Genomic DNA, 134,455 nt, shown 5'->3' with positions numbered 1-134,455 from the left:
CGGCCCTGTGCTGTAACCATGCGGGTACCTGCCTCCCCGCCTTATCTCCTGCATCTGTTCCCGATCAAAGCATCATTTCAATCCATTCTGGAGAAGGTTTTTCTCCCCCTGCTACCAAATGCTATTGTTTTTCCAAGGCACGGCAGCTCGGGAGGAGCAGCTCGGCACCTGCCTGTGCCGGTTCCGCTCAGACACATGAGAGCAAGAGCCTCAAGCGAGCCCCTGCTGAGCTCCCGCCCGCTGAGAGAGGAGCTGGTTTCACCCCCACGGGCTCTAGGGGGGAAGATGAGGCTGACACCCCATCTTCCCCAAAGGAGGAGGCGGCTGGGGGCTTGACCCAGCTGGTGTTGGCGGTGCTTGGGGCCCAGGTGGACATCCATGTGGGGCTGCAGAGTGGATGAGACCCATCATAATGCCCATGCATGTTGCCCGTGTGTGTCCCCCATCCCCCAGGCTTTGCTGCCAGCTCTGGAATCCCTCCAGGCCAAGCTCAGACCTGCATGGCCTGGGGTGGCTGCAGACCCCTGCTTGCCCCCCACACCACCCTGGATGTGCCGGGGGTCTGGCTCTCTCCCCTGCAGGACTCACCCCCACAGGTTGCTGTGGGGCCTCTGTTGCTTCTGCGCAGTTAATGGGCTTTAATTGCCTGTAAACACATCCCTGGCAGCGCCAGAGCTGCCATGGGAAGTCGCTGGAGTCGGGAAAAGGGAATAGGAAAAGGGAATCATAGCAACTGTTGCTACGGCTGGACCAGCCACCTCCGAAACGTGGCCGTGGCCGAGTGGGGCTGGCAGTGTTGCCTGGCACCAGCCACAGCCCCTGGGGGGCAGCAGCGCAGGGGGCACAGGGCTGCCAGCGCAGTCCGTGTCGCCCTGCCCTCAGTGCCACCAAGGCCACTGTGCCACAGTGCCGAGTCACACGGGGCTCAGGCATCCCATGGAGAGCCCCCGCGCTGGGACATGGGGGGCATTTGGGGTCCCATGGAGGGGCTGCGCTGGCAGCGGGCCGCCGGGGCCGGGAGAGGTGAGGAGAGGTCCCTGCCCTCCCCCTCCGCGTGCTCCCCGGGCTGGACGTGCACATGTCTACGTGGCACTAATGAAGTTTGCAAAGGTCAGGGCTCCGGGTGTCAGGGGGTGGTTTCTGTAAATACTATTTTCTAGCTCAGTGCCCTGTAACTCTCCCTGATGGTTGCACTTCCACAAAACAAACAGCGCATTTTAAGCACCCCGGCACGGTGCTCCCAAGCGCTGCTCCCTGCCCCCCCTGGGCCCCATCCTGCACCTTTTACAGGACAGGATGGCTGGGGGACCACCCAAGGGTGTTCAGCAGTGGTCCTGGGGGCTGTCCCCAGGACGGCACTGCATCGCGGGGACTAATGTCACGCCAGTGCGGGAGTGGGATGCAGCTCTGTCCACAGCGGGCACGGAATCAGCAGCACAACACGGGCTCGGCGCAGCACCCACGCCCTGCTCACCTCTCAGCCAACAACGGGAGCGGTCCTGAGGCGCCCGTATGCGGCCACGTGTGCACGCACGCGTATACACGTGTGTGCTCGCGTCTGCAGGAGCACGCGTGTGCAGGTGCAAGCGTGTGCAGGTCCATGCTTCTAAGTGCAGGTGTGTGAGTGCACATGCAAGTGTGTTACCACGTGCCTGTATATACAGGGACGCACGTGCACCTGCGCGTGTATTTGCGCGTATATATACATACACACACGTGCCCGCGCGTGCAGGAGCACAGACATGCCTCTGTGCGTGTGTGGGCATGAGCAGGACGGCGCACCTCTGTGCAGAAACGTCTGTGCAAACCATGCACAGGTGGATGTATGCGTGTGTAAAGGCTGCAGCGTTTGCTTGCGCAGGCAGATGCGTTCGCGCACGCTGCCTCTACGCGCTCAAGCGCACACCCACACACGTGTGTGTGTGTGTGTGTGTGTGTGTGTGCAATCCACCGCCTCACACCGGATATTTGTAGCAGGTTTCCTTGCTGTAATCGCAGGGAAGTTTTTCCTAAGCCTGGGTGAGGGACGGGCCCGGGCGCGGGAGCAGCGGCAGCCGGAACAGCACGCACCCGCGCCAGAGATAAGTTCCTGCCACAAAGTTTTCTTTCCCTGCTAATTTTCTGATTAGCCCCTGTCTGATGCGTCGGCAGCAGCGCTCCACGGAGCTTATTCAAAGGCGGCGTAATCTTTCTAAGCAGCAAACAGGGGGCAGGGACGCCATTCAGCTCCCAGCAGACAGAGCCGTGCGTCGGGAGGTAATAACTCTTCAGGGACTCGCAGCCGAGCGCTGACAAGCTGCCGGGAGGGCTGTGGAAATCCTTTCTGCGGATGAGCCGAGAGGATTCTCCCGCTATCCCCTAAAGCCTGCGTGTCACCTAGTCCAATAAAAAGTATTATCGGGAAGGTGGCATTTTGTTCTGGTGTATCTCAGGCCTCCAGCCCAGCCCCGGCTCTGCTGGCTTTGCATGAGAACAGGAGGCTTAGGGCATGGCGGGTGGTGGGTGCTGCCTGCCAGGGCTGCCGCTGGGTCGGGGGAGCTGCAACCCGCTTTCTGTGCCCCCCAGCAGAGGAGGGGTTGGGGAGCACGGCTGTGCCCACTCACCGTACCGCACCCTCGCTGGTCCGCAGCCACCCACCCCGCAGCACCCAGCTCTGCCCCCACGGGCTGGGTATCTCCTGCTCCGCGGATGGCAGCAGCACCTGGCACTGACCGCACCAGACCTCAGCTCTCCCGTCTGCCTTCGAGGAGGGCTGGGGAGTTTGGGGGGGCTCGGAGCAGTTGGGTGGACCTGGGATCTTCGATGCCTCAGCCCCATCCTGTTCCATCCCTCAGCCAGGGGTGAGAATGGGTGACCCTGGGGGAATTCGGCTAGCCATGGAGGTGCTGGACACCTGGTAACCATAGCCCCGGCTCTGGAGAGAGTGTCCCCAGGGCTGGGGAGAGCATCTGGAGTGGGGTGAAGCAAGGTTGTTCTGGGGGTAGTGTGCCACAGAGAGGAGGGTGGACATCGTGGTGCAGGAGGTCACCCTGGGGTAGCCCTGCCTCTCCCGTGTCCCCTGGATCCTGCCTGGTCCTTGACCCCACGGGATTACCTGCACTACCTCCTGCAGCCAAGCCCCCAGGGATGGTGCCTGTAGGGGACACCAGCCCTAACCCCCGAGCTAGCAGGGGGCTTCCCTGCTGCCACGTGCCCTGGCACAGCACCAGAGTAGCGGGGGGACCAGCTATGCCCAGCGTGGGCAGTGCGGGGGGACACCCATGCCTGCTCCAGCTGGCTAATTTACTGTGCCACTGTGCACCACGCTAGCCAATAACTTCGAAATGATGTGGAGATTTGCAGCCAAACCCTCTCATACAGAGATTTAGGAGGGTGACGAAGATAATTAAACATTCTTCCCCGAGTATTGACTTGCAGCTGAAAGGGGGAAAAATAACTACATTTTTCACAGTCCTTTTAAATCATCCTGATGCCCGGCTGGGGCACTGTGCAAACAAGCCCTGGCCTGGCAGCTGTGAGGCTGTGAGCACCACAGCCCTGTTTGCCAGGCTGGGAAAAGTGTGGTGGAGCAGAGCTGGAGTTTGGGCAACCAGGGGCTGGCGCAGGGTCCTGGGCTGGCAGCAGGTGGCATGAGGAGGGAGGGGTGATCCAGGGCAAACAAGGCAGGGGTGACATGAGGCTGGCTGCCACCTGAGCAGCCCCGAGCAGAAGGGTTAAGCTAAAATGAGCAACATGGGGTGATGGGAGAGCTGGGGAAGGGGCAACATGGGGCCACAGTACAGGGACGGTGGCAAGAGGCAAGTGGGGAGCAGGATGCCAGAAGGAGGCTTAGGGAGATGGGAGTGGGGCGCTTAAAAAGAGGTCTTTGAGGAGCATCAGGAAACACCCCGGAGCAGTTGAGGTGTGCACGCATGCATCTGCACGCATACCGAGCGCGTGTGCAAGACTCCGTGTGTGCATGTACATGTATGTAAACATGTATGTGCAGCGTGCGTGGAGGAGTTGCAGGTGCCTGCTGGGTGTCCATGCATGTAGCAGGGTACCGTGAGCACATCGCTGCTCCGTGGCTGCATCCACACACGGGCTTGCCACAGGTGACCCTGCGTCACACGCGCAGCGTGCTGCCGTTTCTGTGCTGTGTGTCATGCAGACGCGTGTCCCTGCACAGTGTCCTGCGTAGATGTGTCCCATGCATGTGTGGGATGCACATCACTGGAGGAGCATCCTGGGGCAGAGCCCTGCCCTGGCATGACCCCAGTTGTAGGAGGACACCAAAGAGTGGCTGAGAGGTACACAAGTACTCAGGAGATACGTGGAGTCACATCACCCAAGGAACCTTCTGACCCACCTCCAACGGGGCAGGCCTGCTGTGGGACCCGCCTCCCTAGTGTCTGCACCCCAGGGAGCACATCCCATGCATTGCCCTCCACGGGGTTTCTTGAGGGCAGAGCTGAGGCCAAAACTCATGGCATGGGTGAGCAGGGAACCCCCACCCCTCCGTGCCACTGTTTGCCTTGCCAGCTGCTGTGGAAGTGCCTGGCACCTCCCCGTCTCCCCCACTTGTGCTTTGCCGTCAGTGCCACCTGACTTTGCCAGCGTGGGTGCTCTGAACCCCTGCCCTGCCTTTGCCTGAGGGAGATGGCGCTGCCTTCTGCCCGTTTCACAAAACGGTGCCAGAGACAAGACTGTGTCCTTGCGTGAGGGACAGGGAAGGCACCCAGCAGGGCTGGAGACCCAGGCTGTGCGGAGTCCCAGCCTCCAAGGGAGCAAACATCCACACACACGCTTTTACCTGGCACCAGAAGCTCCCAAAGTGGCAGAAAAAAGTCTGCACTAAAGCACACAGGAGCTGGTGGTCCCCAGGTGGAGGGTGCAAATGCTGTCCCTGCCCTGTCCTCCTCTCTGGGAGGGCTTGGGGTGGCTGAGGAGGCCACTGTTGATAGTCTCAGCTGTTTCGACCCTGCCAGGAGCAAGGAGAATGTGATGGCAGTGCAGGAGGAAGAGGAAAGTTTCTGAGGTTCCATCCCATCCTCTGCTTAATGGCAAAATTTACGGGGCGGTCCCCAATCTGGGCTCCTTGGCACTGAGAGGAGTGTGCTCCCAGCATGCCCACTGGTCTGGCGACCTTTAACTGGGTCCAGTAATACCGAGTGTCCCAAGAGCCTGAAACTGAGGTGCAAATCACCCCAAACCCTCAGCTTTGAGCTGGCAAGACTGGGCTGTTCCCAGGGCGCCACAAAATAGCTCAGAGCAGCAGGGGACACCGAGCACGGGGCGGGGGAGAAGCCACCCCCGGTGACACCCTGGGAAGGCACGTCGGGGAGCAGCCAGCACCCACCTGGCCCCAGCATGTGCGACCCAGGTCAGAAGCAGCCCCAGTCACCACCTCCGCGGACAATCTGGTGGCATCAGCGCGGACCAGGGGGGACACATCGTTTCTGCGGCTGGCGGCTGCAGGGGAGCAGGGGCTGTCCCCTCCGCGGGCACGGCCCTGCTCCGCTCTGTCGCCCGGCTTGTCCCTTTGCCTGGTGCTGGCCACATCCTCGGTCCTGTCGCTGTCGCCCGTGGAGCACGCGTGACACCCAGTGGGCGAGCACCAGACTGCACAGAGCGGGCGAGCGGCGCAGCCCGGAGCGGGGTCCCTGGGCACGGTGGCCCTGGCCTTCGGGATGTCACCGACGGGGGGGGGGGGGCATTGTCCTCCTGCGGGGGGCGGGGTGGCACTGCCCCAGGGACTTGCTGCTGGGTTTTCACTCGGTTGGGTCGGATGGGGACGTGGCTGGGGTGTCCCTGCAGGCCCAGGACTCTGGGGTCCCACTGGGGCTCCGGGGTCTCACCAGGACCCTGGGGGTCCCTGCAACTTTGTGGCTTTGGGGTTTCATTTGGGCCCCGGGGCTCACGGCAGCCCCGGGGCTCTGGTGTCACTGGGGCTCTGGAGTGTCCCCTGGGGCCTCGAGGGTCTCTGCAGACCTGAGGCTGTGAGGTCTCACCGGGGCCCCTGTGGGTCCCTGCAGCCCTGGGACTCTAGGGTAGAACCTGAAGTCCTGGGACTGTGGGACCGCACTTGGCATCCAGGGGTTCCTGCAGGCCTGGGGCTCTGGGGTCTCCCCAGGGGTCCCTGCAGCCCCAGGGGGTTTCATGCTTTGCAGCACTCCTGGGTCAAAATCTCACGTTTCCCTGGCTTTCCTGCTCCTCGCTGTGTCCCTCAAAGGAGAGGCAGCCTAGCCAGAGTGAGCATGACCTGATGTCTTTCAGATGCTTAACGTTTTCCTGCTCCCATCCTGAGACAACCTTCACCTCCCAGCCACCATCTCCTGGTGCTGTGTGGCAGCTGTAACCCTTCCTAACTGCTCCAGTTGGCTTTCTCCGGGCCAGGAAACTCTCAGCCCATCTTTAGCTTTTCCTCCTAACCCTCTTGTTCATTCCCCAGGAGAAAAACCCTGGTGGAACAAAGATCTGAGGGGAGCCAGCGCTGTGGTTCACATAAAGCCAGAGCAGAACCATTTTCTGTACGAAAAACCTTTTTTCATTTCAATTTGCAAAGTCTTACAAAGTCAATTCTCAGAGGAGCAGGAGCAGTCACTGCAAAGGGGATTGGATGCTCTTCTGCTCTGGAGAGGCTGGAATCTCATCCTGCTGAGGCACCCGAGCTCGTTAATGGAACTGTGAACACCCACATGCAAAGCCCTGCAACCCCACTCCTGGCATGTAAACACCACATCCCGGCTCTGGAGTCTGTAAAGATGCTGGGAGAGTTTAGAAATTTGACCTGGAGAATTAAAAGAGGAGGAGGAAAGGATCAGAAAGTTCTTGTTCGGATATAGCCAGGATGGGAGCTGGGTCTTCCTCGCCATACTGCAACCAGGACCCCTGCATGCCCTAGGCCCACCAGGCTCTCGAGAGGCCTCTGCTCATGAAACTGGTGGCCATGAGGCATGCATGGATCCCAGGGGCTGCTGGCATGACAGTCCCCCATGTCATCCCCCACTACCCATGCACAGTGACAAAGTGTGGCCGAAAGCGGGACCCTGTGTTCTCGTGGTGGACAGACCCATCTCAACAGTGATCTGCAAGAGCATCCCAGAGTTGGGAAAACCTTGTGAGGGGCAAACCTGCCTCCTGATGCTGCATTTCTCACTTGGGAAGGTACAGCCATGGAGCACAGCTATACCATACAGGGAACATAACTCCATGCCAGCCATGGAGCTACCATGAGCTGCCAGCATGCCATAGCCAAGGAAAGCCAGTGTCCCACTAAAGCAGCTGCTGGATACTGCAGAACAGTGGGGTTACACCAGTAACCCCAGGCTGCAGGTTCAGCCAGCCCCCAACAGCAGGCCCTGGAAGGCACCATGCAATGGGGCCACCTCCAGAGCCCAGCTAGCTTCCTGCTAAGAGATACTCATGCAAAATGAGCCTATAAAGTCCATCTTCCTCTGGCTTGGGTCTTGCTGGGATGGCAGCCCTGATACCTCCAGAGAAGCACCCTTTATTTCCTCCCTCCCCACTGCTGAGCTCCTGACGTTTCCTCTGCAGAGGATGGGAAAGACGGGGCTGCCATACCTCGGGGACCCACCACAAAACTGCTCCCGAGATAGCCACTGCCTCGCTGGAAACTCAACGTGGCTCCAGCCGCAGGACAATTGATAGTCAATGTTCATGAAGAGAAGTTAAACAAGACGTGACAGAGGCAAGGTCACGTTAACATGTGGCTTTACTTTTGCTACGGTCACCTTCATCTCTCTCCCTTGGTGCACGCAGGCTCCCAGAAACATCACCTAGATCCAGATCTTGGGTCCAAAAGAGCCAAGGACAGTGGCAAAGGGGGTTGTTTTGAGCCCTGAGTGCTTGTCCTAGGTTACAGTGTAAAATGTGCCAAGAGAAAAAAAAAGTATTCTATCACCATCTTCAGGAGCTGTTGAGACCAGGCGGGGCGGTGCTCCCTGCCTCCCCCCTCTGGACTATCTCCTGTTCATGGGCACAACAAGGCCTTATCGCCTGACCCATCGATAACTCGCTCCTGGGCTATCTCCTGTTCATGGCCCATCAAGGAACTGCCTCACGACTCCCCATCCCATGGTGAGATGCTCCGCCCGGGGGGAAGGAGCCAAGCAGTCCATGCCAAATAAAAACCGAGATCTCCAACACCCTGGCAGCCTTCTTCCACTGGATTCCCAGAGGAGCTTTTCCCCCCCCCACTGGAGTTCCAGAGGACAAGAGCTACCTCCCTACCACTGGACCTTCGGAGGAAGACCAGACCCTTTTACCTGATCGCTGCTTCCACAGCACTACACCCATCGCTTCAGGAGGACTGCAGCCAGCATCTTATCGGACTGCTACTGCCCCCCTAACAGGGGGTCAGGTTGTATTCCTGACTCTGTCAGTGTAAACCAGTGGGTTGGGTTTTTTTCCCTGCCTTGTGTTATATATATATACATATTAGTAAAGAACTGTTATTCCTATTCCCCATATCTTTGCCTGAAGGCCCGTTAATTTCAAAATTATAATAATTTGGAGGGAAGGGGGTTGCACTTTCCATTTCAAGGGAGGCTCCTGCCTTCCTCCACAGACACTTGTCTTTAAAACCAAGACAGTGCTTGCAAGGGCAAGTAGGTTATAAGAACCCATCTCAGCTCGTGGGTTGCAGGGGACATGCAACGGTGACCAGAAAGCTCTTGGGTGTCTGCACTGTTGTCCGGCTTGAACACTGACCCCAGGGGCCTGCTGCTGCAAAAAAAAAAAAGAAAGCACTTTCCATTCCAGTTTCCAGCCTGTCCAACCAGGGAGAGAAATGTTCCGGTCTATCAGGTGCAGAGAGATCTGTGGCCAGGCAGGGCTGGTTCCTGCTTCAACAATGCCGGGCAAGCACTCTGCTCTTTCCCACGCAGCCTGTCAGAGGACCTTCGTCCCCAGGACTGCAGTGTCCTCCCTTCTCTCACCCCATGGACCCCCTTTGGAACTGCAAAGCCCCCAGGCTTGGGTCCTGCCTTCCCCCACACATCCTTGCATGGACTCTCCAGGCTATGCCTGGCTCTTGCAGGGGCTGGGGTGGCTGCCCACGCTTGCATGGGGACACACAGGTGTGCACAGGCTCACACACACACTCCTGTGCACCCCATGGGATGCTGAAGCAACGGTGTTAGACAGCTCTAGATGATAAATCTGTCTGGCCTCATTTTCTCCTTGCTCCGCAGCCCCAAGGCCACCCCAAGGTCTCTCCCCTGCACCATCCCCAACTCAGGATCTGACGCTCCCTGCCCACTGTGGCAGCTCTTTAACCAAGCGTGGCACTTGGCAGCTCTGCCTCACTGGCAGATGACCACAGCACCCAGAGCAACCCAAGAGGTGGAAGAGGCAGCCCCATGACAAGCCGGTGTGCATGGAGCAGCGGCTGCTCAGCTCACCATGCTACAGCACGGGCGGCTGCAGGCAGCTGCAGGCAGCCTTCCCCCCCAGGCAAGACTTTGTGAGCAGCTGCAGCTCTCCAGCTTTCTCCTTGCTCTCTCTTCCATGAATTTTTGCCCATGCCTTGATGCCCAGCTGGCAGCTGGTCACAAGTGGGGTACCCCAAGGTCAGTACCGGGGCCATGTTCCCCATCCTCATCAGAGGGTCAGATGAGGAGGCAAGTGCACCCTCGCCTTGAAGGTATGGCTAAATTAGGGGGAATGGGTATGCAGCAAATGGCAGAGCCTCAGGCCAGGTGGACCCCAAGAAACTCAAAATTCAGGTCAACAGAAATCTTGTGGACATCAACGAGGTGGGCCAGATAATCTCAGGTTTCACCTGGCCTGGGGACCTAGGGGCTAAGCAGGGTCCCAATGAAAAGGACCTAGGACAAAGTCCTGGACAAGAGGCTGAACAAATGGGAGAAGCTGCATCTTGGGTGACATGAGGAGGAGTGTCACCTGAGAGAAGGGGTTTTCCCCTCTGCGCTGCGCCAGGGAACCCCAGATGGGTGCTGTGCCCAGACCGGCTCCCTTAGTTCAGGGAGAGGTGAAGGATCTGGAGAAGGACCAGCAGATGCTGCTGGCAGGGCTGGGGCCTGGGTCTACAGGAGGGGTGGGTTGGGATCTACCAGCATCATGCTGCTACCTGGAGGGCAGACGCAAGGGTGACGGAACCAGTATCTCTCAGTAGAACATGAGATGTAACAAAGGACAATGGACGTTCATCGCAGCTTCAGGTTGGACAGTAGGAATCTTTATTTTTTGGGGGAGGTGGTGCAGCTGTGGGAGATGCCACCAGGGAGGTGGGGCAAGTCCATCCTTCAAGACACAGCTGGGTAAAACTGTGTGTGACCTTACCCTGTGCTGGTGGTGTTTCTGCTCCAAGCAGGAGGGTGGGATAGAGACCCCCAGGGATCCCTTCTGACCAGCATCACCAGGATCCTGCAAGCCTAGTGAGGGGCAACCTCCCCACCTCCAAATTCTTTCCCTTCCCCACACCAGGAGTCTACTCCACAGACTCAGGACACCTTGACGGCCAAGGTCCTGTGCACTGGACCGCAGCCCCATCCCAGGCACGCCAAGACCCACACTGGCCCACATCCCACCAATGCTGAAGCCCATCATTTCCACCGGCAGGCCTGGCCGCTGCTCCTGGCAGGTGATCAGCTGATCCCGCCAGCAAGCTGGTGCTGCAAAGTCAGGCACAGAGATTGCCAGGGTGCCGGCAAGGGGAGAGCAGGGCCAGCAGGGACGGGGGGCTCGGGGAGCCAGGGGCAGCTCTGCCCTGAAAGTCGAGCCGCCCGCACGCTGCTGCCTGCTGAATAATAGAGGAGCTGCCAGCCAGCTGGAGAGAAACGTGATGCTGGTTATCCAGCCGGGGAAGACATCTGAGCTCCCAGCAGCTTCAACAGCAACTGCAGAGAAGGAGCCTTCCTCCCCGCTGCTCTGCACCGCACAGCGTGGCCGGGGTGGCTGGAGGTCTCTGCCCATCCCGGTGTGCCTGGGTGGCCGGTGCCCATTCCAGGGGCATGGGCTCGGCGCTCGGAGGATGATGTGAGCTGCAGCAGGCATCCAGCGAGGCAGAGCTCAAGGGCAGAGCTGGGTTTACTGGGAGGTGAGGCAGAAGGAGCCTGCCTGCAGCCAGTGCCTGTGCCCTGGGTCCAGAAGCTCAGCCCCATGTCCAGAGGAGGGGAAATGGTTTATATCCCAGACGACTCCGATTTCAGCTCCTTCAGGGATCAGTGCGAGAGCCTGGAGGGCTGGCACTGTCGGTATAACAAGGCTGGCGTGACCGTGTGGAGTCAGAGCCAGGAGGAAAGCTGCACCGTGCAGAAAATCAAGGTAAGCAGACGCCTGCAGCCGCAGGACCGCCAGCCCTCCCCTGCCCCAGCTGTGTGCCCAGCTGCTCCCAAGGGTCCCTGGGGTGCTGGCCCATCCTTGGGGTACACAGCACCCCGGTCCAGCCTGCCTGGGGGTGTTTCTGCCCTGAATGCTGGCAGGGTTAGTCCCCCAGAGGTGCTGCCCCAGCTGGCAAGCTGCTCTGCAGGCTTTCACTGCCTGCCCTGTGGCTTTAGCCTCTCAACCCGTTGGGATGCCCACTGCAGCGTCCTGCCATGCATGCACGCATGTGGGCTCATGTTGCAGCTGCCCTTGATCCAGACACGGGCAGGAAGGCCCTGGGATCAATTACATCATGGAGATGGCCAGGCCAGGAGCCCCCAGGCATGAGACAGGCTGATGGGATGCCTCCCTGGTGCCTCTACCCCAGCCACACCATCCTGGGACACATCGTGTTGCATCCTGCGCTGGATGAGCATCCCAGAGAGTTCAAGAGCCCCCATATGCTGTCTCAGGATGTTTCTTGCTTGCCAGGGGCTGGATCTGGGATGCTGCAGAGGGACCAGCAAGGTTCAACCATCCCTCAGGTTGTGACACCTTGATGCTCATCTACATGGCACCAGCGACACTGCCAGGTGACCCTGAGTACATCAAGAGTGGTTACAGGTTGCTGGGACAAAGGGCATGGGGAGCCCCGTCACAGAGTAAGACCCGTGGGAGCATCTTGCGGGCCAATGCTTGGCTCCATGGTTGGTGTCACAGGCAGGGCTTTGGCTTTTCTGGCCACAGAGGATCAGGACCGCTGGGCAGGGATAGGATCTGCTTAAGCAAGTAGGGCCAGAGCATCTTACCTACAGGATGGCAAACCCAACAAGGAGTTTTCAACTAGGGGTGTTACTCCTAGTGAAGGGTTACTATGACCTGAAGGGCAGGGAAGGCATGAGGAGGTGGTGAGGAGGTGCCTGAGGTAGAGTATGCTGGAGGAGGTTCTTGCACTGTTCTCCTGAACACAGAGGAATCTCGGGTGCCTGCACACCATCGCGTGCAATCTGGGGAGACACGAGGAGGAGCTGGGGACACAATGATTACAATGCTGCCACGGATGGAGGACCTTCAGGGCCAAGGTGAGGAGGAGAAGCTCTCTGCAGGGGTGTAGCTGCAATACACACTGCCTTGCCGCCGTGAGCCAGGAAGGAGCTTCTGGGCTAGGATCAGGGAGCACTTAAGCCAGTTGGGCATGCACAAGTCCACAGGACCAAGTAGGACGCACTCAGGTGTGCTGAGGGGTCTGGCCACTGTCTCTGAAAAGTTCTGGTGACTGCAGGAGGTCCCTGATAACTGGGAAGAGGCAAATGTTACATCCACCTTCCAGAAGGGCAAGAAGGATGCTCTAGAGCACTATGGGCTTCTATGTCACCTCCATCCCTGGGAAGGTGATGGAGAACATCCTCCTGGAAGTCACATCCTGAAAGACAAGGGTGGTGGTAACAGCAGTGGGGACCTACCAAGGGCAAATCATGCTTGACCAGCCTGATTGCCTCCTGCAATGAAAGGACTGGCTGTGTGGGTATGAGACTTGTGGTACCCAGGCATCAGAGCCTGGACCACCAGGCAGCAATGTTTGAGGACAGAGGGTCCTTCTCCCTGCACCTTGACTTTACTAAAGCCTTTGATAGGGTTTCCCATAGTCTCTTCATCACCACATTGGTGAGATCTGGATTGGAAAGGTGGATTATGAGGTAGGTGGAAAACCAGCTCACCACCAGGCCCACGGCATGGTGGGCAGCAGCGCAGAGTGCAGATGGTGGCCGGTTGCTGGGTCCCACCCTGTTACTGGGATGATGGGATCGAGTGCCCTCTCAGCGGGTCTGCAGGCAGCACGGAAGTGTGAAGAGTGTTTGAAGTGCTGGAGACAAGGCTGCTGGTCAGTGTGACCTGGACAGGCTGGGGACATGGGCTGGCAGGAACCTCATGAAGTCCAGCCAAGTTCAAACAAGCACAGCCCGGCAGAGGGAATGCAGTTATACCCCTCTTTGCCACCACTGAGCCCCATAGAGAGGGGACCCTAGGCAGGTTTGGGGGGTTCTGAGCACCATCTCCCAGCCTGGTTCAAGTAATACCTCATTGACGTGGGTTTTCCCTGCTCTGGAGAGGGCCTGGGCATGGTGCAGGGGTTAGCACTTCCCAGGGACTCTTCCCGAAATGTGGGATGGAGAATGCCACCCAGTCTGTGCAAGAGATCTGAGCTGCACGGGCTGGGGCTTGGGGGTCAGAAAAGCCCAAATCCTTTCTGTTAATGCAGGCATAACCTGAAGAGTCCCTGAGGAGTTGGAGCGCTGGATTTTTTCCACGTGAATTCAGTGTGGATGGTCTGGTTTTGGGGGTGCAAGGCTGCGATGGTCCTGCTGGGATAACCAGAGCTTCCAGGAGCCCAGGAGGACCATAAGCTCCACCTCTGGCTGGTGGCATCCTTCACCCTACAGTGGCAGCACCTCCAGACCCAGCCGGGAGGAGCTGGCTGGGGAGGTGGAGCAGGAGGAGGGGGCTGGGTCCTCCCACACTCTCCTCCACGGTGCTGTGGGGAGTGCAACACATCTCCAAGCAGGTCCTGGGCGTGAGTCCAGCACGCCAGGCAGAAACCATCACCCAGGCCACCAGGGAAAGCTTGCCCGAGATTGATGGGACCTGCCACGTTCAGAGGGCCATCTCCAATTACGTGGCAGTGCTGAACACCTCATCAAAGATGCAAGGCCTCTAACGAGGAGCAGCTGACATCTCCTTCCTCCGGGCATTGGGAGGAGCAGGGCAGCCAGCTTCATCAATAATGCACTCGCCTGCACGGTCAGGCAGCTCCACAGCTCCGGTTACAGCCGGGGCCCCACCAACCTCCCCAGACTGGACCCCATGCCCGAGAGCATCGTGCCAGGGCAGGAGCATCCCTTTGCTTGCCCTGCAGGAACATGGGGTGAGGGAACAGGGCTGGACTTGTGGTACCCAGGAAGAAGAGCCTGGACCACCAGGCAGCTCTGTTTGAGGACAGAGGGTCCTTCTACCCCCACGGCCCTCCTGCCTTTGCACTGTGCTGCCTGCTAGCAGCAGGGCCAGTGGCCCTGCCCGGGCTGTCCCGAAGCGGGGATGTGCCCTGCATCACGTGTGCAAAGCATCCTTCATGGCACACACGCACGTGGCTTTATAGCAGCACGGGGGCACGCCACCACACAGAGGAAGTGTCCTGTCCCCAGGGCAGAAAGTCCTCGTCCCCAGGTGGGCACAGATCCGTGCGCTCTGGCGTGGCCCCCTGCCTGACTACCCGTCTGCCCACAGACTCGCATCTCCTGCAAGGACGTCCCTGCCGAGACGCTTTATGACGTGCTGCACGACACCCACTACCGCAAGAAATGGGACTCGAACATGATCGAGACCTACGACATTGGGCGCCTGACCGTTAACGCCGACGTGGGATACTACTCCTGTGAGCAGCCCCCAGCCCCTGGGGATCCCAAAGGCTCCCCTCCCTGACCCCAAAGCCCTGCGTGTGGGTGTGAGGCCACGGGGGGGCCACAGGTTGGGGTATAACAGGGTCTGTCCACAGGGAAATGTCCGAGCCCCCTGAAGAACCGGGATTTTGTCACCCTGCGCTCCTGGCTGCCCCTGGGCAATGACTACATGATCATCAACTACAGTGTGAAGCATCCGGTGAGCCCGCAGCTGTCCCCAGCTCCGGCAGGCACAGGCAGGGCTGGGCAGCAGCTGGGGCAGGCTCTGAGGTGTATGGCATCTCTCCGCAGAAATACCCACCCCGGAAGGATTTTGTGAGGGCCGTGTCCCTGCAGACAGGTTACCTGATCAAGGCAAACGGTGCCGGTGCCTGCATCCTCTATTATCTCACCCAGGTGGACCCTCGTGGTGAGTGCCAGCAGGAGGGGAGGGTGCAGCATGCCTCCCTGGGGATGGGTCCCATTGTACCTCCAGAGCTCACCCACCACAGCTCTCCATCACCTGGAGGTCCAAAGGGTGCTGGGAAGTGGGGACAACCCGAGGAAGAAGAGGGCCCCCTCCCAGGGCACAGCATGGGGCAGATGCCATCAGGCCTGGGGGGTCAGTCTGGCACGGGGCGCTGCAGGCTTGTGGTGCCTCCTCTGGCACTGGTCCAGACTGGCTGAGTGACAGGGCTTTGGGCTCTTGCAGGGTCGCTGCCAAAGTGGGTGGTGAACCGCGTCTCCCAGTTTGTGGCACCGAAGGTAAGCAGGGTGCATGGCTGGTGGCGGGATGCATAGGCAGCAGGGATGAGCTGCCCCAAAGTAGTCCCCTGGGTAGGGGCAAACCAGGTGCGGGGTGACCCAGGGTTGGCAGGGAGTGCACTGGGAATGTTGCTGGGGCTGTGTGGTCCGAGCCATGCCCTCCCAACACCCCCAAAAATCAGGCAATGGGGGAGCTGGGATCTGTGCCCACAGACTGGGGTGGCTTCATCCCAGGGAGTGCACTGGGAATGTTGCTGGGGCTGTGTGGTCCGAGCCATGCCCTCCCAACACCCCCAAAAATCAAGCAACGGGGCAGCTGGGATCTGTGCTCACAGACTGGGGTGGCTTCATCCCCACTGGGGACTTGGGGCACCATGACGGGCTGGACCCACTCTGCCCACAGGCGATGAAGAAGATCTACAAGGCTGGGCTGAAGTACCCAGAGTGGAAACGCAAGCATGACCCTGAATACAAGCCCTGGGTGTACCCGGAGCAGAACACGCTGCCCAGTGTCAACCTGGCCGAGCTCTCGGTGCAGCATGCTGACTCGCTGGAGAACATTGATGAGACGGGGCTGCCTGAGGACCACCTGAGCACCAGTGACCACGAAGCCTGAGCCCTCGCTGCAGCCCTCTCATGGGGGGAGGGAACCCCTCGGGACAAGGGCTTGGCAGCCAGGGAGCACAGATGGGAATTTGGCCCACTGCGCCTCAACAGTCACATCTGCTCTCCAAATCCTTCATCATAGACCCCCCTACCTGGGCAGCAGGGTACTGTCCCATGGGAACCTGCAGCACGGGTGCTGGAAAGAGGGAGGATGGGCACCCTAGTCCCCCCCGTGCCCATGGTGGCCCATGGAGATGTCCCCATGCAAGAGGTAGAGCTGGCAGTGGGAGTGGGTGCCCCAAGGAGAGGCTGGGCAGGGCAAGAGAGGGGGAACCCTTTGTGGGGTGGGTAGGAGCTTTCCTGGCACCAGGATATCCCTTTGCCACTGTAAGACCTTCTAGGAGTGTCCCTAAAAGTTCCAGACGTGGGGGGGTCTGTGGGGGTCCTGCCCAGGCTTTGCAGCAGCACAGGGCTTGGACTGACCCCCTCTGGCCCAAGGTCTGGCTCTGCCAGACCCACTCCAGCCCACCAAGCCCCCCCCCAGGCTTTGTGTGACCCCTCCACCTCAGGGAGCCCTCCCAGGTCCTCTTCTGGGCATTAAGCTCACCTCTGCAGGCTGGCTCTAACCCAGCTGGCTTTGGGGACCCCTTCCCCAAGTACTGTTTGTGGGGGGCACTTGTCCTGGCAGTGGGGTCTTGGGAAGCTTCTGTCCCTGCTCTCGTAGTGTTTGCCGCTCCTGTGGTTTCTGGCACAACAATAAAGGGGTTGGTGTGTGTGCGAGAGCGCTTCGGGCTGGCACAGGATGGCAAGGAAGCTGGCACCAAGCCCACCCTGAGGCTGTCCAGGCACTAGGTCCTGGGTCAGACAGGTGGGCCAGTCCAGCCATGCAGCCCCAGCAGCCAGGGGTGACCCCCAGCAGGGAGTGAGGTGGCCAGCGGTGGGGCAGGAGAGGTAGATGCTGAGCTCCGTGGATGGGGTGAGCGTGCGTGGGCACAGGGCAGCTTCCACCGGACGACAGGAACTTAGTCTAGACAGACACCGCTGGGGGAATACACTGACAAATGCTGGATTTTCCATCCACCCGTTCGCCCCCAGGCTTCGAGGCTGCCTGCAGCTGCTGGGCTCCTGCCCCAGATGGGCTTAAGCCATCTGTGCAAGGCCAGTCACTGCTGGTGGTGCTGGGTTGCTCAGCTCCAGACCTGCCCCAGCAAGGTAAAGACTAAGGGACACGGCCAGGACACAGCAGCGGCTCTCACGGCCAGAGCTCTGCCTAAGCAGCGGTGGGGAACAACCCCCTGGCAGCACGCGGGGCTTGCAGACTGCCCAGAGCCGCCTGCCACCGTGGCTTTTGGGGCCCCTCTGACCCACCCACCCTCACCAGTCACCCCGACCCCTTGTGGTCCCACCCCAAGCTGTGAGTGCTGCTGCCACGGGCTTCCTTCCCACGAGGTGTGGACCCTCCGCTTCTCCACAGTTCGTGCGGACGCCCACCCCAGCATCCCAGGCGTGGATTCTCACTGCCCCCCCCCCCCCCGTAGCCACCCCATTTAGGTCACGTATGTCCCTGTGCTGCTCCAGGGGGATATCGTACACGCTTGTCTCACTGCAGAGAGTGCTGGGGAGGGGGGAGGACGTCCTGGCCGTCAGGACAGCTGGCTCCCACGGTTTGCAGCTGCGCCGGCCACACAAGCAGAGCAAGGGCGAGAAGCCGCCTCCGCAGGGAAAATGCAGAAAACCCAAGGGCAGGAGCTGTGCAGCCTCCCCCTGCTCAGTGCACAGGGCTCACAGAGAGGGGAGCAGTCCCTCCCTGCCCCAAGCTGCTCCCACCGTGTCAGCAGATGGAGGGCACCCGTCTTTACTTGTGCAAAGACACATCTCAGCCCCAAATTTCCCCAATAACACTTCACAATATTGTGGTAGAGGTGGGCAGGGAACTACGGCCAGAGCAATGGGAAGAAACACCCCTGGGTGCTGCCCTGATGGGGCAGAGCCCACTGGCACCCCTAGCCCACAGGGTGCTGGTGGGAAGACCACCCCACGCGGCCTCAGTGCTGCGGGAAGCAGCCTCATTCCCTGGATGTTTCTCTGCCGCAGCCAGGCTGCAGCTCTGCTGCGGGGCTATTTTTAGCCAGCCCTAAGGAGGTGTGAGGAGCTGCTGCCGGAGCACCAAGAGGCCAGCAGGGAGTCCCTGCTCCCCGGCCAGCCCTGGCATCTCAGCCTAGGATGCTGCCCAAAATGGCCAGGACAGTGGCGACATCAAGGGCACGGGGAGGACAAGGGTGGCTGGAGCGGCAGGGACACCGGTCCACATCCAGCACTGGGCTGTAGCAGAGCTCCTGGCCCTCAGCATCACCCTGGCCAGGGAGGAGAGTGAAACCTGTGGGGCTGGGGAGAGGGGCTGACCCGGACACCATGGGGTGCCGGGAGCCCCAGCATGGTGATTTCTTACCGAACGCTTTGCCACTGCTGGGTTCCTTGTGGCACAAACACAAAGGGGGCTGTGCGCCGGCATCCCCAGGCGTCTGAGCAAGGGAGGGGGCAGGCAGGGTGGGGGGGGGGGGGGACACCAGAACACCCTGGGTGCCCTCGTCGGAATGCTGGGGGAGTGGGTGGCCCACAGCCCAGTGGGGCGAGGGCCAGACACGTGGGGGGCTGCAGCCCCGCACGAGAGCCCAGCTGGATGGCTTTTCCTGCCTGTCCCCGAGCGGAGAGGAGCTGGTCCCGGCAGCGCAGAGATTGGAAAGGAAACGGGAAGCTGCTGCTGGAGAAGAGATTAGCCTGGAGGCAGTGATGTCAGCCAGTGCTCCAGTGGGTGGGGGGCACGGCCCTCCCCGTCCTGCCTGCGCACAACTCTGCAGCCCACTCCAGTGCCCACAGTGTCAGACGTGCCCCAGCTCGGGGAGGAGGTGACCCCATCCCCACGATCTCATGCTTTGCATCTCCTCAGCTCATGGATAGCTCTTGGGCAGCCCTCGCCCCCACCAACCACACCGGGACCCTGAGCCCAGCAGAGAGCCCCCCAGCAGCCCATCTTAGCTCACGGAGTGGCCTTCAGCAGGGCTCTTGCCTGGTGAGGTCCAGCAGATTTCCAAGCCCAACAGCTTCCAGCTTCCCCAACCCCACTCCTCCACCAAGCCCTTCCAGGGGGTTCAGCTCTCTGCTGTGCCACGACAAATCCTCCAGGCTTAGTCCCAACCGCACATTTCCAGCTGCCCAATGTGGCATTTGCCCTCTAGGTACAAGCCCTGAGTGCCGCTCGCCCTGTCCCGCTCCCAAGGGATGCTCCCACCGTCACCGCACACATCCCCAGGGCAATCCAGTGTGGGTCGGGCTGAAGGTACAGCAAAGGCTGCACGAGGATGCAGCAAAGGCTGATGGCTAGGGATGGATGGATAGATAGACGGGAGAACGGAGGGAGGGAGGGAAAAATGAATGGAGGGAAGGAGGGAAGAATGGATAGACGGATGTGCAGCTGGACGCGTGGACCTTGAGGGACGGTGTCATCATGGGTGCTGCCGGGAAAGGGGAAGGACTTCACAGGTCGATGTGCTGGAAGGATCCAACCTTCCCTTTGATCTTCACTTCCTCCAGCCCTTGCCAGCATCTTCATGAAGCCACATCCACCACCCCGAGGGGTGTTTTTCGATCCTGCCCCTCTGCCTCCTCCAGGGAGCAGCCAAGACCTTCCTGCTGTGTGAACCCGTAGACACGACAGGTCTCTCTGCCTGAGCCCAAGGAGGCTAGTGCCTAAATATAGATTGCATCGGCAGGTTGGCAGACACGAAAGAGGTAAGTGGAGGCTTTGAAACCCGCGCTGTAGAAAGTGGGCCAACAGGAAACCCTCAGGAAACAACCCAGCCGCAGCACACACGTCACGGCTGCCAGTGCCCTGCCAGTGCCCAGCGCTCTGCTGTGCCCTGCTCCCCTCCCACACAGCCCCATGCCAGTTGTCTGGCTCCAGAGTGGTCCCATGGCTGGAGGATGCCCCGGCTCAGGCTGTCCTCCCAGCTGGGCTCTGGGAAGGGGCAGTCCACGTTGGGAACCAGGTGCTGGGGCTCAGTAGATGTGCTTGAGCAGGGGTTTCCCCCTTCTCAGGGGAACTGAGCCCCAGTTCTGGCACATAGGGAGCAGGGGAGAAGGTTTTCTGCACCAAACTGGCCTGTCAGCAACCATCAGGATGTGGGTTGTGGGGACTGGGCCTTGCTCTTGGTCACATTGGGTCACCAAATTGGACTGCGACTTGCCATTCTGGGGATGTCCCCGAGTGTTCCTTCCACCCTTGGGCAACGTTTCCCTCCCCAGCAGCCCATCTCTGCCCTCCTGGCACCTGTAACCACCCAGCAGCGAGTTATGAGGGGTCTATAGAGATGCTGCAGGGTGCGAAACAGCAGTGAGCTAGGATCTGGCCCCACACAAGAGTGTGCTTCACTGGTGCTAATGCCTCCAGCATGGCGAGATGGAAACTGTGGTACGCCGGCTGCCACCAGTGCTACCAGCACCCTTCACTCTGCCCCTCCAGCTGCTCATGCTGCAGACTTCAGCCACCTTCTCATGAGCAGCGGTGCTTATATTTAGCCAAACACCTTCCTCCAGAGGCAGAGGCAGGAGACCGGCGGGATGGCACAGTCCACGGTGCCGGGCCAGAGAGTCCCCAGCCCTGGGGATGTGTCACCCCCCGCCAGAGCAGCTGGTGGGGAAGAGGGAGGAAGGCAAAAACCAGGCTGGGCTCATGCTGAGTTCTGCTGTGTAGGAGCAAGCCTGTGATAAGGAGAAGCTGCTTTTCCACACCTAGTTTCATATACAGGGTATTTGTACAGGGTGGCTCTCCCACACCACGGGCTCCCACTGCTCCCAGCCCCCCCCCCCCCCCCCCCCCGCCGTAGCTTTTGGGGGCGTTGTTGGGGCAGGGTAGGACCAGCCTGAGTTGGAGCAAGGGGGTCCCCAGGGAGCTGGACCCTCATAGGGCAGGGAGTGGTTATCAGCCTTGCCACCAGGAGCAGAGAAGGGCTGAAGGGTGTTGTGAGATATCAGCCTCGAACGTCCTTCATGTGCAAGGTTGGGTAACAGCGGAGCTGGACCAACTGCCAGCCCCACTGGGGCTCTTGCAAAAAACATTGTGTTGAAGGCAGCCAGGTCGGCTGGTGGTGAAAGCACAGGCTCCTTGCAGGACAGAAGCCCTCCTGATGTCCCCCTGCCACCCCAGACCCTGCTGCTGTCCTGCTCATCATCTCATTCCACATCCCTCTCGTCACGGGACACTGGCAGTGGGATGGGGTGCTGCACCCCCAGCATCCCTGCAGCACTGGGAAGGTTTCTGTGTTCTCAGCACTTCACTCAGTCAGCCCCAGTGCCAGCCCTCCCAAGTCCCCTCATCAGTATGAATATTTTAGCCTGTTTTCTCCAATTTGGCAGCATCTTCCCAGCACCTGCACCCTGCCCAGTCCCGAGCCAAGGTGGATGTAGTGAATATCCCCTCTTGCCTGCAGCCAGAGGCAGAAACAGCATATAGAGCCAAACGCACCCAAGAACTTCAAAGACCTCACTCGGCAGCGCCGCCTCGGTGTGTGGGTCTCAGCGAAGTCTGGTCCTGCCATTGCAACGTGTGTCCGAGGGCTCGTGGTGGGGAGCAGGACCCTCGCTGGGAAAGCGAGAGAAGGTGGTGAGCAGCCCCCAAAGAAGGACACGGGGCAGCCAGGCCAGGGGCCAAGCGTGGCGCAGGGTCATGCCTGGGAAGGGGCAGGGCGGGAGGGTAGGACAGGGATGGGGACCAGAGGGTTGGCCAGTAGGAGGGACCGGCAGTGGGAGGCGTGGGCTGGGTGCTGCTAAGCCTGCCTGCACCCGCAGCAGTTCCTGCAGGGCTGCCTGCCCGTGCCTGCAGGCTGAGCCCTGTGCCCAGTGGGGACGCTTTGGCATCACCCTGGAGCCCAGAGTGGGGCGGCCGTGGAGCCTGCAGCAGCACTGCCACCGCGCTGCTCCACCGGAGCCAGCCCTGGGGGGCTGCGGACCACGCTGCGGGGCGAGAGGTGAGGGATAAACCCAGAGGGTGACAGGGGACGGATGGGACAGATTTGGGGAAGGGGAGGGGGGGGGGAAGGGCCAGAACTGGGGCAGTCCATGCCCAATTCCAGCCCGCTGCACCACCTGGTCCACATGGATTTGCAGGGATGGGGATGGTGTCCACCTCCCTGTGAAGTGCCACTGCCCACGGGCACAGCCAGACTGCCCCAAAGTGCCACACCACAGCCCAGTGCCTGGCACGGCCCCAGTGCCCTCTGCCTGGGCGTGGGGAGGTCTTGGGAGGCTGCTCCCCGCAGAAGGCTGCCTGCTGAAGCCCCAGGCAGGGCAGGCAGCGAGCAAAGGTAGCTGCAGATCCCTTGGGGTGATACAGGCAGAAGAAAGAGGGAAATTGCCCCATTTCAGCACCAGGCTGCTGGGAAGGAGCAGGTACAGCCCTTTAATCCTGTAGTGGAGACACCCAGCCCGCACTGACAGGGGACATCACCCTCCACAGCCCCCCGCCCAGCCCTTTGCGTAGGTCCTACGGCAACAGGCAGCCTCCCAGCCGCGATGTCCTGCTCCCCACGCCCTGCTCCCCCAGCTTCTTGGCCAGCTCCCGCCATTACCATCCCTCCTCAACGCACACCAACGCGCAGCCACTCACCCCACGGGAAGCCCCCCCACCCCACGCGTACGGGGTTGGGTCTATGCACCACCCCCAGCCCGCACCCACATCTGTGAGCGGAGAGCCTTGCTGTTCACGCGTGCCGGCTGACAGCATCCCCCCCCACACACCCACACACACACCCACAGACACACGTACACGCGCGCTCTCAGGGACACCGCCGCCTCTGCCAGCCCGCCAGCCCTTCCCCAGGCCACTCATGCAACTCTTGCTTCTGCAGGCAGCGGTGGGGAGCAGGCAGGTGCCTGCGCAGGGGTGCGGGGGGGGGGGGGGGGTGCTCGTCCAGCCACGAAGCTCGCCCGGCTATCCCTCAGCCAGCCGGGACGCAGCTCCTGCGGGAGGGGGCAGGGGATGCGTGGGAGCATGCAGGCAGCAGGAAGGAAGCCTGTGCCGAACAATAGAGGGAAATGGAGGAACTGGAAAAAGACCCAGTGGCAGCAGAGTCAGCACAGATGGTTTAGCGCGGAGCAGCATGATTCATGGGAAAAAGGCCCTCAGCGCTCCGCAGACAGCCCGCAGCTCGGTCCCAGGGCTGTACCAGCGAACAATTCGGTGATGGGGGTCCCCGGCAGAATGGGACCTGGGGGGTGTGGGACCAAGCTGAGCACGTGTCCCGGGGCATGCCCCTCTGTCTCAAGCTGTGGGTGCTGGCTGGCCCCGTCCCGGCTGGGGGTGGGTGGGAGGCTGTCCCCCCTCTGCCTGCCCGTGAGTCATGCTGACCTCTCCCATGCCCTCGCCAGCAGCGAGAGAGAGAGATTATGGTCTGGCCCTTCCGGCCGCAGAGTCCTCCCCGAGCTGGCCGGCACAGCAGTTCATCCCCTGGGAGGGGCCCAGCTGCTCCCCCCATTATCTGCCTCGGGCAGCCCCTTCTGGCGGGACACCCCTCTGACTGCGCTGGCTCTCATCCTCCTCCTGTCCAGCCCCGCATGCAGCAGAGCCTGGGACGCCCCAGTGCCCGGCATCTGCTCGACCACCCGCTCCTCCGCGAGCCCCCGGCTGCTCGGCTCCTGTCTGGGCTTGGGTCACGGCCTCGCCGACAAAGCGGGGCCAGGATCCGGCAGCTCCAGGGAGGGGCAGAGACACTCGGAGCTGAGGAACAACAGGATGCCTGCTTCTTGAGCTGGGAGGTGAGCGACTCCAGGGAGAGCAACAAGGTGGGGAGACCTTTGGGAGCATTCCACACTCCCACCCACAGGATCTGCGCCCTTCACGGCGGCTGAACCCCCCTTTTCCCTTCCTGCTGCCTCCTCAGCCCCTTTCTCTCCTTCCACAGATGATGGGCTGAGCATCTGTTGCAGAGGCACCCCAGGGCCATGAGCTCCCCGTGCGGTCCTGACTCCGATATTGCAGACTGGCTGGCCACCATCCACTTGGAGAGGTACCGAGATATCTTCAAGCAGCATGGGTACCATGTGGCCAAAGATGTCGCCTCGCTGGACGGCAACCACCTGCAGCAGATCGGCATCACCGCCACCGGGCACCGCAAAAGGATCCTGAACTTGGCGCAGCACACACGAATGCTCAGTCAGTCCTGGGCGGGAACTGCACCAGGAGACACCCATTTCCGAGCCACCGAGGTCCTCGATGCCCCCCAGACAGGCAAGGATGCCATGAAAGCAGAGCCGGGAGGGGCTACCGATGCCTTTGGGAAGCAGCAGCACGTCGCTGCACCCGCCCAGGCATCACCTCTAGACAAGGACCCTGCTCCTCCCCTTGTGAAGCCAGTTCCCAAGCCACGGACGGTTTTCCCTCGTTCCAAGCCAGAGCAGGGCTCGGCACCTGCGCCGCCAGCCCACAGCACGGTGCCGGCACACGGCCCAGCCAGCGACGGGGCGCCTGCAGCCTTTGTGGTACTGGAGGGGTTTGTGCCGGGGGAGAGCTCCACGGATTTGGAGAGCCCAGAGCCCAGGCCAGTGCTGCCGGCTGGCCCAGGGACAGCCGTGGCCATGGGCATGGCAGCATCCCGACTGCGAGCGCGGGAGAGTGCTCGGGAGGAGGCACGGCACCCCCCAGCTCCAGATCATGGACAAACTCTGGAAGCATCGGAGAAATCCCCTCCGTCCATCCCGTCTGTCCCACCAAGACACAGCCACAGGGTCCCAGCAGCTGAGCCCAGCCCTGGGAGCGTGCCAGAGGGTCACCCTGCATCCAACCCTCTTTCGCCCGCCGCAGCTGCCCCAGCCAGGAGAGATCCCTCGCCGTGCCCCAGGGCAGCCTCGAAGCTGGGCTCAGGGCAGGGCAGGCTGGAGATGGTGTCCAACGTCATCTATGAAGGACTCAAGCCCCCACCAGTATCTGCTGAGGACTCGAGAGGGAAGGATGGTACCCAGGGTCAGGCTCTCACTGAGCCCCCAGCTCTGTCCCTGCAGGAACTGACCCAGCCGGACGACAAGCCTGAGTAAGCAGCTCCTTTCCCTTGCCCCAGGGAGGAGTGGAGGGGGAGTGCAGAGCAGCCAGAGTCACGGATCCAGAGAGCCCCCCACCCCCGAGACCCCATCCCCATCCCAGCCCTGCCCGCCTCTGGGTGCTGACAAAGCTCCTTTCACCACCCTCCCTCTGCCTTCCCCGGGCTCTGCAGGGAGCAGTCCCACAGGGCAGCTGGGATGCCTCTGAGCTGACAGCACGGCCCTGGGCCCCCAGATGGTTCTTTCGGGTTGAGGAGAGAAGCTGCTGCCCCTCCTCTGCCCCCCCTCCCCCCCCCCTCCAGGCAGCAGGGATGGGGGTCCTTAGCAGGGAGTGCCTGAGTAAGGGCTCAGGGACTGGATCCTCTTTGGGAGCGGGGCTGGCTCCTGCTTGGGAAGAAGGCGGGAGATGTTAGAGGGGTGCGAGCTGGGTTGGGAAACGACCGGCAGCCCCAGCCGACACAGCCCGGTGGGTCCAGGGTGGGGAGGAGAAGGGAGCAAGGAGGGCACTGGGAGCAGGGAGGGGATGCTGCCCATCCTGGAGGACAAAGCCAGGTTCAGCCCTGGTCAGGCGCAGCCCATGTAAGCCAGATGGGAAAACAAGGTGGAAAAACCCTACAGGCTCCCACTCTGTCCCAGCTGCAGCCGCAGTAACCTCTCTCCTGTTTTCCAGGAGTCCCGGCTGGCCAGGGGGGCACCTGCCCCCCATCCCACAGAGACCCCCCGGCAAGACAGGTGAGAGCCCCGAGGGCACTGGTGTGCAGCAGGGATGTCTGGGCCCCCAGGGAAGGGGGGTGAGGGGGACACCTGCACATCCTCCCTTTCCCCCAGGTCCTGCCCCATGCTCCTGCCTCGCTCAGGGACCGGGGTGGCCCTGAGCTGAGGCAGCGCCCAGCCCCACACATATTTGGGCTGACATCTCTGTTATGCCAGATGTCCTGGATGTTGGGGTGCACTGTGGTGGGCTCAGTGGGGGGGTCCCCCTCCAGGGTTGGCAGTCCTGTCTGGTCGCTGCCCTGCAGCAGGCACCGCTGACTGCCTTTCCCTCCCTTGTCTCTGCCGACAGAGGTCTGTGAGCAGCCCATCAGCCCCTACAGCGAGACCATCTTTGGGCATGTAGCCCCATCCCAGGAGGAGAAGGTGAGAGGAGACTGTGGGGACGGTGGCTGTCCCCTGCTGTCACTCTGCATCCCACCAGCTGCTGCAAAATAGGGACCTGCAGCTGGTGAGACAATGGTGCCCGGCAGCGCCTGGCTGAGCATCACTGCTGGGGTGGTGGTCACAGGCTGAGCCCCCCATGCAGTGGGCCAGGCAGGCTGAAGAGGTCTGGGATGGGAGAGGGCAGAGGGGAGAGGAGATGTCACCAATCTCTCCTCCCAGGGTGTTGGCGCCTCCTCCGACCAGAGCTACAAGGCAGTGTCCGAGCTGGACCCGGAGCGAGAAGCGTGCAGGTAGGCATCACCTCCTCCGGGCTGAAGGGGCTGCGCTGAGCTTGGGGTCCAGGGTTTGCGTGCCAGGGGGACAGGGGACACCTCTGGGGGCAGCCTGAGAGGTGGAGGAGGCCTTTCCCACACCACAGAGCCGAACAGGAGCACCTGGGAGCAGGTCAGCAGTCTCAAGAAGAGGCAATGGGCTCAGAGATGAGAATAATGATTGACCCCTGGGCGGACAGTGCTTGCTGACAGATGCTCTGGGAGCACAGCTGGGGCAGTGCCAGTGGCACTGGGCACGTGCACACTGGGAAGAGCCTGGATTTGGCTACTGGGAGCAGGGAAACAGCATGGGGGACAGGGATTGTTCAGAAATGGGACGGCTCCAAGCTCCAGCTGAAGGGATGTGCGACCTCCAAAGGCTCCAGCATCATCAAATCAGCATTTGCTGAGCTGTCACACTGTGGTGGACAACAAGATTGTGAGGGGCACCTTTAAAATGCTTTTGAAATGTACTTTCCATCGCTCCTGATAGCATCTCAGAAAGAGGAAGGAAAGCTGCTCTTCCCATTTCAGAAGGGGAGGGTTCCTTTTCCTGTGTTGCTTAGAGGGGAGGAGGTGAGCTGCAGCTCTGTGTCCTTCGGCTCTGCCCATGGCCTTGCCGGCCAGTGCATCCCCATGACCATGCCTTTCTGGCCACGGTGTTGGTCGGCCCAGCTCATCTCCTGCTCTGGGTGAGAGTCACCGCAGTGTGGCCTTACCCAGTGGCACAGGCAGGCAGATGTCACAGACAGATGAGAGCAAATACAGGCCATGGTCAGGGAACTTCAAATACCTGGGAACAGGAGTTTTGTAAACAGAAATACTAAAATCTGCCATGGAGCCTCTGAACCAGCAGTTCAGAGCGTGGCTGGGTGCTGGCTCGTGGATCATGGTCTCCATCCAGTGGCTTCCAGGGAGCTGGCATCCAGAGCATCCCAAGGGAATCGGACAGTCCCCTGCAGCCCTGGACCCGCCAGGGACTTTGCAGCCTGGTCTTGCTGAGAAGAGACAGGATGTGACTGTCAGCAGAGTGTCAGAGGCACCAGTTCACAGGGGTTTTTTCTCCCATCCTGAGCACTAAGGTGGTTGGGGTGTGGGGACTTGAACAAGAGACAGAAAAGCCTTTGAAGACCTTGTGCATTGTCCTCATGGACCCTGTCGGCCAGCTGCTCCAATGCTTTCCTGCCCAGACCAGCCCCACTGCTCCGACTGTGATCCCTCTGGAGCAGAGCTATGGGCTCCTGCCCAGCTGCTGAGCCACTGCTGGCCAGCCCTGGCCCCTGCCCCTGACTGTGGGACCACCCGATCCTCCTCTTCAGCACTGGTGTTTCTCCAGTTCAGCCAGTTCCTCATCCTGCTGACTGGCACCTGGTCACTGGGGACAACACGAGTATCTCCTACAGCCCACCAACCCATTCATTATGGGAATATTTCCCACTCTCAAACTTCAGAGATGCCCTCCTGCCCCTTTGGTACAATATCTTCCTCCGACCTGAGACACCTCCTCTCACCCTATTCTGGGAGAGTTTCACCTGGGAAAGTTTCATGCTGCTCACTGGCTTGGAGTCTGGGCAGTGAGTATCAGTGTCAGAGATGGGCAGAGCCTCCTCGGCCAGCAATGAGATGTCCTCAGCAAAGAGGAAGAGGAACGTGAAATTCCCCTTAGAACTGGCAGCTGTGTCTCTGAGGGTCCAGCAGAGCCTAGACCACAGGGTGGGATTCACCTGCTCTGACACTGACCACTTGCAGGCAAGCTGTTGATGCTCAGCCCCCCGAAAATGCTGGTGCGGAGGACAGCATCAGCCCTACTTCAGACATCAGTCTTAACAGGACAGAGACAGTGGCACAGCAGTGCCCGTGTCACCCCATGGAGCTCGGGGGACTGGGTCAGACAGTGACTCGTCAGGCATCATGGTGAGGATGGTGGACCCTGCCCTGGTTTGTGTCAAGACCTGCGATAAGATGATCCTCAGGCAGATACCTGCCAAGACTGCTTCTCCCCACACCTCAAGGGATCTTCCCTGCGAGAAAAGAAACACTGGGAATGATGTGTCCTTGACAGCATATTCCTTATCTTCCTACCTACCTCCAGGTTGAATGTCTGGCCCATGACACCCAGTTGAAGTAACCAGGTCCAACAGCAGCTCCACGGTCCCCTCACCACCAGCAGATCCCTTTCTTCCATCACCCATCCTCCATTCTCCACCAGCTCTTCCATGTGAGCACTGACAGGCTGAGACTGCCCCAACTCGGTGCATCTCAGGCATCACCCACCAGGCTTAGCTGACCTGGAAATACCCTCTCCTTGCCCTGGAGACTCATTTGGCCCTAAGGTTAGTTGTCTTCACTGCCTGACACCAGCTGAAAAAGGAGATAAGTTGGCCTTTGCAGAGTTGTTCCCTGCAGGCTTCCTCCCCCAACCCTGTCCTCAAGGACAGAGCTGGGAGCTGGCCTGGGTATTGGTGTGCTCCTGGGATGCTGACAGACCCCACTCCAGATGGGCCATGGGCTTTGCTTGTCCCTGCCAGATGCTGCTTGACCTCCAGCTCTTTGTGGTTCCAGTGGCTGTAAATCATGGCTCAGGAAGGGGCTGTCACGGATTTTTTCCCCTTTTTCTCTTGCCCTGACCCATTCAGAGGGTCTGTCTCTCACTTTGCTCTGGCACTCAAGGCTGATGTCCTCCTATGACATACAGAGTCCTCCAGCCACCCCACTCCCTGGCCAGCCCCTCCTGAAGAAGCTGGACACTGGGCTGGGACTCCAGCCAGATGAATCACCCTGCCAAGGCTGTTATGCTAATTAAACAGCAATTTTCGTTGTGCTCCGAGCCTCCAAGCTGCCTACGGCCTTTTCTTGTCTTTCTTGCAGCCACTGGAGCCAAACAGGCGTATTTTCCCTCTCCATCCACCTCCTCAGCCCCATACACGATCCCACTTCTCCAGAGCTGACCCCTAGCCTAGGCAGCTCCAGCCCAACATTCTCCCAGGCAAACTTCACATCTTGCTTCTGCCCCACATGGCTCAGGGACATCTGATGTCCAATGGCCTCATAAGGTGCCTGTCCAGGATTAAAGCACAGGTTCATGCCCTGCCTTGGCTCCTACAACGAGACACTGCTCAAAACCAGGTGTTTGGAGAATTGATCATGAGGGGAGGTGTTTGGCATCCTTCTCGTAGTCCAAAAGCATTTCTAGCACATGGGCTTGTGCTGGAGGTGGTTTCTCTTATTCAGTACCCCCCAGTGGGTTTCTGCTCCATAAATTTCTCCTTCTACAACATCCTATGGTGAGGAGTCCCACAGATCAGCCCCACCTTTCCCATGTGGTTCTGCACCTGGCTCCTGCTGGCTTTATCTAATGTCACACAGCTCCTGTGACTGAAGCAGTGGTGGCCAGGGGATGCCTTTCTGCCCTCCTCACGCTGCTCACGACTTCAGAAACCTGCCCCCACCACTCACCCTTTCCCCACTGGAGATGCCCAGCTTGCTCAGATGCTCCTTAGACAGAAGCTCTGAGGGGAGTTGAACCATACTCATTGTCTTTCTTGGAGCCTCTTGTTCATCCTGGCACTGGATGCCATGAGTGACCCACTGGCACGGGGGCTCTCCTGCTGGTGCTGGGGTGTCCCAGCTGCCATGATTCTCCTCCTGCCCATCACCATTGCAGCTGGGCAGCTCCCCTGTGAGCTCCCGGTACCGTCAGACATCTTCCAGCACATTTCCTTTCCAGGGAAAGAAAAATGTCTGGCTGAGAGGCCTGAGAGGAAGGGGCAAGCTTAGCAGTTTATTTTTGTCATTTCCTTCTATTGTTACGGCTGGATAGTCTCACCAGGCCTGGCTGGGGGTTTTAGCATGGCTTCCCAAGAAAAGGAGATGGATGCAGGAGCTCCACCGGCCCATCTGTCCATCCCAATCCCTTTGCAAAACATTTCATCCGGACTCAAGAGCAGGCAAGAGGGTGTCGTGGCAGGAGGACCTTCCCGGTGCTGTGAACACTGGAGGTGTAGAGGGAGAGGGCGGTCTGAGACCCCTGGAGAGGAGGTAGCAGGGTGGGTGTAAAGCAGAAAGCAGGACATGGGCCTGGGGAGATGCCTGGCTTTGGTTTGCTGCCTGTGGAGTGAAGAAGTGAAGGAGGTGATGCCAGGGGTTTGGAGATGTGTGGTGGCCCGTGTGGTATTACCAAGGTGGGGAAGTCCGTTTTGCCAGCTACCCACATGCCATCATGTAGGACTGGCTGAGCCTCGAGCTGCTGGCTCAGGACTGCTGAGCCTTTGTCCCACCGTGCTCATGGAGACACAAACACCCACATCACTGGGTGCTCCAGGGAGCTCTGGATGGGGCCGGGAGCAGTGCAAGACATCCCGACAAGGGATGGCGTTGACCAGAACCTCGCACAGTGAGTAGCCGCGCTGCCGCAGCCGGGCTCCCTCACAGCCCTGTTTCTCACAGGACAAGCAGCGAGTGCAGCAGCGAGGGAAGGAGCGAGGACGAGGAGACCCGGTCCCGGCTTATCAACTGCATCATCCAGAACGACACAGAGGGCTACTCCACCGTGGAGGCACCACAGGCTGAGGGCACCCCATTCAGCCTGCCAGCCCATCTCTACCCCGACGAGGTCCTGGATGACCTCACCATCTCCCCTTACGCCAGCTTCACATCACTCTCCGAGCCCCGACCCACCATGCTCAGTGGCTGGCTGGACAAGCTCTCCCCACAGGGGTACGTGCCCACCCATGGGATAATGCCCATAAGTAAAGCCCCCTTGGGGAAGGCTGGTGAGGTGACCACACTGGTCACCATGCTACTGGGACCCCACAGGAGAAAGACCCTCTTGGGTGCCCCAGCTGTGCTGCAAGGGTCTCTGTGCAGCCATCCTTGGGGGAAAGGGGTGTCTGTGAGCAGATGTGGGGTCCTTGGGGGAATTGTCCCCTTCCCAACAGCCCTGTTTTTCTGCCATCCCAACAGGAACTATGTCTTCCAGAGGCGCTACGTCCGCTTCGACGGGAAGAACCTGATGTACTTCAGCAGTGAGAAGGTACGAAGGGGCAGGATGCGGGCAACATGGGGAAGCTGCGTTGTGCTGCTTAAGCAGGGTGCCTTGACACCACGTGAGCTGCCACATCCCCTTTGCCTCCCTTTGTCCTTCCGTAAGGAGCCAGCACTGCTTTACCATCACCAGGGTGGAGCAGTTGTGGCCTCTGTGCCTGGGGACAACACAGCCTCACGCCATTGGAAGCCCAGGGTAGCAAAGGTCCCTCTGCCAACAGGGAGCAAGCGAGGGGGGGTCCTGCTGGCTCACGAGCCCTGGGCAGGCTGCAAATGAGGGATCTCTGGATCTCCACCATGGACCCATCCCTACCTGAATCCTCAGCTCCTGCCCAGCTGCTGGTGTCCCCCGGGCTGTACTACAAGGCCGAGCACCTGGGGAATGTGGAGGATGGGCTCCATGGAGAAGCTTTTCTTGCTGTGGGCGCTGGCATTGTGGTCAGGTGCATGGGACAAGTCAGTAACACCTTCCTGTCCCACATCCTCTCAACCTTCCATGGGGGCTCTGCACGACCGTATCAGGCTTGCTGCAGGGTGCTGGTGGCTGCCACACCACCTGAGGTGACAGACACTGCTGCCTCAGTCCCGTGGCGCAGACAGCCAGGCTCACCCCACGTCAGTGGCACCCATGCAGAAACAGGTACCATGCATGGCCCTGGAGCAGCCACCATTGCAGGAGCTTGCAGGCATCCCTGCCACATCCCGTTACCTCTATGGTTACAGCGCCAGCGTGACTGGCAAGGCAGGTGCTGGGGTGGCCGGGCTACGGAGATGCCCTGCAGGAAGGGCAAAGAGGGGGTAACCCTGTCTGGGGCTCATTCCAGGAGCCTTACCCCAAGGGGGTGATCCCGCTGTCTGTGATTGAGATGGCTCGCTCCACCAAGGACAACAAGTTCCAGGTCTTCACCAGCCACCGGATATTCGTCTTCCGTGCTGAGAATGAGGGTAAGCAAAGACCCAGGTCAGGGCCCACCAGTCCTCAAGGAACTGTCCCTGCCTCCCTCCTCTGCTCTGGCATCCCGGAGGCAGCTTTCACCCCATCTCCAAAACTTACCGCCACAACGAGCAAGAGGGATCTCTCCCTTGCCATGGCTGCCGGGTGCTGTTGGGAAGGGCTCAGACCCACTCCCTTTGTGCCTGGTTCCCCAGCCCAGAGGAATGAGTGGTGCTCCACGCTGCAGAAGAAAGTGACGGACCAGCGCCTGCTGGGGTCCCGACCCCGGCCCGCCAACAGCGCTCACTGCCAGAAGTCGGGCACCCTGGAGCTGAAGGGCCAGAAGTCCAAGGTGTTCGCAGCCCTGAGCCTGCCCGAGATGTGGCTGTACAAAAGCGAGCAGGTTTGTGGCCAGACCAAACACCCCGCTGGCACGGAGGGCTGTGCCAATGGTGGACGGGATGAGAGCGATGGAGGGACGGAGGGAGCTTAGCCAGGGCCTGTGCCAAAGGGAGGGCGGAGAGGAAAAGGACGGGCAGGAGAAAGGGAATGGTAGAGCAGGAAGCTGGAGATCCTGCACAGGGCAGCAGTAGTGGGAGCCTGGGCTTGGAGATGCAGTAGGTACCAGGGTGGACACCCTTCCCAATCTCCTTGCTATCGCCAAATTTTCTTCATCTCTGCCAGGCATTTAGGTCTTAGTCGCACAAAAGCGTCCCAATCCGTCACAGGACAGGTGGGTCAATGACCACGAAGTCACCAGCAAACATACCTGCTGCAATGTGGGCTTGTCCCGCAGGAGGCAGCAGGTCTGCTGTCCACTGAACTCCCCACCTCCTGCCTGATGAATTTTCTCAGCACCCCTGGGTTTTTTTCCAGTCACCTCGTTTCCAGTTTGCCTGGCATGCCCTAAGCAGTATCAAGCCCCTGTGGTTTTTGCTCAAGTTGATACTTGATGATTGTGCCTGACTCAGTGTGGACTCAAATTCCCCAAACAGGACTTGAATGGCCAGACTTCAGGGGCTGTGGGCAGAACTTGCCTTTCATTTCAGGGCATAATGTATTTGCAGGATGCTTTGAGTCAGCCCACATGAGATGGATGAGAGATGCGGCGGGGTACGAGGTCTGGCTTGTCCAGGCAAAGCAGGGATGGGATGCTGGGGGGTGTCGGACGCAGCTGCCTGGCTCCAGCCCCAGCATCGTGGACATGTCCGGGGTGATGTGTCCACGGCAGTCATGGTGCTGCAGAGCCAACACCAGACTCGCTCTGAATTGCAGTTCTTTAAAATGGGCATTGGCATCTGCTTCATTGAGATGCGTGGCTCCACCATCCGCGAAGCCAAGAACCGCAGCTTTGAGCTCATCACCCCCTTCAAAATATTCAGGTATCCCAGGCATCTGGGTGGGAAGAGGTGGAGGGAGTAGCCGGGTGCTGGCCCTGGCTGCCGGTTGCTCCAGGCCCCTGAGTTTTGGCTGTGCTGGTGCTCATAGCTTTGTGGCGGAGTCAGAGCGGGAGAAGCGGGAGTGGATGGAGGCCCTGCAGGAGGCCATAGCTGAGATGCTCTATGACTACGAAGTGGCAGAGAAGATCTGGTCCAACAAAGCCAACAAATACTGTGCGGACTGCTGGGCTTCGAGTCCCGACTGGGCGTCCATCAACCTGTGCGTGGTCATCTGCAAGCAGTGTGCAGGCCAGTACATCTCCCCTGGGGGGCACATGGGGGTCCTGGTGGGTGTGGGCTGGGCCTGCCTGGGCAGGCAGGGTGCTGGCTGGGATATAGGTGCGACTTGGGTACCGGTTCCCCTGGCAGGATCAAGGGGTGCTCACTCTCCTGCTCCCCGCAGGGCAGCACCGCAGCCTGGGCTCCAACGTTTCCAAGGTACAAAGCCTGAAGCTTGACACCAGCGTCTGGTCCAACGAAATCGTACAGGTAGAGGCACTCAGGGCAGGCCGCTGGGGCTGGCATGGCATGCTCAGGGGCCAAGCTGCTTCTCCAGGCAGGGTAGCTGCCCCACAGTCCCCCCTGGGATGCAGGGATGCCAGGCATCCTGCTCCTCCCGGCTGGCCCCAGTGCTCGCCATGACCTTGGGACTCTCCTGCAGCTCTTCATCATGCTGGGAAATGACCGAGCCAACCGCTTTTGGGCCGCTCACCTCCCAGCAGCTGAGGCCCTCTACCCAGATGCCAGTGCCGAGCAGAGACGGGATTTCATCTCCCGCAAGTACCGAGAGGGACGGTATCGCCTGTCCCATCCCCGCTATGCCACTCAGGAGGACGTGCTCCAGGTAGGGGTCATCTCGGGGTGCAGACAAGATGCTGGGGTGCTGGGAACCATCCCAGAGCTCTGGGTCTGAGATGTTGACACCTCCTGCTAGGCTCCATACACCCACACCCTCATGCCAAGCAGTTCTGGGGGCTTGGGTGGGAGGTTGTGTCCCGCTTTGCCTGCCTTCGAGCAACCCTGGCAGCGGGTTGGGGTGAGCCAGGACATGGTCCCTATAGGCGCCTGTCTCATCCCAGGCGCTGTGCACTGCAGTGGCAGGACCAGCCCTGCTCAAGACCGTCCTGCAGTTCTTCTCGTTCTCGGAGGCTGGGCTGGCGGCTGAACCTGCTGCCTGCGAAATGGCCCCCGGGGCTGACCTTTGGTGGGGACCGGAGAGTAAAAGGCCCAGGAACCATTCAGGTAACGACGACGCTTGAGACCCATCTGGCTGTGATGGGGAAGCTTCCTCCTTGCTGCTATCCCTGTGCCCCACAGCATGCCCCAAGGCTGGAGACCGCCAGGGCATCGGGTGCTGTGGCTCTCGGGGGTCCTGCCTGCCCCACTGCACCTGTCTTTTGGGTTGGGGCAAGGCAGCGGATTCCTCTGAGCCCCTTTTCAGGGAACACTATGCCTGGCACATCCCCTTGCCTACACCTGCATGAGTGGGGTCTCCCTGCCCCTTCGGTACCCACGCTTTGGTGGATGCCTGCTCCCACCCAGCTCTCAGCACTGTTCCCTGCAGGGAGCCCCTGTGCGCAGGAACCAGGTTCAGAAGGTGTCTACAACGAGATTACGCAGCCAGTGATGCACAGTGGGTACCTGTTCCGGGCTACGGCACCCCCCAAGCTCCCAAGCACCAAGAAGAGCAAAGAGGGTAAGCGTGGGGAGTGTGGGAGGGCAACCAGCAGGGTGCCCACCCCAGGGCCGCTGACCCCCCAGTCCTGCAGACTTCCAGCGCACGTGGTGCTCCCTGGAGAGAGACCTGCTTTTCTACGAGACGGAGAAATGCACTGAGCCCCTTGGCCACATCGAGAGTGGGGACCTCATCTCCCTGGGCGTAAGCAGAGCCCAGGCGCTCGCCAGCCCTGGCCCCACCGAAAGGTACCCCGACCCGTGCCCCCAGCGCACGCCTAGAAAGCCTGCGGGCACACCGAGGGCAGGGATGGGCATTGCTCCCTGCTTGGTGCAATGGTCTTGTCTGGCTCTGGGTGCACGTTCAGGGTAGGGGGCTGCCCTGATGGGCTACTTTGTCCTCTGCAGGTTTCGCTTCACCCTCGAGCTCTTCCTCACTGGGGAAAAAGTGCAGCAGCTGGGAACCGATGGGCCTGAGACGCTGCAAGCCTGGGCCAGCGCCATCGGCAAGGTGAGCCAGCCCCAGCCCTGGCCCCCCATGCCACTGGTGTGTCCCTGGGCTCTGACCCCACTCCCCCATTGTGATTCCTCCCAGCTCTCCACGCTCTTCATCCTCCGTGGCAAGAACCCTCCTTCCCTTTGCAGGGGCTCCCATCCTCCCTGGTGACCTGCCCCCATCCTCATGGGGGGTCTGCGCTCGGGGGCTGAGCCCTGTCTTTACCCAGCTCATCTCTTGCTCTGTCCCACAGTGGTTCACACCCGTGAGCTGTCACTGCCTGCTGGGCTACGAGTTCCAGCGTGTGGGCCAGCTGCGCTACAAGTGCATGCTCAACCCCGAGCGGTGGCAGCAGGCCTTCTTCATCCTGCAGAAAGCCCACCTCTTCATCTGCCCCACCGAGGATGATGGGACTGAGGACAGCATCAACCTCCGGCGGCTGCAGGAGCTCAGTGAGTGCCATGCCACAGCCTGGGACAGGCACCGCAGGGAGGGTGTCTGTGCATGGCTCTGACCCCTCTGACCCTAATGCAGGTCTGGTTCCCCCCACGGAGACCGCAGAGAAGAAGGAGCTGCTGATCCTGGTGGAGATGGGGAGGTGGGTCCTGGCTGCGGGAATGGTGGGGAATGAGCCAAGCAACCCCAGCAGGCTGCCCGAGGCAAGGGCAGTCGTGCGTGGGTCGAAGCTGAACCCAAACCCATGATGGGGATGCTACTGGGACAGCAAGGCTGTGGCCAAGGGGCTCACAGAGCTCATCCCAGACCAGGGCCTCTCGCTGGGGTAGGGTGTCCCTCTGCTCAGCCTGGCTGGGCCTTGCTCTCTGACCTAGAGCCAGGCTGTGTGTACGGGCAGGAGGGGATAACCTGACCCCCCGGCAACCTTCATTCCCTCTCTTCTGCCCTTGTTGTTCTCAGGACATTTTACCTGCAGGGCTTGTCGCGGGCAGACTCAGCGGCATGGTACACCGACATCCAGGCATCAGCGGGGGGCCGGGGTAACGCGCTGCGGGACCAGCAGCTGAGCCGGGGGGATATCCCCATCATCGTGGACAGCTGCATCGCCTTCATCACGCAGTACGGTGAGCACAGCGTGGCGGCAGCACGGCCAGAGCATCCTCCGACGCACGGTGGCCAATGGGTCCAAGCAGGAGACACTACTCGTGGGGCATCAGCCTCACTGGGGATTTTCTGGGAAGGATTGGGCCCCCATGACCACATGTCCCTGCCCCAGGTCTGCGGCATGAGGGTATATACCGCAAGAATGGAGCCAAGTCCCGGATCAAGGTACTGATGGAGGAGTTTCGGCGGGATGCCCGCAATGTCAAGCTGCGTATCAGTGACAACTTCATCGAGGATGTCACCGACGTGCTGAAGAGGTTCTTCCGTGAGCTGGAAGACCCCGTTTTCACTCTGGAGCTGCACCCACAGTGGAAGGAGGCTGCAGGTATCTCCTTCACCTGGTGCCTGCTCCCATGCTGGGCTGCCTGCCAGGGACCCCTGGGACCAATGTCCCTCGGGGTGGGGTCTCGGTGCCAGCCCTGGTGTCATGTCGGCTCTGGATCTGCTGGATTCAGCAATGATCCATGACTCATTATCATTCCTGCAGAAATCTCCTCAAAGCCCCAGCGCCTGGAGCGGTACAAGGAGCTCATTCGTCGCCTGCCTCGCCTCAACCACAAGACCCTGGCTGCACTCATTGGGCACCTCTACCGGTCAGTGGGCCACCTCCCTGCGGCGTCCCCTGGTCCAGCTGGGATCCCCAAGGCCAACCAGCAATGTGGGGTCTCCCCAATGCCCAGGGAGTGCTAGCTCCCATCCCTGAAAGCCAGGAAGGGCCCTGTGCCCATGCCCAACCCCACCAGCTCCCCAGCTGGTGCTGGGGTGTGCTGGAGCTCGCTACTCTGGGACAACTCAAACATTACCAAAGTCATCCTGCAGCAAGGAGGAGCGATAGGAGGTTTGGGAGAAGGGGACACCCTCCGTGTAGGACATAAACATCACCCAGTGCCCAAAAAAGAGGGAAAAACCCAAATTCCCATCTCCAGCTTAGAGTATGGGTGGGGCTGTTGTCTGGTTTGATGGCAGTTGGAAGTCTTTGAAACAGGAACTACTTGGCTTGAAGTTCTCACTGCTGGGGAGCTGGAAAAAAGCGGGCTGTTTTTCAGGAGTCTGTATAAGGCAGAGGAGGGTGACCAGGGCTGAAACAGCATCCAGAGTGGGACCAGCCCTTCACTTCTGTTCTCCTTGTCCCAGGGTGCAGAAATGCGCGGACCTGAACCAGATGAGCACCAAGAACCTATCGCTGCTCTTTGCACCCAGTCTCTTCCAGACCGATGGCAAAGGGGAGCACGAAGTCAAGGTGATGGAAGACCTCATTGACAACTACGTCAGCATCTTCAACGTAAGCCCCCTGCGCGCTGGCTCTGTCTGTCTCCCCTTGTATCCCCCCCATACTGCCCACCTCTGCCTCCCCCTGCATCCCTCCATCCCGGCCGTGTGTCTTCAAGCCATATCCTACTCCACGCTGACTCCATGTGTCTCCCTTCTCACCCCATGCACCCTTCCTCCGGCAGATTGATGAGGACCAGGTATCCCAGATGGATCTGGAGAACAGTCTGATCACCACCTGGAAGGACACCCAGGTACTGGGGATGTGCTTGCAGGCCCCCATCACGTGAGGGACCTCCAGGCTGGTGGGACTGCCTGGAGCATGGGGGCACTCCCAGCTGCCCCCCCCTGGGTCCCCGCTGCCCCACACCAGATATTTGGGGAAGGATCTTCCCTCATTGTCTGCCCTTTGCCCGTCACCTTGAGGCTCCTGCTCAGGGGAGAAGCAGCCCCAGCTCCCTGAGACACCATTGCCAGCCCCTGGGGAGAGAGGATTGTGCACAGCACCCGTGCCAGCACAGCACCAATGCCACCTGCTCTTCCTTCAGCTCTCACAGGCTGGGGACCTCATCATCGAGGTTTACCTGGAGCAGAAGCTGCCGGACTGCTGCGTGACCCTGAAGGTGAGTCCCAAAGGAGAGCGGTGCCAGAGGAAGCAAGGAGGGATTGCAGGCTCCTGGCACAGCCTGTCCCTGGGACCCATCCTGCCACCACCCGTCACAGCTCCCCGTATGTCCGGCCCCAGGTGTCCCCCACAATGACAGCGGAGGAACTCACCAACCACGTGCTGGAGATGCGCAACGTGGCTGCCAGCCTGGACATCTGGCTGACCTTCGAGGCCCTGGAGAACGGGGAGCTGGGTGAGCGTGGTGGGGGTGGCACGGGGACATGCTCTCAGCATGGCCAAGCTGGTGAGGAGAAGGTGTGGGGTACGGGGGGGGGGGGGGGGGGGTGCAGCTTGCTGCTGCTGGCAGGGGGGGACAGGGACTGGCACAGAGAAGGGGGACACAGTAGTGAGTGTCTCTGCCTCCTCAGAGCGGCCCCTGCACCCAAAGGAGAAGGTGCTGGAGCAAGCCTTGCAGTGGTGCAAGCTCCCAGAGCCCAGCGCCGCGTACCTGCTGGTAAGGAAGGTCCCCATCGGCGAGGGCAGCTGTCTCTTCACAGGTAAGGCCATCACAAAGAGTCCCAGCCCCTAGGAGGAGTCCCTAGAGGGGGCAGCTCTGCCTGAGCTTCCCCTTGCCCTGGGAACCACCCTGCAGCCATTAGGGGCCCATCCCTGAGACCCACAGTGGGATATTCCCCTCCAATATCCCAGCCACCCTCACTTGCTCCCAGCCCCCCTGACCCCCATCTCCCCGCACTGGGCAGGCATCAAGCGTGAGACCCCGAAGTGCGGGCTGCTGAAATGCCGCGAGGAGCCCCCCAAGCTGCTGGGGAACAAATTTCAGGAGCGCTACTTTGTCATCCGGGACCGGAGGCTGCTGCTGCTCAAGGAGAAGAGGGTACCCGGGGGTTGCTGTGGGGATGGACCTGCACCCCAGGGGCAGGAGGAGAGGCGGGGAGGAGGAGCCTGGGGTGGCACGCTGGTGGCTGTCCTCCTGGCAGGGAGGGTGGCACCAAGCTGGGCTGACTTGATGGATCTCCTTCCTCAGAGTGCCAAGCCGGAGCGCGAGTGGCCCCTGGATGCAGCCAAGGTTTACATGGGCATTAGGAAGAAGCTGAAGCCACCAGCCCAGTAAGTGGGACCTTCTTTGTCCACGGCCCTGGAGCATGCATCCCTCAGTCCCTCCACGCAGCACATGGACCCAGCTGCTGGGAGCATGCCGAGCCCCAGCAGGACCCAAAGGCATGTCAAACTTGGGCCCGTGGGGCGAGCTCAGCCCCTTACCCCACTTCCCACGGACCCCAGGCTGCGCTTGGTGGTGCTGCCCCACAGCCTGTCTGTTCCTTTTCCCAGGTGGGGTTTCACACTGACCCTGGACAAGCAGCAGCTGTGAGTATCTGCTCCTGTTTTCCTGGGGCTGGGAGGATGTTGAAATCTGTGCCCAGTTTTAGTGGGAGTGGGACAGCCAGGGGCAGTGCTACAGGGTCCTGGGTGTCAGGGCAGAGCTGGTGCCTGGCTGGGGCACTCAAGGGACAGAGTGGTGGGGCCACATGCTGCCTGCCACAAGGTGGGGGCCAGGCTCCAGGGACAACCCGTCTCCATCCCTCATACCCTACCTCCCCATCTAAACCAGCACTGCTGGCGGATGCGACTTCCAAGCACGCAGCACCAGGCTCCAGAGGGACCTGCCCACCCTGCCTGGGCGTGCATGTCACCTGCGTGGCTGTGCTGCCTGCCAGCCTTCACACAACTCTGCTCCGCGTCCCAGCGCACCCAACACCAGGTGCTCCAGCACCCTGCACTCTGCACCAAGCTGGGCTCCCTGCCCCAGCCTCCCTGGCACTACTGGGTGCCCAAGCACACTGGTGCACACTGCTGGTCCTGTCCCCGCTTCCCTGACGCTGGCAGCTGAGCACGTTGCCCGCCCCTGACATGGGGCTATGATCTAAGGGCAGCAAGGACAGCTGAGCTGAGGTGCCTCGTGGGTGCCCAACAAGCTCTCGCCTTGCCCTGATGCAGCAATTTGGGCACACGGAGGGTTTCAGAGGCGCAGCCCCACCGTGCCTGACAGCCCCAGGCTCACAGGCAAGGCGGCAAGGGGGCGTGGGCCTCACTGGCTCTGCTCCCCGGCAGCTTCTCAGCTGAGTCCTCTGCAGGTACCTGGTGTGCTCGGGGCAGGCTGAGCTGTGGGACTGGACCACCAGCATCCTTAAGGCTCAGGTGGGTGCGGGCTGCCTGTGCCACCCAGCTGGGCTGGGCTGGGACAGGAGGGGGCTGGCAGAGCAGCCTGGCATGACCCCTCTCCCTGCCCTGTCCTTGTGCACAGCACGATGACCTGCACCCTGTGATCATGCGCCGGCGCTCCTCCTCCGACCTCGCCAAGCAGAAGTTCGGCACCATGCCGCTGGTGCCCCTGCACGGGGACAGCACCGACGCCACCATGCTCTCCGCCAACCAGACCCTGGTAAACCCCCTGCCACTACCCCTGCCCACAGGTGCTCCTGCACCCACATGGGTCCATCCCGAGACCGTGCGCCCACCCCAGGGCCCTGGAGGCGGGTGCACGCCACCCGGCACGGGGGGGGTGCTTTGGGGGTGTCCCTGTGCTCAGCAGTGTGTGCGTGCTGCATGCTGTGCTCGTATTTGTGGCAGCTCTCCAGGCGTGCAGGGCCCGGTGAGGGCACGTGGGGTGCCGCGCCCCTGTTCTCTGCCTGCCGAGGCATCTGTGACCCTGCTCCGCGCTTACCTCTGCCTGTCTCCTCTGTTTCTAGCGCCGCCTGCACACACGAAGGACTTTGTCCATGTTCTTTGTAAGTACCCGCACACGCAGAGTGCCTCCGTCGCTGGCTTTGCACCGTGCCTCCCGGCTACGGCAGCAAGGGCTCGCCTGCAGCATCCCACCTGCACTCCGAGACAGGGCTGGGCCATCCTGCCCACCCTCTGTGCCAGAGGAGTGGGTGCCCATTTGCTCTGTGTGTCCCGTAGCCCGGGATGGGGGTCCCTGCATGGTCCCAGTGCGTGCAGGCAAGACCACAACAGTCCAGCCCAGTTCCCAGAGCCTCTCCCGTCGGGCACACATTGCCCAGAGGGGATCATCATCAGAAATGCGAGGAAATAGGTTTGGGTCCTCCTTGCCATCAGGTTATTTCCGTGGGGGCCACCTGGCTGAACTTCACCTCACCGGCTTTGTGCTCTGCACGGGCGCCCATCTGGCTCCCTGCCCCAGACCACCTCGGCCAAGGGATGCTCGGAACCAAGGGAGCCAAAACACTCACCCTCCATCAGCGATGGGGGAGGAAAGGGCAACAGTGCCTGAGCCAACAGACCTGATGGAGGGTGGGTCCCCTGCAGGCATCAGCCCCACGGGGAGAGGACAAGGCTCCCCAGGCAGTCCCCAAGAGCAGGGAGGGCATGGTGAGGGGGGACGGAGGGGTACAGCTGAGTGGTGTGGACAGTGCCCCTCACCCTGACTCCCTGCCCTCCCCCAGCCCATGAAGATGCACCAGGACTCCCTGGAAGAGCAGCAGGAGAAGGAGGTGGACACTGATCCTGTCTACGAGGAGGTGGGCAACTTCCCCGAACTGGCCACACTGAAGCTGGAGCAGGGGTTGCTGGCAGACTTGTCAGCTGTACCCTCCGTGGACAGGTCCAAGAAGTCAGCCCCATTCCCCGAGCAGCCTCTGACCGCAGCACTGCGCTCCTCGCTGCCTGCCAGCCCAGCCCAGAGGGTGGCAGGTCCTTCTGTCACCAAAGCCCTGTCCCTCGAAAGGGGCTTGAACCTGGAGAGCGACAAAGCTCCAGCCCAGGGGCTCAGACCCACCAAAACAGCCTCTCTGGAGAGGAACATGGAGCCTTCCCTGGCACTGGGCTGGGAGCAGACAGCTACACAGGGGAGCAGTCCCAGTGCAGAGACTTCCCTGGAGATCTCCAGGAAGAGGAACACGCAGCCTCCCTCGCCCATCAATGACAAACTCATCCAGGAGCTCAGCAGCATCATCCTCAGGAAGAACGAGGGCCAGCCATCGGGGCCGGGCCAGCCAGTGACGTGACCCACCGTGCCGAAGGGGCGGCCACCAACCCGGGGGTCAAGTCGTGCCTGGCGGCAGCGACGATACATACCCCACCCTCCCACATCGTGGAGCCCGCACCCTCCTCCTCCTGACCCCAGAGCTGGGCTGGGAACAGGGACCAGTGAGGACCAGGGGACTCGTGGGGACCAGGATGCTGAGCCATGGTACCCCCTCTCGGGAAGGCTGGGGATGCTGCCACCTGTGCTCTCGCTTGTGGGTGGCACATCTGTCGTCGGACCCTGCACCGAGGGAAGCAAGTAAAAGGGAAAACAAAAGCACCGATGTGGTGCCTGCATGTTTTGGCAGCACGGCACAGTGTCAGGCAGGGGGGCAAGCGGTGGGGGAACACTGCATGATGTCCCATCTTCAGCACTGGGCCCATGGGGCAGGGTCAGGACACCCGAGCCAGCCCCCATTTCTTGCGTCTACCGCGGCATATCTGCGGGGCAGGGGGCAGGGGGCAACAGGAGCAGGGCTGGACATGTGTGCCTGGCGTGTCGTCCTGGCGATGGAGGATGGCTCCTGCTCAGCCGGTGTATTTATACCTGTTCCTTCAACCAGCAAGGGGAAATAAAGGTTTATTTGTACTCTGAAGGGTTTGGTCACTGCAGGAGGAGCGGTGAGGGGTGCTGGGGTCCGGCAGGTGGGGAGAAGAGAGTGCCAGGGCCAGGCACCCAGATGGGGGACCCACGGGACAGGGGCAGTGCCAGCAACATGAGAGGAACTGCGAAACTGGAGCAAAGTCCTAGTGAACCTCAGATCCAGGAGGGGATTTTCTGCCCAAGTCTGCTGCCAGCCTGGGATGGCGCAGCCCTTCACGCTCCTCACCAAGCTGCAGGATCCCCCCTCCCCAGGGCAGGGGGACACAGCCCAGCACCCCCTAGCCCTGCCTACAGCTGGCTCTGCTCGCTGGACCTCAGGGGCAAGACTGCCTTCTCCGAGGCCCTCCCCACCAAGGTCTCAAGAGCCCCCAGGCAGCAGCTGCCTGCATCCCTGACCCAGCCCCGAAAATCCTGGGAGACGTAGAAGTAGACAAAGGGATCGAAGCAGTTGTTGAAGGCACCGAGCACCAGGGCCAGGGTGTACAAAATGTAGGTGGTATTGTTGCACCCCGTGTCCTCCAGCCCGTAGTGGATGAAGAGCAGCACGTTGCTGGGGGTGAAGCAGAAGATGAAGACCAGGAGGACCAGGGCCAGGACACGCACCACCTGCCCATAGCGTCTCCCCTTGGCCAGCAGCCGTGCTAGGATGCAGCTGTAGGAGATGGTCATGAGCACAAAGGGCAAGCCAAAGCCCAGCCCCACCAGGGAGAGGAAATACTTGATGAGGTACACGTGATCTTTCTTTTCTAGGAAATCATGGCACGTTGTGATGTTCAGGCTCGAGATATGACTTGTCTGGGTGCTCAAAAGCAGAGGGGTCATGCCTAGCCCCACCACCAGCCAGACGCCCACACAGACACCCACTTTGCCCCCTGTCCAACTGGAGCCCTTCCTCAGGAATGGGTGCATCACAGAGATGTAGCGCTCCAGGCCAATGCAAGTCAGGAAGAGGATGGAGCTGTACATGTTCCCGTAGAAGAGGGCCACCATGGCTCGGCATGGGTACTCCCCAAAGAGCCAGTGATTGCCCAAGAGGTGGTAGGAGATCTTAAAGGGCAGCACTAGGACGAAGAGCAGGTCAGCACTGGCCAGGTTGAGCAGGAAGAGTGTGCTGGAACATCTCCTGAAGTTAGTCACCAGGACCCAGCAAGCCAGAGCATTGGCCGGTAGCCCCACGAGCACGACCACAGAGTAGAGGGCAGGGAGGAGGCGGGTGGTGAGGGTACTGTTGAGAAAAGCTTCCACGGCGGCACCAGGGCACGTAGCTTCTTCTTGGGGAGTGAGGGGGATCAAGACTCGCCCTTTGCCACCACGCACTGCAGAGGACACAAAGCGTCAGGCTTGGCCAAGAGCCCCCTCCCGTTGCCCCTTCCCACTCAGGACCACGCAGGAGCTGTCACCCTTCCCTGCAGAGCCACCAGCAAATGCAGGAGCCAGCATCTCCCTGCCCCATGCTGGGGACAGAGGAGCCCTTAACGTCCTGCCACCCTCGTCACGCGGAGGTACGCCACATCCTGTGCCATCTGCGCCGCTCACCTGGCAGTGCCACCGCGGCGGTGCCAGCCCGGCCGGGCTCTCCTCCCACGCACCGCTGCAGGGACACGCCGCTCTGCCGACGTCCCTTCTCCTACCGAGCCCAGCACAACGGGTCCCCCTCAACCCAGTGGGATTTAAAGGGCAGACGAGAAACCCACACCAGGGTGGGGTCCGGATATGGCCACCCATGCCAGCGTGGGAGATGTTCTGGACCGGGGCTCCTGCCTCCTCCTCTTCCTCCCAGACAGCCCCCCCCCAGCTCAGCCCCCCACCGCAGCCGGGGCTGCTCACATCTCCCCGTCTTCCTGTGGTCAGAGGCTTTTCACTGCGTGCTCAGAACAAAAGTGAAGAACAGGAAGGTCCTGGGACACCAGACAAACAACTCCTGATCAAACCCCTTTTCTGGCTTGCTCAAAAAAGACAGCCAGACTCTGCCGTCCCCCTCCCCCCCCCATCACCCCCAGCTCCAAAGGTTCCGTCCCTGTGGTCCCCAGGATGTCTGGCCCCAGAGGTGCCTGGTTGCATCCAACAGGTTTCCCACAACCTCTGCCACCTCTCCACATCCAGGGGACAGGGGAAATTCAGGTTCCGAGAGCAGTAAGCTGATTTTCGCTGCCAATAGGGGAAGGGGTGGCAGGGTTTTGGGTCTTCCCTTAGGTTTTCAACTTGGACACCCAGGGAAGGCAGCAGAGCGGTGCCCGAGCATTCACCGTGACACCCAGCCATCCCCTTCAAGTATCGCAGGACACGATATCAGGGTGGCCCAGCGAGGCCTCCGTGCCCTGCCCCATCATCCCCCCAGACCCACCAAGACACTTACTTGGGGACAACTGGGTGGCCGAGCCAAGCCAGGCACAGCTGAGCAGAAGGGTGACGCCGGCAGCAGCAGAGTTGGGTGAAGGCACCCGCCAGGACATCTCTGCGGTGTGGCCTCTGCGCAAGCTGGGTCTGCACAAATGTCACAGGCAGGGCTGGCCCCACCGTGCGTCACCGTGACAGGCACCAGCCCCTTCCCCACTGGCACCCTTCCTCTTTCTCCTCCTGCGTCCTGCCCACGTTCCCCCTGGTGCGAGGGGCCAGACGGGAGGCGGGGAGCACAAGATGACCACCAGCCGCCACCACCACTGCCCCCCCAAGCACCCAGGGGACGTCACCGAGGCTGGGGTGATTTCCAGCCGCTGGCACGCGATGGCACGCTGCAGGGGGGGGAGGAAGCAGATGTAAGGCAGCCATCAAAAGACGACTGCGAGCTGCAGCGCGTAGGTGGAGCTGTACGTGCCCCAAGCGTGGGGCAGGAAGGCGGCAGCCGGCTCCCAGCCCGGTGACACCTGCCCTTGCCCCACTGCAGCACCCTGAGGGCACAGGGCACCCTGCCTGCCCAGGCCTGCCAGGACCAGACATCCCCAGGGACTGATCACCGTGGTCAGGCTGACAAGATGATGTCACCCTGGAGATGGGGTCACTTTGCATCATCTCATCCCGCCATCCCCTTCCTGCCACCCAAATGGGTGCTGGGTGGCCCCCGGTTCGTTTTCCCAGCTCCCTCCCGCAGCAGAGAGGCTGTAAAGGGGAATAACAGACCCGGCGACACAGCCCCAGCCCAGCCTCGCACGCATCAGGGGAACTAGGGCGTGTGCAGCTGACCCCAAAAGTGTCAGGGAAAGAGCAAGAAGGGGACAAAAGGGACATCAGGGAGAGCCATGAGCTCTGTGGGAATGACAGGCGGAGAAAAAGCAGGACAGAAAGAGAAGTGAGAGCTAAAGGGAATGGCAGGGGGGAGGGAGGCGGACAGAGGGAGCAGGGGGCAGATGGGGCAAGGGCTGGCTGGGGAGCCCTTGTGATTCCAGATGCCTCCCCCCCCAAATGCCACTGCTCAGCACCGCGCCTGTGTCCCCATGACAAGGTCCTGCCGAGCCGGGGGCTCTGCGTCCTCCATGTGACGTGGGACCCCACGTGTCCCTGTCCCTGGGGGCTGTGGCCCTGCTTACCCCACGTACCCCCACACCCCAGGACCAGTGCCCCAGCACCCCCCATCTCCCTCCCCGTGACCCAGAACCACTGCCCCCGCACCCCACGTGTCACCACATCCTGGGACCAGCACCCTGTTCGCCCTCGCCCGCAAGGACTCGGTCCCCAGCGTGTGCGGCGTCCCTGTGCCCCAGCACTCCCCATGTCCCCCTGCCAAAGCACATGGACCCCGGTGCCCTCCAGGTCCCCAACTCCCCCTGTCCCTCCCCCTTCTGCCTCCCCGTGTCCCCGGCTCCCCCCGGCCCTGTCCCAGCGCTCCGGCGAGGCGCTCAGCACCCACCACCCACCACTAGGTGGCGCGGGAGGGGCCACCGCAGGGGGCGTGGCTTAGCCTGACGCGATGGGCGGGGCTTTCGCCGACGCGTGGCTTGCCTGGGTAAAGGGGCGGGCTGGGGAGGGCGGGTCAGCCGGGAGGGGGGCGGGGCCTCGCGGAGGGCGGAGCCAAGGGCGGGGCGGGGCGGGGCCGGTCCCGGCAGTTCCGGGCTCCGCACACGCGGGGCGGTGCCGGCGGCGGCGGGGACCGGAGCGGGACCGGGGCGGGGGGGGGGGGGGGAGCGCCGGGATGCAGCCGCCGCCGCGAAAGGTGAGCCTGGGGCCGGGGCGGGGCACCGGGGCGGGTCCCGGCAGCATCGGGACCGGGGAGGCGGGACCGGGCCCTCCATCGGTGCCGGCGGACCGGGGACGGGTCCTGCTGCGGAGATCCAGTGTCGCCGCCGGCGGACCCTCACCGGGGCTGGGAAAGCGGCACCGAGGCCTGAGCGGTGGCCGCAGACCCCTGCAGCGGCACCCGGGGAGGCGGCGGGGGGCGGAGGGGCAGTGGGCACCGGTACCGGGGCCGGCGGGGCAGCGCACCCCCCCCCCCCCCGCCCCCGCAGCCCAGGCCGGCCGGGGCCGCAGCGGTCGCCGGGCGCTGAGCGGTGAGCGGTGCCGTCCCGCAGGTGAAGCTCACCCAGGAGGTGCGGGTCCACCTCCTCGAGCAGCTCTCGGGCCTGCAGGGCAAGCAGCAGCGGGACGCCGAGCTGCTGGAGGACATCAGGTAGGGTCCCCACGCGTGTCTGTGTGCGTGTGTGTGTGCGTGTCACTACAAGCTGAGACCGGCCAGCTCATCCCACACGTGTGGCAAGGGCCAGCCTGCCAGGCACGGCTCACCTTGAGCCTGCCGCGTGGAGGTCGTGGGCTCCATCACCCGCTGGGGCGGCCAGATGGGGACATCCTGGTGCGGGGTGGTGGCGGGAGGGTGGTGGCAGGGGGGTGATGGCAAGGGTGCGATCTCCTGCCCCCCTACATGGGTCCTTGCCTGCCCTGCGTGCCCTCTCCCCACAGGTCCTACAGCAAGCAGAGGGCTGCCATCGACAGGGAGTACGGGCAGGTAAGGAGGTGCCACCGGTTTCGGGACCAACGGCCCCGGGAGGCAGGAGCACCGAGCCCCGTCCTTCCCACACCGGGTGCTCCAGAGCAGGGCAGGGCCCCATGCAGGCGATGGGCACCATCGGGAATTATCCCAGCAAAGCGGGGTTTGGCCGCGCTGCACCGGCCGTGGAGGGCAGTGGCAGATGGGCTCGGCGTTTTCCCTGCCGGGGGGGCACCAGCCACATTAGGGCACCCACTGGGGTGCTTTGCTGAGCACCGTGTGGCCCAAACCTCAGGGGTTTTGGGGGCCCGGAGGGAAAACCTTGTAGGGGGATGAAACCGCTCGGCTCTGCTGACTGCTGGGTCATCACCGACAGGGCTTTGCTCTTAAATGTCAGAGCCTGGTTTTGCTCTGTGAGATGTCCCTGCAGCATCCCTCAGGGACACCCTGCAGCAGAGTTCTGTCCCCTCTTCCTGCAGCCGAGCATCATGCCACCCTGCTCCCTCTGCCTCCCCAAAGCTGGGGGGCAACCACCCACCCCAGGGTCGGGGCCTTGCTGTGCTTGGCTTTGCTGGGAGCTCCTCTACTTTCCCTCTGCAACCAATGTTCCTCTCTGGCGTCCCCTTCTTGGCCCTCAGTCCCAAAAGCCACAGTGAGGGGGCACCCCTCATGGTGGTGGCTGCTTCCTGGAAAGTTTTTCCCATGGGGAGCATGATGGGATCCCTGCTGACACCAAGCCACTGTGGGGTGTGTGTATCCCCTGCTCTGGGGACACCCATGGGGTGGGCAGCTGGTGTGGGAGAACCCAGTTTTGGCCCCAGAGCAGGACAGCAGGGTGCTGAGGTACCCAGCAGGGTTGGGGAGTGCCAGTGATGACAGGTCTGTTCGCAGGCGCTGCAGAGGCTGGCGAGCCAGTTCGTGAAGCGAGACTGGCAGCGGGGGCGCGGCGAGGCCGGCGACTCAAGGTGGGCTGGGGACAGGGACAGGGACGAGGGGCTGGGGCTGGCTGCGCCCATCCATGGCCCTCCCAGCTGGGAGATGCCTAATGCCAACCAGGATTTGGGTGTCCCGGGGATGCAGCCCTGGGTGGGATGTCCCCAAGGATGTGGTAGCCAACTCAGAGAAGACCGCAGGGGCTGGGGGTGCTGGCTGTCCTGCCTGGCATCCCCAAAAGCTGGCAGGGAGGCAGGAGACTACCCTGCCCTGTCACCCCCTGCCCCCGCAGGAGTGCAGTCGCTGTCTGGAAGGGCGTCATCGAAGGGACCGCGCACGCTGGGCAGGTCCGTGTCACCGCCTCGGAGAGCTACCGTGCCCTCGCCATGGAGACTGCCCGGACCGCCCGCCTCTCCAAGGAGAGGATGCTCAAGAAGGTACTGGGGCGAGGACACGTCCCCTGTGCCCAGGCAGTGGGGACAGCTGTGTCCCCCCGCAGCTGACACTCCCCACAGGGCATTGAGCGACTGCAGAAGGCGCAGGCGGAGCTCCTGGAGACGGTGAAGGAGCTGGACAAGGCGAAGAAGCAGTTCACCCACCTCCAGCGGAGCAGTGAGGTGGCCAAGGACAAGGCAGCCGATGTGGAGGCTCGGTGAGTGGAGGTGATGGTGTGGGGGTCCTGCCATGGCCGTGGGTTGGTCTCATGTCACCCCCAACCTTCCCAGGCTCCGGAAGAGCGACCGGAGGATATTTCACACCAAAGCCAGCCTGCAAAAACTCAGCGCCAAGGTCAGCAGTGCGGGGGACCGGCGGGGTACCCAAGCAGAGGGACATGGGGTAGTGGCCCCCACCCTGTCACCAAGCCCTGCTCTCCCCGTCCCCACAGTTCTCAGCACGGCTGGCCGAGCACTCGAGGCAGCTCGTGGGGGTGCAGAACGAGTACGGCTTTGCCCTGGTCTCTGCCACCGCCCACCTGGAGCATTACCGGCGGGTGGAGCTGCCCGCCGCCATGCAGGTAGGAGCTGCCCGCACCCCCCCTGCCTCCGCTCCCCAGGGTCCCGCACGAAGCATCCCCGATGCCACTGCGAGGGGGTCCAGCAGGGAGGGTCCTGCCAGTGCAGGGACAGGGCTGGCTGGGGGGGGGGGGGGGCGGGGGGCAGCGGTCAGGGATGCTCCTGGGGGGGATGCAGGCAGTGCCGGGGTGGGGTTCCCCACCTGCTTTCCCCCAGGCGCTGGATGGTGACCTCTACGAGCGGCTGCGGGAGCACTTGTCGACGGCCAGCCGGACGGAGGTGGAGACCTGCCGGGCCACGCGGGACTGGTTCCAGGGTGTTGTGGAGGCATCCACACGGGTAACGGCACCCATCCCGGGGGCGTGGGGGGGGGGGGGGGGGGCAGGAGAGGATGGGCAAGCCCCCCAGCCCCATACTGCTCCCCTGCCACAGGTATGCCGGGAGCAGGACCTGCTCCTCTTCCTGCAGGACCACCCTGCCTTCGCCCTGGCCCCCGAGCAGCACTTCCAGCTTGCTGGGGTGGAGGAGGTAGGTGGGGGGGGACGGGGACGAAATTATGGCAGAAGGGGCTCCGCACAGCCAGCCCCTTCTCAGCCCCCCGTGTCCTCCTTGCCCAGGTGTGCCTGCTGCCGCCGGGGGACGATGGGGCCAGCCTGGAGAAAGAGGCACGGCGCTGGGCCACGCGGGTGGCCCGGGACTGCAAAAACAAGGCACACAGTGAGGAGGTGGGTGCCGTCCTTCCCCACAGAGCACGGGCAAGTTCAAGGAGGGGCTTTCCTTGCCCTCCCCCCCCCCCCCCCCCCAGCCTCCCACCACCCTGCTGACCTGCGGGTGCCCGCCCAGGTGCTGCAGCGGCTGGAGGCCAGGCGGCAGCAGGTCCCGGAGGCGGAGGCGGCCGCCGTGGAGCGGCGGATGGAAGAAGCAAGGGAAAACATCCGGAAGGCAGAGGTGGGTCCCCTGGGCAGGAGGCTCGGGGTGGCCTTGAGGTTTGTGACCTCCAGAGAAGGGGACGCACAGGGATGGGGAGATGGGGAGGCTGGGGACGCGGCGCTGGGAATGCCCTGACACTGTGGCCACCACGCTGGGGACCAGGTGCGATGGGGCTTGCTGGGCTGCCCTTCCACCCTGGAGGTGTCCCCTTAGAACTTGACAATGTCCTCCCGCCCCAGGTCAGCCGGGTGAAGGCAGAGGCACGGCTGGCGCTGCTGCGGGCAGCGGGGCTGGATGTGGACGCGTGGCTAGCGGGGGCCACGGTGGGGGCAGGCAAGGAGGTGCCCACAGGGCTGGATCCGGCAGAGTTCGATGACTATGAGGACAGTGACGAGCTAGACGAGGATGACGAGCCCAGCCCTGCTGCCCGCACCTACCCCTACACTTGCCGGGTGATCTTTGGGTACCAGGTACGGCCATGGCTGCCTGCCCCTCACCCTGCCTGCCCAGGGCCAGCACGCCAGCCTCCTTGCCACTTTGTCCCCTGTCCCCTGCAGGGCTGCCAGGCAGACGAGCTGTCCATCACCCAGGGCGAGGAGCTGGAGGTCATCGAGGACGGTGACGCAGAGGAGTGGGTGAAGGTGGGAGCAGGCTGAGCCACTCCCATGCTGGGCGTGACACATTTCAGAGGTCCCCAGGACTGTCCCTGCCCTAGGGGCTGGGATGATCACATGTTTTCTGCCCCTTCAGGCTCGGAACAAGGCAGGCCAGGTGGGCTATGTTCCCGAAAAGTACCTGCTGTCCCTGGGTGGTGAGCCGGGGGTCGGGGCCGGCCCCCCAGGACCCTCTGCCCTGCACCGCCAGCTTTCCAGCATCATGGCTGCGGAGCTGGTGCTGGAGCCCGGAGGTGGGTGCTGGGGTGTCACCTCCCCTGGGAAGGGGGACAGATGCATGGGGCTAGTGCCTAGGGGATGCTGAGCCCCTGCAGTAGCAGCACCGGGGGGTGCTGAGCCCCCACCCCACCCTCCCCACAGCCTGGCTGGTGCGAGCCCTGTACGACTACGAAGGGCAGAGCCCGGAGGAGCTCAGCTTCCCCGAGGGGGCCATCATCCGGGTGCTGCCCCGCGCCCCCGGCGAGGTGGATGATGGCTTCTGGACAGGCGACTTCGATGGCCGCATCGGTGTCTTCCCCTCCCTGGTGGTGGAGGAGCTCACCGGGGGCCACGGGCCAGCTGGGCAGGTCAGCGACGGGGAGGGTCACCGTGTCCCTTCGGCATGGGGCAGCCCCCCCCCCATCTTGTGCCGTGGCTGCCGGTGGCTGGACACCCTCTCTGCTGTTCCCACCCTTCTTGGCTTTGTCTTCGCAGGAGCTGCCGTCGCCGTCCCCACCGCCCTTCTCCCCTCCTGGCCTCGTCCCTGGGACCAGTCTGGCCCCCAGCCTGTCTCCTGAAACGCCACTGGGAGGTGGGTGTCGAGGGGGAGGGGAGGCTGGGAAAGGGGCCGGGGGGGGGGGGGTGGTGCATGCAGCGAGCCAGGCTGAGCTGCTCAGCCCTTCCAGACTGCAGGCAGGATGGCACGGGCAGCGGGCAGAGCTCTCCAGACCTGGCAGCCACCCGCCTCCGGCCGGTAAGCCAAACCACAGCGGTGCTGTGCCCCCCAAACCTGCCCGAAGCCCTCCTGTGATGGGGGACGGTGCCACCCGTGTGCTTTGGGGGGATCTGAAGGGGGGGGCGAGTGGCCTCACAGCCTGTTGGTGCTGCTTCCCCTCTCCTCTCTCTACAGCTCCGCGCACCCCCGCCGCCGCCGGGCAGAGCCCCTGAGCCCGATCCTGAGCTGCACTTCAGCTGACCCTGCGGGATCCCCCATCCCTCCCCACTCCCCAAAAAGCTTTGCCCAAGCGAGCTGCCATGGGTTGCTGTCCCAGCAGCAGGGGCTGGTGCTGCCCCGTGCCCTGAGCTGGTCTCTCTGGGGCCGCATCCTGCCCAGCGCCGCTTGTCTCCCTACAGAGCACAGGGCATCCTGGCCGCCCCTTTATCAGGGTGCTCGGTGCCGTGGCTATGCCCCACCTCACCCGGCCTCCTGCCTGGCATCGCCCTGGTTCCCCGAGGGGGCTCAGCCCTGGGGCCCTGCCTGCCCCCCCAGGCATCTCCCTGCAGGCAGGGCCGGGCGGGTGGGGGGCTGTGCCCCAATAAAGCCAGTTGACTCTGCCGAGGGGTTCAGCAGCTTTAATGGTTTTAGCTCGTCTATGTACAGTGCGGTTACACACCAAAGCTCGCCGCGGGCACTGGGGCTGCCCGCTGGCCTGGCCGGGGTGCGACCCTGCCCCCAGGGCAGGTTCCGGCCCCTCCTGTGCTGAGATGGGGCTGGAAGCTCCTCTCTCCGCCAGCGTCTCCCAGGGACCTGCAGGGTCCTTCGCTGGTGCAGGATTTGTGCCTGTGACGGCTCTGCGTGGCAGGAGTGCCCAGGGGGGGCTGTGCTCTGCGGTGAACGTGCCAGATGGGTGGGGGGGTGCTGCCCCCCGCCCCGGGGGGCTCCAGGCGCTGCCTCCATCCCTGCCCCTCCCTGCAGCCCCCTCTGATGCATCCTTCCCCCCAGTGCCGGGGGGCTGCAGGGGCCAGGGGGGGCAGCAGGGACTGGATGCTGTCCTGCTCTTGCCAGGCCCAAGGGTCCTCCTGGGGAGGATTCTCCAGGGCGGGTGCGGTGGGTGGGAGTCGGGTACCTATTGCCAATGGGATGAGGTCTGGCGCCGAGCGCGGTTGTCTGTAACGTCGGCGCGTCGCTCTGGCCATGCCAAGCACGTAGCTGCCCACCCGGGGCTGGGGCCGGCTGCCCCGCGGTCCCCCTGCAGCAGAGCCCCCAGCCCGGCCGTGCACCTCCCAGCCACACTCCAGCCGGGAGCGGAGAGGAGCTGTGGGGAGAGGGGCAGGATGGGGCTTGTCCCTGCAGCCATGGCATCACCCGCCAGCTCAGGCTGCCCTGGCCTCGGGCCTGCCCAGAGCCGGCATGGCCGGCAGCCCTGCCCGTGGCAGGACACTTGGGCAAGGGGACCTGTCCCCACAGGACCCGGTGCCTTGGGAACCGATCCTTTTGGAGAAGGGGTTCACTCTCTGTCCGCCACCTGGCTGTGACTGGGGCAGTGCCTTCCCCCCCACCCTCTCCACCCTGACCCTGGACATCGCCCCAGGGACCGGGGACGAGCACTCACGTCACACAGTCGCTCCTCGGTCTTGCACCACGGCGATGGGCTCCTGCGGGAGGGAGGAGGGGTGTGGATGTCAGCACTCTCGTAGGAGCGAGGGAGATGGGACGGGACAGGGCCTCTGTTGTCCCCAGCAGTCGTGCACACGCAGGTGTGCACAACCCCGCTGAGGCTCCAGGAGCTGACTACAGATCAAGCCCAAGCACCTGCAGGACGTGTTGAGCAGCAGCTAACAACCCTCATGGTGGCCCTGCCTGGGACCTGAGGGACAAGGGATCGTCCAAGCAGCACCAGGGCTTGGTGGCAAACATCCCGGTGAGGTCCCATCAGTGTTCTCCTAGGACCTTGTGTCCTGGAGACTGCTGAAGCGACACCCCAATGCCCGGCACAGGGTCTGAGGCGAGAGCCTGGCACCACAGAGGGGACAGATGAAGAGGAGTCCAGTGTCTCTGGACTTGTCTTTCTTGTGAATCTTTCCCTGGAGCTCAGAAGGTCCATGACCATCTCCCAAGGTGTGGTGAGCCATGGGAGAAAGGATGACCTGTTGCCCCTTCTCCAGGTCTCTGGAGAAGAGCTCGTCAGTTCTGGCTGCCATGGCTGCCGCGGGCTGCCCTTCTCTGTAAAATGGCTCAAACCTCCAACCTGGCCACCAGAAAGCAGAGGGACACAATAAACACAGCATGTTCCTGCTTTTTCCTTAGTCTGCATTTAACTAGGCACCTTTCCCCAGCCTCACCTTGGTAGGGTGACACCACACCAGGGGACTTCCCCCGGGCCCCTTCCATGAAAATCATCCTTCTGCAACTGCAGAACCATGGGTGAGCGTGTGAGTGAGTGAACGAACACATCGGGTGTCGGCTACCACCCCCGCCAGCATCATTTGCTCGGTGGTAACAGCCTAGAGGCAGCAGCAGGGAGCAAATCCCCCAAATCGGGGACCATCAACGGCCAAGCAGATGGTATCCTTGCCAGTGCTGCCCTGGAGCTCTCTAGCACCTCCAGGAACATGGTTGGGTAGAGAGATTGGGAGATACTGGGGTGCTGAGAGCCCACCAGCTCTGCTGTTCTCCTCTCTGAGCACAGCCAGCACCAGCGCTTCCAGGGCAAGGAAGAACAACCAAGAAGCAAACAGCCAGTTGGCTTCACCGTTTCCTAGCCTTCAAGGGAAGAAAGGGTCCTGGAGACGTCTGTCCCTGCCTGCACGTTGCTGGCCATATTGAGCCCCAGCACTGCAGCTAAGCTACGGTTTTGGGTAGACTGAGCTATGTGCAGCAGCAGAGTTCCCCCAGGTCAAGAAAAAGTGGTCCCAATGGATGTCCCCAAAGAGCCCAACCACAAAGAAAACCGCACCCCTTGCCGGAGGGGCAGCTGGCAGCAGGTCTGTAGCATCTCCTGTGCAAGTCAACCAGCGGACCTGCCCTTTCCCCACGGTGCGGGTACCAGCAGGGTGGGAACTGTCACAGTGACTCTGCACGTCCCAGACATTAGGAAACAGCTGGGAAAATGCCATCAAGAAGGGTAAGCAGGAACAGGGTGGGCAGGACAGGGCAGGTTCCACAGTCAGCCTGGCACCAGCCTCAGTTCGCCTGTCCCTGCTGCACAGCTCGTGCCGCTGTGCTTGCGCTGGTTGATCTTGTCGGCAGCAGGACGTGAGGTGCCGTGCCACAACCCTTCAAACCCTCCACCCCAGGGTACCACACGGGGACAAGGAAGAGGAGGAACCTACCTGCTGCCCCACGACCTCTGCTCCAGGCTGTTGTCTGTTGCTGTCGTCCCTTGCGAACTCGTCAGCCTGTTCGTGCAGACTCAGGCTCCCGTGAATATCTGACACTTCATCTGCTGACCCCAGTCCGGTCTCCTCCAGGTAGATGCTGGCTCCTTCCTGCACCAGCTCTCCTGGGATACTGGGACTCGACCCTCCCAGCACCCGATGGCTCAGGAGCTTCCGCTGGCGGCTTGCGCTCCCGGGAGCAGTGCCAGCATCCTGCAGCGAGCCTGCCCCACCGGAGCCCTTGCCTGCCCGGCGGCTGTCGCGAGTGCCGGAGCTGGCTGGTGTGTTCGGGGCTGGGGTGGTGGAGCGGCTCTGCTCCCCACCTTTGCCACTCTGGGCACCTTTCTGGACGGCTCCGTTCTGCAGGCCCCCCGTGGGGACAGTCCCATTGCGAGCCCGCTCCCGCTGGAGCCGGTCGCTGCTGTGCTCCAGCTCCTCCGTGCTCAGCTCCCGGCTGCCATCGGGCAGGGGACCGTCCTGCTGCTCATGGAAAGCGGGTTTCTTCCCGATGTGTGTGACACGAAACCTGCAGTGGGGGCAGGACAGATCAAAATCCTTTCCCTCTTCTCCACCAGCTGTATTTCCAGCTTTCCCGCACCTCCAGCCTGCGGTCTCCTCTCTTGGTCATCATCTGGTGCTGATCTCCAGACCCATTCAACACCACCGACCCCCACTCCAGCCCTGCCCCGACTGACTTAACCCCATTTGCCCTTCATTTCTGGCAAAATGAATAGAAAGAGAAGGATGAAAAGGTCAATCCAAATGTTGTCTGGTGCAGACCCTGCCAGCCTGTCCTCCCTGCAGCTCTTGGAAATGCTCAGAGATGCAACCTGGAGGAACAGGAGCTTGTACAGAAACTCAGGTGTGATTCAGAAGGTGAAATGCAAACTGGCTAAGCCTGATGAGGAAGGGATGGCCATGCAGAGCTGCATAGGCACTGCACTTGGTGACTGATTGCCATCAGGAGAATAAGAGCCAGTTTTTGGCAGACAATGTACCCAAAGTGAGGGCAGGGACAGGGTTCCAGCAGAGTGAGCTATATTTAGGTACAGGGATCAATGGCAGGAGGAGTTGTTTGGCTAAAATCCACCAGATCACATTTTCCACCATCCCCTGGAGTGATGGGTGGTACCTAGTGGTTCACCAAGGTTCACCATGTACCAGGTAACAGCTCAGAGCTCCAGGGTAGGCAGGAGAACAGCTGCAGAAGTTGGTCTGACACCCTCAAAGGGTGTGTTTATAATCAGAGGTGGTGCAATATTGCACGTGGGGAGAAGAGAGGTCAGGGATCTACCATAGCTGTGTGATTTGTGACGGGTAATGCATAGGTAAAGCCTAAATGTCTGAATTGCAAGCGAGCTGGTTATGATTAACGCTGTGACTCCTCTTCACAAGCAGTGCAAGCCGCTGCTGGACCAGCGGATGGAAAACCTCTTCCACGGTGAGCTGGTGTCCACCGGCCAAAGAACGCTGATCCCAGCACAGAGACCTCATGCAGCCTGTGACTCACCCAGCAGCCGCTCTCCCTGCACTTGAGTCACACGTGGAGAAGCTGCAGACAGCCCCAGCTCTGCTGAGCTTCGGCTGCGAGTCGGCATCAGGGCAGAATGCCATTTCAGCAGCTGAGTTCAAACGCTGCTGGGGTTGATGGAACAAGACCCGAAGGTCAAGCGCGTGGCAGCGCAGCCATTCTGAAGGAAGAAGCTGAGAAGAAAGGTCCAAGAGATAAGAACAGATGCCAGATGAGATGCCAGAGATGAAGGAGCCCATCACCAGGCTGAGAACCAGGTGGCTGTCTGTGGGTGGTAAAGACCCCTCAGCACTGCAGTCAGAAATGCCGCTCATGATTGGAAGGGTCAAGATGAGAAATGCTCCAGCTCCGGAGAGGGTACCCACAGGGCTACTTGGGTCAGGCCATGCAGCAGCAAATGTGGCCTTTCAGGTCCGTCCAGATATTTGGAGACAAGGCACCAGCGCTGCGATTTGGGAAGAACCAAAGAACATTCCAGTCCTAAAGAGGGATAGGCAGGAGGCACAAGTGGTAGGATCATTTCTTGGAAATGCCATTGAGCTGGAAGAGCCAGGAGGGCATTCAAAGGAGCAGGCAGGCTTTGGACTGGTGGGGGCACAGGAGGTAACATAACCAACCTCTGGGCGGTGGAGGGAAAGGCAGGAGAGCGCTGGCTGTCTGCCTAGTCAGCAGCACTAAGGCGTTTGATTCAGTAGAGCGAGACACGCTGCGGCTGATGGGGCTGAGGGCAGAGGGTCAGATGCAGATGCTTCCGTGGACAAGTTCTGCCACTGACAACAACTGGTTTAGGGGAAGCCCTAAGATAAATGCTAAATCGTTCAATGATGTAAGAGTACAGATCTTACAATCCTGATTACATCAGAAGTATAGAATAATTTAGGTGTGAAAAGCCATCGGGAGGCCTCCAGTCCAACCCTTTGCCTAAAACCGGACCACCTCCCACCCTCAATCAGGTTGCCTTGGGGCCTGTCGAGTCACGTTTTGGAAATCCCCAGGGATGGATTCCCCCTCCGCTCCTCTGGGCCTTGTCTCAGGTCTGCACCATTCTCGTGGTGAAAGAGTTTTTCCTTACGTCTTTTCTGGATTTCTCTTGCTGCAACTTGCGGCCCTTGAGTCTTGCCCTTCCCTGTGCGTTTCTGAGAAGAGTCTAGCTCTGTCTTCATTTAAATGCCCCCCACCCCTCTGAGTAGTTTTAGAGAGCAATTTGATTCCCCCCCTCATACTTCTTCAGGCTAAACAAACCCCGTTCCCTCGGCAGCTCCTCACATGCCACATGCTCCAGCCCCTGATAATCTTGGTGGACCTTCACTAACCTCACTCCTTTCCCCTCTTTTAGCAATGAGCCTGTGCCTACCAGACGCGGACCAGACTCAGTCAATGAGCTGCAGGTTATAGGGAAGGGGGCTGGACTCTCAACCTCTGTGTCCGAGACAGAAGCAACATTTAAAAAAAAAAAGAGAACAAGACCTGAGGATTGTGACAGAAGAGGCGGGTTAAAGGAGCTTTTATATGTAGGATCAGTCATAAGTCAAAGTATTTCATGCAATCAAGATAGTTGTAGTAAATAAGACACAGCAAGGGCAGTCCCAGAAAAGTCATCCAGGATCTGAAAGAGCAAAGGGGCCAGCTTGCAAATGAGAACCACGATTTGGAGGTAGTTTTGTACCTCATGGGCACATAGGCCCCTTAGCAGCTGGACCTCGTACCAACTAGATTCAGGAAGTGGAAACTTTTGAAATACAACCCTGGAGGAATATAATGACTGACCCATGGAGAAGGCTGATGTGACATGGGATATTAACAACGATAAAGAGAGAAAACCAAGATTTGAGGGAAGGTGCCTTTAGGAAAGGAGGCCGTCTTCTCCAGCACTCAGGTGAGCGAGAGGTGAGTGAGAAGAGCGTGGACAAAGGACCCAGAGGACTGGATGGAGCTGGGCCCCAGCCAGGGAATGACATTAGCCTTGAACATGCAACTGTGCAGAGATCTGGCTTACTAAACACCACCACCAAGGACAGCTGACAGCAACAGGCAGAGCAGAAGCCAGAAGCTGTCAGTCTCCAGAAGGTGTGATCTTAGCCGCCGTTCAGCATGGGGAGGTCAGGCGTGTCTCTCCTCTTCTCCAGTTCCCCACAAAGCCCCCAATCCACCTCCCTACTGATGGTGGAAAACCCCGCACCCCCTGATGCCCTCTCTGGCCTAACATTGCTGTGAAAGGACCGTCTCTCTGGACCACAACATGCAGATTCATCAAGGCTCAGGCCCTGAATGAAGACCCGCTGCAGGATCTGAGCACAGCAGAGCTTTGTGTCTCACCAGGGTGGCCACCCAGAGACCAGCAATTGCTTGTCACCCTGCCCCAGTCACCACCGCAGTAGGGAGCTGAGCCCTGGAAGACTTTGCTAAAGGTCTTGTGCATGCTAAACCTTCCTGCTGGGGAACTGGGCAACCTGGGCAAGACTACAGATGGCACTAAATGTTACTGACTACGCAGAGACCACAGGAAGCTCAGGAAGTCCCTTGAGGTGAGACCAGGTGGGGACTGGAATAGTATTTGTGGGAAGTATCAGGTCCACTCCCCTGTTCTTATATTCCTGCCATGTCACCTAATTACAGTGATTATTGGAGGCAACGATCTGAAGGAGCACAGCCACTCTTTCATTCTGACGGTGGTGGCTGGTAGCTTGTACCTAGGACCTGCTATCACCTCTTCCTCCTCCTAATGAGACCCCTAAAACCTCGGGTCACTGCCCTGTTGGGCAGCAAGAGCCCTGCTCACACATAGCTGGGACAGCAGGCTTTGAAAGGACATGGATCTGGGGCTCTGCCCAGCACTGAGTCAGCAGGACAACCCAGGCTTGAGTCACCTTCCTGGAGAAGGAGGGCAGCCACCGCTGCATCACAGCCTACCACGTACCACAGGCATTTCCAGGGGCGAGAGGCACCTGGGTCCAAAGGACTCCCAGCTGCAGAGCTACTACTGGGGCGCCTAAATGGGGAAGAGCAAGAGGGTGCCTGGCGCGGGGCAAGTGGGGAAGGTGCGAGGAACAGGGGAAGTGAGAAGGCTCTCCGTGATGCTTGCTCCATCAGAGCAGGCGGGCCATGACTGGCAAGACTCGTTTAAGTACCTGCCCACTGAGAAGACGGTGGTCTCTCCAGGATGCATCCTGCCTTTGCCATCCTTGGACCGTCCTTGCCGATGCAGTGGGTGCCTCTTCCTCTTGCTGCAGTGGATGCAGGGGGCCTGCGTGGAGCCCAGATGCACCGTGTGGTGGTGTGGTGGGCCTCCATCCTGACTGTTACGGTGGGGACAAAGGCTGCAACAGGAGAAGGACATGACAGGTCGTGTGACCTGGAGGAGGCTCGCCCACCGTGGTGCAGCCTCACTGCAGCAAGCCCTGAAAAGTAGCAGCTCTGGAGGGGACCTCCTGTGAGGACAGGAATGAGGAAGATATATTCCTCTTGACAGTGAGGTGAAGAGCTCATCACAGTCCTTGGGGGAGCAGGACTTACTCTTGGGAAGATGCTTTACAACAAGCTGGAAAGGGGCTGGCTGCCAAGTCTCCAGACCCATGTGATACCCAAAGGCTGCTCCCTTACTCTGCAGGAGCTACAAGCTGATACAGGCTTCCCTCACCTGGGCACTGGCACTGGGATGTCCCCTTCATTGTCCCCCAGCATCTCCTTGAGGGCTTCTGCATTTGCTGAAGAGAAAGGAAAAACGGAATGCATCAGCCAAAGCAGTCAGCACATCTCCAGGCCAGCCCTAGGAAATGCCCACCTTCATTTTGGATGATGCATCTCACAATCTTCTCCACAGTGTCCTCATTCAGCTCCTCCTCTTCATCTGAAAAAAAGAAAACATGGCACTGAGGGCTAGGATTCAGACACTCAGCTCACCAGTCCCTCTCTAGGAGCAACCATGTGGACAGAGAGGTTGGAGAAGCCTCGTGTCCCCGGTCACACTGAGAAGCCCCCGGGGAGCACCAGATCCCTCACCCTGAAAAAGAAATGGCTAAAATGTCAGCCATGTGTGCAGGGAGATGGCGGTTGCGTTGCTCCTTCAGAACCAGAGAGCATCAGGAGAAACAAGTGGGAAGCACGCTCAAAACAACTCAAAAGAGGAGGCTTCTCGTGGGGACAGTCCAGCCCTGGAGCCCCTGGGTGCAGGATGCTGTGGGTGCTGAAAGTCTCCAGAGGTAAACGGGATAAGTTCACAGAAAAGAAACCCACTGGGTCCTGTTAAATATGGAGAAGCCATCTCTGATGGAGAAAACCCTGGAGCTACATACTGTTAGAAGCTTAGAATATGCTGGGGGAGCTTGGCCCAGTGTCTGCTCCGCTGGGGTGTTCATCCCCAGCATGCATCGCAACCTGCTTCTGGCCACTGTTGGAGGCAGGAGGTTTGGCTGGCTGGCCCTTCAGCCCAGGCTGCAGTGTTATATATTCCTGTGAGCAGGTCAGAGATGTGGTCTGGCAGGCAGCTGTCTCAAAGAGCATGGTCAGGGGCTGCTGCTGCGTTCCTGGAAGCCCACAGAGATGTTTCCCTGGCTTGTGGCAACTCCAGCAGGCAAAGACAATCCTGGAAGGTTGAGACACTGTCTCCATGTCACATGCAGCCAAGTCACTGAAGCCAGAGGAGCATATCCAAGGCCACCTGGAAGCTCCCGCTGCATCCACGGGGCAGCTGGGGAAGGCAGGTTTCCCTCCTGTGCACAAGAAGTGACAGCAGGAGGTGCTGACCCTCCTGAGCGCTGACGGTGGCACAGAGGAGCAGGAGGAGTTATGTAGCACCCTTTGGCCATTTTCAGGTAAGGAAGCAGCTCGAGGAAGGTGTCTTCTGCGTTTCAGCAGAGCCTCATGAAACGACCGAACAACAGAGCTTGCTTGGACTGAGCTCTGGCTTGCACCCGTGCTCAATGCTGCACTGACTTCCCAGTCCTACTACCTGAGAGCCAGTTACGGTGGGCTGAAGCTATGGAAAAAATCCCTAAATGTCCCCTTCCAGTGCAGGGCCAAGATCCCAATTCCTTTAGGCTGCATGAGCACAACAGGGACTAGAAGAGGACATGACCTTTAGCAGGCACCAAGCTGGTCCCATGGCAGAACTCCTAACACCAAAGGGGCAGAGGGACAGCTCATGCCCTGGGTGGAGGATGCTTTGCTTGTAGGGGACATGGGTTATAATTCAGGCACTGGGGATTTGGCAGGGTTTGGCCATTCATCAGTATTATCTTTTGGTGATAATGCCACTTCAGCAAGGGCCAGATGCTGGTTCCTACCTCCCTGGCACCACCAGCCTTCAGCAGCCTGCGGAGCCAGCAGATCAGAGGGCTCTCTGGGCAGCACGGTCCTGATTCCCGGGCAGCGTTGCGCTGCTCTGACTGCCCCATCCCTTTTTCCCAACCCAGTGCATGTGACAGGTAACCCTCCCACCCCCAGCCTGCATCCCAGAAGCATGTTTAAGGAGCTTTGGTCCATGCCAGGTGAAAGACAGCACCCGAGCCCCCACGGAGCCCCCATCGCCCCAGCACTCACGGGCCTGGAGCTCCGCCAGCACATCTTTGTTATCTGGGTCGAGCTCGTCCCTGAAAGTCCGGCACCGGTAACCCTTCTTCTTCAGGACATGACAGATCAGGAAACCCACCAGCCCCATGATGAAGAAGACAAGGACGAGGAGGAAGACCATAGACAGGCTGTGCTGGGGGTCTGACTCCCCATCGTCGGTGCTGTTCTGGTCTGACATGCGGATCTAGGAGAAGGGGGAAGGCGGATCAGAGACCCCGGTGCTCACCGCCCCCCCCCCCGCCCCCCTCTTCAGGCTCCCCTTGCCCATCCTCCTCTTCCTCCTGACCATCTTGGGCTAGAGCCAGCTCCCTGCCCCGGGTGGGCTGCCAAGGGCTCATCTCTCGCCCCGCGGAGTCCGGTGTGTGGCGGGGGGCCGTGGGGAGGCTGCTCGGCGCGTTCTCCCAAGGACATCCCGGCAAGAGGCAGCCCAAGGGCAGCGGCGGCAGCGGCAGCATCCCCGCAGGCCGGCCCGGCGCCGGGCTCCTTGTGCTCCCCTTATCCCTTGCAAGCGGCTTCCCAAGGGCACGGCTCCCCCCCCTCCCCCGGCCTCCCCCGGGGCTCTGCGGCGGGCGGCATCACCCCGCTCGCCCTTGCGGGAGGATGAGCATCCATCCCGCCAGCCATCCCCCCCCCCCCCCGGCATCGCACCGCGCCGCACCGCGCCGGCCCGCTCCCCCCCGCACCCCCTCGCTACTCACGGCCGAGGGCCTCCGCCGGCAGCGGCGGGGCGGGCAGGGCGGGCAGGGCGGGCAGGGAGCCGCGGCAGCCCGGGCTGGCGGAGGGCCGAGCCGGCCGGCAGCTCCCGCATCGTCCTCCCGCAGCACCGAGCTGGCTCCCTCCGCCCCGGCTCCCCTGGGCTTTTCCCGGGGACGGGGGGTGGGGGTGGGTGGCTCAAAGCTCGGCCGCCCGCTCGCCGGCTCCGCTCGCCGGCTCCGGCAGGGGCTCTCCCCGGGTTGTCGCCTGTCCCCGCTGCTGCGGCGGTACCTGGGCCTGCGGTCCTCCGCAGCGCTCTCCTCTTCACCTTCACCTGCCTCCTAGCAACCCCGCATCCCCGCGGCTGGGGACCGCGGCGAGCATCCTCTGCCCCCCCCCCCCCCCCCCCCCCCCTCCCTCGGCTCCCGGTCGCCTGCCTTCCTCGGGAAGGAGCCAAGCTGGTGCCTGGCTGCCGAGGAGAGCACCCTCCTGCCCCGACCCCGGGAAAATCTCTCCGAAGCCGTTTCAGCGGACCAAGGTGCGGAGGGGAGCTCAGGGAAAGGCCGGCGGCTGCAGCGGGGAGCGAACGGGAGGGCCGCTCAGGGAAGCCGGCGCTGGCAAGCTGCTGCCCGCCGCGGGGTGAATAACCTTGCCCGCACGCAGGCGGGCCCCGATTTCCCCTGGCACCCCTGCTTTCAGAAGCTCTTGGCGATTTTTAAAGCGCTGAGCTGTGGCGTTTGGAGGGCAGAGGGGTGGAAATGGGTCTCGGCAAGACCAGGACTGGTCCCACGCTGGCGTGTGTGGGGGAGGAGAGGGGTGCAGGCACCCACCCCGTGATCACAACACCGAGGAGATGGTCGAAAAGGAGCCCCGGGAGACCCCACAGCCCAACCACCTGCCCAGGCCAACTGTCTCTCCCTCCTGCCTGAAAATGGGACAGCTAAACCATCTGAAATCTCCAGCTGTGGTGGTCCCATGACCTCCTTCTCCATCTCTGCCACATTATCCTCACTCTGGGAGGCTTCAGCCCACTCTCCTTTGCTACTGGCAATTAGGCTTGCTGCTCTCCACCCTTTGCCCACCTGCCAATTCTCCACCCAGGCCTTGAGAAGAACAGGCAACCCTTGAAATCCCTCCCACCCCATCTCTATTGAAGTAAGTGCCTATCTAGCAACACATTAATTTGTGGGAATTACCCCACCACACTCCGTGTTACTGTGAGGCAACCTGCAACTCCTCCAGGCTTTCAACTATGCGATGATGAGGGCTCCAGTCCCTCTCCACAAGTGGCCAAGAGTCAACTCTCAGGAGCCCACGAGCCTCCTCCATCACCGTGACTTCAGGAGGTCGCTGCGTCGGAGGTGCTACCCACCTGTCTGCTGTCCAGGCAGGGAGACAGGCCCTAAAATGGATCAACTATTGCAAGACAAGACCACCGGCAGCAAGTCTTATTCCTCCTGCCATGCATTGCTAGCGCCACAGGAGAGCAGAGGTCTCCTGATGCTGGACCAACAAGCTGCAACATCATACGAGTCTCTGCTAATCAAGACCTTAAAAGGCAGTTTACTCCTTGCCTTTGTTTCTTTGAAGAGGGGGACCTCACAGCTCTGGGTTTCTGCAGAGCCCTGAGGGGGTGCAGTCATGGTGAGCTTGTTCCCGTTTTCCTCGTGCCCACGCACGCTGTCCTGCACAATAAATCGCTCTTTCTCCTCCCGGCGTTCCCGCCCACCCCACGCATTGCTGCACCCTACCCCCCTTCCAGCCTTCAGCCGTGCCAGGCAAAATGAGCCCACACTGCCCAGCCTTCCCTGCTTCGAGGGAAGATTCCCATTTTCCCACAGCCTCTGGCGTCGAAGCATTTCCACAGCAGGGGACAAATCCTGGCCTCGGCAGGGTGAACCGGGAGGAGGAGGAGGCTCTGCTACCATCAAGCTGCTCCCACCCGGCTCTGCAGCTGGGCTATCCCAGCCAACAGGGTTCCTCTTCCTGGTGCTCCCCCCACAGGCACCACATGCCCTCGGTCTCCATCCTGCTCCAGCCTCAGCATCCCTCTGGGCTGCTCGCCACTCGTCCCACTGCAGGACCCCGTTAGCGCTTTAATGGCCAGACCATGAGCCTTGTCCCACACAGCGCCTCACAGGGGACCCTCCCAAAAAAAAGACACCACAGCTCCCCTCTGCCCCGGGACCAGCCAGCCTTGTAGGCGTGAATCCACGCAGCTGAGCTCTCCCTCCCAAACAGGCTGCCCCGTGTCCACCTTGGCCAGCGGGGATGGTCGCCACGTGGGGCTGAGCCCCACACCACGGCGGGGAAGTGCAAACACGGCTGCGGGCTGGATGTCCGTGGGGCGTCCAGAAGCCGGGCTCTGCGTCCTCTGCCCGCTGCTGACCCCCTCCCAGCTCCTGTCCCCATCCTGTGCCACCCCACCAGCCAAGGCAGCGCAAGCTGGGACACAAGGGCAATCCGGCCAGCGCTGTGCGTCAGGCAGCTGCCTGCTTGCTGCCTGCCCGCTGCACTCACCACCGCCATCCCCCTGCCCTTCCTCCCTGGGTCACCCACTCAGGGCTCCCTGGTGGGTGCGGGTGTGAATCCTGGGGGGGGTCCTTCGGAGGCTTCGCTTCCCTCTCGTGACATTGCCTGGAAAGCCCTTTAAATTTTAAGCCACTGAGTCGAGATGTGGCCAGGGAGGGAGGGGACAGAGCCACCAAGGAGAGGGTGGAGGGACAGCAGCGTCCCCCATCGCCCCGTCCCACGGTTGGCTACGGTCCCAGCGTATCGCCACGTTACCTCTTGTCCGCTCTCTTCCCACACCTCCTCCGCAGCCATTACAACAGACGTCACCCCACGAACAATGCGAACGCGCCCGCCTGGGGGATCGTCCGCCCTGGTCCCGCTGGTTGTCCACGTGGCAGCTAAACGGGCCAGATTGTCCGGCTCCGGCAGTCCCACGGGCAGGCTCCTCCTGGGGTCTCTGCTACGGCGCTCAGCCCAGAAATTGCCATTATCTCTGCAGAACTGCTGCATCCCGTCGTGTCAAACTTCTCCCTGAGTCTCAAGCCCGTATTTAAGTTTTTCAAACATCCCCAGCAAGCTAATGGCCTTTAAACCACAGAGTGTTTTCGCTCTCTGAGTACAAAGAGCATCTAAAAATATCCCTCTCCAACGCTTTCTCTCCACCGCTCCAAGACCTGTGGAGATGCCCAGAGCAGCGACCAGGTTCCAGAGAGCGAGCTCAGCCAGCAAAGCGATTCCCGCTGGAGGCAGGGATGTGTTTCCCCCTTCCTCGCCCCTTTTCCCCAGCCAGGTGCCTCGGCTGTGCTGCTCTGGCAGCCCCGTGGCCCCGGCTGGACGCTGCCCGGTGGCAGCACGGGGTGAGCGTCATGCCGAGGGAGCAGCCCCTGCCAAGACGTCAGCGCACTCCAGCGCTTGCTGCTGCGCCCTCGGTGTTCGGCGCGTTTCAAGCCTATTTATCGAAGATGGTTCGTGCCGGCCTCGGTGCTCACTGGGCCAGGGCTCGCAGCTCTGAGCATCCTCAGCTGTGCCCCGCGGGGTCATGGCCAGAGGGTCCTGGCGTACCCCGGAGCACCCTTGCTCCATGCTCGGGAGCTGGCATCCTGAATGGAAACACGCCCGAGGAGCAGCACGGAGGGAGCAGCATCCCTGCAGTACGTGGCAGAGCCAGCCAGGAGCATCGTTTAACAATCCCACGATTTAATCACACCTTGGCACTACTCTTGCCTGCCTGCGGCCAGAACAGCACCCAAAATCCCACGCCGTCCCGCCGCCACCTTGCTGCCCCACCAGCCCCATCCCATGCACCTGGGCCACGCACGCTTGAAGCTCCCCTTGCTGCACGCCCAGGGGCTTCCCTCCCGCCCATTTGTTACCCAGCATCAAAATCCAGTCGCTGAGAAGCCGGTGAACGTCCCGGTGCTGATCTGCCACGGTCTCCATCCTCAGCCAGCTCTCGGTGTTCCCCTTGGGGGTCCTCGCTTTTCACCTGCTCCTCTCCGAGACCCCGTTTTACTGCAGGCGGTTTGAGCAGCCTGCCTCCAGCGCAACATCCTTCCCCCACAACGTCCTGCCCACGGGAAGGGATCGGGCAGGAGACCAGTAGGACCAAGTCCTTGTCAAGCGCCGATTTTGGCTAATTTGTTTCCCGAGCCTTTAAACAAGACTACCTGCTCCTTTCATCCTTTCTTCTTCCCAGCCCACAGGGAACAGATTTTTGCTGCTGGTGTCACTCACTGCACAGCCCCGGCCCTGGCCCTTGCTGGCTCCGGGGGAGGGTCAGGGTTTTTCCCCTGTTCCGCACGGCTGCTTTTTTGTACATGGCAATTTTCCACCTGGCTTTTGTCCTCCGCCTTCCTGGCTGTGCCTCCCTGTCCCTGCTCCCTGCCAGCCCCGGTGGGTTGTTCTCAAAGGCCACCTGTGGTTGGGAGGAGGAGGACCTGCACCCTGGCAGGGTGGGACCTGGGAGGGCTGCTTGGCTGGGTGACAGTTGGCCGTGGTGGTCCCCATCACGCACAGCTGGGGGGGCTGCTCCCCAGAAGGGGATGAGTCCCAGAAAGGTGTGGGTGCCTCGCAGAAACCCCACTGCCCGTCCCCTGTGCCCTCGGTGGGTGGGCTGTGGCAACAGGGGGGTGACTGGAGGAGGCTAGGGGGCAGGTGGGGGTAACTGGTGAGCAGCTGGGGGTGGCTTCAGGTGACTGGGGGGCAGCTGAAGGGCTACAGAAGAGAAGCCAGTGGGCAATTTGGGTCATCTGGGAGTAACTGTGGGCAGCTGGGAGGCAGCCAGGGGTGCCTGGGGGTAGGTGAGGGGCAGCAAGGGGTGACTGGGGGCAGCTGAGGGTGATGGGGAGACAAGTGGGGGTAACTGGTGAGCAGCTGGGAGTGCCTGGGGGGCAGCTGTAGGGCCACAGAAGAGTATCCAGTGGGCAACTGGGATCAGCTGGGAGTAACTGGGATCACCTGGGAGTAACTTGGGGCAGCTGGGGGTGCCTGGGGGAAGGTGGGGGGCAGCAAGGCGTGACTGGGGGCAGCTGGGAGCGACTGGGGGCAGCTGGGGGTAGGTAGGGGGCAGTGAGGTGAGACTCGGATGCAACTCGAGGTAACTGGGGGTAGATAAGAGTGACTGGGGGCAGCTGGGGGCGCCTGGGAGGCGGGTGGTGGGTAACTGGTGAGCAGCCGGGCGGGCCTGGGGGCAGCTGTAGGGCTACAGGTAGAATCCAGTGCGCAACTGGGACCAGCGAGGAGCAACTGGGGGCGGATGGGGGGGGGGGGGGGGGCCGGGGAGGGCGGTGACGGTAGGCGCTAGGACCGCGGGGGCGCCGCAGCGGTGATGGCCCCGCCCTCGGCCCCGCCCCTCGCCTCCAGCCCCGCCCCCGGGCCCCGTCCGTCGCTCGACGTCGGCGGCGCTGCAGCAGGCGTGGCCGGACAGCGCGGGGGTCGCGGCGTGATGACGTGAGCGGCAGCGCGCGGCGGCGGGTCCCGGCCTCTCCGCCATGGCGAAGACCGTGGCCTATTTCTACGACCCGGACGTGGGCAACTTCCACTACGGTGCGGGGGGCGGCGGGGCCGGAGGGCAGCCGGGGCGGCCGCGGAGGGGCCGGCCTGGGGCCGCTCCTGGCTCGGGGCGGGCGTGCGGCCCGGCCCAGCCCGGCCCTGGCTCAACGAGAAGGCCCCGGAGCCGCCCCCGCTCGCCCCGGCCCCCGCTCGCCCCGGCCCCCGCTCGCCCCGGCCCCCGCTCGCCCCGGCCCCCGCTCGCCCCGGCCCCCGCGGGCCTGCTTGCGGCGGTGGCTCGGCAGGTCCCGTCACGGCGGGTCCCTGGGCCCGGCCCCGGCGGTTGGGGGGGGGGGGGGGGGGGGGGGCGTGGCTGGTGTGTGTCCGTGTCCCAGCCCGGGTGACTCCCCGTGTCGTTTCCCTTCCAGGCGCGGGGCACCCCATGAAGCCGCATCGCCTGGCGCTGACCCACAGCCTGGTCCTGCACTACGGCCTCTACAAGAAGATGATCGTAAGCGGCGCTTCTGGGGTCTTGCAGGGGCTCCCCCCCCCCCGCCAGGGCGGCGGGGGAAGGGGCTGCGGCAGGCGGCTTGGGGCAGCAGCTGCCCCAATGGGCGTTTTAGGCTTTGGTGGGCATGAAAGGTGCCAGAGAGCTGTGCGCTGCCCTGCTGACCTCAGCTGTCACCTCCGTGTTCGGGCTTGGCCCGCGTTAGGAGGTTCTGCGCAGCTTTCCTGTGTCGCTGCCTCTCCTCCCGCCCCGCTTTTGGCCCAGCAGGTAACAGAGCTGTTGTGAAGGAGGCTTTGAGCAGTCCCGGGCGTTCTCATCAGCCTGAACCCCACCATGCCACCCAGAGCTGGTGTGAGAGGCACCCTCGGGGGTTGTCAGCGTCTCGTTCAAACTCCTCATGCCGGGAGCTGCAGCTGTGCTGCTGGGGACTGTGCAGGAAACTTCTGTGTCTGTAGCCCCTTCTAAGGAGGACCCAGTGACCACTGTGGGCTGTGTGATCCTAGAATAGTCAAGCTGGAAAAACCCCCAAGCCCTCAGGAGGCTTGCTAATTCAACTCGGTGCCTTAACTGAGTTTGCTAATCCCATCTCATACCTGGTCAGTGGTTGCCCAGCCAGCTCACACAACGTAGTCTCTGTTGTGCGCTCTGGTTCTTGCTGTTAGAAGGGTTTTCTCTTCCTGAAATTTAGCCTGTGTAAACCTGATAAAACATGATCAGCGTGTAGCGATGATCAAAAGATGGAGATTTAAGTTTTCTTTTTAAGAAATGAACTAGTTTGGGGATAATGGAGTATCGCTAGGAATATGTGGTACCCCTCTTCTGAAGTGTTTTATTTCACTTGGTGCAAGCAGGATTGAACTGTGCTCCTTTCCCTAGAATCCCTGTTTACTTTTCTGCCCATTCTTGCGGCACAGAGCAAATGAAAAGCTCTGAGGAGTACGGAGCATGTAACTTAATGCCTCGTGATACGAGATCAAGGCAGGAATGATAAAAGTCTTCTACCATTCTGCCCCTTTTGAGATGGCTTTTGCTCATTTTGATGTGCAGAACGTGCCACCTGCAGCTGCTGATCGTTTGGGGGCAGCTTGTTTTGTCTCCTGTTGCCTCATTCTCGCTTGCGGTGCGGTGGGGTTGCTCCTGAGCTGTTTCGGACCGTTGAGCGATTTAATTCCTGGGCTGACTGGCGCAGTTCCAGGCCGTGCTCTCTGATCCAGAGGCTGGGTGTAGCTACGGCCTATTGTCTCCACAGCCTGTGATCTGTTTGATGTGCCCTGGGGAAGGGCCTGTACCCAGAATGTTGTTCTAAATGTTGTAGGCTACAGCTCCAGGCACTTCTGGTTTTGTGGACATATATGTATGTATTTATATATGTACATATATGGGCATACACACATGCATTTACAGCGGCTTTTCATGAGAGTTACGTTGTTAAAAGAGGTGAAGAGCGCTTCCTTGTTGTGCACAGCGAGCAAACAGGGAGGGGAGGTGCAAGAAGGGCCCCAAACTGTCATTGCTCTGATCCATGAGGGGCGTCAGGACTTTCCCCTGGCCTTTTCCTCTGTGCTCGTGCATCCCACGTGTGCTCCTCACCCTTCTGCGGACGGGCTCGGCTCCTCGCCGTGCTCTGCAAACCGGCCGCTTCCTCTTACTCGTCAGCCTGAACTGGGTGACCCCAGGGGTGACTGGGGTGTGTGCTCTCAGGGTGACTGCAGGACTGATCATGGGTTGTTGCTTGCAGTCGTGGCTGCTTGCAAGGAACTGGTAACAGTCGGGCTTGCTCTGGGGCTGCAGAGAAGACAGTGTGATCAGCTTGTCTCAGCGACGTGGTCCCACCTCTGCCGCGTGCTTTGGGGGTAGATCAGGAGCTGCGGCGGGAACAGGGCGATTGCGCGGAGCTGTCGGGCAGAAACGTGCAAATTCCAGTCCCTCTCCAGCTGGACCAGGCGCTTCTCCAGACTGTGGTTACCTTCCCGGGTTCCCCCGCCATTAGGCATAAAGCAAACCCGTAACCAACTTCCACTGCGCCCTCAAAGCCCTGACTAAATACTTCGTTGTGGTACCAGGAAAAGCCTCTCCTTAAAGATCGCTTCTCCAGCATTGAGATGTTAAAATCAAATTTGTATCCCTGTGAGCACGACAGCGAGATGAGGGCAGTAGTTCTAATTCTGGCGAGTTTACAGCGTCTTCTCCACTGTACGGGCAGGGCAAGGCGCAGAATTCTTGCGTGATAGCAATAGTTCTCCTGCCTTTTATTTTTGAGGGCCAAGTCTGAACAGCCAAACCAGTACAAGTGGGGCAGGGGGAAGAGCTGGATCTCGGCTGCTTTGTACCTGCCCGTCCGTGCTGCACAGCGTTGTCGCCGTCTCTGGCGCGGTGCAAGGGCCTGGCGGTTGGCACGGGCTCAGCTTCAAGCTCTTCCGCTGCCGCCTTATCAGCCGCCGTGGTGAGAGACGGGCAGGTTGAGCGAAAGCAAATGGAAAATCAGCTGTCCCAAAACTAAAGATCAATACCAGTTTGTGAAGGAAGGTGCTAAAATAGATCAGTGGAACGGTTCCTTGATGCGATATATGAAATGAACTTGGGATGTTTAAACGTTAGAAAAGCTTCCCTGTGTAATTAATGTAATCCTGTGGTAAAACCACATCCAGCCACGGTGACCTGCTGTTGCACTCGCAGGGGGCGCAGCTGGAGTACACTCGGGGCACGTGGAATCTTTGCAGAACTCCTCTTTCAGATTTTTACTGTAAATGATGAACTTCTGTGAATAACTTCCCTAGAGTTGGGGTGGTTTTTTGCAGAAACAGCAAGAAGTACTTAGTCCTGTAACACTTCTAAATGTCAGATCCATGCCTGAATGAGGTAGCAGGCAGAGCTGTCCGCTTTGTTTTAGTCGCAACCCTTTTCGGGGGGGGTTGTGTTTTCCACCAGATGCCATCGTGAAGCTGAAAACCACAGAGGAAACTTCATCCTGAGCAGTCAGTGACTGGCCGACAGGCAAATAAAAGCGGGGCTCGTGGTCAGAGGTGACTCTAAGAGGTCCTGTTAGCGTGGTGTTGTCGTTACCTTGTTATCCGCCCTCTCTGCCCCTTCCAAATAAAAGGCCGCTGGCCTGGCAAGCGGAGTTGGCTGCTTTGCACCTTTCCCAGCTCGGCTGCGGCTGTGGTGCGTGAGAGCGCGGTGAGCCAGGGCTCGGCGTTGCCACGGGGAGGGTTGTCCTGCTGCCGTTCTCGTGCCGTGCCTGGGAGCCGTTGGATCTCTACGTGAACTGGCGCCACTCGGTACCTCGGCAAAGCCAGGAGAGTTTTCTGTGGAGGCAGCGAAAGGAGGCAGAGGAGGCTGAGTGCCAGGGCTTGCTTAGGAAGGTGGGTGGGGTCGCTGGGAGCAGGGCGAAGGGTGGAAGGAGGCAGGTTTCTTCTGCCAGCCGCTGAGTCTGTCTTGAAGCTTTTGGTCTTTTTTTTTTTTTTTTTACTCCCCTTTCTGTTTTGAATCACACATCCCTACTTTTTGTTGGTGGAAAAGAGCCTCTGGATGTCTGGTGAGAGCCACTTATCCTCCGTGACAGCTCTTCAGCGTTGCTTTTGTGCCGTTTGACTTCACCAACGCAGATTCCTGGGGGGTTCCTGGGCAGAGCCCTCGTGGGGCACAGGTGTTGCCTTTGCCCTTAGCGGCTGCACTGAGTCGTCTCATCCTCCTTGTTTGAGTTGTCAGAGGCAGCAGCCTGTGGGAAACGCCGTACCCGCTGTGGGAAACGCTGTACCCCACACAGATCAATTCAGGAAAGGAGGCCTGTTTGTTAGAGTATATTGTGTCTCCGAAAACTAACCGGTTTCCTGCTTAGCCCAGGAAACAGGCACGTTGGTGCGGTTGCTGTGATAAATTTTCCCCTTGGGCACAAGCTTGTGCATCTTACTGGGTTTTTTCAGGTTCCACTTTTTCTATAAAGTGCGTGCTTTGATTAAGAGAACTTGGAAAACTCGGAAAAGATCTTGATTTCAGCGCAGCTTTGGTTTCCTCTCCCAGGTAGGCGGTGGTAATTTTTAACTTCCTGTGGATTGAGGCATGTGCGTGAAGTGCCAAACTGGCAGGGCTGTATGGTCACAAGGTCTTTAATTTGAATCTGTCCAGTTCCCTGACCGTTTTTCGCCAACTTTCCAAAGGAAGCAAAGCTCATGCAACTCTGCCATCGGTCTGTGAGCTTTCTCCAAACAGCTTTGGAACCTGTCAGCCCGTTACAGGCAAATCTGACAGAGGGACTGAAACCAACCCTATATCAAGGTCTTAAAATTGCCTGAAAGCTGGTGACTGGTAAGTGAATAGTGCCCTCCAGTGAAGAAGAAGCTGCAGTTTGAACTCAGTATGTGCAGTGGGGGAAGGAAGGTATCGGAGAGTGTGTGGCCAGAAGTGCAGTTCCTGTGAGAGGCGGGAGGCGGGTTTATGCCTGAAAGGGAAAGATCAGTAGCAAAGCAGGCTTCGTGGAGCAACGGGTTGAATTTAAGTGCACAGGCATGTCAGGAAGCCAACGTGTGCGAACATTTTTTGATAGACCTCGTGCGGGTCGTTTGTCAATTAGCTTGAGATTTCTCCCAGCGAAGCAAACGCCTGTTTGGATGGGAAATAAGTCTTGCCTTTCTCCTTTGAAGGTTTTCAAACCGTACCAGGCATCCCAGCATGACATGTGCCGGTTCCACTCCGAGGACTACATAGACTTCCTGCAGAGAGTGAGTCCCAACAACATGCAGGGATTCACCAAGAGCCTCAACGCCTTCAACGTGGGCGATGACTGGTGAGTGCTCTGTGGCTCCTGTCGGAAAGGTGCCTCGCTCACGTCCAGAGAGCTCGTTTAGAACGTGCCGTTGCTTACTCGTTTTTAACCAGAAGGAGGTGCCTGTCCCTCCTGTGTAGATCAGATTGCTGGAACCTCCTTGATTCCTTTCCTTTCTCTTTAGATCTTGCAGTCCTCCTTTTTAGACCTGTATTTAGGCTGTAAGCTTGCTGAGTTAGAGACTGTGTCTCTACTTGTTCTTGCAGAGCCTCCAGTTCTGCTTGAACAGGCTAACTTACTTTTTTTAATAGTTGCCTCTCATTTTAGCTACCGTAATAAGTGCGTGTTAAGTTCAAGACAGCTTTGAGAGCCTGCTTTTCAGGTCGAACTAAGGAGATACTCGTGCTTCTGTACAAAACTACATGAGATCCTGTTGAGAATATTCAATTCCCGTCTTTAATGCTTATGAGAGATGAAAGAAATGCCTGGAAGAGCTCTGTGGGTGACTGAGGAAATAGCAGTATGTCTTGTCTGGTTGGGGATTATAAGGGCTGTCAGAGAGTAAGACTGTTTTTACATGTTCTGTGGAGGGGAAAGCTGTACCAGCACAGGAGGAGTTACATTAGCTAGAGAGCAGTGTTATCCCAAGCAGGTATTGTATAGCCTGCTTTTTAGTATTTAGGCTGAGAATCAGAAGACTGTTCTGTGACCTTGCTGCTCTGATGAGCAGAAGCCATCTTCTTCGCAGAAATGAGAGGGGAAAAGAAAACCCCACGGCCTTTCAGCCACTGCTTGTCCACGAATGTGGTTTGCGACATGATGCCAGCCAGCTGGTGACACAGCAGCTCCGTGTCCTGTGCTTCTGTACTTCCGTGGTGAAGCAGAGCAGGGCAGGATCTTCCAGATACAGCCAGGGGGAGGCAGTGCGGGAGCAGACCAGTCCTCCCCTCTCCTGGTGCGGGTGTCTCACATCGTGTCCTGGCTCGGGGCACAGTGTCAGCAGGGCTGCGGGACAGATGCCAGCACGTCTTGTGAGCTGGGGAGCCTTTGCAGGGCTGGCTTGGAAGCTTTGGTCATCATTACCAAATTCGCCGAGTTTCCCATTGTGTCTGCAGCCAGATTGCTTCCCTGCTGGTGCTCCGTGTGTTATAAGCAATGTCAGAGTGATCCCAGCTTAACTCTTTCACAGACAATGAGCTTTGATCTTGCTCAGCAAACGTCCCTGGACAGTTTTATACCTGGCTTAGCTCTGGAGAAATAGGGAGGAATGAGAAGATACTCTGTTTGAATCGTGGTTTCTTTTTCAGCCCAGTGTTTCCAGGCCTCTTTGAATTTTGCTCTCGCTATACTGGGGCCTCCCTGCAGGGAGCAACACAGCTGAACAACAAGGTAACTGAGCTGATTTGCTTATCTTTTGAAACACAGATGGAAACCAACCGGTTTTCAATTTAAGCAGAACCTCATGGGTTTGTGTTGTAAAACAACGTCGCAAGCACTGCTGAGTTGCAGTGTGAATACCCAGCGCTGTAGGACTGTGGAGCTTGAGACCGTTCCTGTCCTGTCAGAGGCAGCTGTTTAGTAGAGGTTTAATCCGGAGGGGTCAGAGGGTACTAAGTTGTGACTGAAGTCACAAAGGACTCTCAGCGCTGTAGAACAAACCTGGGGTCTTCCGTGAAGCTGGCTGCTGGAAGAGCACGAGAGGGCTGCTGGGTCTCTGCTGTGGCAATGCTCTACAGGAGACCACGCAGAAGGTCTGAAGAGGGTCCCTCAGGAGGGTATCAAAAAAAAAACCTACAGAGGTTTGAGACTTTTAGAGACCTGAGAAGGGTCTGGTGAGGGTAAACAACATGTGCAGGAACAAACTGTATGTGCCTGGTGCTCTGCCTGCTGCTGGCTGGCGGGGGAGCAGTGGTGGTGGGAGATGATCTTTCCTGGTCTAACGGGGAATGTAGAGCACAGGGACTGATCCGGTACGGACACGGTGTAACCAAAACTGTTGGCTGGGCTAAGGACCAAGGTGGAGCTTTGGCAAGGGCTCTGTAGGAGAAGGAAAGGCCAGAAGGGCCACAGGGCTGGGCAGGTTGAAGTGGGTGCACTGGGGAAGAGGGTGTAAGGTTGTTGTTACCACGTTGTCGCCTTAAAACTAACTTACATTTCCTTTCGTAGATCTGCGATATTGCAATAAACTGGGCAGGGGGCCTGCATCACGCCAAAAAGTTCGAGGTAATGAGGCAAATCTGCATATTTCTCTGTCTTTTTGAGGCCCAGGCTCTGTGTTCATCCCATTCTAATGCTATTTGGTTTGCTCTGTTCTGCAGGCTTCTGGGTTTTGTTATGTTAACGACATAGTGATCGGCATCCTGGAGCTGCTCAAGTAAGGACTTGGGGCAAGTGCAGTACTGTCCTGGCTGGCATGTGGTTTCCCTCTGCTGCTTCACTGTTCTCTCTCTCCCTTTCACCACCTTGTGTGCCTTTCTAGAGTCCAGGAAGGCCAACAACTTGATTTTTGTCCTGTCCTCTTCTTTAGGCACAAGAAGGGGGGCTTGAGAGTTGGAATCTCTGATTCCAGTTTGGTTGCGTGCGGCTTAAGGGACACAGAAGAGTTCTTCAATTCCGTTTCTCATCCATCTGTGAAATACTCATTTCAGGGTCTCCTGACTCTCAGCGTTTTTGCCACAGTGAGCCTTTTGTAGGTAAATGCAAATTACGGCTCACTGGAGACAGTTAAATGACTCAGATCTTTCTTGATTTGCTTCAGTGGCTTAAGAACAGGACTCGAGCAACACATGGATAATCAAAGAACACTTGCTTTGACTTTATTTTTCTTTTTAGAAAAGGAAAAATAAATTCAGAGTGGGAGGAAGGGTTATAGAAATAGCTTCTGTTTCTTGGATTAATCTGTGGTTGTTTTGTGGGGGTGTGTACTCTCAAATGCCCTCTTTGTCACTGAGTCTGAGACAGGGTGTTAGGGAATTAAAAAAGATTTGGGGTTGACCAGATAGTAGTTACACAACTGGTGGCAAGCTTGCTCACTCTCAAAGTCATACTTACAGGATGTAACGGGGTTTCTTTTACCTCCTTCCTCTCTGCCAGTCTTCCCTGCTTTGTGTCTGGAACCTCAGGTCTTCACTGTGTATCTCTGCAGACCCATTTTCTAGCTTTACATCAGTCCCACACATCAGAGGCTTCAACAGCCCAGTTACCCCTCATGGGAGATGATCATATGTCCCCAGTCTTTGTTGCCTGTTTTGAGGAACCATTTCTGCAGCAGGTGGCTGCATCCTTGAGTTTGCAGCCCAGCATGGGACTACCGTGGTGCCCCTGCTCTTAGAAGGTCCCTTTCTCCCTTTGCCAGTGTCCAAGGGCTGTGTGTATGCACCCACTCGTTCTCCTTGCTGTCACTTGTCTCCAGGATGAATTATCTGACCTGTTTTGAATACTTCATGCCTCTTTTGGGAGACTGAGGCAAGGTACTGCTCTGCGAATCAGCACGGGTCAGCCCCATCAGCCAGTTTGACGAGATCACCGCAGACACGCTTAAAGCCACAGTTCCAGGAGCGTGTGCTCCTCCTCTCTGTTTCAGTGTTGTCTTGGTTTCTCAGGTCCCTCCCCAGTCCCCTAGCGTTTCGGCATGGATGCCAGATCCCCTGTTCTTTGGGGATTGACCAGGTGCAACATTTTCTTGTGAAAAGTTGGAGAAGTTCTCTCCAGCTGAGCAGGCAGATCTAGAGCTGGTAGGCAGGGATGGCTCAGAGCTGTGTCTCCAGTGCTCGACAGCACATCAGCTTTGACCGTTACCCCAGTGCATTCACTTGTGATGATCTCCCCTTCTTCAGCCGCTGTCTCTGTGACCCAGCAGGCTGCTTCTCCAGTAAATTTAGTCCAGCGTGGTGTTCTTGGTGCTAGCCAAGTGCTGGCGGTACTCTGGCACGTGGAGGAAGTAAGTGTTCCTACCTCCTCCTTGGCTAGCTCACCTTTCATTGCCTGATGGGACTAAAAATCGTTGGAGCTCTTAAAGATTAACTAGTGGCATGTTGTTTGTAGAGGAAACAAAACCCTGCAACTTTCTAACACCCAGCTGGTTAAAAGAGATTCTCCTCATCATGTGCTTTCCAAGACATTTCTGGCCCCATCTGAAAACTTTTTATTCTAATATTTCCAAGCACATCAGAAGAAAATGCTTTAGTGGTGGGATGTGTTTGACTGTGCACAAATGTCTCATCTGAACCGTTTGATGTGCTTCATGTGGGGTGGGTGAGTTTTTTCGGCGAGTGGGCTTGTGGGTCGCTGTCAGTGGTGGTTTTCAGAGCGCCACGTGGTACTGATGCTGTTTTTCCTCCTGTATTCAATAGGTATCACCCCCGTGTTCTGTATATTGATATTGATATCCATCACGGAGATGGTGTGCAGGAGGCTTTCTACTTGACAGACCGTGTCATGACAGTGTCATTTCATAAATATGGGAACTATTTCTTTCCTGGTACAGGTACGTGTTTTCCCTTATAGCATGAACCTGGCCTCACTTCAGAATCCTTTGAAAGCTCTGCTGGAGTGTAGAAGTGTAAAATCACAAAATTAGAGCTGCAGGGAGAAATGATGGAAGAAAAGGCATGGAAAAGCAATTGGAGAGAAACAGAAATATAGTTATTTGTAAGAAAGAGGGATCCTAGCTAGGTTAGGAGATCTCAACTCGGACCAGATCTGGCCTTTCCACACCTCTGAAGTCTCAGAGCTGTTGTGACTCTCGTGTCTCTCCCTGGCCAGGTGACATGTATGAAGTCGGTGCAGAGAGCGGTCGTTACTACTGTCTCAACGTGCCTCTACGAGATGGCATTGATGACCAAAGTAGGTGTTCCCTGCCACTTCCCCTTGCCCAGGCGTTTGCTGGTCCTTCTCCTCCAGAGCCATGACAAATCTACCTTTCTCTCCAAAGGTTATAAACACCTCTTCCAGCCGGTCATTAACCAGGTGGTGGATTACTATCAGCCCACCTGCATAGTACTGCAGGTAAGCCAGCCAGCCTCTGGGCATAGGTCCGTCCTTGCAGTGGCTGTAGGGTGGAGGGGGCTGCTATGGGTGCGTTACGCTCTGTTGCGGGGCAGGCGGGGTTGGTGTGTCCTAGCTGAGCTGCTGTCTGTACCCTCTGGTAAACGAGGGTGGCCAAGGGGTGGGGATGCTGATATGGGTCTGGAAAGCGATGCCTCCGTAGCAAAAACTCAGTTGTTCTTTTTCTGTTCCCCCAGTGCGGTGCTGATTCTCTGGGTTGTGACCGTTTGGGTTGTTTTAACCTCAGTATAAGAGGACACGGGTAAGTGCAGCAGGGCTGGGGCAGAGCAGGTGGATGAAGGACCGTCCTTTAGTCTGAAGGGCTCTGACTCCTCTGCTGAGAGGCGTGAGCTTTGGCTTTGGCCTTCCAGCAGCACCAGTGTTTTTTTTTACCTCCTGTGTGACAGGAGGGGGTCTCAGAGGGAGGCTTTGTACAAGGCGCCGCAGAGCGGTGGTTCACAGAGCAGCATGCGGTGCAGGCTCCGTGGGTGGAAGCCCTGAGCCCCGGTGTGTCGCGGCAGCCGTGGTGGTGGTGGTTGGGTGCGCGGTGGCATTTCTGACGTGTGAACGTGTGCTGCAGTTCACAGCTCTGGCACTTACTTGTTTGGGCTTTCTAGGGAGTGCGTGGAGTATGTAAAGAGCTTCAACATCCCCCTGCTGGTACTGGGAGGAGGTGGCTACACAGTCCGCAATGTGGCACGATGCTGGTGAGTCTCTTCCCTGCGTGTTGAAGGTCCCTAGTTAAGGAGTTGCTGTGGGCTTTGTCCCTGGCTGCACCATGGAGCTTTCTCTGCACTGAGCTCACCTTATTCCGTGTTTTCAGGACTTATGAAACATCATTGCTTGTAGATGAAGCAATTAGCGAAGAGCTCCCGTACAGTGGTAAGTTTGGAGTTCTGCTTTTTCCTCATTAGCTGAGCTAAAGTGTTGGTTGTATCAACTGAAGAATTAACACCGCTCTTCTGCGTTGACCAGAGATGAGGCCAGGACCGAAGTGACAGCACTTTCTGGCCTTAGAGATGGCCTTAGTTGTCTCCTGCTGCCCACTTGTAGCCTTTGCTGGGCAGACACGCCCTTACCGTGTCGCGCATCATTTCATTTGGATGGTTTCCTGCTCGGTGACCTGAGCATTACTGTTGCTTGCACCGTTCTGTGTAATTCCTTATGATTGCAGAGCTGTACATCACTGTGCTTTTTAGGGTCTGGTCCCTCCTAGCGTGGTGGGAGAGTGAACTCTGCTCTCTGGAGAGCAGGGCAGGCTGGCCCTCTTGCCTCTGTGCTGTAACTCTCTTGCTCATTCCATCTCAGAGTACTTCGAATACTTCGCTCCAGACTTCACCCTTCATCCCGATGTCAGTACGAGGATTGAAAATCAGAACTCCAGGCAGGTGGGTGCTTGCAGCAGCCTTCTTGCACTATCAGCTATGAACTTCCAAAACCCTGTGGTTGATGCTCTGTCCTGTGAAACCAGGTAGAGCCCAGGCAAGGGATTCTTGTGGGGTAGAAAACTGATGAAAAACAAGCAGAACCTCTCCTCTGGGATGTCAGAAATGCTCATAGCATTTGAGAACCTTGCTGGGCGCTCTGACTGTTTTCTGTGTGCTCGAGTATCAATGCCTGCATTACCTCTCCCACCTCCTCTGCTCTGATAAATAGATTTTTGCACAAACTTGTTTCTCATGGCCACCACGTAGATGACGCAGGCAGGTGGCAGTGCTAACAACTGCGGCTCCGGGCAGACTGCTGTGTCTCGCTGTGCTGATCCCTCTGGTTGTTTTTATGCAGTACTTGGATCAGATCAGGCAGACGATATTTGAGAATCTGAAAATGCTGAACCACGCTCCCAGCGTGCAGATCCATGATGTCCCTTCTGACTTGCTCAGCTACGACCGCACAGACGAGCCTGATCCAGAGGAAAGGGGCTCTGAGGAAAACTACAGCAGGTACCAGGTCTTGTTCTGGAGAAACGGGCTTCCCTTTCTGTCCCTGCTAGGATGGGCAGATGATGTACAGGAGACAGTATCTGCCCTAGGAAACAAACTCGCTTCTGAGTCTCTGGTTTTATCCTGGGAGTGCCTCTCTAGAAATGTGTGGTCTCCTCACAAAACATTTTGTGGGGTGTTTGGGTGCAGGGCATCTTCTGGCCCTGGGCAGTGTGACCTAGGCGTTCCCTAGCCAGGGCTCTCCTTGCTGATGGGGATTTGTCTTTCCACAGGCCTGAAGCTGCCAACGAGTTTTATGATGGTGACCACGATAACGACAAAGAGAGTGACGTTGAGATATGAGGGCTCTGGTGTGGGGCTCTGGACTGTGGGGGGTCCCACACTGGACATGGGTGCTTGGAGCAGATAACTGGGCCACGTAGGAGGCAGTTAGCCCTCCCTTTGGATTTGGTTGCAGGCAGCGGCAGCAGAACCACCACCGCTGCAGGCTGCTGCCACCTGGAGGGGCAGAGAGCAGCGAAATGTGTTCCTCACTGTCCACCACGTCACGGTTCCAGCTATCGCCGCTCTGGGCGATTTGAGTAGCCCTCAAATCTGTGCTGTGTGCTGGCTGGCAGCCTTGGGACTGTCTTCAGACCCTGACCCGTGCTGGTTCAGTCCCCGCCGGTAACTCCTGCGCAGGCTTCTGCCCGTGAGGTGGGAGCTGGAGCGGTTGTGCCTACGATCTCTGCCTCTCTTCAGCAGCAGCATCATCTGATCCATCCTGCTCTCCCTGGCCCTCCACTCAGGTACCCAGTTGACTGTCCTCTGAAGCCTGCACTGAGAGTTGCTTCCTGATGTCCCTTCTAACCATCCGATGCTCCACAGCTCAAGGAAACCTATTCAAGAAGACAAGGCCAGTTGTGGGATAGGGGTCAAGGGTGTTCCTGGAGCAGGGAGCAGCTTGATGGAGCAGGATGGAAGAATGTACGCAGAGCATAGTCTTGTCCATTCCCCCCCGTACTCGGTTTTGCATTCACGAATGAGTACTGCAACACTTTGCTGAGGTGGACCTAACTTCCCGGTTTTCTTTGTTCTTCAAGAGGCTAAAATCACTGTGGAACAGAGGTTTGGCTGCCAAGGTCAGTACATAGTGTGTCTTGCACCTCTAATGTAGCTTCCAGCTGTGTTTTCCAAATTCACACATGGCCCTTCTGTGTGTTAGCAAGAGATTTGGGCTGCTTGCTCGGAGTGGAAACCATTCCCTCTTGACTGTACCCAGGAGACGTTGCTCTGCTTGTGGGCGAGGGAAGCTGCGTCCTCCAGGTCCTGCCGTCTTGCCCTCGCACAGCAGAGATCTCTCTCGGCTATCCCTCAAATCCCAGACTCTGCTGCTCCTTCACTGGAGTCGTCACCTGGTACCTGTCGTGGTTTGGAGTGTGCCGTTTGGGGAGGCGGGAGGGGTTTAGCCTCTGACTGTCTGTACTGTTCTGTTTGTTTACTGATGTCTTTAAACATTAAATGAAGAGGCAGTATTTTTCTTACCTGACCTGTTGTTCGCCTGTTTAATGCTCGCCCCTTTTTGGCTCCTGTCCTCCCAAGGAGTGAGAAGGTGCGTATCGTCCCTGGCAGGGCAGTGTCCTCCGCTGTCGGACCCGTCTGAGCGAACAGAGGGCACTCAGCTCCTCAGAGTTGTGCGCTGGTGAGTTTTCAGCCTCGGTGTGCGCAATGAGGAGAGCACCCGGAATTCCCTTCCCAGAGGACAGGTGGGTGGGTGGACACTCCTGCTTATGCCTCCGATTCCAGTAAAAGCTTTGCAGGAAGCTGCAGAGCTGGATCAAGAAACCTTTCCTGCAGTGGTTTTAAACATCCTGGTTTCTTTGAGTTGCAATTTCCCTAAGAGTTTGCCCGTTGCAGTCTGGCTTTCCTAAAGCCCTGGGTGACTGTTTTTTCTGTTTCTAGACCTGTTGCTATCTCCTTCTTCACTCCCCCTCCCCAGGTCCGTGACACTTGTCCTTTAACAAATAAGCCTGTGCTGGCCTGCGTGGATTGGTGTTCCTGTTGCGTCTAGTCTCTGCCAATGAACCTGTGGAAAAATGAGAAAGGTAGAAAAGAAAAAAGTTACCTAATTTGGGAGGTGAGTGCCAGAAGGAGACACCGACTTGACCAGATCTGGTGATGTGTTCACTGGCGATGGCCTGTTCCCGTCAGGCTGTGCACAACAACCGCCGGCCCCAGGCTTCAGCTGTGCGGGGAGGAGGTAAAGCTTGGCCAGAAGCGAGCTACAGCTCCTGTCACTGCAGCGTGAAGCAGGCAGGCAGGCAGCGTTACTCCCGCTGGGTCCCCAGAGAAATAAGGGGTAGGGTTAGACCAGGTGCAGAGGGGGATGGCAGCACAGGTTCTGTATGAGGACTGGCTCGATGGATGAGGATTTGTAGCTGAGGAGACAGAACCGAGCTGGGAAGGGATTTGTAAAATGTGTAAAACCCCAAGTGTCAGGCAGGGTTTCTCCAAATATTTAAAGGAGCATCAAACGAAACTCCCAAGTGGCCAGCTCAAAAGGAGGTGGCTTTGCACGCACCTAGTTGAGCCGTGCGAGCTTTTGTCACCAGGCAGTGTGAAACTGGGTTCAAAAAGGGACTGGGGGGAGGTGTCAGCCTTACCTTGCAACCCCCCCAGACAACTCTTCCCCCCAGCACTGTCCAGGCTTTCTTTTTTCAGAGTGCCCCTCTCTCCTGCGTTTTGAAACGGGGCTGGAAATTCGGCGTATTGTCTTACCTGGGTTTCTAAAGGTGGGTTTGTTTCAGGGTTTGGGGTTTTATTTTTTTTTTCTTGGAAATAGCTGGGGAAACAAGTTCAGGCTGTAAAGATTGATTTATTTTCCCTTATAGTTGCATTTTTGCGCTGCAGCAGAGCTGCCAAAAATAAGAAAGCGTGCACCGCGCTTGCTCTCCCATATTCGCAGGGCTACTGGAGCTGTGCTAGACCAGCGTTTAGCCCTGGCATCGCCCAGGCACGGACACCTACTGCTGGGGTAAGACCAGGGTGAGCCTGGCACCCCCAGCAGGAGCTCGGTACCCCAGGTAAGGTGGCAAACCTGCACCTCCCCATCCCCGGCTGGTTCAGGTAGATACCGGCTGGGCTGGTAACGACTGAAACTACACGGGGCCTGATTTAATTACCTGTAGGAAGCGTTCGAGAGCGCGCTCTTGCACCCCTCCGTCCGGCATCGCGGTTTCTGGGGCGCAGGACTGCGCTGAGCTGCAGCGAGGGACGGGCAGCGGGGGCCGGGGCGAGGGTGAGAACGATTTTGGGTGCTAGGCTGTGGGTTTTCTCTTTCTTGCCGCCTTCCCTGGGCCTGCTGCACTAGGACAAGGAGGAATGGTTTCAAAGGGCAGCTCTAAGGAAGCAATCTTCTGCGAGGAGGGTGCGAGGCACGGGCCCAGGCTGCCCAGAGAGGTGGTAGCAGCCCCGTCCCCTCTCCGGGCCAGGCTGGAGGGGGCCCCGAGCCCCCTGACCGAGCTGCAGGTGTCGCTGCCGCCGAGGGGGGGTGGGTTCGACGACCTCGAAAGGTCCTTTCCCGCCCAAACCGCCCGAGGAGGCCCCTCGGCCCCCAGCCCGCCCCTCAACCCGCGGCCCTGCGGGCCCTGCCCTGGGGACGAGGCGGGAAGGTGGCGGCTCATGAATATTCATGTGCGGCGTGACGCGGCGTGCGCGGGCTGATGGCGGCGTGGGGGGGGGGGGGGGCGGCGGGCAGAGCCGGGCTTTGGGAGGAGCTGACGAAAAATGGGGGAGAGGGGGGGGTCTGCCTCTAAATTGTCGCTGATCGGTCTAAAAAACCCCTTCCTGCGCTGTTTTGGGGGTTCGTTGGGCTTCAGGGGGGGGCTTGGTGCGGGCACCCGGGGCTCGGCGAGCTGCGGCGCGGCTTTCCTTCCTGAAAAGAAAGAAAGAAAAAAAAAAAAAAGAAAGAAAGAAGAAAAAGTCCGTTTCCGTGCTGTGTTTTCATTCACACCCTTTAATTTTGCGTTTTCAGGAGACTCCAGAAATCCCGAGTTCAGCCTTCGGTGTTTAACGCCTCAGCCCGAGGCTCTGTGCGCGTCAAAAGCCGGAGCAGGAGAGTTTGCACCCGGCTGAGGGGTGGGTGAGAATCACAGGAGGGTTTGGGCTGGAAGGGACCTTAAAGCTCACCCAGTGCCACCCCCCTGCCCTGGGCAGGGACACCTCCCACCAGAGCAGGTCGCTCCCAGCCCCATCCAGCCTGGCCTTGAGCCCTGCCAGGGAGGGGGCAGCCACAGCTGCTCTGGGCAGCCTGGGCCAGCGCCTCACCGCCCTCACAGGGAAGGATTTCTTCCCAATATCTCACCTGAATCTCTCCTCTTCCGTCTGAAACCATCACCCCTCATCCCATCACCACCCTCCCTGATGAACAGTCCCTCCCCACGGTTCCTGTAGCCCCCTTTCAGCACTGGAAGGCCACTAGAAGGTCTCCCCAGAGCCTTCTCTTTTTCAGGCGAGTTCATAAAAGCCCAAAATTATGCTGGGAGAGTGTGGTGTGGGATGTGAATTTGCACTTGTGCTTTCTGATAATCAAACAATGCCGTTTATTTTCAGGTTTTGGTGGATGGGCGCCCGAGTGTGGGATCCGAAGTCTTTCAGGAGCTCCTCAGTCCTGGAAAGCGGAGAGGCGAAGCCTGGCTGGGTGGGGACCAAGCAGGGTCCTGATTACAGGTCTGTGGTTTCTTTGTGCGTCTCGCTGTCCCAGAGGCGTTGGGCTTTCGGGGTTAATGAGCCTGTTTTGGAGCTGCTGGTTTTTCCAGGCAGTGCTGGCTGTTAAAACTTCGTTCCCCCTAAGGAGGCAAAGGAACGTTAATGTCTTATCTCCTTCTTTAGCCTCTTGTTCAGCCTGTTAATTAGTGAGAACATCTCTACCTCTTGCAGGAGTTTTCTCTTTGCTGCTGCTATTATCATTATTATCCTCCCTCAAGGGTCCTGGCTCCCGAATTTGGGTGGTGTGTGCAGGATCGTGGGAGTGCAGTGGCCTTTGATTCTAGAGTGTGTGATTGATTGTAAAATCTCTCTCCCCATTGCTGATACGGTTGGGTTGGACAAGGGCGAACAGTTGCAATTTTCCTGGCAGCCCACAGCGATGAAGGATGCTGCGTGGCTTTTCCTCTCACTCAGAAGCCTTTGATGTGAGCCACGACTCCTGCCTTGGGGAGGATTTTTTTCTGTTTCTCCTCTCTACAGCCTAACCCAGGCTGGAAGTCAGGTTTCCTTATTTCCGAATTTCATTTTTTGGGATGTGGAAAACAAACTCAAGCTCTTCAAGCCAACGCACAGTCCTGTTAGGGGAGGTCGATGATGGGGGAAGGCACATTTTAAGTGTGTTTGGCCAATAGGTGTTAAAAATGCACCGTTCCCTATTGCAGACTCTCTGAGTAAGGTCTGTGCTGGGTGATGCTCTTCCCTTCCAGCCGCACAAGCAGAGGTGAGAGGGGCTGGGGTGCCTGGAGGGCTATGCAAGCCTCAAGGGGTGCAGTGATGCCAGGAGGGCTTTGGTCCCCTGGCATCATTCAGCCCCAGCAACCCTTCCTGGCCCTGGCATCACGCTTTGTCGTCCTTCTTCTTGTCTTTCTTGTCCCTTTTATTGAGCTTGGACTGAAGGGAGACCTTTCCTTCCTCTTTGGTGCCTCAGGGGTTCCTCTGGGGCATCTTGTGTTTGTTTAATTGTTTTTTATTTGCTGTGCTCTGTTTTAAAAGCTTGTTGTAGCTCTTTGGATTTCTGTCAATAAATGAGGTAGCATTTTATGGACTTAAAATAAAGGAAATCTCTAGGATTTCTACCCAGGAGTTAGATGTTCAACAGACTGTGCATGTACACAGTAGTCAGCCTTCAGCCTAGTGAAGCGTGTTGTGTATGTTTAACAGTAATGTAACTCAAATGCCTCTTAAATATACAAGCTCTGCCCTTGTTCCTGCTCTGCCTGGGGGATAATTCCCAGCAGGTCATAAACAGTATGCTCTGCTGTGCTTTACCAGTGTAAAAGAATAAATAACCAGAAATGCCTTCCCTAGTGCCTAAAGAGGGCAAGAACCTGCAGCAGCAAAGCCAGGGTGCTTCTGAGCAGCTCCAGAGCCATGGGTAACTGTGCTCGGGTCACCGAGCTGATCCCCTGGCTAGTCCGTGAGTCCCCACGCGTGCTCAGCATGACAAAAGTTTTTCTGGATGGAGGTGGATGAAGTCAGTGTCCCGTAGAAGCAGATGTTGTAACTGGCCACTAGAACCTTCTCTACAGAAATCAGAAATTGCCTTCGACCGGAGCTGTACGTCTTTGAATGCAGAGACGTGTTGATCCTGTCTTGATCTCGGGGCGGGCTAATGAGAGGCATCTGGGGCAGGGAAATTCATTTACCAGCCATCATCGGCCCTGGGGTTTGTGATCCTTGGTGGAGGCTGAACTGCTGAGGACAGTTTTGCTGGTATGGTGTTTCTAATTCTGCTCCTAGGTTTTCCCGTCAGTGGGTGCCATTTAGTTCATCTGTCTTTGTGGTGGCTTGCAGGTCTTTTCCGTTCCTAGCTCTGAGTACCTTTGTGGTTTGGGTTTTTTAATGGCACGGGGACTGCGTGTTCCTTTCTTTGGCACCTCTGCAGGAGCAATTTGCTTAGGACGGGGTTGTGAGGTGGATTGTGAACTGGTTGAAGGAAAGAAGTCAGGAGTTGTGGTCAATGGGACAGGGTCTGGTTGGAGGCCTGTATCTAGTGGGGTCAGTACTGGGACCAGTACTATTCACTATGTTCACCAATGACCTGGACGAAGGAACAGAGTGCACTGTCAGCAAGTTTGCTGATGACACAAAACTCGAAGGAGTGGCTGACACCCCAGCAAGCTGTGCTGCCATTCAGAGAGACCTGGTCAGGCTGGAGTTCTGGGCAGGGAGACATTTAATGAACTTCAACAAGGGCCAGTGTAGAGTCTTGCAGCTGGGAAAGAACAACCCCCTGCACCAGTACAGGTTGGGGACTGAGCTGTTGGAGAGCAGCGTAGGGGAAAGGGACCTGGGGGTCCTGGTGGGCAGCAGGATGACCATGAGCCAGCAATAGGCCCTCATGGCCGAGAAGGCCAGTGGCCTCCTGGGGTGTATTGGAAGGGATGTGGTCAGCAGGTCAAGAGAGGTTCTCCTCCCCCTTTACTCTGCCCTGGTGAGACCCCATCTGGAATAGTGTGTCCGGTTCTGGGCCCCTCAGTTCCAGAAGGATGGGGAACTACTGGAAAGAGTCCAGTGCAAAGCCACAAAGATGATGAAGGGGGTGGAACATCTCGCTTGTGGTGAAAGGCTGAGGGAGCTGGGTCTCCTGAGCTTGGAGGAGAGGAGACTGAGGGGTGATGTCATTAATGTTTATGAATACATAAAGGGAGAGTGTCAGGAGGATGGAGCTGGGCTCTTCTTGGTGATGTCCAATGATAGGATAAGGGGCAACGGGTGCAATCTGGAGCACAGGAGGTTCCACATGAACATAAGGAAAAACTGTTTCCCTGTGGGGGTGACAGAGCCCTGGCACAGGCTGCCCAGGGAGGGTGTGGAGTCTCCTTCTCTGGAGACATTCAAAACCTGCCTGGACACGTTCCTGTGTGACCTGCTCTGGGTGGTCCTGCTCTGGCAGGGGGGTTGGACTAGATGGTCTTTTGAGGTCCCTCCCAACCCTTAACACTCTGTGGTTCTACAATTTAGGGAAAAGAGAAAAATGAACTTGCTTCAGCGGGCTGAAAGCAGGTTTTCTGGTTTCTCTCTGAGTGGATTTTAGCTTTCTAATGAGACTAAAATCCGATGAGTGTTTGATAAGCTTAATAGAAGTTGTATTTGCACCTCACTTGTGTTATAGCTGATGTTGGACATGGTGCTCTGCTTACTGATCTTGCTCCCTCCGCGAGCGTGGGTGTTCAAGACCCGGTGTGCTTTTGACATAGCTGGAGATGACCCTGAGCCAGGAGAAGCAGGAGCCTCTGAGGGAGAAGGATGTGATGAGCCGTGTGAGATGGCGTGCTGTTTCCTGCATCCAGTGCCGTGAGTCTCCCTGACCTGTGCTGCTGCCTCTGCTCTGGGGTCACCGGGAGGAGACACTCCAGGCTCTGCAGCGGCCGCAACACAAAAACCCCCACCTGGCTTTTGTAGACAGATTTCAGAAGCTGCTTAAGTTAAACCAGGACCTAAAACAATAGTCCCTCGGATGAGTCAAAAGAAATGTACCTACTTAGGCAGTAAGTGTTAAACCACGCTGGCAGTAGCGTATCCCACCACATTCGGCTGCTTCCTGAAGCCTTGCAGGAAGCTTTCAGGGAAGTGGTTGGTCATGGGGTAATTAAGCCAAGCTTAAACTGTAATAGAGATTCAGCTGTCCCTTGTTTCACCATTTGGCCAACTTCCATAGCTTGGTCTTACAGGAACAGAGGGATCTATCGAGTTCTGCAGCCAGCAATGGCATCTTTACTTTTAATACAACTTCCTGAAAGTTCCGGAAAATGCTCTTTGTTATTCAGACTAGAGCTTTTGCTATGAAGAAAGCCATTCTGAATGTTTGGGTATCCCTTGGTATGTTGAAAAATGTCTCTTGGCAAGAGAGAAAATTAGTGAAACTCCAGTTTCAGAAATATGTAGCTTTTATCTGTTAAAAAAGAAAAATAGTAGTCGAATGACAGGCCCACTTGCACATGTTTAACTTGGGGTAAAGCCCTCTGCTATCTGCACGCAGATATCTTCTGCCCTAAACCTGAAAAAGTCTTGCCTGCTTTGAGATCCTTAAAAAAAAGATCCCCAGCCAAGGTTTTGAAGACGAGGGAGAGGAGAAAAAAAAACCAAAAGTGTCTTGGAGCAGGATTTCCAGTGAAATTTCCCAGGAACTTCTGAGGCTGGCCACTAATGTGGCCGTTTTCTCTCTGAAGTTCACTTGATGCTTTTTTTTACAGGCTCTCTGAGCAGTTTGCACTGAGAAGTTGCATTTGAGAGCTGAGTATTTCTGTCCCTGCTTTCCTGACCCTCTCCATTTGACTGTTCTCCTCTGCTCCCTCATTCCCCCGTCTCTCCTCCTCTGTCAGTGCAGTCGGAACAAGTTGCAGCTCAGCCCTTTCTTCCTACCCTCATGCCAGTGTCTGCTCTTGGTTTCCTCTTGCTCCTCCCACCACCCCAGCACTTGGGGTCTTTGCTTTTTCATGGCAGCTGATAACGTTTGCACATCTCTCCTGAAGTTCTTGGGGTTGAAATTACTGTCTGGAGATACCCTCATTTTTTTTTTTCTCCACAGGATTTCTGGGAAGTGCTAGGATTCGTGATACCAATGTGGTGCTCTGTTCATGGAAAAGCACTCTTTTTTTTTCTTTCCTTCCCACCATGTCTTTTTGTGGCATCTCAGCTACTTAAATCTGTGCTGAGCTCCGTGTTTGGGATGGAGCTGAGGGATTCCTGTGTGCAGGGGCAGGCGGTTCATAGCAATAGGAATACTGGCCGTATCATAGCTCAGTCTGGTGGCCTCCTGCATAAACAGCCTTTTCTCCTGTCTTTTCTCTGTCAGATGCAGTTAAGGTGAGATCTCTGTGTGGGTGCTAATGGCCTCATTCGAGAAGGAGTAGCTCTGGAGGGGAGAGGGGAGGTATCTGCTTCCATAGGCTTGTCAGCTGGCTGATTGTTTTCCTCACCGCTCCTATGGGATAGGGAGCAGACATGAGATCACCTGATGCCTGAAGGTTTTTGTGAATAACCATGCAAAAGCCTTGTCCAGTGCCTGGAGACAATCACCCCCGGCTTCTGCCATGTGATATCTGCCCGGACACCTCAGGGCAGTTGCTGGAACGGGCAGGGAAAATGATGGAGGAAGTTTCTTCCTCTTTAGTAAATCCTTACTATGCCCACACTGCTTCGTTTTGCTCTTTCTCCTGCTGTACGTTTTCTGGTGCCATCCCATCAATCATTTGCTTATCCTGGGATCTATCAAGTACTTTCCGTCTCCTTGTCCAGACCTGTGGGACCACATCTGCTCTGCCCTCTTTTTGTGGGTTGCTCTGCTCATCTCTGATTATCTCTCTTGGCTTATCTATGAGGGCTTAAGGCACTTCAGGGTTGTTTTTTTTTCTTCCTTGTCTTTCTATGTATCTGTGGGGGTTCTTTGTTTTGTTTTTGCACCGCTGTGCAGTGGAGACCTGTTTTCCCTTCCCTGGGAAGGAGATGGGGTTCTTCCTTGTCCCTGTACATGCCCTTCCCTGCTCTCCTTGGGTGAACCAAACATCTCTGCTTCCTCCCCAGTCTGTACATTCCTTCTGTGGCTCCTGGAGTCTTAAGCTTCCCTGAAAGCCTTTCTCTTGCCGGCAGGGTGAGGTTTGAGATGCCTCCCTCCCTTTCTTGTCGCTCGTCTGTCAGCAACAAGGGTAACACAAATGTTTGAGCAGGGCTTTGGAGCAAGTGTCTTCTCAGTTTTGTTCCTCTGAGGGTTCTTACTTGGGAGGCATGCCCATCTCGCTCTACGTTAGAACTGGCTTGGTCTTGGACCTTAATTCCAACTCTCTTTTCTCCTTAATTTGGAACCCAAGCACTGCTGGACACACAAGAGGGGATACTGGTCCTGGGGAGAGCTGTTGACCCGAAAGTCCTCTCCGTGATGAAGGATGCTGTGAAACTTCTGCCTGCCCTCTGTTTCCTGCCTCAGCCTGACACCCTGGGGTGGGGGGTGGAAATCCTGTCTCTCGCTGCTCTTGAGCTCTCCCCTGCTCATGGTGCCTCTGTGGAGCGTCTCTTCTGATGCTCGCTCTTCGCTTCCGCACGCGCGCTCTCCTGTCCTGCCTTGTGAGGGAGCTGCTCATCCTCTCTCCTGGTGGGAATGAGCAGGCTCTGGAAGCGTGGAGCAGGAATGGATGATGTGGAGCCATTCAAGCCTCTGCTGGATGGCCTGAAGATGGGTGCCTCGGAGGCGCTGAAGGTACTTAATTCCTCAGGTTTTGTGGACATGGCACTTGAAGTCTAGCGCAGGAGCTGGAGAGCCGGTAGTAGGATGGATTTGGCATGGATGGAATGCCTTTGACGTGGCCACTTTTCTGCTGCAGCTCTGTGTGTGGTCTTTGGCTTCCTTGTAAGTTGTGAACCGCTGGCTTCCAGTTTTCTGCCTTGATTTTTTTGTTTGTTTCACTGTTTTTTTAGGTGTCCTGTGTGCAGCTGATCAATGCCATGATCAACCCTTCTCGTGAGCTGGACTTCAGAGTTGACATCGGTAGGGAGCTGATGCGTCTGGGATTGCAACACCTCCTTAAGGTGAGGAGCAGCTCGCTTCCCTGCTTGATCTGGAAGGTGGTGCAGGGCTGGCTTTAGCAAGGAGTGGGTGAGAGTAAAGAAGTGAGTCAAGACCCTGCTGTTGCTCTACTGACTCTGGAGCCCTCCTCACGGGCGAGAGACTCAACCGACACCTTTCCAGAAGCGGCCCCTGCACTCTTTCCTCTCAAAGATCAGTTCTGGTGTCATTCCTTGGGGCACTAAATCACCCCATCAGAAAACAGAATGGGAATTTTAGAGTCATTTTTTGACAGGACAGGGAGAGGCTTTAAGGAGGAGGTGACAGGAGTCTGCTTGCAGGCAAGTCTATGCCATTGTCTGGGACCTGCAGCCCAAGAGCTGAGGTGGGCTCCTTCTAAGGGCTTTGCTGATGGCATGTACGTCTAGTGCTGTTTGGCTTGGCCTGCAGGCAGTTTGCTGCTGTTCTTACTCCAAATTATTCTTAAAAACAGATGAACAAAATTGCTGGGATCTTTCTTGTGCCTTTGCCCATGAAGAGTAGATGAGAAAATTCCTAAATTCTGTTTTTCACAGCTATTTTGTCTCTCTTCTTTGTTAGAGTGGCATTGTTGGGGTTTTTTTTTTTATTTGTGAGGAAGACTTGTAAGACTTTGGGGGGGGAAAGAGAGAGAAAAGCAGTATACAGAGGATCCCAGGGAAATCCTCATACAAAAGGTGGTGCTCACCTAAAGGGTTATTGAAAGCTTAAAGTTCCTTGAGATTAGTTCAAAAATAAAAAAATAATAATAATTAAAAAAGGTTCAATAGTTTGCATCCCTTTCTTCTCTATATCTATGCATATACCCTCTCCATATGTCTGCCACTGTGCTTAAATACACCACAGATATAATCTGGGAGGTTTTTGTGTAGAACAAGCTGCTTTTAAATCTAGTTATTTATGTGCTTCCTTGCAAATGGTTGCAGAATTCGTGACTTTCTGTAGTCAGATGATTGTTGTGGGTTTTTTTTTTTATATTTGTGGTTTATGCTCTCCATTTTGAAAGAAGTTGACTTTCAGAAGAGGAAAGATACTGTGCCAAACCAAAACGGGACAAATTGTTAGATGGAAGAGAAGAAAATAAAGCAAATAAGTCCCACATGAAGTGAAGATGAAGGAAGGAATTTGTTGGAAGATCTAAGAATAACTGAGATAATTGCCTTCTTCATGAGGTCACTAGTGACTGCGGAGCTCTCTGGAAATTGTTTCCTGAGCTCATTCACGAGTTGTTCCTGGATGAACACCAACGAAGGCTGCTGCCAGCAGGAGGAGTGAGCCCGCTGCTGCCTGTGTGAGCAGAGAGGGAGCCTGTACTGCAGGGGCTGAGGAGAAAGGCTAGTTTAGAGGAGAAATGGCTGATAACCAGTGGTAGGGGAGCTGCTAGTCAAAAAGCTGAGGGTTGACTTGTATGGGCCGTGCTTGCTGTCAATCTCTTGATGCTCTATCAAAGATTGTGAGAAATAAAAGACCCCATGTTGTCGAAGAAGTAACCCTGTTATTTAAAAGAACTTACTGTAGGGTGTCAGACCAAATGTTTGATTACGTGGTGTGCCTGAATGTCCAGCCCTGTGTCCTGCCTGTGACCAAAAGCTGGTGCCTGGGGAAGCATGTGAGGGAAGGATCTCCAGCAGTTCCCACAGTGCTCTTCTGGCCTCCAAGCACACGTTCTTCAAGACTGTTTGAGTCAGGTGTGGTTTCAAGGAGTAACCCTGAGTAGATTCGTTTTCCATAAACCTGCCTGGTCCCCCCTTGAAGCTGTGTCATCTCTGAGCATCTGTAAGGTCCATGGCAAGGGAGCTACAGCTCTGCTGCCCCTAACACAAACAGCTTCTTCCTCTTCTTTGTTTGGAACCGAATTCCTCATCTTGCGGGGTGGCTCCAGTCTTGTTTCAATAGACGTTGAACAGCAGAATCCTCCCCATCCCTTCCGTACCTGTACAATTCATCGTGTTAAACCTCTGTTGTTCCTCCCATTCACTGTCTGTCTGTCTACCTGGAGAAGCCTTAGCTTGCTCGCTTGTCCTGCATGGAAATGCCTTTCCACGTTTTCCTTGTTCATGTTCTCTGAAATCTTGAAAAGTTAAAATTGGGCGTCTTTTTATAAACTCAACAACAAATACTTCATTGCGAGACCTTTCGTTATGTGAAAGCAACTGCTTGCAGGAATATTAATGCTTTGTTGCTTTGTTGTCTTCTGCTGCAGACCTCACTATTGTAAGCTGACTGATGAATGTGACTCCCAAACCATGGTGTACAAGAATGGAGCTGACACAAACCCGGAGCAGTGGGTAGGTAAGTCCTTTTGCTGATAGATGGCAGAAATCAGCCCCGTCAGATCATGGTCCTAGAGGAGACCCTGTTGCTTCATCCCTGTACTCACTGGAGCTGTTGGCCAACAGAACTTCTTGCTTTTTCTCTCCACATTTTTTCCTTGAGCTGAGCTGTCTCTTGGTGTTTGTTTTCAGCCCGTGGGATGGGTATCGAGGCCAATCTTCACTGCTTCATTTGAGACACGTCTCCCATTGCTTGGGGCAGAGCAATTCCACCCATATCAAATTCGGAACGCTGCTGGGTTTGGTCAGGGAGTGCTGTCAGGATTCAGTCATTTATATTGGTAGCAGCCTCCAGAAGAAACCATTATAGAATCACAGAATCATTTAGGTTGGAAAAGATCTTTGAGATCATCAAGTCCAACTGTTATCCTGTGGGGTCCTCCCTAAGAGAAGGGCATGTCCGTCTTCAGGCAGAGGTTCTGCAGTGGCAGATGGGATTTCTCCAGCAAGGGCAGAGCACAGCCCTGCGGTGAGTGATGTGGGTCATCGTGAGGCTTGTGGGATGTGTTGGAGAAGAAAAAGGAGGGTGTGCTTACAGCAGTGCTTTTCTTAATTGAATCTTCCTTCCTTCCTTTTGTTTTTACATAACTCTATTAATAAAACCAAGGTGGAGAAAATTGGAGTGATGGAACTGGAGACAAAGGTTGTTTGCTGATGTGGCTGGGTAACAGATAGGTTAGCAGGGATCAAACTAAAGCCCGTTCTACCTGATGCTGGACTAGAAGTGCTGCCACTCGCTCCTGCCTAATTGATCACCGCTGTACATGTTGTGCTTGGTCTTTCTGACAGAGCGTGTGCTTACATCTTAATTAAAAAAAAAAGAACAAAACAGGTTGCAGCTGTCACAGTGAGGGGAAAACAACGTTTGAGCTGGGGGCACGGGTCTCCCCTACCTGCAGACTGTGCCAGATCTGTGATGAATCCTTCCCAGCAAGAAAGGTGTCATTGCCTGTGTTTCAGGCTGAATGTGTGCCTTGGGAAACTTGGGGCCAACGCTGCGGGACTGGAGATGGGCCGTGAGGAGGTTTTTGCCTCTTGAATTAGGCAGAGGCATGAATCTTTGTCTCTGGTTGTGACTGGAGTACTGGTGGTCAAGATTTCGAGAGGTTTTTAGGAAAAGCAAGGAAGCCCCCACATCCCTATAAACACACATCACATACTCCTTGTACCTCCCTGCTTAGCCCTGTTTGTTGCCTCTGCAGCTGGACTCGGAACTGACTGCACAGAAGAGCTGCAGATGGAAATGAAGAAAACGAAAAGGAACTTTGAGGAGAAACTACTGGATGCATGTGGTGGGAAGGAGATGCTGGACATGGAGGAGCAGCAGATGACTGCAGAGAAGCAGGAGCTGGCAAGCAGAGTCTGCCATCCGAGTGAGGAGGTCCATCTCGGGCTGAGACACGGGCTGATGAGTTGGGGATGGGGTACAGCAGGCCAGAGACTGTTCTTCTCAAAGAGCTCTGTCCCTGTCTGGGGAGAGGTGATACTGGAAGGAGGAGAAGCAGTGATGAGAGGCTCCCCTGGTCAGAGATTTGGGAAGTGCCCTCAGGAAGCTCTGAGCCACTTCTGCCTACACAGATAGGGTGGGAGAAAGATGAAGAGGCTGAATGACGCTTGTACTGCTTCTGGCTGCTCCCAGCTTCCTTTTTCTCTTGCTGATATCCATAGGCCTGAGGCCAGCAGGATCAGTCCACAGATGACCACTTTAATTTCTACCTAGCCCAAAAGTGGCCTCTGGGTTGGCTTTTCTTGAGCTGATTCTTTTCCTGCTCTTCTGCTCTGCCAGCAGCCCTGGTATTTTGTTGCGCTCTAAAGAGGTTTCAGTCCTAGATTTAGCATTAGTAGGGTTGTCTGTCTTGAGTCGTTCCTCCTGTGCTTTGTCCAGCATTCCCCTCACACGCTTCTTTCAGCTCAGCATCACCCAGATCTGCCCTGGAGAGATCTGGCTTATGTGGGACTGACCCTGGAGTGTCTTGGCTTTTTCCTGGACATGCAGACCCCTCAAAAGCTGATATGCATGTTCTCAGAGATGCTTTTTTGTATGAACAAAAGTGTGGGGCAGGAAAAAGCAGAAATTTTGTGATTGTGTTTTTCAGAATGCCCAGTGTTAGCTGGAGTCCTCAGTTCCAAGCAGTGTCCTGGTGCTGCACCGAGTGCCGTGCTCTGCCTGAAGCCCAGGCAGTCTGTGTGCGCTTGCTCTCTGGAGAGCAAAGACTGAACAGTTTAGGAAACTTTTGGGTTTGAATGTGGTCATTTCTGCTCTAAGTCCCTTGTCTGATAGAATAGAAAATGCACACTAGTTATTTTTTTTTTTTTAAGTATTGAGTACTTTACCCCTGAGAAAAATAACAGAAAGCAAGATAAAGCTTCTTGCAATTTTTGTTTGTATTTATTTTTACACAAAACAAATGGTCTTGAAATCAAAGTTCTGTAGAAATCCCTTTCTTGGCACCTACATACTTTTGTCAGCAGCTCCTCTGATGGAGGAGAGGAAGGAAAATCTGTCCATTATTGAGCCTTCCCCCTCTGGCTGTTTACCTTTGACAAGATGAGAGAGCACAGATCAGAAGGAGGGAAACATTCAGCTAATTTTGCTGCGGTCCTTGGGCTGCTTGGGACTGGGCAGTTGGTTGTGGCAGCCCCTGCTGTGCCTCTCCCCCATCGCGAGGCAGGAATGAGCTGCCCAGGGGACACCTCTCCTTTCTGAAATACGGTGGGCAAGAGGTTTCGTCTCACCAGCCTTGTCCTGCCTGATGCCAGGGTCGGGTCAAAAGCTGAGAGAGGAGAGGAGGGCGTGTGGTGAAAAGGGGTCGTGTAGCACCAGAGGAGGTCTGTCAGGGTCTCCGAGGTGTCAGACAGCAAGGGCACAGAATGACCAGGGTGTGGATGCACCACCATAAGAGCACAGGCTCTGACTGTCCTGCAGCTCCACAGGCTTTATTCCCTGTTTATCCTCACTGGCCCTAGGATGGTGCAAACAGAGAATGGGGGTTTTCTTTCTATGCTGTGCAGTGTGTCCCTGGCACCCTGTTTGATCTTCGTGGACATAGATGGCTGGGACACTTTTGCACCTTCCTAACAGTTGAGGCAGACTTAATAAACTACCACGTGCCTCTGAGGCGTGTTTCGACTGCTGACTTGTGGGGCTGGGAGCAGACTCTCCTTCACTATTGTGTTTCCAGCTGTAGCTTGCTCGTCAGACCTCTTCTGAGGTCACCCTGCTGCAGGAATGCATCTTTCCCTCTCAGCTCATGGGAGGAGGATGTCATGTTCCCAAATGATCATACAGATCGCCTGTTGCACCATCTTCTGCTCACTTTTCATTGACAAGGGAAGTTGGCAGCATCTTGCGAGGGGAAGGATGGAGATTTGAGAGAGACCTGATCATCTGGGCCATGTTTCAGGGTGGTACCCTGTTTGCTGTGGGCAACTGAGCGTGAACTGACCTCCAGCATGTTCTTGTTTATGCTTCAGGTGGAGAGGCTGAAAGAAGAGCTTGAAGACACCGAGAGGGAAATGGCTTCACGCTCTTCCTTGCCTGCAGCTTTGCTTCCAGGCACCACAGGGCACATGCAGCCACTACCAGGGACTGTTTCTGGAGACGTTCTGCCAGCTCCTCTGCTCTCGGGGTGTTCTGACTGGCACCCTACCGGCTCCGTGAGGAATGGGTATTCCCCCTCCTGCCCTTGGCTTTGGATCTGGGGGAGCCTGTGCACCTCGACTGCTTCAGTGGGGATCGTCTCCGAAGAAGTGTCGCAGCCAGCCCTACAGCTGAGAAGACCACATTGGACTAAGGTAGGACCTACATTTTAAAAGCTGCCTTACACCGCGTTCTTTCACCCCAGCAAGCTCGTCCTTTCACTTGTGTCTCATCCCCTCACATCACCCTGGCTCAGGGGTTTCACAGCCCTGCTTTCTGTGCTCTACAGAAAAGCCAGTTTTCTGCAGAAGGAGGTTATTTCATCTTTGCCTTGTGTGCAGAGAGGGCAGGGCAGAGCACACAGGGACCTGAAGTGCTTGGTCCTTCCGAAACCGCGCGGGTGGCCCAGCTTGCAGTGTGCTGGCACACGCTTTCCTCTGCCACCTTTGAAGGTTCTTGTGGACTTCAAGGTCTTCATCGCCGACCTGAGGTGTTTCCCCTGTGTAAACTGGCTGAATAAGCTGGCAGTCCTTTGTAAGATCTCATGAAGACCCGGAGGCCTTTCCAGAGGTGAGGCCCTCTTTAGCTATGAGGGGAGGGAATCTCCTGGCTAAGCCCCGGCTGCCCATTGCCTGCCTCTCAGGGTGACTCCCAAGCAGCCTGTGCGACAGAGCGGCTGTAGGCAGGGTTGTGGCGGCGGCAGGACGTTGTACGGTGTGATGTGCCGCTCACCGCCCGGCTGGGCCTGGCATCCTCTTGAGGACAGGCACTGGGCCTCGTGCTGTTGTTCTGCACGGTCCCTCTCGCTTCTGCTCGATCACCTGTCCCAACCGTTGCGTGAAGAGTAGGCTGCCTGGCAGAGGTGTCTGTGTGGCACCACAGACAGCCAGTTACTGCTTTGCTCGCTGATTTTTCTCTCCTCTCCTCCCTCCTGCATTACCAGGTAGATGTTGGGGCTCTCGTCCCCCATCTCTGAGTGCTCTCTGTAACACCTCTCTCGCTGTTAAACGTTTATGGAGCTGCTTCCCCACCTTTGCACTCGAGGCAGGAGAGCGGCAGGATGCGGGTGCTGTGTGTGGCATCACCTGGGGAGAGGGAGCGCCTCTGCCCCCGTGCTCTGTGCCCTTTGCAGGGGACTTGCCCTGAGGAGAGGGTTTGGGACTGTGTTATGTCCCAGTGCTTAGGGCAAGCCCTGCAGCTGTGCAATACAGGGGGTGTATGAGTAGGAGGGCTGGAAAAGCGGTGTACGCAGACATCCGCAAGGTCATGTTGCTGAAAAAGGTGGAAGGGGAGGAAAGTCTCCTGCCTTTGAGCTTTTCTTCTCAGTGAGGGGAAGAGAACCTGCGTGTTCACTGAAGAAAACTGTTCTTCCCTGAAGTGTGTGGCTGTTGTTCAGATATTTGCCCATGGGCCAGCTCTGACACTTCTGGCTGCTGAAGCACACGGCCCAGGACCTGCCCCAGTGGTGGCACCAGCTGCAGGGACAGCAAGATTTCACTTTAAGGCCATTTTACACTGCTTTTTTTATCAGCAGCTCCTTGCTCTGCTGCTGGTACTGGAAGCATCTGCTTTGCATTTCCCCTCTTCCTTTCGACTTCTAAGTCGAAGGCTGTTTCCCTGAGGGTCCTGGTTGTTTTCTGTTACCAAGGGTTGATAGTTCAAGCTGTCTCTAGGACTTGGGAGCCTGGCAAAGAGTTTCCTCCTGGGGACAGGGTTAAGCTGCCTGAAGGAAAGCATTCGGGTGTTTCCTGACGCTCTGTGTAGCTGTGCTGCAAGCTGCAGGTGCTGAGGACAGGTCGGGTGGCACGGGATGTTTCTGCAGCAGAGCAGGGTGCTGCTTGTCCCGGTGGCGATACGATTTCCAGTTTAGGCAGGTTAAAATCTTCAGGGTCTGTGCAGTTCAGGTCACGGCGCAGAGCTGCGTTTGGACACCAGGTGGCACATGGATCTCTTGGTTGTCTATGGAGGCTTTGTGTCCCTGCTGCAGCCTGTGTTTCCAGGGCCTGTCAGAGTGAAGTTCAGTGCTGGGTGTGGGTTTTTGGGGGGGAGCGGAGTCCTGGCCGTGCTGTCAGAGAGGTGTGGGGGTGCCAGGGCAGTGCAGCCCCTGCAGAGCCCCTCGGAGGCAGGTTTGTGGCAGGACTGTCACCAGCTGCAGAGGAGCCGAGTTTGCTCCCTGCTGCACGTCCGTGCCTCTCCTGCGTGAGCCTCTGCACTGGCCCAGCCACCGCTCTGCCCCCACGAGCGTGGGCAGCTCCGTGCCCAGAGCTGTGGCCAGGGTGGCCCTGCCCTTTCTCTGCCCCAGCTCCGGTGGCAGAACAGCCCCGTTACCCAGAGATTCCCTCCCTGGGACCAGTTCATTTCCTTTCTCGATTGCAGACAGAGTCACAGGTAATAATGCTCTGTCTGGTTCTGTGTGGTTCTCCCCGTGCTGCAGCCCCGCAGAGCTGAGCCGTGCCCTGGGGCAGCGCTTGCCCTGCCTGGGTTGGTGGCACGGGGCAGCCCGGGTGCTGCAGCCCCAGGTGCGCTGCCCCAAATCGCTCGTTCGAGAGCTCGCAGCCCTTTTCTGGGCTGGCTTGTTCGCCACGTGAAACAGCCTGTGGATGAAGTTTCTGGTGTATTCATCTGCTTTATTTTCTGGTAGGTATAACCTAGGGAGGCAGGGTGTGGTAATATTGAGCGACCCATTGACTGGGTTGGGTTGGAGGGACCTTGAAAGACGATCCACTTCGACGTGCCTGCCATGGGCAGGGACACCTTCCACTACGTGACGTTGCTCAAAGCCCCTTGTGGCCCGACCTTGAACCCTTCCAGGGATGGGGCATCCACAGCTTCTCTGGGCAATCTTTTCCAGTGTCTCACCACTCTCACAATAAATAATTTCTTCCTAATATCTAGTTTAAACCCTCTTTCAGTTTAAAACTCTTCCCCCTTGTCCTGTCATGAAAGGCCCTACTCAGAAGTCTTTGTCCATCTTGGAAGCCGCCTTGATTTATCTTAATGTGCAGTAATGTCTCCCTGGAGCCTTCTCTCCTCCAGGCTGAACAACTCCAACTCCCCTAGCCTTTTTCTGTAGCAGAGATGTTCCAGCCCTCAGACCTTTTCCATGGTCTCCTCTGGACCTGGTCACACAGGTCCATGTCTGTCCTGTGCTGGGGACCCCAGAGCTGCACACAGTGCTCCAGAGGAGTCTCACAGGAGCAGAGTGTCCCTCAACCTGAGAGCTACAATGCTGCTGCTGGAAATCAGTGACTCCTTAGCTCCAGAGGGCCAGATCCAGAAAGGTATTTAGCTCCTAACACATGGAAATGTAAGGTACCATTGCAGGCCCTGCAGACAGATACCGTTACACTCCTGGTCGGGAGTCAGGGCCCTGAACACCTTCTGTGGACTCAAACCAAAGTTTCTCTTGAGCACAAAACTTTGTTGTTTGACTTTTTTTCTGAAAATGCTGCCCAGCGCTGTGGGCTCGCCCACAAAACGTCCGTCGCTGGTTAGCTGCGCCCTCCACGTGCTCGCAAACGCTGCCCTGCATGTTCTTCACATGTCCTCAGATTCCCGGGCTGCTGGGAGGCATCGCTCCCTCTTGCTCACAGATATCTTGCTGCAGGGATCCCTGGCACAAGTGTCCCCTCTGTCCAATACCTCCCTCCCTTTTCCTTTTCCAGACCAGTGTCCCCAGCTCCATCACCGCTCTCTGGTGAGGCAGAGGCTTTCAGGATTCTGCAGCTGTAGCTTCTCTCTCTCTCAAGCGTCCGTGCGTGTTGTGGTGATGTTGGCTGAGAAGTGGCAGTGAGCAGGGACAGAAACTTCTCTTTTCCCCTGTTGCTCAGGAATATTCTTGGACGAAAGGAGGAAGTCCGTCCACAAACGTGGGAGCTGGTAAATCCTGGTTCAGAAATGCCTGCTGAGGAGAACGAATAGGGGATCTCACCAGGCATCCTTCCAGCATCGCAGAACGATTCAGATTCAAAGGATCCTCTGCAGGTTTCGGGTCCATCCATCCTGCTCCAGGTAAGGCTAATGTGAAAGTTAGAGATTGCTCACGTTCTTATGCAGTCAAGTTTGAGTCCCTTCAAGGACAGAAATTGCCCTAGCTCTCTAGTCGTAACTGGCTTCCTTCTCTGGTGTTTAACCACCCTTGTGAAAATATTCTCCCTATATCAAGTCAGGATTTCCCTTGTTGGAGCTGGTGGCTGTTATCTCTGAGCCTTCTCCCTGCTCTTGCTTCCTAGTTTCTCCTGGAGTGGTGTTGGGGAACACACAGCAAGAGCAGCAGTGTACTTTGACAGGACTCTGGGAGCAATGCTGGTGGGAAACTGAACCTTATTCGCCCGTCAAAGGAGGCAGAACCTGCTTGGAGAGCTTTCTCCGTAGGTCTTGTAAGTGTTTCATCTCTGCAGAATATGTGGCATATCCATTCCCTGTATCGTGCCCTAGGAGAGGGTTTTGAGTGTGTACCCTGGAGTTTCTAGGAAGAGAAGTCACTCCTCATCGCACGTATGCGATCTGTAAGTACAGGTACAGCGGTGGCTGGTCTGGGAGGTGTTTGTACGTTCCCACTGTTTCACACCTGTGTGTATCAGAGTCCAGAGAGAAGAACCACAACCAGTTCAGAATGTTTCTGTAGCACAGCCTGTATTTTAGCAGTTGACGTTTTCATCTCTCCACAGGCGATGGTGTTGCCTGTGTGGCTTGGCCTGACCTTTCCTTACACTTTAGGGCAAGCAGCGCTTTTCCTGCCATTGCTGGAAATGCCCAGGTGCTGGTTCAGCTGCAGGAGACATCCTGGTGGGGATGTTTTGCCAGGTGGAGGTGTTTCTAATGGAGAATGTGTGTAAAAAGTCAGTGAGAGTGAGGTTGGGCTGTGACCCAGGGCTGCCTCCTTGCGAGTGAGGAGCTGCTGCTGTCCCCGTCGGTGCTGGCCCTGCTGGTGCGGCAGTCGGCTGCTGACACTCATTTTTTGGGGGTGCTGCAGGTGACGGGTGTGCCCAGCTCTGGGGTGCAGCTTCTGCCTGTCCCGGGCTTCTGCCAGGCTGCTGCCACTGCGAGAAGCACTTGAGATGGTACTGGTGGGCTCTCTGCAGGTGTATGGTGCTTACTGGGAGTTACTGGGAGCCGGACTGTGCCTATAGTGCCCGCAGTTCACATCCCATGTGTTTTGCACAGGGATGTCAGCACCGGGCAGTGGTTGTCTTTGCGATTTGAGCTTCAAGAGGCCCCTGGGTAAACCCCAGGTTAGGGCCAGGGGTGCCCTAGGGTTCTGTGGCTTAACGTGCGTCTCGGGACTTGTCTGGGCTTGGAAACTGGGGGTTTTTTTCTCGGGGAGCCCCTTGCTGTGTGTCGGCATTTCCCAGTCCCTTGCAGTGCTGGTTTCATCCGCCAGATGCGCGCAGTTGAGCCACGTTGGCTCCGGTCCTGGCGATGAGGTCAGAGGCTTGGGATTGGGAGACGGGATCAGCTGCTCTGCTGACGAGGGGCTGACGCAGCCCTGCATCCCCCCCTGCATCCCCCCCTGCATCCCTCCATCCCCCCCCCCGTGACCTCCTTTTCCAGACAAAGACGGGAAGCGCTGCCTGCGCGCGCATCCTGCCCCCCCCACCCCCCCCCCACCCCGCCTTGGGCCGCCCCCCCCCCCCCCTCCTTCCATCCCAGCCCTAAACCTGGAAAAAACAGCTCAGCTCCGCTTCCAAGGAGCCTTTGTCCTGCCAGCCAGCCGCCTTTGGGTGATTTGGCTTTTCTCTTTTCCTGCCTGTGACAAGGCCATCGTTGGCAGGGGGGTCCCCATCTGCTGCTGGGGGGGGGAATGGGGGGGTGTTGCAGGGAGAAATCAGCTGCCCTGGCACACAAAAGCAGCGCTTGCCCCCCCCCCTCCCCAGCCGGCATCACCAGCCTTTTGGGTGCTCGGTTATTAGGCAGTTTGGGAGCAGGAGCAGGGATTAGCAGTGGTTTGTGCTGTTCAATGAAACGGGGACCTCTGGAGCGCAGTGCAAGCCCCTCTCTACATCCCTGTGTTGGGGGGCTCCCCGCACCTCTGCGGTGCACCCCATTCCTGCCCTGTGCTCTGAGCCGTTGCTGTTGTGCTGGTCAAGTTCTTTTCTCTTCCTACCCACCCCCAAATCCCCTTCCCCGCTGACATTACAGCTCAGGTGGCTGCCCAGCAGTGCCAGTGTACCCCAGTCCTGGGCTCCCACCGAGCTCTACCCATCGCCACCACTCCTGCCCCGTGGCACCATTTTACCAAGCTGGCGTCCACCCTTATGTCTCACTTTCCCAGCACTCCCAGACTGAGTCACCATGGGTGTGCTGGGAATACAGCTGCGTTTAGTAGCCCCAAAGCTATGTTTTGCAATTTTTTCAGTCCCCTGTTGCTCACAGGATGAGGTGTTCTGGCGCTTCGTCTTCTGATGCCATTTCCTACGCAGCAGCACTGCAAAAATGCCCACTCGTCAGCGCACCCGTGGTGCTGATCTCCCTGCCCTGCCAGCCAGCTCTGACCTGCCAAGCTCCCTGCTATCCCAGTGCCAGTCTCCCTTGTCTCCTGCCATTCAGGGGGACGTGCCCATAATTTTTGCAGCTGCAGAAATGACAGTAATAAAATCAAGCCTCCCTTGGGTGTCCTGTCCTGGGTGTCCCGCGTTCCATCTGCACCCAGGCATGCTGCTGCAGCAGGAGCATCACCGCAGAGCTCCGGGTCAGCCTCACCCCAATCCCACGAAAAGGCCCTTTCTTTCCCAAAAAAAAAGGCCCTTAAAGATATTTTTGTAGTTAGTTGTATAGCCAGTGGGACTTTCTGTGTGCAGCTTTGTGGTGTGGAAGTGCTGGTACCCCAGAACCGGTGCTTGCCAGGCTCTGTCCTTGCAGGCTGGATGGGTGTGGTTATGGTGCAGAAATGTGTGCTGGGCACCCTGCTTCTTGCTGAGTTTAATCCTGCAGTGTTAGGAGATTACCTGCTGTCACCTATCTAAGTGCTTTCTCTCTCTCTTTTCATTTTTTAAAAAATTCTTGCTTTTCTTCCTCATCCTCCTCGGTGTTTAAGTTATTACGAAGGACGTGGGATCCTGGATCTATTTGTGGTTTTCGTCTCATAGCTGAGTGATGCTTCTTGGTCCTTTTTGAACTGACCCTGGGAAAACTTTCTGCAAGATTCACAAGGGATTTTAAGCCTCAGGTTCAGCTGGATTTGGCCCTACACTGACATACTCCTGGCTTGAAAGTTGGATGCTCAGGGAGCAGCTTGCAAGGTATCCTTGTGCTAGTTTTGCATGTACCCTTTGGTCCCTGAACCCTTCCTGGGGACAGCATCTCGTCACCCCGATTCAGGTGGCGCTGGTTCTTCCCCCCATGTCTGTCTTCAGCCCTTTCTCCCATCCCTGGGCCTGGGCGTGTTCCCGTGAGGGGTAACATCGGGCTTCGGGCGCATGCCCTGATGTGGAACTTAGTACAGGTGAAATTTGGCAGGTTTTTTTCAAACTTGGAAAAATGTGTAAATGTGAAGGGCAGCCGCATTAGTTGTTGGGAGTTGTATGTGTGAAACACGCTGGGTTTAATACAAAATACTATCCTTTTCCTAAGGATTGTGAATGTAGCACAGTGAGGAAAAGCAGAGTATAAATAGACTGGTGGGGAGAGGCAACCAGGACAGCTCAGGAGGCAACAAGGCTGCTGAAGTTTTTGGGTGGGTTTTTTTTTTTAAGCAAATATGTTGGCTATAACAATTTAAATGACCCAGTAAGGGCTGGTTTGGAGCCTCTGCTTCTGCGTGGAGCCTGTGGGGCTGGGGAGCTGCTCCCGCGCTCCCCAAGAGGCCCCATCGGGCGGCAGAGGGTGCTGGTGCACCGCCGTGCAAACCCGCCGCCTCCCGCCGCCATCTTAGGCGAAGGGGTTTCCTTCCCCGCGGTCTCCATTTTATGGTTCTGACGCAGAAAATAAAAAGGTTGGCAAAGGGGGAAAGGATTTTGGGGGGGGGGGGGGGGGGGAGGACGTGCTGAGGCGAAGCTTGGTGGCGGCTTTCTTGGTGCCGGGGCTGGGGGGGGGGGGGGGGGGGGAGGCAGTGAGCCCCAGCTTGTACCCAGGGGCATGCAGAGCGAGGGGCTTTCAGGGGGGCGAGATGCCAGAATTAGGGAGGGGGGGGTGGTCTGCAGAGAGAGCTGATATTTCAGATAAAATGCTGCTTAGAGCCCCCCCCCCCCAGGCTCCCGAGGCTGGGTGGTACCCGCCCGCCCTCCCTCCCTGTCGCAGGATGCTCTAGCTGCACTATTGCCTTTTTTTAACCCCCCGGCAGACCCCACAAACTGCCTGGAAATGGGATAGAGGTAAGGTTTCACCGCAGGGCTGCTCTTGTCCGGGCTCCCCAGACGAGAAGGACTTTCCTGTTTTCATTGTTCAGGACCCTGAGATCTATTCTTGCTCTTTTTTTTTCCTTCCTGCCCGCGCACGCCGCGGCGGTGGGTTGGTGCCCCAGGTTTGTTACCGACAAATGCTGGCAGCAGCACCTTTCCCAGCTGTGGGGAGAGCCCCAGGAGAGCTGCCAGCGTCTCCTATTGAGTAACCATTGTCACGGTTCTATTTGTAGTCCCCTTTTTTGTGCTGTTCATCACTGCATCCTTCATGTTGTGCAGTGGAGCACTCGGGGGCGGGCAGGCATTTCCCAATCCAGGATATGAAGCAAGCCGGCACCCCAAACTGCTGGGGGCTTCTCTGCCCGTGAACTTCACTGAGCTGACCAAGCAAGGGTGCTGCGGGCTCGGAGATGGACTCGCACATTGGTGCTCTGCTCCCTGTCGGTGCCTCTCTGGGGGCTCTCGCTCTGCGATGAGTACAGCATCTCTCCCTTCCATGAGAGGCGGGTGACAGGAGGCAGTTTTGTGAACCTCTGTAGGGCTCCTGGGTTTGTTTGGGATGTTTTCCAGACCAGGGAATGCAGTTTAAGGGTTTTCTTTTGTGGTAACTATTGTTCCAGTACCTGACGATGGAATTGCTTGGTCCCTTACAGATGGCATAAATATATCTAATAACTTCAAACCAGCTGAAGCCACCAGCTACAAAACCTGCTAGAGGTGCAAATTAAATAATTCACAGTTTGGTCCAAGTCTGTTGGCAAGCTTGAACAAAAATCCCTGGGAAAGCTGACTTGTTTAAAGTCTCTTTAGATGAGTCTGCACAAGCAGGTCATCCATCAGGGACAGGGAGGTGGGGGACATCCCTGCAGGACTGCTGGGTCACTCTTGTTTACAGACATTTGCTCCTTCCACGTAGGAGAGTCCTGATTGCTGTTGTGCTTATCAAGTCTTAGGCCCAGTTTGTTCTCAAGTTCTTACACCTCTTTTTGTTGCTTTCCTAGAAATGTGATTTTGCAGCTTAGTGGAGCTTTTTTGTTTTGCTTTTACCCAACTCCTCTGTGCTTTTTCTTTTCTTTTCTTTTCTTTTTTTTTCTTTTTCCTTCCCACAGCCATGCACAAGGATGCTTCTCAGGCAGATAATAAACGGCATAAGAGCCACTGTGGTTGCTGGGGAGAGTTAGCTGAGTATCTTTTCCTTTAAATATCCGAAGCTAAAGCACCCTTTGTGCTCTTGTGCATGCCTGCATATGCAAAAATAGGTCAGTGATTCTGGGGCGGCAGCAGTGGTGCTGGCTGCTCGCTGGCCCCGGGCGTCAGCCCGTCTGCGGGAGGAGGCACGGGGGAGCAGCACGGCCATAGGCCAGCTCCAAGGGAGGGATGCTGGTCCTCCCCTGCCTTGTTACTGGGCGGCACAGCGCTTCAGGAGCTGGGCAGCGGGGGGACAGTGCTGGGGATGCTGCAGGATCCTGCAGCCCCCTTGGCCGAGGTGTCAAAGGGTGAGCACCCGTTGCTGGGCTGCTTCTCCCGCTCCCCGTGGTTGGGGTGCAGCGAGAAGGGGTGCCTTGGCTTTTGTGGTCACCCTGGGATGGGCACAGACCCTTCTCCTTGTTCCAGCCTGCAGAGCAGCAGTGAGTTTTCAGACATCCAAGCGGGGATGCGTCAGTCATCCTTCTCGTGGGATGGAGCTGGCAGAGGCAGTTGGAGTCGCAAGACGGGGGGCAAACCCCTTCCACGCTCCTCTGTGCAAATCCCAGGAGTGTTGGTGGGGCTGTTCATGCTCCTGGAGAACAAGGTGTCTGTGACAGCCCAACTCCAGTACAACATAGGGAAGGGGGCCATTAACGAGGGGCAAGGAAGTCTAGGGACTGTGATGATCTTGGGCATCTTACAGTCACTTTTCTAGCACCAAACCTGCAAACGCATCTCCTGGAATGCTTCCCCTCGCGCTGCTCCCCAAATCCTTGGGCATTCAGTGTCTGCCACTGAGCTCTGATGTGCAGGTGGATGTTAGGCCTGAAGTCTCTGCGTTAATTTAAGACGATAGATGCCTTTAGCGAGGTTATTTTGCTCTTTGCAGGAGAGTCACCTGTGTCCCTAGGTGTGAACACCAGGGAGAGCAGCACTCTGACCTTTCCCTGCTCCTCTGTAAAGAGGTTTGTTGCACAGGGAAGCCAGGGCTTTGATTCTTGTTAGAGGGCAGGTCTGGTCAGCCATTGCATGAAGAAAAACTACGTGGTTACCCAAGGGATAACTCCTTCAGCAGCTCACGGCTTACCCAGTTTGCTGCACTCAGAAAAGAAAGACCAGGAGGGTGAGAGAAGGAAGAACCTCCAGAGAAAAAAGGGGAAGGAGCTGCACTTGTTGGGTTTGGACAGTCCTCTGCCAGTAAGACCAAATCAGAAACCACTTCTTTTTGGTGCTCATCAGGGCGCTGTTCCTAAAGCTTGACCCGTGCTTCCTCCTGGGCCCTGGCAGATGTTTTCCTGGGGTTTCTCCGCTTGCCTTATGAAGAGATCCAAGAGGTCCTGGAGCTGAATGAGACTGTGCTGAGTGCTAGCGTGGTGCAGGCGAGTTTCTGCGCCTGCCCTTTTGTGTGAGGGTGGGAGAGGAGTACAGTTTGGGTTGTGTGTCCCTTGGACTTCACCCTGGTGCAGGTCCAGGCAACTCTGTCCCACTGGTTTGTGCACTTTTCTGCAGAGCTTGCTCAAGCTGCTGCCACAGCTGGTGAAGCTCCAAAAAAAAAAAAAAAAAAGGCAGGTCTGGCAGAGTATGAGCAGTTTGGGGTTCTGGGAAGTGACTTTGCCTCTAGTCAGACAAACAGAGATCACACCAGCATCTTCCCCTAACAGAAGAATTGCATTTTCCCCTGTTGGTGATGCCCTGCTCCACCTCCCGCTTCATGCTCCTTGCAGTGTCCCTGCATTTCCCCCGTCTAGTTTTGCACGAAAGGTGACAAGACTGGCTGATGGGCACACAGATTTGTTCTCAGGATCTGCTGCTAGTGCTAAACATCAACGCCAGCAGTAAAAGTTCCTTTTTGGGATGTGGGGAGGGGGAATAAATGGGAGAAAAGGGAAAGTGAAAACTCTCCCCGGTGGACACCTGGGATGCGAAACAGCAGGAGTCTCCCTGAATAAGCCCTTTCTCCAGTGCAGCAAGGAGTCCCCCAAATACTTTTCCTACAGTTACTCTTTGAACTCTTCAGGTCTGGCTCAGTCTCCCCGTTGTCAGTCCTTCGGCTGAGAGTGTTCCTTGGAGCAGCCCCTGGTTAGGGGCAGATGTTGCGCCCGTTAAGCTTAGTGCTGCCCATCCTCGGGTGATGTTTAGTGGCTTTTGTCATGACCTTTGTGTCCTATTGTTGTCTGCTGCGGGCCCTGGTACAGGTTAGAGCTCACAGCACAACGGGAGGGCAGAAGGACGATCAGCTCTCTCCCATCAGCGGCAATTAGCTGTTCTGTTCTAATTGCTTCCCACTGCACCACACAGCAGGCAGACTTGGGCTGCGGGGCTGATTCAGGGGAGATAAGGGAGCAGCTTCGGAGTTACACGGGTTAGGGCACTGTGTGGGCTCAGGGTGAGGTTTAGGTCTCGTTCTTTACACGCTCTCAAGGAAAACAACACTGGAAAGTCTCTGCTGCCTGGTCTGTCTGCTGCACACCCTGTCTTAAAATAGGGACTTTATTTCTGTAGTCTCCTTTTCTTCCTCATCCTGCTTCCTGGTAATGTTCTTCAGCGTCCTTATGACCAAACAGTGAATTTAAATCCTGTGCTTAATTTGTCAAAAAAAGGCTACCACTGTCTTTAACCTGCTTGGACAGCAGTAATTTTCTTTGGGCTGCTTAATCAGAACCAGCTTTATTACCTAAGTTTCCAAACAGACTGATTCTCTCTTCCTGTAGAGAAAACAGCTTTATCATCTCGCTTTGATGTGGGGAGGGTCTACATGAGTAAATTTGGACTTGATGGATTTTTAAGATCCAAACAATATCTGTCCTTATATATGGTTCTAGAAAATCTATGCTCCGTGTCCTTGTTCCCTATGTGCAAGCTCTCATAAAGGATGTGGTTGCTTGGCTCCACACCCCCACTCTGCTTTTTTTAAAGGCAGGAAAAAAAAAAAAAAAGAATAGTTCAGAGCTCCCTATTTGTCTTCCCAAAACATCTTGAGAGGGTTTCAGTTGTCCTATTTTTTAAGATGCGCAGCTCTGTGTTGTCCTTGTAGGAGAAATACAGCGTTTGAAATGCAAAAGCATCTGGTAAAAGTCCAACAGAATAAGTCATTTTCTCCTGCCACGTTTAATTCCAAAAAAATAAAAGTTTGGCCACACAATGCCAGTAGGAAACTCCCATTACAAATTTTTTTTTCCCTTTCTTCAGTGCAAGAAACCCTCCGATTGTCAGATCTAAAAAGCCTCCTTTAGCAGAACCATGAAGTTTTCACAGTCCCATTTACCCTTGCTGAGGGATAACGGGCCAGAAGAGAGCGAGGTGGGGAATGGGAAGAGCAGGACCCCGTGTCTGATGAATCCTGCACTGAGGAGGACGGGCTCTGTGGGAGTTCAGACCGTGAGCTCAGATGAGAGTGCTGCCCCTTGTCAGAAACAGGGGAGCGGAAAATAAATCTGATCTTGTTCCTAACGCTGGAGCTTTTATGAAGTTCGAGAAGTACAGGAAGGATGAAATACTTGCCTGGTTCTGTAATTTTTTACTTTCATTGATCACAGTACCATTTTTACAGTTAAGGTGCACTCAGGGCTCGGAAGGATGGTGATTCTGGCGTTGCTCAACCCTTGCTGATGCTCTTTCTGGAAGCATCTCCTCCTGTGCCCAGCTGTGGGCAACCTGTCTAGTTGCTGGCAACCTGAACTTAGTCTCCTTTCTCCTCATCTCCTGGATAACCTTATAAGCCCATTTGTGGTCGTGATAACATACACTCCATCTGAGGTCTTCTGAAGAGAGTCATTTAGATGAGATATCTGGAAGTTGTTCTTCACTGTGAGGGTGATGTGACAGAGTGGTGGGAACAGGCTGCCCAGAGCAGCTGTGGCTGCCCCCTCCCTGGCAGGGCTCAAGGCCAGGCTGGATGGGGCTGGGAGCAACCTGCTCTGGTGGGAGGTGTCCCTGCCCGTGGCAGGGGGGTGGCACTGAGTGAGCTTTAAGGTCCCTTCCAACCCAAACCATTCTGCGATTCTGTGGTTCTCCTTCCCTATAGCTTGCCCGAGGATGGGATTTGTCTGACAAACGGCTCTGGAGACAGAACCCACCTGTTCAGGAAATAGTTCTGTTCTTGCTGTAACAAGTTGTGAAACAGCACCAGTAAGGAGCAGTAGTGCTTCACTAACTGCCTCTGTTCAGTCCTGTGGGAGTCCAAAAAGCAGAAGGTCTCACCTAGCAAAGCTGCTTCAGAGATGTGCCCGTGCTGCTGCAGGACCCTGTGCTCCAGATGTGCTCGGTGACGGTCCCTTGAGACTCAGTCGGTCTGTGCCCACCTCAGGAAGCATCTCTGTTTCTGTTTGACTACGTCTTTCTGCCTTATCCCCCTGCTGACTGCTGTGCTTGTCACGGTGCGGGACTCTGGCTCAGGTCAGCAGGACACAAGTGCTTGGCGGGTCTGAAGCCTGCGGGAGTGCAGGCCGCGCTTTAACGCTTTCTGCCTGTGAGCTTACAGGTGGGAGCGGGCAGCGGCAGAAAAAATAGCTTGCTGCCTGCCAGTCCTGGTGCCTCCGCGCATCCTGCGCCTGCTCACTTACCTGCCGCCTCTGGCATTAAGGCTTAGGGGTTTTTTTTTGCTTGGTAGAGTGGGCCTAAGCGTGATACGGAGCGTGGGCTCGCTCTCCCCAGCTAAAAGCAGGGCCTAGCGTGTGGGTCTGTGCGGGGTGAGGGCTTGGGGGCTCTGGAGCAAGTCTGTGCAGAACCAGAGACACGGGCGCTCTGCAAGGCGAGTGCTTTTCTGTGGGCAGCTCAGGGAACTGCTTTGGACCCTCTGGGTTTGTTTCCCAGCCGTCTGCATGGGGGTCACTAGGAAATACACCTGGAGGATTTCCAGCGCCTGGAAATACCTGCTGGCTGGGCTTTCCGCGCTTTCTGGACGGTCCTGTTTCCCTGACTGGTTTTTCTCATGACCGGCTCCGAGAAACAAAGTCCTGGGATCAGAAGGGATCCCAGTGAAGGCGAGATGTTTGCTGTGGCTTGGGGACAGGGCTTTGGATCTCGGCTGCTCTGAGCAAAGATGGTTTGGGCTCGTTTCTGTGGCTGCATTGCGAAGATGCCTTATTTGTGGCGGTACAGCAGGAGCCTTTTTCCTCTTAGTGCTGCGGCTGTGCGGTGCCGCCCAGGGGGGCGAAGGAAAGAAACATCGCTGAAGCAAGCGGATGCGAGGCCTGCAAGGAAGGATACCTATTGTTTTGTCCTGGGATAAAAGGCTGATGGTGCTGAGTCAGTGTCCAGGGAGGAAGGAAGGCAAGAGGCAGCAGCAGGATGCGGGCTGCAGATGTATCCGTCCCTCAGAGGATGAAAGCTCTTTGCGGAACGCCTGGCTGTGCCCCCCCGCCCCGGTGCTCTGCTCTTTGTCTTACCTGGGCTAATATTTACCTTTAGCTAATAAACCACCTTCTAACATGCAGTAGCATCTCCAGTATAACTCCATCCTATCCCTTGTCCCAGGGTGCCGAGCCAACCCTGCTGTGCTGCACTGGTTGGGCAGGTCGCGTCGTGGTGTCTTTGTGCCCTTCTCGGGGGCTGTCAGTCTTTAAACAAACAACAGCTCCAAAGAAATCACCTTTTTATCTCGTTTTAGAGGCTGGAGATTGTTAAAGCATGCAGACATTTCCTGTTGTGTGTCCCCTGCACACCAAAATACTGCAAAAAAAGAGTGGGGAGAGCCTTGGTGCTGGCTTGGTTTGTATTTGCGCTGCAGAGCTCTCTCACCTGCCTGTGAAATGCAAAGAAGCACATGTATGAGTGAGCTTTGCCCTTGGTCTGAGCACATGTACCATCCAGGAGCAGAAAGGACCATATTTCCTGGGAAACGTGCTGCTGGGGGAGCAGGGAGGTGTTGCCTGAAGCAGTTAATTGTCAGTGCATGGGGGTGAAATGCCTGGATCTAAAGAGGGGATGAGCCACACTTCTGGCAGTGAGGTCAAAGTGATTTTCAGGAGGGACATCTGGAGTCCTGATGACAGTTGCAGGGTAGAAACTATGCTCCTGCTTAAAGCAAATATTTTAGGAATGTCCTTCTCTATTTTTGTGTCTTTTTTTTTTTTTTTCCCCCCTTTCCTGGTCTGCTGAGAACTTGAAGAAAAGCATTAACGTGACAAAAGGACAGCTTTTGAATGCTCAGTGTAATCTGAACTTTCCAGCTGACACAGATGAAAGTGACAAATTTGTGGGGAAAAAAACAATGTTAGCCTTTTGCTTTTAGGAAGAAAAATGTTTCAAAGGTGGGTGCAAGCTATGGCAGAAGGGATTCATCGGTCTTGGCAAGGTTTGGAGAGAGTGAGAGCAGAAGGATCCTTCCTCATTGCAGGGGGGTTGGACTAGATGACTTCCAGTGATCCCTTCCAGCCCAAACTATTCTGTGATCATGAGGGAAAAGGCATTTCTGTCATGACGTGGTCCACGGAGCGTTCCTCTGCAGCTCTGGGGGGATCTCGCAGTGCTGCAGGGATCTGCAGCGGATCTGTGTCGTTCTGAGCCTCCTTGACAGCTTTGGGCAAAGGGATTGCTGCTCTGTTCAGTTGTTGTCTAAAAGTGAGTTACCTGACTGCATTCCTGGAGTTTCTGGACTGATTTGAGGGGGGTGGTTTGCTGGGAGCGTCGTGTGCTTGCCGAGGGACTCTGGGTGTTGCAGGGCTGTGACGGACTTGGAGCTGTTGGGGCTTTTGCGGGCGTGTGCCATGGGGCTGCCGTCCTGCCTGTGAGGTGGAGCGTAAGCAAGATGCTGCACATTTGCCAGCTGCATATTCCTTCGTTTTCCCTTTGACAAGGGAGGTGTAAGCATCACCCAAACACCCCGCAGATCGGGCTGGGTTCACCTCAGCATCATGGGCTGGTGATGGTGGCATCTATGCTGCTGCTGAAACCTTTGAGTGGAGAGGGGCCACAGATGAGGTTGAACATTGCAGTACTCTGTGGCCTGTTGCTCACTCTGGTTTCCACCTGTTGTTTCGTTGATGCTCCTTGACTTCTGGGCTTCACAGCTTCGTTAAGGATCCCAAGACACGGTGTGAGAAGTTGCAGATGATGTACTGAAACACAGAGGACCTCTGTGTGGTACTGGGCCAGTACATTCTGTTTGACCCCCAGAACATGACTGTTGTTAGCATCTTCACAGAACTGAACAACCTTAGAAAGAAGTTTCTGGTGAGCAAGGTGCCCGTTCCTCCTCTTAATTCTTAAGTGCTTTGTTCATTGCCCAGATCCGCCCTGCTCCTCACTCCCTCTCTTCCAAAGAGGGGCGTTAACTGCTTTTGTGCATTTTTTCCCCCCACCCAGCCATCCTGCAGCCCCTGAGCAGCTGTTTCTCCTGTTCTCCAGCAAGCTGTCACAGCGTGAAGCAGCACAAAAGAGATGATAGGCCGCGCAAAGCTGGTGCAGGAGGCGGCAGAGAAGAGCCGCCAGGAGTGACAGCAGCAGAGAGCAGCGGGTAGACACGAATGCAGGTATGAGATGCGACAGGGCGTTGGGGACAGCAGAAGTTTTGGATGGGATGCAAAGCCCTACTGATAACGTGTGCAGAAGGCTGCAGGCGAAGAGAGAAAGGCTCTGGAGCTGGATTCCCAGGGAGATTTGGGACAGCCTGAGTGGTATTGGCTCTTCTGTACTGAGAGGCTAAGTCCTGAGAGCAGCGATTTGCAGGTTTGTCTGCAGAGCGTGAAACTTAGGTGTTGGGCCAGTCACAGCAAACCCATCTTCAGCGGTGTGCAAAGCTGTCTCCTTCCTTGTTTTCCTGGGGGGCCTGGTGGATTATTTTACTGTCAGAGCTCTTCTCCCCCCTTCCCAAACCGTTATGCTGCGCTCTGTTAGCGCAGGAGTCTGGCATTGGGCTCCTCTCTTCCAACCACATACGTTTCAGATTTCTTTGCAAATGTGTTTTGAAAAGGGGGGGAGGGGCCATAAACAGCCTTACGAGCTTTCCCAGCGCTGTAGCCTGAACCAGGGAGTACCTAAACCAGCGGGACGGCCTCTGCAGGGTGGCCTCACGGTGGTTGTGCGGACCCAGGTTACTCATTCATCACCCCATACATGCCCTTACCCCTGAGTGAGTGAATCCTACAACAGCAGGTACTCCTGCACCTAAGCTGCTTTCTGGGAGCAGAGTGGCCCTGACGTTCCTCCTGGCACTGCCCAATGAATGGCACAGCCATCTTCTGATGTTACTGTTGTCCACTTTCCTTCCGAGGTCCCTACATGCTCAGGGACATGGATGTAGATCGAACCCTGTTACTTTGTAATGAAACGGACATTTCCTTCGCCTTTTTACACCACGACCCTGGATGTTGATGAGTTTAAGGTTGGAAGCGTCATGAACCTGTAGCACAGACCTGAAAGCCCACACAAGTGACAAGCTGACCCGTCTCAGCAGTTGTGGTTAGCCCGAATGCAACCTTCTGCTGGGTCCAGCAGAAGGTTGTGACTCTGTAACTGCCCCGTGCTGTCCCCACAGCATGGGCTTTCTCCCTTAGCCTGCTCCCTGCTACCAGATCCATTCTGCACTTCCAACATATGGACTCAATTACTGTCCCTCTCCCTTGATTTCCTGCCTCTTTGGGTTTCCTGAAATGCATCCCCTCCTCCTGGCAGCCTGAACTCCCGCAGTGAGATGCTTTGCAAGCTCTCATATTCCTCCCTCCCTTCCTCCCTCTGCTTTGCTGCCTCTAACACGCGGTCCTGATCCAGAGCGTGCACAGAATAAGGCTGCAGACCCACCCTGTCACTGGAGCTGAGCCCAGGAACCCCAAGGGCTTGACTTGCCACAGCAAAACTTGCCAGCCCACTAAATGCATGCTCAGTGTCTAGCAGGGCTGTGTCCCAGCTCCTCTTGACTTGACAAAGGTCCCCACCCTGCCTCAGCATTGTTCCTAGATCACCCCGTAGTTTTCAGCCAACTGCTTTATTTGCAAGACTCAGGCCTTTTTTTTTTTTTTTTGTCTTATTTTTCCCCATTCCCTTCTGAGGCCGTGGGCTTTCTGAGCCTCTGCACTTTGAAAAGAGCATCAAACTGCTCTGGGTTTCTCCTTGGTGCTGTTTGGCTTCTTTCCTGGACATCTACTCCTGCAGAAGAGCCGTGTGGCCATGGCTTCTGCCTTTAAAAGCATTTGAGGAGGAGGGAAGAGGGAGCCCTGTCTTCTCCGTTAGTGGTTCTCTCAACCCCTGCCTGCTGCTATGGGGGGGCGCCCGGGCGCTGCAGCATTGGGGCGCTGGCAATCTGCAGAAATCTGAGCTTATCCAAGGGGCAGGGGGAGATGGAAATGGTTAAATCACACAAACGAACAAGTTTAATGCTTTCCATCCCCTTGCTGACATGTTTCAGTTTTCGGAAGGGGGTCTGGCCCGCAGCTGCGCCAGCAATTGTAGCTCAAAAAGAGTATTTGCTGTCTGTGTCAGCTTTCATCCATGGCCCCTTTGGATTCCTCTGGCTCCTGCAGATGCCCGAGTTTCCAGGGCTCCTGCTGCTGCGAGTCCCTGTGGCTGCCTGCCCTCCCATACCCAGTAATGGAGTTAGAGGGGGGGGGGGGAGGTGTGGAATGAAGAAGGTGCTGTTTGTTCCCTGCTTGCTTCCCGCCCCGTCCTTCCCCAAGCAGAGGAGAAGAGGCTTTTTCCCAGGATACAGCTGACGCAGCAGCACTTGCAAATGGAAGGAAAAGCTGCAGCTTCTGCACCTCTGGAGCCAGAAGCGCAGGGGAGCAACTTAGGGTACGGCTCAGGGGAGGATCCAACAAATAAATTCTTGTAGCTGAGCAGTCCTGCGGTCTGCTTCAGCTGCAGGAGCCTTATTCTATAAGGCTTACATACTGTGGGGTTTATATACATATATATGGCTTATTATATATTGTATAATAAGCCGTATTATGAGAAGCCTGGACACTGTGTGTCTGGGTTCTGGCATCTAAGGTGACTGAGTCCCAGCAACAGGCACACAGGAATGGGTTGTCCCTGTAGCTGTTGCTCGAACTTCTCCTTGAGGGACGGTGCCTGTTCTCTCCTGGACAGTGTGCCCCACGAGGAGCAGGAACTCCTTAGGATCTCCTGAGTCCCAGATCCCTGTTTGCCCCGTACCCAGAGAGGCCTTTGTGTGACACCAGACTAAACTCAGCACTGCTTTTCTGACCCGCAGCAGGAACGCGTCGGTTGAGCTCTGCCATCAGGAGCGTCGCCTTAAATGTGTAGCAGCTCCCTAACTTCCTACTCGCCTTCTCCTGATGCCTCTTCCTATTGCAAGCAGTGGTGGAAGCAGAGAGAGGGAAAAGTCCAAACTTCTCGAATCAGGTAAAGTATAAAGGGTGTTTAGAAGTCCTCGTGTGTGCTAAAGCTGGAGGGGAGTAAATGAGGCACAGAGGTGAGGCAGGGACCCCAACTATCAGTGTCACAGCGTCCTTCCCCAGCCTTCCAGGCCTGTTGTCTGGCTTGGGCTGAGTTCAGTCTGAAGTCCCGCTTGGGCCACTGCCCTGTCTCATCGTCAGAGACCCTTTGCAGCCGCCCAGACCCTCCACTTGGGCTTGGCCCAAGCCTATGAGTAACTGGAAAGCTGTAACAGATGCCAGTGGCTTACTGCTGTCGCTCAAACCTGCCCTCAGAACTTTGAGATCCCCCACAGGTGAATTTGGACTGGTTCGCTCCGAGAGGAGCAGCTCTGCCAGCCAGAGGCACAGGGGTGGGTGTTGTGTCCCTCCTAGGAGCCCCCCAGTGCTCCCGCAGGGGGGTAAACCTGCACCCTCGATCCTTGCAGCCCAAAAGCTGGGTTTGGTAGCCAGGTTTCATGCCCAGACCTCCCAGCATGCTGGTGCTGTCCCTGCTCCCCTCAGCTGTCTTTTCGGGGTGCTGGGTGCCCCTCCTCTGCCCTGGCATGGGCGATGTGGGTCACCCGGCGGGGCGAGGCGGGGGGAGCTGTTTGCCGGCAGGTGGCAGCCTGTGCAGGCAGCACAGGCAGCGGGGGCAGGCGGGCTCTCGCAGATGTTTAATGGGATTTTATAGCTCTGGGTTTCCATCGGGAGCTGTTGTCAGGGAAACAGGGATCTGCCGAGAGCCCCAGCGTTCGGCGTTAACCGCCTCGGCGCCGCGCCGCTGGCGGAGGGAGGATGCGGTGAGCGAGCTGTGCCCGGAGCTCGCAGCCTCCGCAGAGGCAGCGGGAATGTGCTGGTTTATTTAGGATGAGGGTTCGGTTGCCCTTAAAAAACCCTGCCTCTGTGCTGTTGGGGCACGGGGCTGTGCCCCAGGGTGGGGAGCAGGGGGGCTCGCTCTTCTGCCTGCGTGTCCGGGCCCTCTTGTTTTCAAGCTTGGGAGATTCCCACACAAACAAGAGGGGACAGCAGGCGAGGATGAGGACAGGTCTCCCAGGTTCCCGGCTTGGAGGGGGGAAATGTTCCTCCCAATGCCTGGTCCCAGCACATCTCATCCTACGTGGCAGCTCGGGCACCTCCTCTGCGTCTGTGGCTGGACAGGAGAGGGCACCGGAGCTGCACTGCCACTGGGGTGGTGGCAGCCCATGTGTCACCCCTGCACATGTCTCCCTGAGGGGTGACATCCCTGTTGCTAGGGAGGGTGAGCAGCTGAGGCCAGGCTAATCTCCTTAGTGGCCTGAGCACCATCGCGGGAGTGAAAGGGAGATTAGAGGGCAGGGTGGCATTAGCAACCTGGGATGCTCATTGGAGAGGAACAAGGAGACAACTGAGCCAAGCAGAGAAGAAGACCCTGGGGGAGATCAGCGGAGGAGCCAGGGAGACCGATGTCAGCAGCAAATAACCCAACAGCTGGGATCTCTGAGGAAGTGAAAGGCATTAGACAGCATGCCCCAAAATCCTGGCAGAGCCGTCCCCACTCCCTCCCCCCCTCAGGAGGAAGGTGTTGCCAGGCAGGCTGCACCCTAATCCATTCCCTCCCATCCAGAGTGGGGGAGGTGGGTGCTCCCCCCACCCCCATCCATCATATCCATGTGGCATGAAAGCATTCCCTCAAAGCATGTGTGGAGTAAAGACCCACTGGATTTTACCCCAAGCCTGAGAGACGTGGAGGAAAAGGACGTGGAAGGTTTATTGTCTCTTTCCGTGATACGAGAGGCAAAAGATGGTCTTTTCTGTAGCCGAGTAGGGTGTGAGGCCTCGCAAAGCCGCAGCGAAGGAGTCCAGATGCTCCGTTCCTCTTCCTACCATGTGGATGTCACGGGGTCCTGTGGTTTCTTTGTAGGTGGCTCACAGAGTCAGAGTGATGGATGTTTTACAGGAAGCCTTGCAGTCCAGTGGCCTGTCCCGCTGGAGCAGGGGAGCGTGGCAGGGTGGGTGCTGCTCGCTGGGCTGGGCTGCCTCTGGGCTGCTTCCCACAGGGAGCTCCCGGGCTCATAAGAGAAGGAAACAAATGGTGCCTGCTATTAGTACTTGCTGTTTGTCCCTTCCTCTCAGCTGTCAAGGAAACCGTGGCATGGTTCCTATACCTGGCTGGTCTTGCTGCAGCTGCTGACATGTTATGTCCTTTTAATCCGTACCCAAAATACCTTCTGCACCCTCCGGTCGTGCTGGCTTGCACAGCACCTTTCACTGCACACACTCTCCTGCCCAGTGGTGTGGACCAGGACACCACGTTTTTTAATAGAAATAATGGAATAGTTTGGGCTGGAAGGGATCTTTCAAGCTCATCTAGTCCAACCCCCTGCAGTGAGCAGGGACACCTTTAGCTGGATCAGGGTGCTCAGAGCCCCATCCAGCCTGGCCTTGAATGTCTCCAGGGATGGGGCACCTACCACCTCTCTGGGCAGCCTGTGCCAGTGTTTCACCACTGCCACTGTAAAAAATTTCTTCCTTATATCTAGTCTGAATCTCCCCTCTTTTAGTGGTACCGTTACGCCTTGTCCTGTCACAACAGGCCCTACTGAAAAGTCTTCTTCCAGACTGAGGAAGCAGAATTGTGCCTTTACATGCGTAAGTGTGGTCAAGACAGGACTGTTCCGCTTCTGCCAGAAAGACTTGCAAAGAGATGGAAAGAGTTGAGGTGGTAGTGGGGTACATGGAGATACCCCAGGTGTCAGCAGCTACAGGAAAAGGTAGAAGGGGCTTGTGACATATTAGGGGCAGAAGGAAGAGAGATCAAGAGGCTTTGGAAATGGAAACAGCTTGGAAGCAGGTTCAGAAGTGACAGGGTTTGAGGAGAACAGGGAAGAGATGTTAGAGCAGCCTACGTGCTGCTGGAAGTGGTCCCTGTATGGGAGATTCTGGGCAGAGGGGATGTGATGTCCTCAGGGTGGAAAAGACACCAGGGAAAAATAGGAGCTAAAGTGGGAGGGAGGACACGTGGTGCTAGATCTGTGCCATGGAAGTGGCCACAAGCTGGTGAGCAGACCAGAAAAGCGGGGGAGGGAGATCTCTTAGCCAAGCATTTGGAAAAAGAAAACCAGAGTAGAGATGTAGAAGAGACAAAGGCACAACTTTTCTATCTCCAATATAGGAGGAGGAGGAGGGTCAGGAGAAGCACGAGGAGAAATCTCCAACTCGGCAGTCTGCAGCAGCAGTGGGATGTTTGCTCGTCTTTTGCACGCAGAGGAGGGCAGGGATTTCACCTTCTGCCTTTTGGCCTCAGCGGAGTCCAAGGCTGATGTGTTCCCTGTAGCCTTGCTGCCCCGTCAGACCCTGCTCAGCTTGGGGGGGGGGGGGTGGCAGACGTGCCTTGGTGCTGTTGGACATGCAGGGTGCCTGTGGTCCTCCACTGGTGATGGGACTGCGGTTGTGAGCAGCAGCAGCCCAAAACCTGTCGGTACATATGACCACACCACCGCCCGTGCTCCCCTGCGCTGCCTCAGCTGTTGGTGACGGTGTGCCCTGTGTCCCATTGGCGTCTCCCCAACTTGCTTCCACCCCTCTGGCCCTTTCCCAGAGGAACGGTGTGCTCTGGTCTCAGGAAGCTCTCCTGCTGCAATCCAAACCCTTGGGGTGCCCTTGCCACCTTTGCAGCTGTTTCAGACCCAGCTTCCCTTGGAGGGGGAGGATTCCCCTTTCCAAACCTGCAAAAACAAGGGCCCCTGACTCACTGCCTGCAGGGTGCAAGGACCACCTCACGCCACGCTCACGGGGGTAGGAGTGGGAGGGGGCTATCAGGTACATGAGCCTGAACTCTGCCTGTCCCAAGGGATTTCCTTCCCCTGCAATCTGGGTTTTCCCCTTTTTAGCTCTTTTCAGAAGGTGATTTCAGTACAGTACTGTGTTTGTGGGCTCCTGTCACGGTTTAACCCTGATGGGCAGTTAAACCACCAGCCGCTAAATGGCTGAACACCTGCCTGCCCATGGGAAGTGGTGAATGAATTCCTTATTTTGCTTTGCTTGCACACTCAGCTGTTGCTTTACCTGTTAAACCGCCTTTATCTCAACCCTTACCCTTCCAGTTCTGCCCCCCATCCTGCTGGGGGCGAGTGAGCAAGCAGCTGTGTGGGGCTGAGCTGCCCACTGGGGTTAACCCACACCAGGTCCCCAGCCTGTGCTGGTTTTGGTGTTGCCACGTGGTGCCTTGAGAGTGTGTGTTTGTGGAGGATCCTGCTGGAGCCAGTGCTTCCCTGAGTCCTTCTCCCCATGAACCTCCTGTCTGATGCTTTGTGGTCCTCAGGAGCTCTCCCAGTGGGGTGTATTGTCCTCCTCCATCACCAGTTGTCAGGACTTTTCTTCATCCCCCGTCACGGCTGCCGAGGAAGATGGGAGCTTAGCGTGTGAGCCGTGTCAGCTCTGATCTCCGACTCCTGTCCTGCCCAGGCAGCTGTGTCTATTCAGCCACGGGCAGCTCCATCCCGAGGCTGTAAAGGGATGGGAAAAGCTGCTGGGCTTCTGCTTAATAGCTTAAAGGTCCCGTTGTGGGGGAGCGAGGTCAGCAAAAGGGGAGCCCTGCAGCCAGCTCCTTGAGAAAGGCGTGCAAACCACGGCGCGGCGCAAACACAATAGCTCCCTGTCCTCCTGCGCTCTGGCTCAGCGCTTGCCCTACCCTCAGAGCTTCACCCAGATGATTCAGACTCGGTTGGTGGTTGAAGTGACTCAACCGGTGTCCTTTTCTGTCGCCTCGACGTCACGCGTGTGCCGTCTGCTCCCCGGCACCCAGCAAAAGGGAAGGCAGAAAATCGATGGTGGATCCGTCCCTCCTGCCCCGCGCTCGCTGCTGGCCTGGGCCTGCAAAGGGCAGAGAGCCAGGGCTGGCCGCGAGGGAACTCGCCTTCCTGAAACAGGGTGAAGCTGCGGTGCGCGGAGCAGACACGTTACCCCCCCGCTCCCGTCGCTCGGGCTGCTGCCTGGGTTGCGGGAGGAAGGTGCTCGCCTTTAGCCCGGGTGGTGCTAACCCCCAGCCGCGTGTCACGGTCCGCTCCGTGGCCTCGTGGGGGTTCGTTTGCTGTGATCTCCAAGTGCACAGTTAAGGCGACCTCACCCAAGGGGTTTGCTTCAATTAACCAGGGAAACGTCGTTGTTTGCCCGTAAAGCAGCGTGCGATGGGGAAAGAGAGTGAAAGGAAAGGGGAGAGTAAAGTGAAAAGAGGACAGAGATCGATCGCTCCACCGCGGGTCCAAGGCGTCCTACCCGTCCTACCGATCGTCGTGGCCCTTGGTGGGGGAAGCTTCCCAAGTTCGGGTGCTGAGGAGCCCCTTTTCGTGCCCAGCAGCACCCCTTGCTCCTCCTCTGTGTCTCCACCTCTTCTTGGCTCCATCGGTGCCGATCGATCCTTCTTGATAACAGTTCTCAGGCTCGTCCCTGGCACTGGAGAATGGCACAGCCCTCGTGAGCCAAAACAGAGCCGTCCTGCCTCCGCAAGGCTCCCTCCTTCAGCTGTTCTCTCCCCCACAAGGTTTCTAGAAGGGAGAGGCAGATACCAGCACTCTTATCCTTTTGCTGTTTTTTGCCAGATGAACAAGTTGCTCAGCTCTGTCCTTGCTCTGTCCAGGGCACAATGACCTCACAAGCCTGGCATTCCCTTCCCAGGATCAGCAGCTGCGTCTCAGGCCGCTGCAGACTCATGTCAAGGCGTTGGCCTGACTTTCAGGGTGCTTTATTGTCCATATCCCTGATGACGAGGTTGGGACAAGGCTGTTTTCAGACTGACTCCTGCCCTGAGCCAGGGGAGCAGGGCAGGTTGCAGCCCTTGCGGGTGGGCGCAGTCATGCCACGGCAGAAATCTGCGTGTGCTGCGGGAGGGGGAAAGCGGTTTCCAGGTCTTTCTGGAATGTGTTGCCAGTCCTCTGCAGAGCCACTGCAATCTCAAGTCGGATCTGCTGGGGATGGCCAAAACCAGCATCTTTGGGCGTGGGTTTCCAGCCTGGCGATCCCTTGGTCAAGCCATAAATACCCACTGCCCAAAATACTGTTAGTGTTCAGTAGCTCCAGTGTTTTCCTGCTGTCCTGCTGCTGATGACAATGGCGTAGGAAGCTGGTCAATAAAGCCCACCTGGATTTCCAAAGGGGTCTCTTGCAGTCTTCTGAAGAAGCCGAGCTCCCATAGGATGAGAGAGGATGTTCCTACATGACTGTTAACCTGTTATTTAACAGGCTAAAAGGCAGGAAACAAAACACATCAGTAGTAGGAGTATTTCTGACTATTTCAGTAGGAAAAAACCAAAAGACTACCTGTGAGGGGCCGTAGAAGGACCTCACCTGCATGCGTCCGAAAGGGGTTGCCTTGTCCTGTGTGCTTTTCGCGTTTAACTCCATGAGCCGGGGGGGATACTCCGAGCTCACCGTTGCCACTTGGAGCGAAACACGGGGGTGGGGAACGCCCGTGGCAGTGTCAGCCAAGCGCTCTGTGGTTCAAACCCCAAATCCCCATCTGAGATCTAGAAATCCCTGGGAAAGGAAGGAGAGGAGGGAAAAGCAACCACAGCAGTGGCTTTATTTTTTTTTTTTTTCTTTTAAATGCGTTGTGCTGCCTGAAGTTCTGGTTCCCCTGCCTGAGGAGGGACATCGTGACCTAGATCAGGTGCAGAGGGAGGCAGCAAGGATGACTGGGTAGACCTGGGGCTGCTCCATCCAGGAAAGGGGCATGAAGGAGGCGTATGAAATTACAAACTGGAGATGTTTGTGTCTCATCCGCGAGAGCTTGAATGAAGCTGGGAGGGGCAGGCTTAAATGCCAGGCTGTAGTTTCGCGGCCCTCCTCTTCACAGGATGTTGCAGATGCTTAACGGCTTACACGGGTTAAAAAAAGCGACTGAATACATTTATGGAAGAGAAAGGTGGGAGGATGTGAGAGAATTCGCGGGCTGAGAAAGAAAGGAGAGTGTCGGTGGGGGCGTGAGGGAATATTTGGGACGTGCAAGGAGCAGAGGTGGAAGGGAGCGCTCTGCTGGGTTCCTGCTGCGTGTTGGGAAGCGGTCTGGCCGGGGGGGGAGAGCTGGGCTGCGGGAGGAGGACGGCTCTGCCCGGAGGAGTGAAAAGCTTCTGCTGGTTGGGGCTTGGGAGAGGTGTTGGGGGACAGGGGAGAGCCTGGGCAAGGGCCTGGGGGGGGAGATGGGGCTGCTGGATCAGAGGGTTTGCAGAGGGAGGAAGACAAGAGGCGCATTGAGTACAGGCTCCTGCTTGCTTTCAGCTCTCTCTAGCTACACTCCGGTCCAGCTGGCAGCTGGGGGGGACATCTCTCACACCCCCCCCCCCCCCCACCCCGCTCCTTTCTGCTGTAGCCCCGAGGGGATCGGTGCACAAAGGCTGGCAGCTCTGAATGCTCCCAGTGTTGTCTGTGCAAACCAAATGCTTCATCCCAGCTCGCTGCGGGATCCAGATGGGAGAGCAGCTCTCGGGCAACCCAGCAGCAGGAACCTGAGACCATCCAGAGGGGCTGATCCTTCAGCAGTACCCACGCAGGGTCCACGCACCAGGGTCCAGCACTGAAAAACGCCCACCCTGGAAGCGGACCTGGAAGGGGAAGGGTCAGTGCGTGGGTTTGGAGGCTGTCGGTCCCTTCCCAGCCTTGCTCTGTGCGTGAGCTGCAGCGTCGGACCTGTGCCCAGGGCAGAAGCGCTGTTCTAGCCATCTCCTGGGCACAGCCCACGTTTCTCTTGCTTTTCTGGTTCGTGGCGTGGAGGACAGACCCATAAGCAATGTCTCCTGCCCGCTGTGCCGCTGATGACAGGGACGCCGTGTGGGGCTGTGGCTAGGGAGTGGGGCAGGGGCAGCAAGGAGAGGCGAGGGGTCGTTTCAGGGGTGCTTCAGGGCACGGAGGTGGTGAGAGAGGGGTGCTGGGTTTGCAGTAGTTGCTTATCAGTCTCCAAAATCCTGTACGGGAGCCTCCAGTGTGTCTTTTCGTGTGCCTGCCCTTGGTATTTCAGGCGACAGCATGGAAGGGTTTCGGTTGTGAAGGAGTTAATTTCTCGTGCCTGCAGCGCCTGGGCAGTAATTCAGCTGCTGATTTATATTCCTGAGCAGCTCCCCTCCCTTCTGCCATCCCCTCCCAGGCATAAAAACCCATCTTCTGAGGCACTGAAGGCAGGAGCCTGCGGCCGTGCTGGTGCCGGTGCCCAACTGGCCACGCTTGCCGGCCACCAGCTGCCCCAGTGCCGCTCGGTGCTCGGCGGCTGCTCTCCTTCGGGGCTGCCGGCTCGAGCGTGGCGTCATGAGCTGGGTGAGCTCAGGCTTTAAGCCATAAAGGCTTCTTAAGGCCCTCGTTACTGGGACACCAGCGCTCGGCCGCGTCTGGAAGGCAGTGCCGGGCTTGAATGGATAAGGCCAAAAGCCCAGAGCGTGGGGGGATTCGGGGGGGCTGTGATCCTCTGCCAGCACAACCCTGCGGGAGCCTGGCGGGCAGTCCCCCCCGTTAGGCCACCGCTGTCTTCATCCATGGGGGGCGTGGGAGCCTCCTAGAGAGGTTGGGTCCTGAGTCCCCTTTGGGTCACAGCGTTGCCCATCGGGGAGCTACGCCTGATGGAGTTGGGGTGAAGCCAGGGAGAGGCCTGAACCTTAATGTGGAGCATTTTGCAGCCCTGGAGTGGGAGCTGCTCGATTCCGCGGTGTGCTGAGGTCGGGTAGCTCCTCCAGCCCAGCCGACCGCTGCCCCCCAGGAAGGTGATCTGTACCAGAGCTGGCCTGGAGGTGCTTCCCCCCGTGCTTGTAACACCACCTTGTTTTCAGAACCAAGCAAGACCAGCCAAGGCAGCGAAATGACAAAAGGTGGAGGCATCCTTGAGGAGGCCGCAGAGATCATCAGCTGCTCGAGCTGGATGTTGCCCCTGGACAAAGGCAGGAAACCGGTGAGAGCTTTCAGTAAGTGAAACGCTCTGAGCTGTGCATGGCTGTGAAGGGTGATTTAGTTTCTTTCTTCCTCTTGGGGCCGTTTGTGCCATTTTTGTGTCGTTTTAGCTCTCCTGTCCAATCTTTGGTCTGCCCCTGTAGACAGCTGAAGGCTCGAAGTCTTCAGCCAAGGCGAGGAACATCGTCGTGCTGGAGCAGACTGGTCAGAAAGGCAGGGCCGGAGGGGAAAGCCACAGCCCTCCCTACACACAGCTCAGTGCTGGCGTGCCAAAGCAGCGACCCCAGGCCTTGTCTTGCAGGGTGCTGGCTCTTGGTGCCAAGAATTTACAGTGGGAACGGCTCTGCCCCAGCTTGCGGCTTCCGGGCATTGAGTTGTCTTCTTGCTCTAATTTAACGTATTTGTAACGTTGGAAGTAATGGAGTGATCCATAAAAGCCCAGCATCATCTGGGGCTGGCACACGGCTTGGCTGCTGTCGCATCCTTGCAGGAGGAGGCAGGCTGATCCCAGCCCAGGCAGGAGCTGAGGTACCAGGAGGGTGGAGAAGGGAACGGGGTGGCTGGGAACGCTCTCAGAGAGAAGGCAGGTTGGCACCCTCTGATCTGGGAGAGCCGCCCAGGGAGGGGTGAGCCAGCACAGGCAGTGGAGCAGGATCTGGGGGCCTTTCAGCATGGTTGGGGTCACCCAGCACAGGGCAGGCTCTTCCCTGCAGGAGCCTGTGCCCAGCCAAGCACACTGGGAGCAGTGGTCCCCCCTGGGGTCACGCTAAGTCTTTGTAGCTTCTCGTTTTAATGCACTTTTACGTTCAATAATAATACAAATCTATTTTTTTGTGGCGCTTCAGGTGTTCCTGGGGGCTTGTTCTGACATCAGTGGTTCGGAAGCACTACCAAAAAGCCGGGCGAGCCCAGGAGAGCGTGTGCCCCTGTGCCAGGGCAGCCCGGCAGCCCCGCACGGCACGTGGCACGGCCGCCGGTCCCCTTGGGTCTGGGCGTGTGGGGCAGGGTGCCCACTCCCTGCTTCCGACGCCCTCTGTGCCCGTTATCTCGCTCCCACCCCGGGTGCCGGGCTCCGGCGGGCGAACCCAGCGGTGCGTGAACCGGGGGGAGTAACGGCGAGCGAGCGGCTGCGGGTGGGCCCTTGGGAAGAGGCGAGCGCGCGCCGGCACGCGGGAGGTTGGTGCTTGGAAGAGAAAAATGCTGATTGTAGAGGGGAGTCGAGTTGCTCCAGTTCAGCCTTGGGCAGCTGGTCGGGCAGGATGGCACTGGTGCTCCCCACACTCAAACCTGGGTGAACCAGGAGCCCGCTAGGAGCCGGGCTTGACCCCAAGGGGATGAGAGAGTCAAAAAAGGCAAGTAGGACAATTAAGGCATCGGTGCCTGGGGCATCAGAGGGCTCCTTGCGGAGGCCGAGAGCTGTGCCACCCTCCTGGCAGGGGGATGGCAGGCTCTGCCAGGCTGGTAAGTGCAGGCAGGAGCTGCCTTTGCACAGCGAAATGCCCGTGGCTGCATTTGGCAGCCCCGGAAAGCTGCAAAATGAAAGAGAAATTGGGATGTGGGAGCTGCACCTGGGCCAGCCTGGAGCTTTGCTCGAGAGCTTCTATTTTGTTGTAATGGTTCCCTTAATATAAAGCCTTTTTTCATGGCTTTGCAGCTGTGAGCAAGTGATGCTTCGGTAGCACCATGTTGCCCTGAGTTTGTATATACAAAAGATGGAGAAATAAACATTATTTTTGGTACCAAAAATGTGATCTGGACTTTCTTTGTCAACTTTGCTGGTGCAGAGATGAGCCTGGAGCCTTGTGGCAGCGAGCAGAGACCTTGTCCGGGCTGGAGCGGGCTGCTGGGGACGTGAAGCAGCGTTGTGGTGGGCTGGGTGCTGCCCCCCGTATCCCAGGAAGAGGCTGGAAGTCCTATTCCCTGCACAGAAAATCCACCTTGGCAAACCTGGGCTGGTGCCTGAGCGCCCAGGCGTGGAGTGGGCTCTGGGGGATGGAGGTGTCCCCCTGCCCCAAATGTCACCCGGGCTGAAAGCCAGGCGGGTGGGAAGCTGGTGAGGGCAAGAGCCACCCTCGGTGCCCGGATACGTGCCGTGATGGATATTCCCCAGGGGTAAGTCAGTCAGCAGAGCCCTGGTCACACCACTGGAGCCTTTCTTGTCCCAAGAGGGGTACCTACCCGTGTGGCAGCTCTGTGACAGCAGCGTCCCTCCTGGTGACCCCGCAGAGGGGTCCTTGTGCCCTTGCTCTCCTGTGAGCAGCACCAGCCTGGCCGCCTGCTGAGTTTAGAGGTCGACCCAGCCAGAAATGGGCCAGGCTGGAGCTCCCTGCTGCTCTGCTGGGATGGAGGACGCTTCCTCCCAGATGGCCGCTTTGGAGGGACAAATGCTTTGCCACGTGCTGGTGGCCCTGGCTTGGTGGCACAGGAGGAGTTTGTCCTTGCGACTGGCTCTGTGCGCGGGGCCGGAGCTGAGGGCGAAAGGCTGCGTCCTTGGCGCGTGGGCAACCGAGCCCAGGCTCTGTGCCTCCTTCTGGGGCCGAGGGCACGTTGCAGCAGCTCTTTTGCTGCTGAGGTCCTGCTGGTATCTCACGGTAGGTACCCCACGGGGGCGGCCGAATCCCCCCCTGCGGTCAGCCCCATCCCCTCCTGCCCGGGGCAGCGCTGCCTTTACCCCCTGCCTGTGGTGGGGAGCAGCCCCTGCTCCCCTCCCTGCTGCCACGGATTGAGAGAGGTGGTGGTGGTGGGACATCACCAAGGGGGTCCTTGGTATACCCTGGAGCTGCTCCAGCCCCTCCTGCTGCAGCGAGCTGCCACCGGCATCTCCTCCCCATCCCAAATCCTGCTCCCTGCTGTCTCTGTCCTCCCACAGGCGCAGCCTTGGGGAGAACATGGCCTGTGCCCCAGAATATCCCTGCCTCTTCCCCAGCCCTCTTTCTGTTTCAAGGCATTCCTGTTGCTGCAGCGGGTGTGGGATGGGGCCAGCCGGGCAGTGCTTGCTCCAAGGGCCTTTTGGGAGCTGGTCCCTGCTGGCATGGATGCTGGGGACTGCAGGGGTAGTTTAAAAACGAGGACAGAGACCTGATTATCGCCCTAGTTTGTGTCACATCTCAGTTGCGGGTTTTTTTTTTTTTTTAGCAGCCTTTTGGTGAGCTTGTCAATGACAAGTTGCTAATTGGGGAGCGAGAGGCCCCAAATTGGGGTAGTGGGGCAGGGAGCAGGGTCTCTCGGGTCGCCCCATGGCTTGATGCGCCTATGCGCCTGCGTTGTCCTGCAAAAATGGGGGGGGGGGGGGGGGGGGGGGAAGAGCTGTGATACACTGCCTAAACCTGGCACTGGGCCTGACCAGAGGGACCAGGGGGATGGAGGAAAGCCAGGCTGGGGTGGCCTCCGAGGGGCACGGACTGGTGCTTGGTTAGGGGGTGGGAACACCCTAAAGCTCTGCAGGGGCCAGCAGAGACCTTGTGGGCTTCAGCAGGGAGAGGTGCCGTGTTACCTTGGGGTGCTGAAGCGATGGGAGGGGGGGGGATTTCTGGTTTGGAACAACATGAGGCACCCACCAGCATCGTGTAGAGCAGTGAGCTCCACATTTTTTGATTGCACCTCCCCCAAACGTTTACTGATTTATAAATTACCTACACGTACTGCTGGGCTAACATGTACTTTGTAAGGCAGAAACTAAACCAGAAATCTAAAAAGGATGGAGTAGAGACAAAGCAAGCACTATTTTTAAAGTATTTTTTTAATTTATTAACAGTACAAAAAAAATTTTCCTCCCGCACCCCGCTGGACTCTCTCAGGCACCCTGCTCCGTGAGGTGGGAGGGAGCCAGCCCAGCCCCCCTCCGTCTGGCATCGCTGGGCCCCTTCCCCATGCCCCCCCCCCCCCCCTTTCCACCCCCCTCAGATGCTGCCCTGCACAAAGCAGCTTTGTCTGCCTCTTCCTCTTCCTCTCCTCCCATCTGGCCACCCTCCCTCCCTCCTGGCACCCATCCCATCTCCCTCCGCAGCTCAAGAACCCTCCTTCCCTATTTGTCTCCATGGAGGGGGTCCAAGCCCCCCTGTTGCAGCTCACGGGGACCCCTCTGGCTGTGCCCTGCTCCAGAGCTGATGGGGACGATGGCAGGGTGGCACGGGGAGGGGCGGGGGGCCTTTTCCCTCCAGCACAGCTTCACCGCCTGCTTTCCCTTCCCACGAGGGCCCCCCCAAAATCCCTTGTGTCATGAGCCCTGTGGGGGCAGAGAGGAGGTCCCTGGGACATGTCTCTGCTCCAAAACTAGCAGTGGCTTCCAAACCTTGGCCGGCAGGATGTGCCCAGCGCCGTGCCCCCCACGTCCCTGTCCCCTGAAAGGGGGGACATGCCCTAACACAGTCCCCTTCCTGCTCCTGGGTGCCCTGGCAAAGACCTGGGTGGTTTGGCTCAGCATTGCTGCCCTTTTGAACGGAGAGGGTGCCAAAAACCCCCTCCCCACGGTGGGCACGACCACTTTTAGCGTGTGCCGAAGGGAGGAGGGTTGGGCAGGCAGCACTGGGCATGGGCAGCCCCTGCCCGTTGCTCTGTGTGCTGCCAGAGGGACATTTCAGCCACGAGTGGCTTTTCTTGACTTTGTTTTTGGCTGGGGGTTTCCCAAAGCACTGCCTCTGCCCAGACACCCTGGGGACTCACGGGGGCTGGGGGCATCTACGAAGGAATTAGCCCTGCCCGGCTGTGTGCCCCCAGGGACTCACCGGGATGGGTTTGAGGGGGGCAGCGCTGGGCTCCAGGGGAGTGGAAGGGTGTTCCTGACTGCAGAGGCAGCGTCAGACCCAAGGGCCAAGCGCACGGGCTGGCCCCTCCACCGGCAGCTCGGTGACAGTGACCCTGACGGGTCCCACCCACAGCATTGCAGGGGCCTCAGCAAGTTCCAGCAGAGCTTCTGGGCTCTGGGGTGGGGACAGCAGCGTCCCCTTGGAGCTGAGCTCCTCCACCCGCACCGTGACCCAACAGCCGTGCCCGCAGCATCTCCCTCCTCTGCTCGGTTTGCCTTTGTCCCACCTGGCAGCTCCTTCCTCCCCCGGCTTCCCCCTCCCTGCCCTTCCCTTCTCCCCGGCTCCATGACTTCAGGTCTTGGCCGGAGCTGCCCTCAGCTCCCCAGGGCCAAGCTCATCTGGCACCCGGCCACCAGCACGGCCGGGGCAAGGGTTCTGTCCCAGGAGGAAGGACGGAGAGACAGACAGACAGAGTGGGCTCCAAGCAGCTCATGTCACTTCACAGCAGAGGCCACCGGGGGGTCACACAGGCTGAGAAAGGGCAAAATCCCAGCACGTCCTGCAGCCCGGAGAGCGGCTGAAGGCTGGCCCTGCTCCTCCAAGTGATGGATGAGCTCTTGGCAGCCACCGAGCCCTGGCAGGGCCAGCAAAGGGCAGGCAGTGCCCTCCCTCCACCCTCTCCTTTACCGCAGTCACGAGGTTTTTGGCCAGCAAAAGGCAAATTTTATTCCGTCTCCGCACACTGGGTTGAAGCTGTTAAAAAGAAAATAAATAAAATAAATCAAAGAGTCGGAAAGTGGGTTTATGGAGCAGGAAGGGCCGCGGAGGTTGGTGAAACACCTCTCGTTTCCACCTGGGAATGTGAAGCTGAGAGGAGCCGGCTACGTCAGGGGAAATAAAATCCCAGGGGATGTTACGGCGAGGGGCTGGTGGGGACCCAAGAGCTGCAGGAAGGGCTTGCCCACCACACCACCCTGCTGTGGACACTCAAGCCTGTTTGCACCCACTGCCTCAGCAAGTCCCTTTTAGACCTTTTCTATCCCAAGCACCAAGGTTTCCAAGTGCTTTTCGATGGCATCTGCTGTCCTCCCTGGTGATGTGTTCATGGGAGGAGAGGAACCCCCCGGCGCTGCCACCAGCTCCCCGGGGTTTCTCCTGCTCCAGGGCAGGCTCAAAACCCAGCTACAGGCTCTTGGCACAGGAATACACAAAGCCCCCTTTAACCCTGCACCTCCCAGTGTCTATGTCAGATCCAGGGTAACCTCCCAACTGCCTTCAGGGACCCCAAAGGAGCAGGTGAGAGGGAGTTGCTTGAAAATTCAACTATTTCGTGCTGTTTTTTTTTCCCCCCGCTCTTTGCTGGGTGAGGTCACAGCTGGAGGAGCTGCCTGATGGGACTCAGCCTGTGACCACAGCCTGATGCCAAGGAGCACGTCAGTGAGCAGGATGCCAA

General features: G+C 57.8%; 7 protein-coding genes across 18 annotated transcripts; 5 read left to right on the top strand and 2 right to left on the bottom strand.

Annotated features, from left to right (window-relative positions):
• The first annotated feature begins 11,124 nt into the window (after positions 1–11,124).
• Positions 11,125–16,143, top strand: LOC104354284 (START domain-containing protein 10). Its single transcript, XM_009961157.2, has 6 exons — positions 11,125–11,289; positions 14,611–14,758; positions 14,879–14,982; positions 15,075–15,192; positions 15,475–15,527; positions 15,931–16,143. Exons 1-6 carry the CDS (start codon positions 11,125–11,127, stop codon positions 16,141–16,143), a joined length of 801 nt encoding a protein of 266 aa, XP_009959459.1.
• A 7,985-nt stretch (positions 16,144–24,128) lies between these two features.
• ARAP3 (ArfGAP with RhoGAP domain, ankyrin repeat and PH domain 3) lies at positions 24,129–43,316 on the top strand. Of its 2 annotated transcripts, none has more exons than XM_086470794.1 (33): positions 24,129–25,213; positions 25,894–25,952; positions 26,284–26,357; positions 26,598–26,668; positions 31,136–31,405; positions 31,652–31,721; positions 32,557–32,677; positions 32,882–33,069; positions 33,942–34,048; positions 34,155–34,354; positions 34,509–34,594; positions 34,767–34,949; positions 35,185–35,347; positions 35,670–35,801; positions 35,875–36,028; positions 36,188–36,290; positions 36,529–36,727; positions 36,810–36,873; positions 37,191–37,354; positions 37,507–37,719; positions 37,882–37,987; positions 38,529–38,676; positions 38,849–38,917; positions 39,212–39,286; positions 39,409–39,523; positions 39,699–39,827; positions 40,032–40,165; positions 40,316–40,398; positions 40,621–40,656; positions 41,424–41,487; positions 41,594–41,731; positions 42,039–42,077; positions 42,756–43,316. In XM_086470794.1, exons 1-33 carry the CDS (start codon positions 24,129–24,131, stop codon positions 43,314–43,316), a joined length of 5,403 nt encoding a protein of 1,800 aa, XP_086326920.1. The 2 variants fall into 2 exon arrangements, with proteins under 2 accessions (XP_086326920.1, XP_086326919.1); XM_086470793.1 differs by having other exon boundaries at positions 25,891–25,952.
• A 911-nt stretch (positions 43,317–44,227) lies between these two features.
• On the bottom strand, positions 44,228–46,392 carry LOC104347806 (proteinase-activated receptor 2). Of its 2 annotated transcripts, none has more exons than XM_086471167.1 (2): positions 46,284–46,392; positions 44,228–45,240 (listed from the first exon to the last, which is right to left on the bottom strand). In XM_086471167.1, exons 1-2 carry the CDS (start codon positions 46,390–46,392, stop codon positions 44,228–44,230), a joined length of 1,122 nt encoding a protein of 373 aa, XP_086327293.1. The 2 variants fall into 2 exon arrangements, with proteins under 2 accessions (XP_086327293.1, XP_009951242.2); XM_009952940.2 differs by having other exon boundaries at positions 44,228–45,255; positions 46,296–46,392.
• A 1,673-nt stretch (positions 46,393–48,065) lies between these two features.
• Positions 48,066–53,593, top strand: FCHSD1 (FCH and double SH3 domains 1). The gene is made up of 19 exons (XM_086470779.1): positions 48,066–48,086; positions 48,442–48,539; positions 48,827–48,872; positions 49,746–49,819; positions 50,080–50,224; positions 50,303–50,439; positions 50,513–50,576; positions 50,674–50,802; positions 51,017–51,139; positions 51,233–51,328; positions 51,418–51,525; positions 51,644–51,748; positions 51,970–52,200; positions 52,288–52,371; positions 52,481–52,637; positions 52,765–52,970; positions 53,098–53,194; positions 53,289–53,356; positions 53,513–53,593. Exons 1-19 carry the CDS (start codon positions 48,066–48,068, stop codon positions 53,576–53,578), a joined length of 2,055 nt encoding a protein of 684 aa, XP_086326905.1. The 3' UTR covers positions 53,579–53,593.
• A 1,338-nt stretch (positions 53,594–54,931) lies between these two features.
• On the bottom strand, positions 54,932–67,402 carry RELL2 (RELT like 2). The gene is made up of 8 exons (XM_086471232.1): positions 67,280–67,402; positions 63,770–63,983; positions 62,013–62,078; positions 61,869–61,935; positions 61,360–61,548; positions 56,656–57,226; positions 55,136–55,190; positions 54,932–54,978 (listed from the first exon to the last, which is right to left on the bottom strand). Exons 1-8 carry the CDS (start codon positions 67,316–67,318, stop codon positions 54,932–54,934), a joined length of 1,248 nt encoding a protein of 415 aa, XP_086327358.1. The 5' UTR covers positions 67,319–67,402.
• Positions 67,403–69,991: 2,589 nt separating this feature from the next.
• Positions 69,992–84,101, top strand: HDAC3 (histone deacetylase 3). 4 transcript variants are annotated; one of them, XR_015183812.1, is made up of 16 exons: positions 69,992–70,051; positions 70,423–70,505; positions 75,143–75,285; positions 76,572–76,653; positions 77,431–77,487; positions 77,583–77,638; positions 79,617–79,750; positions 80,029–80,109; positions 80,198–80,271; positions 80,508–80,572; positions 80,928–81,017; positions 81,134–81,192; positions 81,619–81,698; positions 82,096–82,253; positions 82,526–83,650; positions 83,835–84,101. XR_015183812.1 is itself a non-coding variant. In XM_086470780.1 (15 exons), the coding sequence occupies exons 1-15, from the start codon at positions 69,997–69,999 to the stop codon at positions 82,593–82,595; spliced, it is 1,287 nt and encodes a 428-aa protein (XP_086326906.1). In that variant the 5' UTR covers positions 69,992–69,996; the 3' UTR covers positions 82,596–83,776. The 4 variants fall into 4 exon arrangements, 1 of the variants encoding a protein (XP_086326906.1); XR_015183814.1 differs by lacking the exon at positions 83,835–84,101 and having other exon boundaries at positions 82,526–83,041; positions 83,121–83,776; XR_015183813.1 differs by lacking the exon at positions 83,835–84,101 and having other exon boundaries at positions 82,526–83,374; positions 83,458–83,776.
• Positions 84,102–85,496: 1,395 nt separating this feature from the next.
• Positions 85,497–129,219, top strand: DIAPH1 (diaphanous related formin 1). Of its 7 annotated transcripts, none has more exons than XM_086470787.1 (13): positions 85,497–85,530; positions 86,266–86,369; positions 86,844–86,960; positions 93,414–93,524; positions 95,744–95,832; positions 97,076–97,254; positions 99,348–99,668; positions 103,344–103,524; positions 103,746–103,892; positions 116,346–116,512; positions 119,188–119,339; positions 128,140–128,258; positions 129,103–129,219. In XM_086470787.1, exons 5-8 carry the CDS (start codon positions 95,787–95,789, stop codon positions 103,419–103,421), a joined length of 624 nt encoding a protein of 207 aa, XP_086326913.1. In that variant the 5' UTR covers positions 85,497–85,530; positions 86,266–86,369; positions 86,844–86,960; positions 93,414–93,524; positions 95,744–95,786; the 3' UTR covers positions 103,422–103,524; positions 103,746–103,892; positions 116,346–116,512; positions 119,188–119,339; positions 128,140–128,258; positions 129,103–129,219. The 7 variants fall into 7 exon arrangements, with proteins under 7 accessions (XP_086326913.1, XP_086326910.1, XP_086326911.1 ...); XM_086470784.1 differs by having other exon boundaries at positions 128,559–129,219; XM_086470785.1 differs by having other exon boundaries at positions 128,140–128,271.
• The last annotated feature ends 5,236 nt before the right edge of the window (positions 129,220–134,455 follow it).

Source organism: Leptosomus discolor, chromosome 10 (genome assembly GCF_034619465.1).
Source record: "Leptosomus discolor isolate bLepDis1 chromosome 10, bLepDis1.hap2, whole genome shotgun sequence".
In the NCBI taxonomy this organism is placed as follows: Eukaryota; Metazoa; Chordata; class Aves; order Leptosomiformes; family Leptosomidae; genus Leptosomus; species Leptosomus discolor.
The sequence above is the reverse complement of the archived record's forward strand: the minus strand, read 5'-3'. Positions and strand labels throughout refer to the sequence as shown.

What these genes read in the sequence shown, in the direction of transcription:
- ARAP3 (XM_086470793.1), top strand. Translation starts at nt 24,129, where the DNA reads ATGAGCTCCCCGTGCGGTCCTGACTCCGATATTGCAGACTGGCTGGCC. An exon ending in CCACCTGGAAGGACACCCAG is followed by an intron (nt 38,918 to 39,211) that starts GTACTGGGGATG and finishes CTCTTCCTTCAG; the next exon opens with CTCTCACAGGCTGGGGACCT. An exon ending in TCTCCGCCAACCAGACCCTG is followed by an intron (nt 41,732 to 42,038) that starts GTAAACCCCCTG and finishes CTCTGTTTCTAG; the next exon opens with CGCCGCCTGCACACACGAAG.
- FCHSD1 (XM_086470779.1), top strand. Translation starts at nt 48,066, where the DNA reads ATGCAGCCGCCGCCGCGAAAG. An exon ending in GGCGAGGCCGGCGACTCAAG is followed by an intron (nt 49,820 to 50,079) that starts GTGGGCTGGGGA and finishes CTGCCCCCGCAG; the next exon opens with GAGTGCAGTCGCTGTCTGGA. An exon ending in TCCTGAAACGCCACTGGGAG is followed by an intron (nt 53,195 to 53,288) that starts GTGGGTGTCGAG and finishes CAGCCCTTCCAG; the next exon opens with ACTGCAGGCAGGATGGCACG.
- RELL2 (XM_086471232.1), bottom strand. Translation starts at nt 67,318, where the DNA reads ATGGCTGCGGAGGAGGTGTGGGAAGAGAGCGGACAAGAG. An exon ending in ATGCATCATCCAAAATGAAG is followed by an intron (nt 61,936 to 62,012) that starts GTGGGCATTTCC and finishes CTTTCTCTTCAG; the next exon opens with CAAATGCAGAAGCCCTCAAG. An exon ending in ACCGTCTTCTCAGTGGGCAG is followed by an intron (nt 57,227 to 61,359) that starts GTACTTAAACGA and finishes CCCCCACTGCAG; the next exon opens with GTTTCGTGTCACACACATCG.
- HDAC3 (XM_086470780.1), top strand. Translation starts at nt 69,997, where the DNA reads ATGGCGAAGACCGTGGCCTATTTCTACGACCCGGACGTGGGCAACTTC. An exon ending in CAACACAGCTGAACAACAAG is followed by an intron (nt 76,654 to 77,430) that starts GTAACTGAGCTG and finishes TTCCTTTCGTAG; the next exon opens with ATCTGCGATATTGCAATAAA. An exon ending in CCACCTGCATAGTACTGCAG is followed by an intron (nt 80,272 to 80,507) that starts GTAAGCCAGCCA and finishes CTGTTCCCCCAG; the next exon opens with TGCGGTGCTGATTCTCTGGG.
- LOC104354284 (XM_009961157.2), top strand. Translation starts at nt 11,125, where the DNA reads ATGTCCAGAGGAGGGGAAATGGTTTATATCCCAGACGACTCCGATTTC. An exon ending in CGACGTGGGATACTACTCCT is followed by an intron (nt 14,759 to 14,878) that starts GTGAGCAGCCCC and finishes GTCTGTCCACAG; the next exon opens with GGAAATGTCCGAGCCCCCTG. An exon ending in CCCAGTTTGTGGCACCGAAG is followed by an intron (nt 15,528 to 15,930) that starts GTAAGCAGGGTG and finishes CTCTGCCCACAG; the next exon opens with GCGATGAAGAAGATCTACAA.
- DIAPH1 (XM_086470786.1), top strand. Translation starts at nt 95,787, where the DNA reads ATGGTGTACAAGAATGGAGCTGACACAAACCCGGAGCAGTGGGTAG. An exon ending in TCTGCCATCCGAGTGAGGAG is followed by an intron (nt 97,255 to 99,347) that starts GTCCATCTCGGG and finishes TTTATGCTTCAG; the next exon opens with GTGGAGAGGCTGAAAGAAGA. An exon ending in GAAGACCACATTGGACTAAG is followed by an intron (nt 99,669 to 103,343) that starts GTAGGACCTACA and finishes CCTGTTGCTCAG; the next exon opens with GAATATTCTTGGACGAAAGG.
- LOC104347806 (XM_009952940.2), bottom strand. Translation starts at nt 46,392, where the DNA reads ATGTCCTGGCGGGTGCCTTCACCCAACTCTGCTGCTGCCGGCGTCACC. An exon ending in GGCCACCCAGTTGTCCCCAA is followed by an intron (nt 45,256 to 46,295) that starts GTAAGTGTCTTG and finishes TGTCCTCTGCAG; the next exon opens with TGCGTGGTGGCAAAGGGCGA.